Source organism: Phoca vitulina, unplaced genomic scaffold (genome assembly GCF_004348235.1).
Source record: "Phoca vitulina isolate PV1807 unplaced genomic scaffold, GSC_HSeal_1.0 scaffold37, whole genome shotgun sequence".
In the NCBI taxonomy this organism is placed as follows: Eukaryota; Metazoa; Chordata; class Mammalia; order Carnivora; family Phocidae; genus Phoca; species Phoca vitulina.
Window position 1 is genome coordinate 10,228,694 of NW_022589740.1, and position 144,179 is coordinate 10,372,872.

A 144,179-nucleotide genomic window follows, 5' to 3' on the forward strand; every position below is an offset into this window, starting at 1 on the left:
TTTAATAAATATATTAAAGGAGGAAAAAGGAAAATGAAAGTTATTTGCCACCAGGATGTAGGGAGTAGACCACAGAAATATTTTTTAGATTTTCTATGAGTGTATTTCACTTTGTCCATCATTTGGTGTGCTTTGGACTTTGCGTGTCAATTTTGGCGACTTTTTAGAAAACCGAGACCCTGACGAAGTTTTCTCTTAATAGCCATTAACCTTGCTACAAATATTTTTTGTAAGAAAAGCTAGCTTTCTAGTTCCTTTGGATTTTGAAATGCCATGTATCAGATTTCCCTTCACGCCTCTGTGATAGAGAAATCTGGGTGCCTTAGGTTCAGTTATTTTTACTTAATCCTTGAGATCTGTATCTTTTAAAAACTTCTTTGAGTTCATAGTCTGTATAATATGAAATAATGTGGAGCATTTGAAGTAGGGTTGATGGTTGTGAAAGTAAAAACCATACATTGGTTGCAAAGTTCATAAAGCATTGAATGAGAAATATAAATGAACTATATCCAGTGGATAATACTCCCTGTGGGTATTGATGTAGGAAAGAACGTCAGGGTTTGAAGCCAATGGCCAATATAGAATTCTTGAGAGGTGTTTGGTGCAAAAAGGTGATTTTATTAAAGCACAGAGACAGGACTCATGTGCAGAAAGAGCTGCAATGGGGTCAGGAGAAGTGGCCTGTTACATGCTTTCAAGTTGGGAGGGGGTTAGGATAGGGTAAGTCTCTAAGGATTTTGGAAGCAAGGTTTCCAGGATGTTGAGGGAGCTAACTATTGTTGGGAAAAGGTCATTTATTACGTCTAATAAAACTTTAGTCATGAAACCCTTCAGATGTATATCAGTAGGCCATATGCTTGGGGGTTGATTGCCAGCACATATCTTGGGGGTTCAGAGATAAAGGAAATTTCTTTTTTTTTTTAATTTTATTTTTAAAAGATTTTATTTATTTATTTGACAGAGACATAGCAAGAGAGGAAACACAAGCAGGGGGAGTGGGAGAGGGAGAAGCACGCTTCCTGCTGAGCAGGGAGCCCGATGCCAGGCTCCATCCCAGGATCCTGGGATCATGACCTGAGCCGAAGGCATACACTTAACAACTGAGCCACCCAGATGCCCCAGATAAAGGAAATTTCTAGAGAAATTTTTATATGTTAAAGTAGACTTACAGTATCCTGGGGGGGGGGGTGTCAATCAGTCTAGGATTACCTTTTGCCCTTAGCAAAATATTAATATCGAGGCAGTTGAGTCCCTAGAGGAATGTCACTCTGCCTGTTTTAAGGACTTGTCAATGGGCTGTAGGTAGTAAGGAAATTTAATAATTTTTCTTCTGCCTTTTTTTCCAACGTCAGGTATGTTGATAAAAGTTAGACCTGCTGTCTGGACCCTGGCCTTCTGGTTTTAAAAGAAATGAGCTAGAAGTTTCATGAAATTGTATAAATGCAAGATGGGACAAGTTTGAATTAGTAAAATCAAAGAAACCTCAACCTTTTGACAAGTTCTCAAATGAGGCAGTGAAGTGAGTGAATGTGTGTTTAGATTCCAAGGCCAAGAATTACTTCAAATACCCTAGTTACTCTTAAGAATGTGATACCAATTCTCAAATGGTTTGTGTTACATCTGATAAGTCTTCCTCTTCACTTAAAGCGTTGCATCCTTTCCTAATACAAGTGGCAAATAAATCCTGACTTTGGGGGCACCGTACTCAAAAATACAATTTTTTTTTCAAAGACTTTAATTTTATGTTAAAAATTAGTGAGATTTTAAAACCTTAAAATATATTTAACAGGGAAAAAACCCAAACTTTATCCTTAAATCCTGAAGTAAAACTGATGATCCAGAAAGATAATTCCTCTGTATGGTTCTGTTTATGCTCTCCCCACATACACACACCTAGATGTACATACTACACCTTCTTTGTACTCATTTGAAAGGCATGAGTTATATGTCTCATGTTTCTTTTAAGAGTTCACAAATGGTTTCACCCAATTATTAAGGAGCTACTATGTTTACAACTCAAATTTTTTAGAATTGGAGCATATTAGAACTGTGATCTAACCCCCTAATTTTGCAGATAAGGAAGTAGGTTCAAAGAAGTTCAGTATTGAAATTCATGAGACTTAATTATGGTATGAATATAAGAATAGAATATGATAAATTTAGCATGATTTGTTGAAGGACTCGAAGATTTACATTCATGGATCTGCAAAATATATTTACATTCAGGGATCTGCAAAGTAATGAAATATTGTAAATAGCTTTAGTGCCCAACTTTGGGAGTTTAGTAAATTACAGTAAATCTGTAAGATGAAATACTATTTAGTCATTTAAAAGCACATTAAAACTAGAAGAATATATACCAAATTCTTAGTGGGAGATGTATTTATAGGAGAATTTTATTTTCTAACACAAAGAACAAAGTACAATTTTTGTAATTTAAGAATTTGTAAAAGTATATGTTAATAAAAACATAGATCTATTTGTTAGTTAACTGTTTCTTACTCATATTTTTTAGAGATGTATTGATTTTTAAATGACTTTTAGTGACCTCTAATGTATCGGTGAAAATATTTTGACAATCTACCCCTCACCCCCCAGTCATGCTTTTCGTATTTTAGAAGACTATTTGATGATGGGGAGAAAGTAGATATGTAATGACAAAAAGAAATACCAAAACAACATACAAGACAACCCTAATTATAGATATATATATATAAAATAAATTATATGTAATATCAGTATAATCACATATACATCCATATAATAGACCAGGAGGATGTAAACTGAAATGTTAATAGTTATCTCTGTATGATAGAATTACTAGAGATAATTAATATCTATATACATTCCTTATGTTCTTCTGGGTGTTCCAAACTTTCTACAATAAAAAACCTAATATATATGTTGATGGCCTTGGTAGGAAAGAAGACAAGGTGATTTTAATGACAAGCCTAGTAATTACTTTTGTGAAAAACTGTGGAGAAACTTACAATGTTTCCATCTTCACACTATTATTCTACTTATATCACTATGATGTGTTGTTTATTTACTCCATTTATTTGAAGTCCATTTCCCATGGTAATGTTACATAAAATAGAGTGTAAATAGTACTAAACATGTTCTTACCATGTACTGTTATTACACAAACAACAAACTTCTTTCCATCACTAAGAAAAAGTAAATGTTCAGTTTTAAATGCTTCATGATAATATTACCATTGGTAACTATATACAGTATGCCAAACTTCAGCCTTATCACTATCATAAAATTTAAAATTCAAGAACTTATTAACAAATAGAAGGGAAATAATGCTAGTCAAAAAGCTACAATATCAATGTCTTTTTATGAATTCTTAAGAAAAGCCAATAGAAGTAGTAATCATTTTTGAAGTTTTTATGAAAGACCATTTCAAGAAAAGGAATAGAAATTAATAAATGAATTTTAAATAACATGTGCATTAAACTTAGGAGAGTTTTGGTATACCCTTTGCCTTGGTGTGTGGGTTTATTTTCCCCAAACAAAACTTCATAGACAATCAAGTACTATTTTTTTAAAAAGTCACAAAACCATGAATACGAATGCCATCTATTCTTACACTTATTTGATATTGCTAGCCCTTCATTATTCTATTTTTTTTTTTTTAAAGATTTTATTTATTTATTTGACAGAGAGAGAGAGAGCACAAGTAGGCAGAGAGGCAGGCAAGGGAGAGGGAGAAGTAGGCTCTCCACTGAGTGGGGAGCCCGACATGGGGCCCGATCCCAGGACTCTGGGATCATGACCTGAGCCGAAGGCAGCCGCTTAACTGACTGAGCCACCCAGGCGCCCCAGCCCTTCATTATTCTAATTGTTGACATAAAGATGAGAAGATGCATATGATATCATCTTTAAACTGTGAAGCACTATATAAAATTATTTCTATGGATAAAGAAAGCCTCATTCAAGTAAATCAGTATTAAAATACAATAGTAAACTGAGACTAAGCTGAATACTATCAATATGAAACTCTGTTGTTTAACTGTTTTAAAGAAAATTATTATACTGCGATTGTAATTAATCCCCTAGTTAAAACATGAAGCTTTTTTTTTAACCTGACAAAGTTGGTAAATATTAACAAGATGCTAATCGTGAAGATGACTTTAAATGACCAGTTAATGCTGATGTTGGAATCCCTGAGGATACAGAAGTGCAGATACTAGTTGCATAATAAGGTTATTGTTGCTGAGTAAGTGGTATTTTCTTTTTCTTGACATTTGATAGTTTGAAAATGTCATCCTTTCGCTTTGCCCTCGTCTTCTTTCCTACTGCAGAGGCCCAGGAGACCCATGATGTAATCTTCAGAAAAGAACAGAAGAAAATGTCGGAGAGAAACACAGAGAACAAGAGCCAGTCCAGGACCTGGATGTGGAAACAGCTAGGGAGATAGGTATGTTTCCATGCTGCAATGAATGTTTCTCATGTACTGAAGATGTCAAACTGTTGTAGGAATTTTCTTAGTAATATGCCTTCTGTTGGATGGTGAAATGAAAGAAGTTCCCAATTATGAGTACATTCTTCGGGCTCTTTTCTGCTTTCTGCTTATTTATTAGTATAAATATGACAATAATAAAAACCACAGTGTTAGGTTAAAAAATCATACCTAAACATTTAGAAAGTCAGCAAAAGTTTCCTTTTGGCTACAGAAGAGGTTGGGTCTGAGACTTCTTCAGTAATTGCCTAGAAGTAAGACAAGGCCGTACCTCTCCTTCTTTCATCTCACTTCAGTTAATTTTTCAGCTCAGAAATTTTGTCACAAAAATATACCTATTTCTCCTTTTCTTCCTGTTTCCATGTTTTAAGCCAGTCCTAAAAGCAGTCAAAATTAACATTAGGTCAAAATCACCCATAGGAAATACTGAGCTTTCTTTGTTAAATATTGAATTATACTCTAACTGGCAGTATAGCATTTATAGAGAAGTAGAGTCCCATAGTCTAAGGTTTAAGAAAATGCCAAAGAGTAACTCCCCAATTTCTTCTGACTTTATGCACTTTAATTTCGATGGTAGGTCTCCCAAATCACCATCGGTGTGCAAGAAGGATGGTGCAAAAGATGGAATACTGGGTTTATAGAAGGAGAAGGCCAAATACCATTCCTGAGAGGATGAGAGTCCAAGCAGTTGTACTTATTTATTCCACAAATTTTAGTGTTGTGGTGTATAAGACATTGTGCCAACCGTTGGGTATACAATGGTGAGAAAAGCAGATATTATTCTTGACTTCTTGTGGGACTTACAGTCTGATGGAAGAGATACACAGTATTCATATAAACAGACAAATATATAACAGCAAATTGTAACACATGGCACAAAAGGGAAAAGGAAAGTACGTGATAGATGATAACAGTGTGGGGGTAAGGGCAGAGCTTTAGGGAGTGTGGTCAGGGAAGTCTGTTCTGGGTGGTGACATTGAAGCTGAGACATGAAAGATGAGAAGAAACCAGCCCTCTGAAAAGCTGGGAAAGAGCCTCACCAGCAGTGAAAACAATGTGTGTGAAGGCTCTAAGAAGAGAAGAGCCTACATAGCATGTCTTGGGAATTGAAAGAAGGCCAAACTAATAACTTTTACTCACCTGACAGTGTTTATAAAGGGATTTTAGATTCAGTCTTGCTGTTACCTGAATGTCAACTATGAGCATGATTGCCTAGCTCCAGTTTTTATTCCTTTCTGTATTCTTTGTGTTTTTTATTGCACTACACTGGGCAGCTCACCATGGACAGCTCATGTTGCATGGTTATCTGGTATCCCATGGGTCAGGTATTTAGTCTTGGGAGCCCAGTAGCAAGCCTAGAACTTTCTCAAAAGGATAATCTTCATCAGCAGAAGAGGAATAGGCTTTTTCCCCCAAACCCTAAGGGTATTGCCATGATTATTTCCCCCTACCATTGGGTCTTCTGGGTCATATGGCCCAAGATCAGCTTGCCTGGAAGCTCTGGGATCCATTCAAAACTATGAGTTACTAAGTAAATTACTCAAACTAGAACATTCAAATAGAGGATATGTTGCCTTCTGAATCCAAAGTGACCCATGTGCCTCTTTCTCAGTGGTGGAGTGTACAAGATGAAGCAACTTGCCCTTCACTTTGATAGAAATATTGTGATGTGCCCCATATGGCTGAACTCTTAGCAACTTCACTGTGATGGCAGTCCCCTGAATGTTTTAAGGCTTTATCTTTCATCCTCTGTCACATATGTTTTTACCAAGGAATGTAGAATATTTGCTACTCACTAAATATGAAGTCAAATACCTCAGAGTATTTGTATATTCATTCATTGTATATTCATTGTATATTCTTGGACTCTTGTTTTTTTTTTTTCCTGTGGCATATGTCAAATGTAATTAACAGTAGTCTTATTAGTTCAATATCTTTATCCTTCTACAGAATATCAACTTCACAAGGGCTAGAACCCTGTTTATCCTGTGTGGTGCAGTATCCCTGTACCTTGCCTTGTGTGTAGTGGGGCTCTCAATTAGTACTTAAATGAATGGATAGAAGGATGGGGAAAATAGGAGAGGACAGAATAGCCAACACAGAATACAGAGGCAATAAAGTAGTGGAGGAAGTCCCATAGGAATTTAATCAGAGGCTTATTCATGAGGAAACTTGAGGCCATATATTTGCAGTTGAAATTTCTCTGAAAGGCCACAGGGAGCCATTGAAGGGGTTTATGCTTCTTTGTTGACATCCACTTATTCTTCAAGAGTGCTCCCCTTACTTTATATTTGGTTTAGTTATCCATACATATGTAAATAAGCACACATATTTGTACATACACATCAATGAGAGAATCCATTTCATTTTTAATTTTGTTTTCCTAGCACCTGGCATATTACCTGAATATAATAAGCCCTTCAGCATTTGTTAAATAAATCAATAAAGGCCCAGTTAAAGTGCTGCCTCTACTATGAAGCCTTCTTTGATCACCCAGCTGGACATGCTCTCCTATATTCATAAACTTAACTCCATTGTGCCCTTTGTAGTCTTTGCTTTTCATATGTTGCCTTGTTTTATGGGATTGTCAACTTCATTTTTGTATCCCAACAACACAGTACAGTTTCTTATATGAGGCAGACATTAAGTATATATTTATTGAATGGAGAAAAGAAAATATGTTTGCTCTTTTAATGTTAGTGTTATGGATAGCAAATAATTATGCAAAGAAAATCATAACTCTTAAAATTTACCATTCAGTTATTATAATTTCAATAGATTTATTTTATTCCATAATGTTATTTTCACAAATTGGGTGGGTGTAGATAGGCTAGGAAAACTTTTGTTTTGGAAAAAGTTATAAATCATGTAAGGCTTTTTAAAAACCATTTTAAACAGATTATCAAATACCATAAACCTTTAAATACCATAATACCATAAACCACACCCTTTTAAAGTATAAAATTTAGTTGTTTTTAATATAGTTGCAAGGTCATACAACCATCACCACTATGTAATCCAAAACATTTTCCTCACCCCCTAACAAATCTGGTTCTGGTGTTAGCTCTGTCACTTCAAATTCTAGGTTTTTTGTTGTTGTTGTTGTTGTTTATTTTCTTTCCTTTTAGCATGCCATTGTAATCTTTTGTTGAAAACTGGACATGATCTATGGGATAATTGAAACAGGGAAATAGGCCTTAAGTAAGAGGTTTTATGTTAACGTGGTTAGGAGCTAGGCTGTATGTCATGTTACAGCTGTAGGTGACATAGGATTCAGTTTCCTCAGGTGTACTTTTGTTTTTTTCTCCCCTGTTGTCTTAGGTTTCCCTAAGCAATCCCTTTTAAAAAGAATCTGTGTCTTCCCACTCTCTCAGTTATAATCCACTATTATTATACTGGAGCCCTGTTGATGTGGTGCTAAGTTGTTGTGGGAGAGGAATTGTTCCGTAATTTTATGAATGACTTTCAGCCTTTTAGTGGACCTGAGTCCTTGGGCTGTGACTTTCAGAAATGCTCCTTAGTTTTTTGCTTTTTTTCCTCTTAGGTTGAATAAGGGAGGGGCTGGACTTGGCTGAATGCCCTTCCCTCAGTCATATAAGGGTATAGTAACATCATTTTACTTGGAGCATTGGCCTTTACTACAGAGAATGCTTTGGGTGTATTTCAAAATGGTTACTTAACCCCTCCCTGTGACTAAAATGGGCAGGTATTTTGGGGGGTCATTACCCTGAGAATCTGGTGGGGATCCTTGAGGTAAAATTCATAAGAATGTTCGGGTTCCCCTAAGATTGGGTCCCCCAAGGAGTTTCTCAATCACACTCAGCCTCCAGCCATTTGTCAAGTTTATCACTGAGGTATTCATAGCAGTTGAAGACTCCAGCATCTTTTGCTCCAGGTAAGCTGATCTCAGTATGCTTCTCTGTGTTTGGCTGTCTCTCAGATTTCTGGGTGAGAGTTTGTCCTGTGATCTTAATTCTCTGATGGGTCTAAGAAAAGGCATTTGTTTTCAGTTTGTTCACCTTTCGTCTTGTTTTAAAGATGGGAGTGATGACTTCCAAGCTCTTTACATGTTGGAGCTGAAACCAGAAGTCTTCCAAACTCTTTATTAAAGTCCTAAATAGAACATATTTTAGACTTTGTGGGGTTGTATGGTCTCTGTTCCAGTTACTCAGCTCTACTGTTGTAGCCTGAAAGTAGCCATAGGCAATAGACAAATGAATGGGAATCTGTGTATTGTTTTTCTATTATTTCACCTATTTCTGCTCTAATCTTTACTTCCTTCTGCTTATTTTGATTTAATTTTCTCCACTTTTTGTACTTTCTTAATGTGGAAGTTTAGGTTATTGATGAGATTTTTTTATATATATTGGTATTTATGCTAAATGTTTTCCTCTAAGCACTGAGTTTAACTGAATCCCGTAAGTTTTCAGCATGTTGTGTTTTCATTTGCATTCATCTCAAGGTGTTTTCTAATTTCCCTTTTCTTTGATCTGTTGATTATTTAAGAGTGTGTTGTTTAACTTCCACATATTTGTGGATTTTTCTAGTTTTTGTTACTTATGTTTTATCTCATTACATTCAGTAACATTCTGTTACTTATGTCTTATCTCATTGCAGAGAACATACTTTGTCTGATTTTCATATTACTAAGTTTGTTGAGGCTTCTTTTATTCATCTATTCTGGAGAATGTTCCTGGTACTCCTGAGAAAAATATGTATTGTGCTGCTGTTAGGTAGAGTGTTCTGTAGATATCTTTTGGGTCTAGTTGGTCTGTAGTGTTAATTAAAGTGTTCTGTTTCCTTTGTTGGTCTTCTTTCTAGTTATTCTTTTTACTTTTTTAAGATTTTATTTTTTTAAATACTCTCTACACCCAACCTGGGGCTCAAACTTACAACACCAAGATCATGAGTCACATGCTCCACCGACTGAGTCAGCCAGGCACCCCTCTAGTTGTTCTTTTAATTATTTAAAGTGGGATGTTGGGGGTGCCTGGGTGGCACAGTTGGTTAAGCATCCAGCTCTTGGTTTCTGCTCAGTTAGTGATCTCAGGGTCGAGAGATCGAGGCCTGTGCCAGGCTCTGTGCTTAGCTCAAAGTCTGCTTAAGATTCTATCACCCTCGGAGATGAACCATGAGAGACTATGGACTCTGAGAACCAAACTGAGAGTTCTAGAGGGGAGGGGGGTGGGGGGATGGGTTAGCCTGGTGATGGGTATTAAAGAGGGCATGTACTGCATGGAGCACTGGGTGTTATACGCAAACAATGAATCATAGAACACTACATCAAAAACTAACGATGTAATGTATGGTGATTAACATAACATAATTTAAAAAAAAAAAAAGATTCTATTGCCCTCAATATTGGGAGGCCGCCATTTTCTTTCTCGTCCTCCAAAGCTGTACAGGAAGCTTTCAGGGAACAAATGCTACCGAGAGCAAACCCGAGCAGATTACTTAGCCCTACCCGGCAAGGGCGGGGCAATTCCACCTCAGGCAAAGACATCTGAGAATCACTACAACAGGCCCCTCCCCCAGAAGATCAGCCAAGACCAAGTTTACCAATCAATAAGAATGGCAGAACTCCAGCACTAGGGGAATACAGCAGGTAGAATTCATGGCTTTTTTTCCCCATGATTCTTTAGTCTTTCAAAGTAAATTTTTAAAATTTTCTTTAATTTTTTCCTTTTCTATTTTTTTTTAATTTTTCTTTTTCCCTTGTTCAGCATCTTATCAATCCCTTTTTTAAAAATCTTTTTTGTTTTTCATTTTTAGAGTCATATTCTATCCCTTCATTTTAGTTAACCTATTTTTTGTATATATATAAGTTGTTCTCTCTTTAAAATTTTGGGATACAGTTTCTTCTAACAGACCAAACTATACCCTAAATCTCTAGTGTTTGGCTTTGTTCTAGTCTCCTGTCTGATGACATTCTCTCCCCCTGCTTTTTTTTTTGTTCTTTTTAAATTTCTTTTCTTCCTTTTTTCAACCAACTTATCAATTCCTTTTATAAAATCTTTTATAATTTTCATCTTTACAGTCATATTCCATCGCTTCATCATATTTATCCTTATTTTTGTACATATACAAGTTTTTCTTTCTTTAAAATTTTGGGAGGCAGTGTCTTCTAACAGACCAAAATACGCCGAAAATCTAGTGTGTGGCACTGATCTATGCACCAACCTGATCATATTTGATCATATTCTTTTTTTCTTTTTTTCCCTTTCTTTCCCCTCCAGTTTTGAGTCTCTTCTGATTTGTTTAGTGTATATTTTTCTGGGGTCGTTGTTACCCTGTTAGCATTTTGTTCTCTCATTCATCTGTTCTCCTCTGGACAAAATGACAAGATGGAAAAACTCACCTCAAAAAAAAGAACAAGAGGCAGTACCGACTGCCAGGGACCTAATCAATACGGACATTAGTAAGATGTTGGAACTAGAGTTCAGAATGACGATTATAAAGATACTAGCTGGGCTTGAAAAAAGCATGGAAGATACTAGAGAATCCCTTTCTGGAGAAATAAAAGAACTAAAATCTAACCAAGTCAAAATCAAAAAGGCTATTAATGAGGTGCAATAAAAAATGGAGGCTCTAACTGCTAAGATAAATGAGGCAGAAGAGAGAATTAGTGATACAGAAGACCAAATGGTGGAGAATAAAGAAGCTGAGAAAAAGAAAGATAAACAACTACTGGATCACGAGGGCAGAATTCAAGAGATAACTGATACCATAAGATGAAACAATAAGAACAATTGGGATCCCAAAAGAAGAAGAAAGAGAGAAAGGGGCAGAAGGTATATTGGAGCAAATTATAGCAGAGAACTTCCCTAATTTGGGGAAGGAAACAGGCATCAAAATCCAGGAGGCACAGAGAACCCCTCTCAAAATCCATAAAAATAGGTCAACACCCCGACATCTAATAGTAACACAATTCTCAGGGACAAAGAGAAAATCCTGAAAGCAGCTCGGGACAAGAGGTCGGTAACCTACAAAGGCAGAAACATTAGAATGGCAGCAGACCTATCCACAGAGACCTGGCAGGCCAGAAGGGACTGGCATGATATATTCAGAGCACTAAACGAGAAAAATATGCAGCCAAGAATACTATATCCAGCTAGGCTGTCATTGAAAATAGAAGGAGAGATAAAAAGCTTCCAGGACAAACAAAAACTACTAGAATTTGCAAACACCATACCAGCCTTACAAAAAATATTGAAAGGGGTCCTCTGAGAAAAGAGAGACCCCAAAAGTAACATAGACCAGAAAGGAACAGAGACAATATACAGTAACGGTCACTTTACAGGCAGTACAGTGGCACTAAATTCCTATCTTTCAATAGTTACCCTGAATGTAAATGGGCTAAATGCCCCAATCAAAAGACACAGGGTATCAGATTGGATAAAAAAACAAGACCCATCGATATGCTGTCTGCCAGAGACTCATTTTAGACCCAAAGACACCCCCAGATTGAAAATGAGGGGGTGGAAAACCATTTACCATGCTAATGGACACCAAAAGAAAGCTGGGATGGCAATCCTTATATCAGACAAATTAGATTTTAAACCAAAGACTATAATAAGAGATGAGGAAGAACACTATATCCTACTTAAAGGGTCTATCCAACAAGAAGATCTAACAATTTTAAATATCTATGCCCCTAACCTGGGAGCAGCCAAGTATATAATCCAATTAATAACAAAAGCAAAGAAACACATTGACAACAATACAATAATAGTAGGGGACTTTAACACCCCCCTCACTGAAGTGGACAGATCGTCTAAGCAAAAGATCAACAAGGAAATAAAGGCTTTAAATGACACACTGAACCAGATGGACTTCACAGATGTATTCAGAACATTCCATCCCAAAGCAACAGAATACACATTCTTCTCTAGTGCCCATGGAACATTCTCCAGAATAGATCACACCCTAGGTCACAAATCAGGCTCAACCAGTACCAAAAGATTGGGATCATTCCCTGCATATTTTCAGACCACAATGCTTTGAAACTAGAAGTCAATCAGAAGAGGAAAGTCTAAAAGAACTCAAATACATGGAGGCTAAAGAGCATCCTACTAAAGAATGAATGGGTCAACCAGGAAATTAAAGAATTTAAAAAATTCATGGAAACCAATGAAAATGAAAACACAACTATTCAAAATCTTTGGGATGCAGCAAAGGCAGTCCTAAGAGGAACGTATATAGCAATACAAACCTTTCTCAAGAAACAAGAAGGGTCTCAAATGCACAACCTAACCCTACACCTAAAGGAGCTGGAGAAAGAACAGCAAATAAAACCTAAACCCAGCAGGAGAAGAGAAATAATAAAGATCAGAGCAGAAATCAATGAAATAGATACCAAAAGAACAGTAGAACAGATCAACAAAACTAGGAGCTGGTTCTTTGAAAGAATTAATAAAATTGATAAAAAAAGAGAAAGGACCCAAATAAATAAAATCATGAATGAAAGAGGAAAGATCACAGCCAACACCAAAGAAATATAAACAATTATAAGAACATATTATGAGCAACTATATGCCAGCAAATTAGATAATCTGGAAGAAATGGATGCATTCCTAGAGATGTATAAACTACCAAAACTGAACCAGGAAGAAATAGAAAACCTGAACAGACCTATAACCACTAAGGAAATTGAAGCAGTAATCAAAAATCTCCCAACAAACAAGAGCCCAGGGCCAGATGGCTTCCCAGGGGAATTCTACCAAACATTTAAAGAAAAATTAATACCTATTCTTCTGAAACTGTTCCAAAAAATAGAAATGGAAGGAAAACTTACAAACTAATTTTATGAGGCCAGCATTACCTTGATCCCAAAACCAAAGACCCCATCAAAAAGGAGAATTACTGACCAATATCCCTGATGAACATGGATGCAAAAATTCTCACCAAAATACTAGCCAATAGGATCCAACAGTACATTAAAAGAATTATTCACCATGACCCAGTGAGATTTATTCCTGGGCTGCAAGGTTGGCTCAACATCCACAAATCAATCAATGTGATACAATACATTAATAAAAGAAAGAACAAGAACCATACAATCCTCTCAATAGATGCAGAAAAAGCATTTTACAAAGTACAGCATCCTTTCTTGATTAAAACTTTTCAGAGTGTAGGGTTAGAGGGTACATGCCTCAATATCATAAAAGCCATCTATGAAAAACCCACAGCGAATATCATTCTCAATGGGGAAAAACTAAGAGCTTTTCCCCTAAGGTCAGGAACACGGCAGGGATGTCTACTATTACCACTGCTATTCAGCATAGTACTAGAAGTCCTAGCCACAGCAATCAGACAACAAAAAGAAATAAAAGGCATCCAAATCAGCAAAGAAGAAGTCAAAATCTCACTCTTTGCAGATGATATGATACTTTATTTAAAAAACCCAAAAGACTCCACCCCAAAACTGCTAGAACTCATACAGGAATTCAGTAAAGTGGCAGGATATAAAATCAATGCACAGAAATCAGTTGCATTTCTATACACCAACAAGACAGAAGAAAGAGAAATTAAGGAGTCTATCCCATTTACAATTGCACCCAAAACCATAAGATACCTAGGAATAAACCTAAGCAAAGAGGCAAAGAATCTGTACTCAGAAAACTATAGAATACTCATGAAAGAAATTGAGGAAGACACAAAAAAATGGAATTCCATGCTCATGGATTGGAAGAACAAATATTGTGAAGATGTCAATGCTACCTAGAGCAATCTACACATTTAATGCAATCCCTATCAAAATACCATCAACTTTTTTCAAAGAAATGGAATAAATAATCCTAAAATTTGTATGGATCCAGAAAAGACCCCAAATAGCCAGAGGACTGTTGGAAAAGAAAAGCAAAGCTGGTGGCATCACAATTCCGGACTTCAAGCTCTATTACAAAGCTGTAATCATCAAGACAGTATGGTACTGGCACAAAACAGACACATAGGTCAATGGAACAGAATAGAGAGCCCAGAAATGGACCCTCAACTCTATGGTCAACTCATCTTCAACAAAGCAGGGAAGAATGTCCAATGGAAAAAGGACAGTCTCTTCAACAAATGGTGCTGGGGACAGCCACATGCAGAAGAATGAAATTGGACCATTTCCTTATACCACACACAAAAATAGACTCCAAATGGTTGAAAGACCTAAAAGTGAGACGGAATCCATCAAAATCCTAGAAGAGAACACAGGCAGCAACCTCTTCGACCTCAGCCACAGCAACTCCTTCCTAGACACATTGCCAAAGGCAAGGAAGCAAGGGCAAAAATGAACTATTGGGATTTCATCAAGATAAAAAGCTTTTGCACAGCAAAGGAAACAGTCAACAAAACCAAAAGACAACCGACAGAATGGGAGAAGATATTTGCAAATGACATATCAGATAAAGGGCTAGTATCCAAAATCTATAAAGAACTTATGAAACTCAACACCCAAAGAACAAATGATCCAATCAAGAAATGGGCAGAAGACGTGAACAGACATTTTTCCAAAGAAGACATCCATATGGCCAACAGCACATGAAAAAGTGCTCAACATCGCTCGGCACCAGGGAAATCCAAATCTAAACCTCAATGAGATACCACCTCACACCAGTCAGAATGGCTAAAATTAACAAGTCAGGAAACAACAGATTTTGGCGAGGATGTGGAGAAAGGGGAACCCTCCTACACTGCTGGTGGGAATGCAAGCTGGTGCAGCCACTCTGGAAAACAGTATGGAGGTTCCTCAAAAAGTTGAAAATAGAGCTACCGTATTACCCAGCAATTGCACTACTGGGTATTTACCCCAAAGACACAAACGTAGTGATCCAAAGGGCTATGGGCACTCCAGTGTTTATAGCAGCAATGTCCACAATAGCCAAACTATGGAAAGAGCCAAGATGTCCATCGACAGATGAATGGATAAAGAAGATGTGGTATAAATATATATATATATATATATATATATATATATATATATATATATAATGGAATATTATGCAGCCATCAAAAGAACCCAAAATCTTGCCATTTGCAACGACATGGATGGAACTAGAGGGCATTATGCTAAGTGAAATAAGTCAATCAGAGAAAGACAAGTATATGATCTCACTGATACAAGGAATTCTTAATCTCAGGAAACAAATTGAGGGTTGCTGGAGTGGTGGGGGGTGGGAAGGATGGGGTGCCTGGGTGATGGACACTGGGGAGGTGCTATGGTGAGTGCTGTGAATTGTGTAAGACTGATGAATCACAGACCTGTACCTCTGAAACAAATAATACGTTATATGTTAAAAAAAAATGAAGAAGACAGTAGGAAGGGAAAAATGAAGGGGGGGAATCAGAGGGGGAGATGAACCATGAGAGACTGTGGACTCTGAGAAACAAACTGAGGGTTTTAGAGGGGAGGGGGTGGGGGGATGGGTTAGCCCAGTGATGGGTACTAAGGAGGGCACGTATTGAATGGAGCATTGGGTGTTATATGCAAAGAATGAATCATGGAACACTACATCAGAAACTAATGATGTAATGAATGATGACTAATATAATATAATAAATAAAATTTTAAAAATAATAAATAGGATGTATGTGGTTAAGTGCTATCATGAAAGGCAACATAATGAAAGTGGGCTCCACTACCTAGGTGTGGTCACATGCCATCCATGCAACCTCTCTACATTTCAATATCTTTACTTCAAAATAAAAATAGAAGGGTTATGTTGAAGACCAAACGAGAGTACTATGTGCGTGACCTGTAATAAATGTTCAGCAAAATTGAAAAAAAAAAGTTTCTATCGCCCCCTCCCTCTGCCCCTCCCCCACTCACACGCACTCTCTCTCAAATAAATCTTTAAAAAAAAATGAAGTGGGATGTTGAATTCTTCAACTATTGTTGTCATTTTCTTTTAATTCTGTCAGTTTTTGCCTCATGTATTTTGGGACTTTGTTGATAGGGGCATATATGTTTATAATTGTTATATCTTTTTGATGGATCAGTCCTTTTATCATTGTAAAATATCCTTCTTTTTCTCTAGTAACAAATTTTGTCTTAAAGTCTATTTTTTCCTGACATTAGTATCGCCATTCCAGTTTTCTTTCACACACCATTCGTGTGGTGTATCCTTTCCCATCCTTTTCCTTTCAAGTTATTTATGTCTTTGAATCTAATGTGTGTGTCTTATATATAGACAGTATAGGATTGGGTTATGCTTTTTAAAAATAAAATCCATTCTTCCAATCTCTGCCTTTTAGTTGGAGATATTAGTCAGTTTACATTAATGTAATTACTGATAAGGAATAATTTATATTTGCATTTTCCTGTTTTTTTCTATATGTCTCATGTCCTTTTGTTCCCCTGTTTCTCCATTATTGCCTTCTTTTGTATTAAATAGATATGATTTACCATTTTAATTAGCTATCATTTTTTATTATATTTGTTTTTTGAGTTTTATTTTTGTTGGGTTTCCTAGGAATTACAATTAAAATCTTGCCTTAAAACAATATAGCTCAAAGTAAAAACAATTATAGTAGGGTACAAAAATTTGCTCTTCTATATTTTCACCCCCACTTCCTTCTTTGTGCTGGTATTGTCATACATATTATATCTCTATATATTATCTGCCTATCAGCACTGATTATAATCATTCCTTTATGCAGTTGTTTTTAAAATCAGGTAGGGGGGCGCCTGGGTGGCTCAGTTGGTTAAGCGACTGCCTTCGGCTCAGGTCATGATCCTGGAGTCCCTGGATCGAGTCCCGCATCGGGCTCCCTGCTCGGCAGGGAGTCTGCTTCTCCCTCTGACCCTCCCCCCTCTCATTTGCTGTCTCTCTCATTCTCTCTCTCTCAAATAAATAAATAAAATCTTTAAAAAAAATAAAATAAAATAAAATCAGGTAGGAGATATAAAAAAAGAGTTCCAAATTTAAAATACATTTATACTGATTTTACATTTACCTATAATGTTTTTACATTTAGTTGTCTTTACTAGTGCTCTTTGTTTCTTCATGTGGATTTGAGTTACTGTCTAGTGTCTTTTCATTTCAGCCTAAAAAGGACTCCCTTTAATATTTCTTGTATGGCAGGTCTGCTTGTGACAAATTCTATTTTTATACTGCTTCAAATACCTCATTACGGTGTATTCCCAATTCCTTCCTCCTATCCCATATAGCATTGCTGTTATTCATTTCACTTACCTGTAAGTGATAATCATCTAATACACCGTTGCTATTATTTTATTGAACAAACTGTTATCTGTTAGATCAAATAAGAATAAGAAAGATAAAAGATTTTACTCTCATTTATTACTTTTCTAAGGCTCGTACTTTATGTAGATCTGAGTTTCTGACCTGTGTCATTTTTCTTCTCTCTGTAGAACTTCTTTTAACTTGACAAATTCACTCAATATCTTTTTATCTAAGAAAGTCTTTATTTCTCCTTCACTTTTGAAGGATAATTTCTCTGAATACAGAATTCTAGATTGGTGGGGTTTTTTTTTCAACACTAAATATTTCACTCTACTCCATCTTTCTTGCATGGTTTCTGAAGAGTAGTCCAATGTAATTCTTATCCTTGCTTCTCTACAGGTAGGATGGGTCTTGTCCTCTGGCTTCCTTCAGGACTTTTTCATTGTCTTTGATTTTCTATAGTTTGAATATATTATACCAAGATACAGATTTTTTTTTTTTTTTTTTTTTTGTATTTATCTTGCTTAGTGTTTTCTGAGCCTCCTGGATCTCTGGTTTGGTGTCTGTCATTAATTTTGAAAAATCTCAGCCATCATTACTTCAAACCTATCTATCTTCTGTTTTCCCTTTCACTGTTTCTTCCCTTTCTGATATTCCCATTGTGTGAATGTTATACCTTTTGTAATTGTCCCATAGATACACTATAACAGTCCAACATTTTGAAATGTCCAAAAAACACATTTTTCTCAAAAATGAAGGAAATCAAAAGCTAGATTCAGGAACATCAGTTCTACTTCATGTGTTTATCCATTCATTCATTCAACATGTGTTTTTATTAAATATCTACTTTGTGTTAGTTCTCTGAGTGTCTTTATTTAACAACATGGCCTTGTATGCATATGTTCCCTTAAGTATTTCCCAGCAGTGACAACTTCATCACGTTGGTGATGAATGATGAATTAATAATTCCATCTTTTGTTGTTCATTTCCAGGACTTAACAGAAACCATTTGGAAGAAAAAACATGTAAAAGCATGCAATGGCATTTTCAGCTTTCTTGTGGAAAGAGATAGGTGTAGAATTTATGATATTACTATTTAGTAGTATTGCATTTTGCTTTTGAAGGAGGAATGACTGTGTGGTCATCAAAATCCATCAACAAGTAAAAAATAAGAAGGACTATGCATCCAGTGCAGGTTACACACAGTTTTGGTTCTGATGAAGAAATCCAGTGAAGGTGAAATATGTTTATATATATTAATGATTTACCATTAAAAGGACCAGTTTAAAAGGAGAAGATGAACACTACCACAGATGGCTTAATTTTACCCCTTGAACATAGTTCTTTATGCCATATGGAGAATCATGCACGAACAAGCAGCTCATTCTTCAGTCTGCAAAAGGGAAGTCTTAATAGGAACAATATGTATTAATAAAGAACACAAACACAGAATTGCTAAGTATTTTGACTTACATTCTTGGCTCCAAATTGTTACATTGGATAAGCTTTTATTATCTGTGAATATGCCTCCATTCTGAGGGGTTAAGAAATAGTATGCCTAAGGATGGCTCTCCCTGTAGATTGTTGTTCATTTCCAGGACTTAACAGAAACCATTTGGAAGGTAGGCCAGGAAAAGGTAGATTACCTTTCTAGTGTTGCATTTTGCAAAAAAAAATAGCTGTACAAATTCTAGGGTATCTTGCTTTATGTAATAGAATATTTCTGAAAAGGTTGCATATAATTTAGCTTTTACATAATGAGAAAAGCATCTTAAATATACTGGGGGCAAACTAAAAACAACCTGTAATGAGTCCTTTTGTCGTCTGTGGAATTACTAATAATTTCTCTCCTGTGGGCTTTGTTTTTTTTAACTTCTAGAAGGAAAAAGCTCATTGAAATTGGTCTTGGCAATGCTTTTTCTAGATATAACACCCAAAGCATAAGTAACAAAAGCAAAAATAAACTAGTGGGACTAAAAAGGAAACAATCAACAAAATGAAAAGACAACTTACAGAATGGGAGAAAATATTTGCAAACCACATATTGGTTAAGTGATTAATATCCAAAATATATAAGGAACTCATACGATTTAATAGCAAAAAAAATCAATTTTAAAAAATGGACAAAGGACCTGAATAGACCTTTTTCCAAAAGAAGATATTCAGTGGGTGCATGAAGAGGTACTGAGCATCACTAATTAATAGGGAAATGCAAATCAAAACCACAATGAGATATCACCTCTCATCTATTAGAATGGCTGTTATTAAAAAGACAAGACATAAGTATGAAGAGGATGTGGAGAAAAGGGAACTCTTGTACACTGTTGGTGGGAATGTAAATTCGTACAGCCACTATGGAAAACAGTATAGAGGTTCCTCAAAAAATTAAAAATAGAACTACAGTATGATCCAGCAATTCCATTTCTGGGTATATATCCAAAGGAAGTGAACTCACTTTCTCGAAGAGACATCTGCACCCTTAATGTTTATTGCAACATTATTTACAATAGTCAAGACATGTAAACAACCTAAGTGTCCATTGATGGATGAATGAATAAAATATGGTGTGTGTGTATATATATATATATATATATATATATATATGGAACATCCTAGAAACAGAATAGATTGGTGGTTGGTAGGGGTGGGGGAAAAGGGTGAAGGTGGTCAAAGGGTACAAACTTTCGGTTCTAAGATTTGTAAGTTCTGGAGAGGTAACATGTAGCATGCATGGTGACTATAGTTAAATTTGAGAGTAGATTTTAAAAGTTGTCATTACACACACACACACAAATTGTAACTATATGAGGTAATGGACATGTTAACTAACTCTATTGTGGTAATCATTTTGTGATATATATAAATATATATAAATCATTACATTATATACCTCAAACTTACCCAATGTTATATGTGAATTGTGTCTCAATAAAGCCAGAAAAAAGATATATAAAAGCACACAAAGCAAACAAAAATAAAGGCTACCACATACTCCACTTCCATTGCCAGGCCCACTCCCCATAAGTATCAACTTTAGACCGTGTCTGTTGATGCCACACCCCCACCCTTAAGAATGCTTCCTCATATATATTACCTTCATCTCTAGCTTGTCCTCTTCCTGATACATTATAGTGTTTTTACTTCTTATTATGTCAGGTTTCTCCTCCTCTCCGTCCTTCTCCCTCTCCATACATAAAACACACACATTAAAAGTCTGAAAAGATTCATGTATTCCAAAATGTTAATAGCATTTATTTCTGGGTAGTGTAGGGTAGATAATTAATTTTTTTCCTTTTCTCTGTGTTCTCTAATATTTCAATAATGTTTAGGCATTATGTAATGGAACATAATTAAATTGAAATGTTAAGGATATTGATGAAAATATTTGAAAGGTTATTTTTAATACTTGCCTTATCTATTAGGCAGAATTCTTAGCATATTTCCCCTTTTCTTGATGACAGTGTTTACACAGGTCATGCCTCCAGGCCAAGCCTCCTGCTAACTTCTACAACAGCTTCCAAAGTGATTTTTCTAGTACACAAAAATGACTGTCACTCCTATGCTTAACAGTTTTCAGTTACTCTTTATCACTCACTAAAGAAAAATCCAGATTCTTGCTTATGACAGAAGGCTTCCCATAGCCTGACCCAACCTACCATTTCTGGACTTAATTTCCAATGTTAGACTGTGCCAGGATTGCAAAGAGGAAGAGAAGTGGATCTTATAACCTTGAGGAGTTCATGGATTGTGAACTGGTGCTTAGCTCAGTATCTGTTAATGGTCTGGTTAGTGCATAAAGCAGGAACCACCATGACATTTCATAATCCTGAGTAATTATGTCCAATGAACAAACATGATTTGGTCAAAATAGGGAAGCCTACAATTGCCCTGGGGAGAGGAGATAGGTGTTAGGAAAATGAGCCTTGAAAAATAGGAAGGATGGGATAGGAACTCTGCTGATAGTAAATACCACTTCTATATCTGCAGGTGGAGTGATGAATAATTATAACTCATATTGTATGGGGTTTTTGAGTCTACACAGGCTTTTTATGAGACAATACCATCTCTTACGGATCTATTTTATTTAGCCCTCAGAACAAGTTGCTGAAATCTTATTCAACTCACATGTAAGGAATGAAACTCAAAGAGATTAAGTTGCTGCTTCAAGATTACACAGCAGATTTGAGTCAGACCTCCCTCTGCCTCCAAATTCTGTGATCACCATGGATAGAATCTCAAGGTTTACTCTCTGATCCAAGATCAAGGAAGTGGATAAAAGTAAGATTCCAGGTTCTGGAACTGGGTCTTTCCTGGACCACCATGAAGCAGCCTCTTGGAACTATCTTTGCTCCTTATTATGACAAAACCGCAGCAAGGGATTGTTACTGTGTTTACCTTATGCCTGGCACTGTGCTAAATGCTTTGCATATATTACTACATTTAATCCTTGGCAACCCCATGAAGTGGCTGCTTTATTTTTCTCCATTATCTAAATGAGAAAAGTATGGCTTAGATACTTATCTAAAAAAACAAAACAAAACAACAAAAAAACCCACACAATGAGTTAGTGGCAGAGCCCAGACTTGAACCCAGGTCAGCTTCTTGACAGGGCCCATGTTCTTCTGTTGAGCTTCATAACCCACTGCAAGCCTTCCTCTAAGAAAATGGTTAGAAGTCTGTTTTTTAAATCTGGGATAGCTATTTCTAGAATTTTGGGTGTCACACATCAGTTTTTTCAGGGGCCTTCCTCTTCCCTCTGGCTCAAAGCCATACTGATTAAATGAAACAGTATGATGACTACTTGTTCCTTCTGTGATTCTCCTCATTTCCTCAACCTTATCTTCTTCGTGCTCAAATATTAGCAATCCATTGAAATTGTTTTAAATCTGTTATCATTTAGCTTTAGTATAAAATCCTAGAAAACAAGAATTTTATAGTAAAAGGAGCAGCAGAGTAGAAACAATGTCAAAATTAAAATCTGAAAATCTGATTTCCAGTTCTAATTCTGCCCCTTTCTAGGTATATGTGCTTGGTCAAGCCTTTTCAACTGGTTTGAGGTATCTATTTTCTTAACCTTCAGTAGTCAGTGAGTTTCCCTTCCTTGTGCCTCCCCTTACAGAACACATGGAAGATTAAACCAGTTTAGTCAATAATTCAGTAAAAAGAAACAAAACAGCCCTAAACACCAGTGTCCTGAATTCTCTCACTTTTAAATCAATTTCTAAGAAAACCCTCAGAGTAATGTGTAAGAATATTTTAAGAACTTCATTGATTTGTCTCTGGACAATTAAGCCCAATTGATCAATTTTTGATTTTCAGGTTTTGATTTCGAATAGAGGATAGTTTTTCTTTAAATAGCAGCAGTGTACCAATCTCTTTAAATAAAAAGTGGATATTTAAGACATACTTAGGGAAATGATGCTTGAACACCTTTCCCTCCCTTTCAGTCTATGAACTATGATTGTGACAGTTAAGTAGGTGTATACTCTGTAGCTGTTACGAGAGCCTTGGTTCCTGATTTCACTACCAACACACGTTTTGAGAAAGAGCCATGAATATTTTCCTTCCTCAGTCTCCCCCACAGTTCTTTACTTCTGGTTCTAAATGGTATCCATGTTTCTTGCCATGACAGATTATACCTAGAATCACTTTGACCTTGGCCAGAGCAAACAGAAAATTAATGAAATGGAGCTGACCCCTTACTTCTGAATGATAGAACTAACACAACGTTCACCTTTCCCCGTAAGTACTTTTGCCCCAGGCCTCAATTCTTTCTTCTTGATTCTGATTTTCTCCTACTTCTCATGGGCTAGGAGATTTTCTTTACATGTTGGCCTGAAATCTGGATTTGGTGGTTATTGCTGTGGATGTAATACCTGTGAGTGAGGATGATGTCATCCACAGAGAGCAAATAAATGTGAAAGAGAAGAACGCCATCAATAGGACAGTGTCCTGCATGAACATGTCATTTATCATGTCAACTTTAATGCATTGCCCCAAATAATTGTCTTGTTGGTATTTGAAAGATTTTCATTAGCTAAATATATAATTATATACATAAATAAAGTCTGACAGTTATTATAAAATCAAAAGTCTCAGATCCTTGAAAAAAAATGAGTGGATATACCTGATCTCAGATTGGGAAGTTTTTCTAATCATGTCACCCAAAGCAGAAAACATAAAGAAATAAGACTGATTATATATCTATAGGTATTACATTAGTCAAGTTTGAAAAACAAAGAAAAAGACTTGGTAATCTATATGACACATAATCAATATTTTTAATATATAAATAGCTCATACATCAATAAGCAGATGTTGAACAACCCAATAACTGTCCAATGAACATGTTAGGTGTTATTGTTCAAAGGGAAATATTTTTTACACGAAGGAAAAGTATTATTTTGTTAGTATAATTAAAATGTATTTAATTAGGGCGCCTGGGTGGCTCAGTTGGTTGAGCGGCTGCCTTCGGCTCAGGTCATGATCCTGGAGTCCCTGGATCGAGTCCCGCATCGGGCTCCCTGCTCGGCAGGGAGTCTGCTTCTCCCTCTGATCCTCCCCCCTCTCATGTGCTCTCTCTCATTCTCTCTAATAAATAAATAAAATCTTTAAAAAAAAAAAAAAATGTATTTAATTAGTAACTAAAATTGAAATGTTGGAGGAAAATGAGTAAAGATGAGGAGAAATTGCCGAGCGTTTATTGTTGGAGTTCAAATTAATGAAGCTGATGGTCCAACGAGAATAAACTGTGTTAAGTTCCACGCTCAGTGGCATCAGATATTCCCTAAATTTTTGGTACAGAAAACCCATAAGAAAACAAGTCAAAGAGTACCTGGAGCTGAAGCTAGGTGTAATCCTACTTGTTCTACCTTAAAGGAAGGTCTGGGGACAAGTTTGGGAGAGCTCTGGAACACAGATGATAATATGAAATTACAACGGGGTAGTCTTGGGTTGTCAGTAAAACTTAAGAATCTTCTTGGGATGGGTGCCTGGGTGGCTCAGTTGTTAAGCATCTGCCTTTGGCTCAGGTCATGATCCCAGGGTCCTGGGATCGAGTCCCGCATTGGGCTCCCTGCTCGGCAGGAAGCCTGCTTCTCCCTCTCCTACTCCCCCTGCTTGTGTTCCTGCTCTCGCTGTGTCTCTCTTTGTCAAATAAATAAATAAAATCTTTAAAAAAAAAAAAAAAGAATCTTCTTGGGAGCTGCAGCCCTATTGATTCTCCTGCTAATGTTGATGTGGTTAGTACAAATAATGTATGTTTTGTGGATTCATATTGTCTCCCCTGTTCTACTGAGTAGTTGATGTGCTTGGATGAAACTTATGGACTTGGTATTATAGAGGGAATTCTCTGAAGAGGTGGGTTTTTGTAAACTAATTTGAGATGTAATGATGTGAGCCTGTAGCCTGTCAGCGTTTCCTTTCTTTTTCTTCTTTCTTCATCTTCTTTTTTTTTTTCTGCCACCGAGAAGGGTTGAGACCTCCTAAAGGAGTTAAAAAGAGAGCAGAACATAAGACAAAATGTTAATGCAGTTTAGTAGTCTAATAAATGCAATGTTAATAGCTTTTCATCAAATTATCAAAAATTTTTTTAATTTTAATATTCAGTATTATCAGATACTGTTGATTGCCTATCAAGATCTACCCCACTTCAACTTATTCCTTACTGGCAGAACCCTCAAGTTTACTGTAGGGTAAAATACAGACTGGTTTAGGACTTAGCTATTACTATTACTCTTCCTGGTAGTTCCATTCTCCTTATCAGTGACTTATTTAGGAGAGGGCATGTCAACCATTTCCAGAAAATGAGAACTGAGGGCAGTCTACTATTGGGCTTCTGGGAAAGATTTCCTCATTCTAGGAAGGAGACTCCAGGGGATATGATCCATTTTTACCTCTGGTTATGGTCTTGCTGGGATGTTTAGCGTAGAACTGCTTCAGATGTTTTGTAATCCTGAGGGGGAGTCAGCCTGAGGGCAAAGTAGAAAGAAGAATGACATTGTAAGACATTTAATCAAGCAATCCTGAAAACTGCTCTACCATTGGTCCTTTGTTAAATGAGATATTTTCCCATATTAAGTAGTTTCCATTAGGCTTTCTTTTCGTTTTGGCTGAATGAAATCTGATATACTATATGAACATAAGAACTTCGGTTCACTGCTGATGGAGAATCAATTGGTTTAGTATTTTCACAAGAAAATTTCATGAAACATATAAAAAGATTTTGATCTAGAAAAGCCACTTTAATAAGAAACTAAATAATTATATATTAGTTTCAAGTTTATATATGGTAATATTGCTTATAATAATGAAAAATGGTAAAAACTAAATTTCCAATGACACAATGATTAAATAGATTTTAGACTATTCAAACAATGCCATACTCCTCTTCATCAAATTAAAAGGTATTTAAAAATTAAGTAACTCCTTGGTTATACCGTAAATGTGCATATGAGAAAATCTGTTACAACAAAGAAAATATGATTTTAGTTGATTATGAATATATCTTCCATTTATTGTTTCATGAAACAGTTTTTAGAGTGTCACCAATGTGCTAGGCATTCTGCCAGGTGCTATAGGTACAGTGGGTCCGTGCAAAATAAGTTATTGGACTCCTAGAGATGACATTCTAGAGAAGAAGACAATGACCAAGGAGACAAAGTTGTTTTGGTTTTCTAACAAAGGGAAAAAGTAGGGTTGTGTGATGGGAAGTAAATGGGTTGAGGGTCGAAGCCAACATTAGTAAGGTAGTCAGGGAGGCTCTTTCTGAAGTGGGACATGATGGGTGAAAAATACTGCCCATGCGTGATCAAGGGGTGGATGAGCAAAACCATAAGTTCTAATGTGAAAAAGAACTCAGCATGCTGTAGAAGTAGAAACAATGCCAGTGTGGTTGGTGCAGTGTGCTGGGGATTGGAGAAAATAGTATCCAGTGGTGTTGGAGAGGTAGACAGGATCTCACTCATGAGTGAAGGCTTGTAAGCCCCATAAGGAGTTGTGATTTTATTCTAAGAGTCATAGAAAGCTATTAAATTACTTTAATTTGGAAGATGACACCACGTGACTCTCATTCCCTGGCTGCTGTGTACAGAATGGACTGTAGGAACTGGGAGAAAAATTAAGAATCTATAGTCATGGAATGTCTGGGTGGCTCATTTGGTTAAGCATCTGCCTTTGGCTCAGGTCACGATCTCAGGGTCCTGGGATCAAGTCCCGTGATGGACTTTCTGCTCAGTGGGGAGTCTGCTTTTCCCTCTCCCTCTGCTGCTCCCCCTGCTTGTGCATGCTTGCTTGCTCTCTGTCAAATAAAATCTTAAAAAAAAAAAATCTATAGTCAAATGAGAAATGGCAGTAATGGCAGTAATATGGAGAAAAATGGACTAAATCAAGATATATTTTGGGGGATGAATAGGTTTTTCTAATGGAGTGTATGTTGGTGGTAGTGGTTAGAAGAGAAATAGCAAAATAAGTGTAAATCTCAAAATAGGTCATTAAATATGTAAGTCTGGAGTTCAGGGATAAAGTCTAGGCTAGACATTGTATCCAGAAGATGGTACAAAACACTGATTTACTTTTCTTATTTAATCACCTACCACTGTACTTAGAGTCTTTCCCAGATGAACACACAAGGATCAATTTTCATTTTTCTCATTGTTACCCCCACCCCAACCCCAGCCCTCAGACTTTTTTCTGGTTTTTTTTAAACTCAGCTTTTTCCCCCAGGGTGTCTGATCTATCCTGGAAAGGCTGACAGTCACGTTCTTCAGATTCTGTGTATCACCGGTCCTTGGGATGCATTGTGGTGAAATGTGGACAAGACAAATAAACCTATCTTTTAGCAAAACTCTGGAGCATTATTGTGTTAACAGTTGGCAAGAGGAAGAAAGTCAAGAAGGGACCAAGGGGGGGAAAATGACCTCTTTAAGTATAATATTCATACAAAGAGGATATGGAAAAATGAACACATTCATGCACTGCCAGAGGGAGTATAAATTCTTACAACCTTTCTAGAGGGCTCTTTGATACAGAGATCAAAAGTCATAAAGATGTGTTTAGCTTTTTGATCCATAAATTCAATTTCTACATATTTTTTCATGTGGAAATCATTGTGCATGCAGGGAAAGATTTAGTTAAGGATGTTAATGGTAGCATTCCTTATAATAATGTAAAATAGGAAACAATGAATTATTAACAGTAGGAGACATTGTGTGGACTACCCAAACATTAAAATGTTCTCCTGTCATTAACTATTACATTGTGGAGTGTTTAATGATGTAGAGAAATGTCAACATATTATTGAGTGAAGAAAGTTATGAAATGGTATGTATGTTGTGATTGCATAACAACATCAACAAGATTGGAAATCTTTATACTAAAATATTAATTGTTCTGTTGGTATTAATTGTGACCTCCCTTCTTTCCTCCTCCTTTCTTTCCTTCCTTCCTTCCTTTTTGTCTCTCATTTTCTACAGTGCATATGGATAGAAGGTAGAAAAATCTTAAGGTTAAAAAAAGAATTGCTGCTACCTAAAGGATGTATCACAAATTGACAGATTGGGAGCACTATGGTAGATGGGGACATGAATATTAGCAACCGTGATTAATACCAAAGAGGGAATTGGCAATGCATAGAGAGAATTAGACATTCATATTTAGCAAATGATAGTTTTACCTAATGTTCCCTCTAAAAATATTTGTTGACATATTTAGGTCTCAAATGATTGAAAATGGACATCTGGACTGTGTCAAGGTTCCACTTAGAGTCAAATGTGATTGTGGTCCTTGTGCAGTGGGAATGGAGGAGAACAACATTCAAATGGGATATCTTGGGAGTTCAGAGGAGTCTGCATAGATTTGCTTGTCCCCTTAGTTCAAGAGAACTCAGAAATAAATGGTCTTAAAAAGGCTTCCCTCAGGGCAAAGGTGTTTGCTTCAGTTTTTCCTTCCCCTAATCCCTCTGCTTGTAGAAGCTGCAACTGTGCATTTGAAGTTAGATGTAAACCATATGGTATATTTTGGAGGCCCAGGAGATGCACAGCATTGCACTCTAATGTTCCTGCCTCCTTGCCTTTCTTATGCTGCTGTCTCTGCATGTAATGCCCTTTCTCCCCTAAATGGTACCTGGCCCTAGGTTAAGAAATACTACCATAAGCAGTCATTTATTTATAAATTCTAGCCTGGGACAGAAAACAAAAATCTTTATATTCACTTCCAAAATATGTAACTCTTACCTACCCAGTCTGAGATATGGGGTGTGCATGACCATTGTTTTGACCAAGTCAGTTGTAAACTCAGACTGATACAAAGACCAGACACATGCTCCTTGGATAGATCAAGCAGGTTTTAGTTATCTCAAGGATATAAAAAGAAGTCAGCACAGTCATGATACATATCACAGAGGTCAGCAACATCATTCAGGCCAGATGGAGATTCCAGCTTCTGAAATCCTGACCAGTGGGTACGTAGTTACAGATGGTAAGACCCAAGTGAGAATTATATTAGTCTTTCTGGAGAGTTAATAGTCTTTCTCTTTACATCTAGAATTACATACGTAAGACTGATCAGTTCTCTCAGTAGAGTAGCCTGGGGATGTGCTGGGAACCACTTCCTTGACAGCGGAAGCACCTCCTTAAACTCAGTTTTATAGTGGAAATAAACAAAGGCCAACCCAATGAGAACAAGCAAAGGCTATTTATTCAGAGTTTCTACAGCAAGGGAGCCAGCACCTGTCACGTGCATTTTGGCAGCTACTCAAAGGCAAGCAGAAGGGTGGAAAAAAGATAAGGCTTCAGTTACGCCCTGATTAGAAACTGTGGACATGAGGAAACTGTGGGCAGGTTGGGGACAAATATTAGGAAAACTGTCATTAATCAAATCCTGGTCATTTGGGGCCAATTGTTGGGGGTTATTGTCTGGCTTCCTGGACCATCACTAGAGATAGCAGTCTGACTTCCTGCAGGTCTAACTTACAGCAGGCTGGCTTCCTGGGCTGGTTGATCCTGGGCAGGTTGTTGCGGGTCGTAGGTCAGGTTCTGTTTTTATGTATGTTCTGGTCGTTGTTATTTGTATATTCAACCTCTCAGTACAACACTGAATATAATATAGGAGGCACTACAACACAATACAGTAAACCTAAGCATGAACAGTCCCCATTCATCATTCTTGGTGAAGGCAGCCTGCTGCATCCTGATCCAAGTATATTCTTAAACTCAGTACTGCAGAGCCAGGAGAGGGGTCACTTTCCCAGAAGCCTCTGGGAGTCATGCTAACAAATCCTTAGATTAGCTATAAAGGTTATCCTGCAATTGGAAAAATAATATGGGCAGGAAATGGAAGGCAAATCAAAGTGATGACTGGCTTTTCTCACAAAATACCTTCATGGCCATCGTGTTTTATCCACACACCTTAACGCAACCACTGTGTGAGCCTTTGAAACAGCCCTCCATTATTCTCTCTTGGATTTAAGTGATTTAAGACTGTGCCATCCTGATAAAGCCATTCATGGTGCCATAATGGTAAGTCGGGCAACTTGCAGAAGGACTTGATGATGATATATCCTGACAGTTAAATTGCCGTTGGACAGGATACCACATGCAGGCATTCAGAGACTCCTGGGAATTGTGGAGGTACTGCTACATCCCTGACATGGGAGTTTAGGTAAGAAGGAAGCAAAAGACACTGAAAATAAATGAACCAATCGTTCTCCCTTGGGTTTCAGTTTTTCCTTCCCCTAATCCCTCTGCTTGTAGAAGCTGCAGATTGTTTGTTAATGACTGAACTGATTTTTATACATACATTTCAAAATGTAGCACTTCAGTGGCTCTCAACAATGAGTAGTAAGTAATAATAAGGAAATTTTCACAATGCATTGTTACCATTCATTTAGAAACATTTTTACTTGCATTACCAGAGGCCATATTGTTTAAACTTCCCCTCACCCCCAGCTGCCTGAGCTGTTGTGGAATCTCATGTTTCAAGTAATTTCAAATGAGATTGAAGAACAAACTAATTTCAATTCAGTCTAATTAAATAAGCAGTTGTACCTCAAGATGTGGCTCAGCATCTTGAGGATTTTTTTAATTTTTATTTTTTAAAGATTTTATTTATTTATTTGACATAGAGAGAGAGACAGAGAGCACAAGCAGGGGGAGCGGCAGGCAGGCAGAGGCAGAGGGAGAAGCAGAATCCCTGCTGAGCAGGGAGCCCGATGTGGGGCTCGATCCCAGGACCCTGAGATCATGACCTGAGCCGAAGGCAGCCGCTTAACTGACTGAATCACCCAGGTGCCCCGATGTTTTTTTAAAAAAATACTTTCTGATAGAAGGAGAGATAAAGAGTTTCACAGACAAAAACTAAAGGAGTTCATGACCACTAAATCAGCCCTGAGAGAAATATTGATGGGGACTCTTTGAGTGGAAAGGAAAGACTGAAAGTGACACAGGCAAGAAAGGAAGAGAAAAATCTCCAGAAACAACAACAAAACAAGTAATAAAATGGCACTAAATACATATCTGTCAATAATTACTCTGCACTAAATGCTCCAATCAAAAGACATAGGGTGTCAGAATGGATACAAAAACAAGACCTATCTATATGCTGCCTACAATAGACTCATTTTAGACCTAAAGACACCTGCAGATTGAAAGTGAGGGGATGGAGAAACATTTATCATGCAAATGGACATCAAAAGAAAGCCAGAGTAGCAATACTTACATCAGACAAACTAGATTTTAAACCAAAGACTGTAACAAGAGATGAAGAAGGGCACTATATCATAATAAAGGGGACTATCCAACAAGAAGATCTAACAATTATAAATATTTATGCACCCAACATGGGAGCATGCAAATATATAAAACAAAAACATAAAGGAACTCATTGATAATAATAATAGTAGGGGACTTTAACACCCCACTTACATCAATGGACAGATCATCTAAGCAGAAAATCAACAAGGAAAGGATGGCTTTGAATGACACACTGGACCAGAAAGATTCAGAACATTCCATCCTAAAGCAGCAGAATACACATTCTTTTCAAGTCACATGGGACTTTTTCCAGAATAGATCACATACTAGGTCACAAATCAGGCCTCAACAAGTACAAAAAGATTGAGATCATACCATGCATATTTTCTGACCACAACTCTATGAAACTTGAAGTCAACCACAAGAAAAAATTTGGAAAGACCACAAATACCTGGAGGTTAAACAAAACACTACTAAACAAGGAATGGGTCAACCAGGAAATCAAAGAAGAAATTAAAAAATACATGGAAGCAAATGAAAATGAATACACAATGGTCCAAAACCTTTGGGATGCAGAAAAAGCTGTCCTAAGAGGAAAGGATACAGCAATACAGGCCTACCTCAAGAAGCAAGAAAAATCTCAAATAAACAACCTAACCTTACACCTACAGGAGCTGGAAGAAGAAAAACGAATGAAGCCTAAAGCCAGCAGAAGAAGGGAAATAATAAAGATTAGAACAGATATAGATATAGAAACTGATATGTATCTATACCTATATAATGATATAGAAACTAAAAGAAAACATTAGATCAATGAAACCAGGAGCTGTTCTTTGAAAAAATTAATAAAATTGATAAATCCCTAGCCAGACTTATCAAAAAGAAAAGAAAAAGGACCCAAATAAATAAAATCACAAATGAGAGAGGAGAACACCACCACAGAAATACAAACAATTATAAGAAAATATTATGAAAAACTATATGCCAACAAATAGGACAACCTGGAAGACATGAATAAATTCCTAGAAACATATAAACTACCAAAACTTAAATGGGAAGAAATAGAACACTTGAACAGCCTGATAACCAGCAAAGAAATTGAATCAGTAATCGAAAAATCTCCCAAAAAACAAAAGTCTAGGGTCCGATGGCTTCACAGGTGAATTCTACCAAACATTTAAAGAAGAGGTAATACCTATTCTTCTCAAACTATTCTAAAAAATAGAAATGAAAGGAAAACTTCCAAATTCATTCTATGAGTCCAGCATTACCCTGATACCAAAACTAGGTAGAGACTCCATTAAAAAAGAAAATGCGGGCCAATATCCCTAATGAACATTTTGAACATTGTTCTCAGTAAAATACTAGCAAACCGAATCCAACACTACATTAAGAGAATCATTCACCACGATCAAGTGGGACTTATTCCTGGGGTGCAAGTGTAACTCAATGTTCACAAATCAATCAACATGATAACACCACATTAATAAAAGAAAGGATAAGAACCATATGATTTTTTCAATAAATGCAGAAAAAGCATTTGACAAAGTACAACATCCATTCATGGTAAAAACTCTCAACAAAGTAGGGTTAGAGGGAACATACCTCAACATAATAAAGGCCATATATGAAAAACCCACAGCTAATATCATACTCAGTGAGGAAAATCTAAGAGCTTTTCCCCTAAGGTCAAGAACAAGACAGGGATGTCCACTCTCACTGTTATTTAACACAGTACTGGAAGTCCTAGCCACAGCAATCAGACAACACAAAGAAATAAAAGGCATCCAAATTGGTAAGGAAGAAATCAAACTTTCACTATTTGCAGATGACACAATACTCTATACAGAAAACCCAAAAAACTCCACCAAAAGAATTGCTAGAACTGATACATGAATTCAGTAAAGTCACAGAATACAAAATCAACATACAGAAATCTTGCATTTCTATACACTAAAAATGAAGCAGCAGAAAGAGAAATCAAGGAATCAATCCCATTTAGAGTTGCACCAAAAACCCTAAGATACCTGGGAATAAACCTAACCAAAGACATAAAAGATCTGTACTCTGAAAACTATAAAACACTGATGAAAGAAATTGAAGATGACGCAAAGAAATGGAAAAACATTCCATAATCATGGATTGGAAGAACAAATATTGTTAAAATGCCTATGTTACCCAAAGCAATCTACACATTTAGTGCAATCCCTATCAAAATACCAACAGCATTTCTCACAGAACTAGAACACGCAATCCTAAAATTTGTATGGAACCACAAAAGACCCCTAATAGCCAAAGCAATCTTGAAAAAGAAAAGCAAAACTGGAAACATCACAATTCTGGACTTCAAATTATATTACAAAACCGTAGTGGTCAAGACAGTATGGTACTGGCACAAAACAGACACATAGATCAATGGAACAGAATAGAAAACCGAGAATTATATGGTCAATTAATCTTCAACAAAGGAGGAAAGAATATGCAGTGGGGAAAAAACAATCTCTTCAACAAATGGTATAGGGAAAATTGGAGAGCCACATGCAAAGGAATGAAATTAGACCACTTTCTTACACCATACACAAAAAATAAAATCAATATGGATTAAAGACCTAAATGTGAGACCTAAAACCATAAAAATCCTAGAAGAGAGCACAGGCAGTAATTTCTCTGACGTCGGCCATAGCAGCATTTTTGTAGATGTTTCCCGAGGCAAGGGAAATAAAAGCAAAGATAAACTATTGGGATTTCATCAAGATAAAAAAACTTCTGCACAGTGAAAGAAACAATCAACAAAACTAAAAGGCAACCTACGGAATTGGAGAAGATATTTACAAATGACATATCTGATAAAGGGTTAGTTTCCAAAATATGTAAAGAACTTATAAAACAACACCCAAAGGTGTAATAATCCAGTTTAAAAACAGACAGAAGACATGAATAGACATTTTTCCTAAGAAGACATACAGATGATGAACAGACACATGAAAAGATGCCCAACATCACTCAGCATCAGGGACATAGAAATCAAAATTACAATGAGATACCACCTCATACCAGTCAGAATGGCTAAAATTAACAACACAGGAAACAACAGGTGTTAGTGAGGATGCAGAGAAAGGGGAACCCTCCTACACTGTTGGTGGGAATGCAAGCTGGTGCAGCTACTCTGGAACACAGTATGGGGAGGTTCCTCAGAAAGTTAAAAATAGAACTACCCTATGATCCAGCAATTGCATCACTAGGTATTTACCCAAAGGATATAAAAAATACTAATTGGAAGGGATACATGCACCTTGATGTTTATAGCAGCAATGTCCACAATAGCCAAACTATGGAAAGAGCCCGAATGTCCATCGACTGATGCATGGATAAAGAAGAAGTGGTATATATATATACAATGGAATATTACTCAGCCATCAAAAAGACTGAAATCTTGCCATTTGCAATTATGAGGACAGAGCTAGAGAGTATTATGCCAAGTGAAATAAGTCATTCAGAGAAAGACAAATACCATATGATTTCATTCATATGTAGAATTTAAGAAACAAAATTAAAACATAGGGGGAAAAAGAGAAAGGAAAACCAAGAAACAGACTTAACTATAGAGAACAAACTGATGGCTACCAGAGGGGAGGTGGGTGGGGGGATGGGTTAAATAGGTGATGGGGATTAAGGAGGGCACTTGTGGTGAGCACCAGGTGTTGTATGTTGAATCACTAAATTCTACACCTGAAAATAATATTACACTCTGTTAACGAATTTAATAAAAACTTGAAAAATTAAAAATAAATAAAAGAAAAATAATACTTTCTGAAATACCACTTATTTTAGTTTTCTATTGCTGCATAACAAATTACCAAAAATTTAATGGCTTAAAACAGCATTTGTTAGCTCACAGTTCTATAGGTCAGAAGTGGGGCAGGCTTCAAGGCTAAGATCAGGGTATCAGCTGGACTGGGCTCTTATCTGAAATCGAAGAAATCACTTCCAAGATCATTCTAGTTGTGGCAGAATTCATTTCCCTGCAATTGTAGGACTGAGGTCTCCATTTTCCTGCTAGCTGTCAGCTGCCCACAACTCTTGTAGCTCTTAGAGGCCACTCTCCCTTTCTTCGTGTGGGCCCCTCCGTCTTCAAAACTAGCAACAGTACCTGGAATCCTTCTGGGTTTATTTTTTCTGCTTTTTAAGTTTTTATTTTAATTCCAGTTAGTTAACATACAATGTTATATTAGTTTCAGGTGTACAATATAATGGAATCCTTCTGTTTAGGTCTTTCTCTTCTGCCACCAGACAGAAAACTCTCTGCTTTCAGAGGGCTCATGTGATTAGATTAGGTCCACCCAGATAATCTCCTTCTTGATGAACTCAAAGTCAACTGACTAGTACTCTTAATTGCATCTGCAAAATCTCATTTGTCATGTAATGTAACATAATCACAGGTGTACTATTGCATTCATTATATTCATACTCCCTCATATTTGGGCAGGAAATCTTGGTGGAGGGCATGGATTTTAGGATTCTGGCTACCACACTGCTTGTAGGCTTCTCTTCACTTACTGCCACGTGAATCCTAAAGGCTCAGCAGCCTTTACAACTATTTTGGAGTCTCTTAATTTTACCAAAATTTGAATTTTTGTTTTCCATATTTTTGTAGCTTTCAGATTTCCCTGATGAAAAGAGGAAATTGCTAATGCATCCATGTTCATGTTAAAAGTTTCTCTGACCATTTTTTATAGTGATTTATCCCTTCATTAGGTTGTTTTTATGACCCCAGGATTTGTTTCTTTGGAATTTTGATTCAGATTATCTAACATCCTGCATCTAATAATTCAAGCAGTTGTGTTGGGGTGGGGGCGATTGGTAGTAGGGGACTTAAATCTATTCTTTGTTGTTTTTGCTTATCCTAGCTTATTTCCTTCTGTGTTTACCAGTAGCATCTTGTGAGCTTACGCTTGTTGAATTTAATCTGGGGGAATCCTGAGAGTGTAAATTGGAGATACTTGCTTTGGAGAGGATTTGTATTTTTTTTATTTTTAAATATTTCATTTATTTATTTGAGAGAGAGAGATAGCGCACGAGAGAGAGAGAGAGAGAGAGAGAGAGAACGAGCAGAGGGAGGGGCAGAGGGAGAAGGAGAAGCGGGTGCCCCAAGGACAAGGGCTCCATCCCTGGATCCCTGGGATCATGACCTGAGCCAAAGGCAGATACCCACCCAATCACCCAACCGACTGAGCCATCCATGCACCGCAGAGGATTTGTATTTTCATAGGCTCCTTCAATTGTTGCTTCAAAGACCCCAAGCTTAAAGCAGGCGGCTTGATAATGAGTTTTCAACCTTGCCAGAGGTCCAAAGCTTAGTTATTAGATGGTAGTTCTGATCCTAGTATTAGCCTCAGGGCATACATATATTTTGAATTTTTTATTTCTCCATGATCTTGTTTCAGTTCATATGTTTTCTCTTTCTTCCTCCCTTCTTCCCTTTCTTCCTTCCTGTCTCTTATCCTTTCTTACTTCTTTTCTTCCATGCTTAGGTTGTGCTAATAAATAAAAAAATCAAATGTATGGGACACAGTGGTAGTCCTACTGTACTTGGTATTGGTCAGAGTAAAACATTATGCTCTAAGAATCACTTTTTAAGGGGATCATGATCAAAGTGATGCACATCCAGCGGTTCAGCCAAAATAAATATGAAAAAATGTAGGTTTACTTTGTTCACCTGGGAAAAGAGAAGGCATGTTAACTCTCTTCATATATCTTTTGAAAGGATCTTTCACAAGAGAGAAATAAAGCTTATCTTTTATCTTCCAGAAGCAGAACCAACAAGTGCATCTAGCAAGATGGTTCATGTTAGCTCAACATAAGATGGAACTTATGATTATCTTGTACAAAATTGGAATGGCCTGCCTTTGTGAATTGTGAGCTCTCTCCTCTGGACTCATGTGGAGGTAGATAGGAAAAGTCTCCTTAGCAGTATTTTAGAGGCCAGGAGTACACTTCTCCTTTGGCTAAGATGCTGTAAAAAATAACCTTCACTCTCCCAGTAAGCTCAGATTCTAGGCTTGTTTATTCTGTGACTCTGATAAATTTAGATAGAAAGTAAGAAATTATAGCCATCTGGAAAATAAAAAAACATTTATGCCACATTCTGAGTATAATGGAAGGAAATTTTGTATCACAGTATTGAAGAAACTTTTCCAATTGGTGAATCAGAGTAATCATTAATATTTTTTACTTCCAAAATAGTCCTCCTTATAATGTGCCAAGAAAAAAAGGCAATTAATTTTTACACAAAATATTCTCCTCATGCATATCCACACTGGGAGAAAATATGATGCATTTTTTAATAATAATAAGGTTCAGTCAGAAATAGAAGTTTAGTTCATCTTAAACTAAATAGAATAGACACTGGTAAATGAGAAGAGATGACACAGCATGAGCTATGTAATTACATTTAAAATACATTTCAGGGTAGTTTCCTTTAATATTAAAACTGTAATTCTTGATAGAAATGGATACAGGATTTTTGAATATTTTGGAAAGGATATTGAGATCTTGGTATTTTTGTTCTTAGGATTTTATATGAACATAAAATCACATTTGTTTTAAAATCATCTCTTTAGGGAAAACAACACATTTAACCTTTCACTGTGGAATAAAAGCCTATGTCGAAATGTTTTAGAAATTCAGATACCCTTTACATTCTCTGGATTCTAGAGTGACAAGAGAAATCTGAAGAAGAAAGACTCAAGTCCTCTAGTCCTATTAGGGACGGTGAACACACCACAGGGGGATGGGGTTACTCTGAGAAAGGAAAATCAGTCCAGACACAGAGAGGATGAAAGCGAAAGAAAGGCAAAATGTGAGCCAGATGTTCTTCAGGACAGAAATGAAATCTGATCTCAAGTGATAGGCAAAGGGATGAGAGACCCAAACTATGTGACTGGATTTTATGAAAGCTTTAGGAGTATGGAATTGTATAATTTCAGAGGAAATTAACAAGGGGGGAATTTTGGAAACATACAGCTAACCCAACGTTACAAACAACTTAATGCCTTAGGTTGAAAAGTCGTGACATATCCAGAGGAGACAAAAATTACAGAAGTAAAGGCTAGCTGAGGACGTAATCCTGTAGTCCTACTAGAGTCCAGGCTCCTGCAAACAGAAGAATATATATACATATGTAGTATCTGTGGTAGAATAAGAATGAGAACCTCCCTTGGAGTCTAAAGATAAGAATATAAGACTGGCTTTGCCTCTAGATGTGTGATTCAGTTTACTCATCTTAGAAATAGAAATGCCAATATGCACCCCAAATTATTTTTGTAAGGGCCAAGTAAGAGAGTGTATGAAAAAATATTTTATAAAGTGATATATGGATAGGATGTCTTATTATTACTGTCTACAGTGGGTATCTGTGGTTTTTGCCTTTCAGGCATGCTTTCCCATTATTTTGGGAATCAATCTGTTTTTCCCTTTTGTCCAATCCCATACTTTCAGTCTAGATTAGTCAGAAAGGGCAAACCTCCCCGTGGAGGGGAAACCATGACACAGATCAAGATGGGGAGTGTACCACATCAACCCTGGGCCTTGCTGTAGTGATTTTTTCAGAACAATCATGAGTAGGGTCAGGCCAATTGGTGTCCAGGACTTTTGTTGGAGCTAGAGGAAAGAGGAACACTTTATGTTATAAGAGGGTAGGGGAGCAATGTAAATTGGTAGCCATTTGGGGAGAGCTTGCCTGAGAATAAGCTAACTTAAGAAGGAAAGCAAAACCAAGAAATAGTGAAGTAGCATCCCAAGACACCATCAACCCCTGGTATTCAGATATGCTTGAAGCCAGAATTGCCCCTGGAGTTTCCAGTTACATGAGTCCATAAACTCCTCTTTCTGTCCTAACTTGGATTTGGCTTTCTGTCATTGGTCATCAAAACTGTACTATCTGAGTCACTATAATTAGGGAAATTTAACTAGAAATTATTAGTGTTACTTGGAAAATCTCCACACCTAATGGATACCAAAGCTATTACAGTTGCCCCTTCAACAATGGAGGGGTTGGGGTTAGACTTCCTTGATTGGTTCTGTCATGGGTCCTGTGAAGTCATGCACAACGTCTGGACAGTTCTCTCCAGCAGGAATTTACTGTTTCAGGGTTCATGGCTTTCATGGCTTTTTCTTATAACAACGATGGCATCTTCAATGGTGTAATCTTCCCAGACTTTCTTGATGTTCTCTGTATTGGGGTTCTCCTTCATAGCATTGACAGTCATTCCCATAGAGTACTATGTGTACTGAGCCTTAAAGGTCCTTAGGACACCCTGATCTACGGTGCTTAGAGATGTTGCGTTTGGGGGCAAGCAGACTACTTGGGTGCCATCAGTGTTGAACTCATGGGAATCTGGGTGCCAGGAGCATCATCCAGTAACAAAAGAATGTATTTCCTGACTTCAGGGACAAAGCATCACAATAGAACCAGGCCAGAAAAAAAGGGTTCTTGTTGTCCAGGCCTTCTTGTTGTACATCCAAAAGACTGGAAGCTGCTGTTTATCTTTTTCTCTTCAAGGCTCAGGGGTTAACAGCCTTACAGATAAGGGCAGTCCTGATCATAAACCAGACTGCATTTGTACAAAGGAGTAGAGTTAGCCTGTCCTTTCTGCCTTAAATCTTGGTGCTAGCTTTTCTTCCTTACTAATAGATTTTTTTTAAAAAAGATTTTATTTATTTGAGAGAGAGAGCACAAGAAGAGGGGAGGGGAGGGGCAGAGGAAGAGACAGAAGCAGGCTCCCCGCTGAGCAGGGAGCCCACCACGGGCGGGGGGTGGGGTGGGGTTTGGACACGGGACTCGATCCCAGGACCCCTGGATCATGACCTGAGCTGAAGGCAGATGCAGATGCTTAACCAACTGAGCCACCCAGGCACCCCCCCCCCCCCTTACTAATACATTCTTATGGCAATTTTCCCCTCAGAATAGGGCACTTTCTTCTGTATTAACAATGTGTTCAGACAGATATCCTTTCTCCTCAATGATTTTCTTAATGGCATCTGGGAATTTGTCTGCTGCCTCTTGGTTGGCAGAAGCTGCCTCTCCTTGTATCTTGACATTTTTTTTAAAGCCAAACCTTTTTTTTTTTTTTTAAGATTTTATTTTTTAAGTAATCTCTACACCCAATGTGGGGCTTGAACTTACAACCCTGAAACCAAGAGTTGCATCTTCCACCAACTGAGCCAGCCAGGCGCCCCTAAAGCCAAACCTTTTAAAAATTATCAAACCATCCTTTGCTGGCATTAAATTCTCCAGCTTTAGATCCTTCACCTTCCTTTTGCCCTAGTTGTCATATCATGACTTTGCTTTTTCATGAATTATATTAGAGTCCATAGGGATGGCTTTCTTAAAGCAATCCCGTACCCACATACAAGCTGCATTTTCAGTATGATATAAAAAGGTATTTCACAGAAAGTGTGGGGTTTTCGTGCCTGCTGGCAAAGCTGCAGGAGCAGCTTCTTTTTTTTTTAAACAATTGTCCTTATGCTGGACTCCTTTATCTTGAAATGGCAGACAACCACAGCTGCAGACCTCAATCTATGGTACATATCAAGCAAATCATCTTTTTCTTTTTTTTTTTTTTAAAGATTTTATTTATTTATTTGAGAGAGAGAATGAGACAGAGAGAGCATGAGAGGGTCAGAGGGAGAAGCAGACTCCCTGCCGAGCAGGGAGCCCGATGTGGGACTCGATCCCGGGACTCCAGGATCATGACCTGAGCCGAAGGCAGTCGCTTAACCAACTGAGCCACCCAGGCGCCCGCAAATCATCTTTTTCTTGTAACGTCATGACTTCTTGGGATTCTTGGGAGCAGTTCCAGCATCACTAGTGGCACTTCCTCTGGGTCCCATGGTGTTAGTCAAGGTTTATAATATGGCACTAAACATGATGAAAACTATGTGAGAACCACAAGAGATCGCTTTTTACTGTGATGCGCAATTTGCTGGAGAGCCAAAGTGCTCAAGTGGAGGTGATTAGCGTCAAAGGCGTTTCAAGAGGATGCTCGCAACACTTGAGCTCACTGCAGTAGCAACAGGAGGTGGCTACCAAATTATTACCATAGTACAGTATGTACTACAGTTAATTTTCTACAGTTACGACTTAATACAGCATCTTTACATTTGTTTACATTTCTCTTGACTGCAAATGGCTCCATGTATGGTCTGTAAGTGTGTGCAGAAGCTTTGATAAATTTTAACTTTTCTTTAACAGATTCATGTATATTTTATAGTAGTAAACGATAAAATAAACTAGTATTGCATATATATTTTAAGCATTCATGACATACCTACTGTTTTCTTAATTTTTTGATATTTCTAGTTTACACAGTTTGCAAGTTTTTTCAAATTGTCACAAATTTCTGAAAGCTTTTCCAATATATTAATTGAAAAAATTTCTCACATAAGTGGACATGTGCAGTTCAAACCTGAGTTGTTTAAGGGTTAAATGTACTAATTGGTCACAGAATGGGTGCTAAAAATGTAAATGATTGTTTGGTCTTGAAAATCTTTAAGTCTACTTCCTTTATTATTATTTTTTAATGTTATCATACTTGCTTTTAGTCCCGCCCTGGCCCTTTAGAAAATGATCCTTCTCCTGAAATAGCCTGAAAGCCTCTGTAGTTTAAAGCAACCTAACATGATGCTGTAAACAGAGACTTAATGAACAGGGGAAACAGCACCACAAGTCTGACATATGCCTGCTGAACACAAGAAACTCAAAATCGTGCAATACTCAAAAAGTCCTTCAAGGTTCTAGAAATTCTCCAGCTTCTTCCCTGAGTTCCTGACCTCTACCCCAGACTGGCGACTTGGCATCCTCAGCTGTGTGTTTGGTGTACTCAACAACCAGAAGCCTCCTGCACATACCTGATCCTCTGGGGGAAGCCTTTCAGTGGGTTTCTTACCAGCTTGCTCACCATGCAGCTGAGGGTGGGTCTTGTGGGGACATGAGAAAATGTCCACCACCGCCAGGAGCAAAAGGAGCCCAAATCTTGTTTCTTTTCTCTGAGCTTCTTCCCTGGGAGAGGATGTCCCTTTATGCAGATTAAAGAGCACAAGAAACAAAGAAAGCCACAATACTGAACTTAATTTCAAGTACCACTCCTTTCCTAAAAATGGTTAACTGGTAGCTACATGGTCTCATTCTTGTTGCTAATAAACAGTAAAGGCACCAAGAAACCGAAGCAGCACAGGGGAGAAAAGGAAGAAACCAAGGGTTTAAATCATTTGTGAAAATGGATATTCAGTCTTTGAATAATTAAAGATATCCAATCTGTAGAATGTTAAAGAAATCCCTAATCTACATTTATGTTAGAACATATCATTACTAATCCAGGACATTAAAATTTTATCATAATAGTTATGGACAGTTCTGCCAAAGAATCTCACTCATTGGCTATCAAAATAAGGGAAATGCTGAATTATAGAATACCATACTTTGAATATTTAATAAATTAATGCTCTGTGCTGATAGTAGGAGTTCTAGAAATCATGCCTGTTGCATGACAGCACTTAGTCAATATACTAATTAAAGCAGTTGTTTGAGAGCAAGTCAATGCCTAATAGGTTAACAACACAAATTAGAAGTACAGAGAAATCATACTCAAGGTTAAATTCATTCTAAAAAAGACCACTGGTAGTTATGAATACTTAAAGGAAAGGAAAGAAGATTGGAGCTTTTGTCAGAGTTGACTCTTTTGAGAGTTCCTGGGTCATTAAACAGGAGCTTATTCATATAAATTTTGGCCCTGGTATCTGGATCTTTCATATTTTTCACATAACTGAATTGTACCAGATTCTCTTGGGTGCTCAACAACAGATTCTGACTCTGAAATCCATACCATTTCTCAAAGGGGGAAGAAGAGGAGGAGGCAATAGGGAGAGAGGGAAGGAGGAGAGAAAGAAGGGGAGGGAAGAAGAGAAGGAGTCGGGCATGGAAAAGAAAGGGATAAAAGGAGGAAATGTGGGAAAAGGAAAAGAAGAAGGGGGAGGGAGGACGAAAAGATGGAAGTGGGGCCACGGAGGGATTGAGGAAGACCAGAAATCTCATTCATTTTGACGTAGGAGGTGGACTCCAACTTTTTTGTATAAAATATTTTCAAGTGAACCCCTAGATATATATATAGTGGGTGACGGGAGCTCCCTATTTCTAGAGAATTTAAAAAATACTATGTAATCAATCCTTGATTAGGACATAAATACTTAATTTTAAACTTCTAAGTATTATATAATTTAAATACAAGTTTTTTGTAGATTTAAACGATTTAACATGGAGATAGTACAAGTTAATTTTCTTACAGAATTAGATTTTTGTTTTCTCAGCATAATTGCATGACATTTGGTAGAAGAAAGTTTAATGCTGCGGGGAGAACATGCTGATAGTGACTTTGGAAGCTTCTGGGCAGGTGCTTTCCTGGAATCGAGCATATGATTGTTAAGACAGGAAGAGAAAGGAGATGCTGAAGAGGTTTGCCCCTGTGACCATTTACATCTGGCTGGTTTACATGTTTTAGGTTTGCTGTCTGGTCAGGTCTTCTTGGCAACTTATTAAATAATCTGATAAAACTGATAAATATATTAGATTAGGCTAATGATGGGGATTCCCACTTCCTGAGTTGGTCTGCCTGCACTTTCCTACAGAAAAGTCCTGTTTCAGCCACCTGAACTACAATTTTCTTGTCCCAAGGATATTATGGTGAAAAGAGATTAATCTACGTAGAAGGCATTGCTTTAATCCCTACACTTCATTGGTTTGATGAAGTTTGAGGAAAACAGGAATAACTCAAGTGTGTTGAGGATGAGTGATTTCACATTTAAAAAGCATAAAGCTTATTAATGGTCTTGAAGAGAAAAGATTCCATATGAATACAAAACCATCATTATCACTGGTAACATATCCAAATATCTTGCCAACATTTTTCTGATTCAGACTGTTAAATTTCATATTAAAATATAATAAAAAGATATTCATTTAAAAAACCCTTGTAAACAGACAAAGCTTGAAAAACAGAAAGTATACTTAGGAAACTCCACACAAACAAGCACATTTTAGGGTACTTTTCCCAAGTGATAAGGACAGAGTTAGGATGTAACAATAGCAGGAGTAGTTGAAATTTAATTGAGGGCTAAGCATCCATTAGGCACTGTTCCACCTGCTTTCAATATATTATCTTATGTAATTCTCACAAAACCCTTCTGTTCTCTTCCTATTTCATCGATAAGGAATCAGCAAAGCAAAAATTCCACAGAATGTACTGGTGTATACAAAGAGAACGGAAAGAATCTGAGAGTCTATCTCATATATCCCAAAACAAGGATGTTGAAAAGTGTTTAGTAGACGCAGAAGACAATACAGCTGGTAAAGTTGGTATAAAGGGAAAGAGTATAACAAAAAAAGCATATTCATTAGACTAAACTAGGTTGTCAACTTGATTTAAGGAACTCCAAAATAATAAGCTACATTTGTTTTGTTTTCTTAACTTATTGCTACTTGGTGTGCTGAAATGCTTTTAAATCTCTGTAGTACCTGTCCGTGTACCTCAGAAAGGGCTTGGCTCTGGGTAGCCTCTGTCTCTTGAGTCAAACTGGCTGCAGAAATCTGACATCTTGGTCACAAATATATTATGTTGCCATCACTTTAAGCATAAGCAAAGTAAATACACTTTAAGCATAAGTAAAATAAAATTTTAAAAAACAGATAGTAATAATGATAATATTTTTGGAGTAACAGCAATATGTTTTGCTTTGATTGGGCAGAATTGACCTTAACATGGATCTTATTTAGCCTTTTAAAGTTAATTTCTATTTTTCTTTTTCATTTCTTCAAGAAGAAAAGGGCTAAAATAGGCTCAGTACTCTGCTAGCACTTCACTGGTGACAGTGGACTATTTAACTGGTTTTAAATAACATGCCTTAACTGTGGCTGTCAGTAAAATAGGGGCCTTATCACACCACAGGCGCCCACACTGGGTACCACAGGCCACAGAGAAGCACTTAGTAGTTGTGTGTAATCAAATTTGTGAAAACTGATCCGGAAGAGCACTTCATTATTTACAGGAGTGCTGTAATAAATCTTTTGCAAACTATAGAATCTATTTGTAATGTGAAATGTCTCTTAATTTGTGTTCTTAAGTTTGAAATTTTGTGTACATGTGGTTTTCATAAAGTAGGACACCTCTGGAATATATGGAAGCCCAGGTAAATCTAAAGTACTCAAATGTAATATTCATTCATTTGTTCATTCATATTCTGAAATGATGCATTGTACTAAGCATCATGCCAGGCCAGAGGGATGGCCATGATGAAGTCCACTAATGCCTTTATGGTGCTCAACTCAGTTGGGGAGGAGAATTCTGATGCCTTAAATATTCCTCTCTTGGAAAGTCAAAGATGAAATAAGCACCTTCCTCCTACAAAACAGCTATCCAATCATTTCTTGAAAGCAATGCCATAGGTAATCTTTTTGAAATCTCCTTGTCACATATTAAACAACACAATAATGTGATGAATTTGTGTTGTCATAAAATATCAAGTGTGAAAATGAGAACTGGCAGGTCTCAGGGAGCTGAATGCCCTGGAGCCCTACGCTGTAGCTAGAGGTTGGGTCTTTCAGCGTTTCAGCCTGAAGGGACCTCAGATTCTTGTGTTCACCCTGCCCCCTCCTCGGTCCCATCCCTTACTTTGTTTTTTCAGAGGAAGAAACTCGTGCTCACAAAGGTTGAGAAAGTAGCTGAAACCAGAATCAGTCAGGGCTTTTTCATCCCCAGACTTTTTAGCTGATTTGCTGAATGATTCTGCTCCTCCTCAGAAAATCTATATAAATGACATATTTTAGGGCTTGAGGGGTGTTCTCTTGCTTCCTTTTGGTTAAACTTACATGCTTGTAAGTAGAAGGTGTGGTGGCAACAGATGATGGATGGTAAAAAGAACTTCTGCAAGGACAGCCAGAGCAGACCTGCTCTGGGCTCATGTCTCCTTAACCCTTACCTGACCCGCCGGTCCCACTTAACTCCGCCGGCCACTCTCAGGATTAGGCTCGTGGTAGGGTGAAACTACAGATCCCAGGAGGCCAAGGACGTCCCTCCCAACCTCTCCGTAAGCGGGTCGCTCCCCTCGTTGCATTCTGGGAAATGTAGTTTCTTTCTAATCAGTAACTACTGTGCTTGGAAAGCGGAGTTACTAGGTTTGAGGGATCCGCCCCTCCACTGGCCCCGCCCCCTCAATTGACCCCGCCCTCTCCATTGACCCCGCCCCAGGTTGCTCAGGAGATCAGAGACGCCGAATCCTGGTCGGTGTTGGCGTGGGGAGCAGAATAGGTGCAGAAAGAAATCCTCCGAGGTCTGAATGTGGCCCGCCTCAATGGACAGTTCTGGCAGCTCCTGTCAGGACTGGTGCAGCAGTAGGCAATACTGGTTTGAGCTCGGACCCACGGACTTGCTGGAGCGCAAGGGCTCCCTCACCCTCCGCTCCCATCACAAGAAGTACTCGAAACCCGTGTTGGTGTATTCTTGGTGAGCGAGCTCGCTGCAGTTCCCGGCTGCTGGGGGAAGGGATGGGGGAGGAGAGAAAGTAATAGAGAGAGGGCAAGGGTGGAGAGGATGGAATAAACAGCGAAGAGAAAGAAAAAAGAGGAAGGGAAGAGCAGAGAAAGGGAAAAGGAAGAGGTGAGAAAGAAAAAGATGAGACAAGTGAGAGGACTGGGAGAGGAGACAAGGGAGAAAAAAGAAAGGGAAGAAAGATCTTCAAAGGAGAGGTAAAGAGGGTGGGAGTGAGAGTTGGGGCAGCGCAGGAAGAGATAGGAAAGCCTCCAAGAGCCCTGCCCTGTCACTGAGACCTGCCCTGCAGGTCCCTGTCCACCAGAGGTTATAGATCACCCTCACCGACGATGGAGGAGAGGGTGTTTGCAGAGGCCTAGAAATCACATTTCTGAGATAACAGTACTTACTCATGAAAGGAAGGGTCCATTAGGGGACAGCAGGAGGGAGATGCGTTATTTGTCTAAGCCCTCCTTGATCCCATTTATTCATGTAATGTATGTGAACCCTGCAGTTTCTGCCTTGCAAACTTTCTACAGCCTCTCCACTTTCCTACAAGCCCACTCCCCTACTTTTAGTTCTCATCCCTAAAACTGACTCTCTGCCTATTTTGAACTGAGTGTGAGAGGCTAGATAGATTTGGAATCCAAAGCTCTACTGGGAAGTAGAAAATCCTCTTTTAGCCTCATATAGGGGTTACCTCATAGACCTCAAGCAAAACACTTAGCTCTTCCATGATTTTGTTACTCTATAAAGATGTAGGTCATAATATAAATCACTATTAGAAATTAGTGTTAAAGACAAAGAACTTTTTCAAGTGGACAGTGTTTCTGCTCTCTTCTGCCCTACCATGACTTGTGACATCAATAGCAAAACCACCGAAGAACATACATGAAAAGGAGATGAGGAATTTGGTGGGGGAGAAATGTGGTCTAACATGGAAAGTCATTCTGGTCACTGCTGAGAATGTAGAGAGTTCTTATGCTGTTAGTTTTAGAAAGAACGTTTGGGAACAGGAGGAAATTCAACAAGCATTCATGTGTCATGCACTTTGCTATGTGTTGGAGACACAGAGACAGATAAAGTGGATTCAATGAGTTAATTTGTCTAAAGCATTTAACACCATGCCTGTACATAGTAAGCAGTCAAAAACATATGGTACCTAATACTAATTTTTTAGGATAATGATTACACACTTGGACTCTAGGTTTGAATATCAACTCTGCAGCATGTGATATGGCAAGTCACATGAATGCTCTAGGCCTCTGTTTCTACAACTGTAAATTGGGGATGATAGGATTTTTGTAAGATTAAAGATGGTATTGTTTGTGAAGCACATTTTAACATGTAGCCTGGCACATAGTAAGCACAGTAAAGGTTATATACGTGTATTAGGACATGGTCATGGACCTCAAGGAATTTCGTAGACCTGTAAGGGAGAATGCCATTAAATTCAGTATAATCTGGTTTGTGCAAAATAGAGATGAGTATAAGAGGTAAAGGTAACAGGAAGAGGTTTGTGTGTGTATAGTTTCCTGAGCAGGGTTTAGAAGGAAGAATAGGAGCTCCATAGATACACAAAAGAGAACATTGCACTCACAGGCAAGTGCAATGGAATAGTAAGAAGCAACCTCGTAGGGAAATAAAAATAGTTCTCTATAGTCCGCAAGTACAGTTGATCCTCATTATTTGCGGATTCTGTATTTGTGAATTTGCCTACTTGCTAAAATGTATTTATAACCCCAAATCAATACTCAAGGCAGTTTCGTGGTCATTTATGGACATGTGCAGAGAGGCAAAATTTTTTAGTCACTCTCTCATTTTTAGATCAAAGTGACACTCTGCCTTCTTGTTTCAGCTTAATACTGTAAACAAGTATTTTTTTTTCATGATCTATTTAGCATTTTTGTGCTTTTTGTTGCTGATTTCATTGTTGATATAGCCACCTACTGCTGGACTGCTATCTAGTGATATGTGCAAGAAGGCTGTGATGTGCCTTGTGGAGAAAATAGATGTTGCACAGGCTTCATTCAGTCATGAGTTACAGTGCTGTGAGTTCAATGTGAATGAATCAGCAGAAGATATCAAATAAGGTATATTTAAACAGAAACATACATAAAACCAGGTTATATATTGATTGGTTGTTGAAGATGTGAGCAGAGGCTCACAGGAACCTACTCCTTTATTTCCCCTAGGAGCAATGGTTCAGTATTTGCTAATTATTTGTGACAACTTTATAGAATATAACAACCTAAATAATGAGAACTTATCATAAAATGTGAGAAATACTTGATTTCTTTGAGCTGACTGTGCTGTTGTCATCCTTGCTTCCCTTCCATATCTAAGAAGTCACCAAAATCTGTCTTAAAAAAAAAAAAACTATATAAAGTTCAAATTATATAAACTTCCAAATGAATAATCTGATCAACTATTTTGTTTTTATGCATTCTGGTCATAATTGTTTGTTTTCTATTGACTTACTATATATTGAAACTCTTATTAAATTTTAATCTTTTATGAGTGATTTTTATTTAATTGATGAGTACTTACTATCTATGATATAGCATTCAAGTGGCCTCTCGGCTGAGTATTTGATCAGTTAAATGACTGTACCTCTAGGTTTGCAAAGTAGAATCTGTAACTGGGAAAGATTCTTATTTACCTCTGCTTATATAGTTTAAACATTTGCATGATTTCTGTGTTTCTCTTTATGTTGCATGTAATACAAGTCTGTCTGACTTCACTTCACATATTAAAAACAGTTGTATATAATAGACCTGATAAAGTGATATGCACAGAATGGTTGTTAAAAGAATCTCTGGTGCATTACTGGAATAAGACATTGCCTGGGCACTGTCTCTTCCTTAGAGCTATGATGGACAGGGCCATTTCACCTGCATCACACTGACGCTTCTGAATGAGAGAGGCCTTTTCTAGAAATTATTTTTCTCTATTCATTCCTGTAGCATTTGTGGAGTTGTATCATTAGATGATTCCATGAGAAATTCTGAGTTGGGGGAAATTTTCTCTTGGGGTATCTTCACATTCATTGGAATAATGGAATTCTAAGAACCAGAACAACTAGATTTGCCCTTAATAAATTCTCTGATGTGAGGCTACTTCTTATATTTTTATATGTGTATTTTAACTCATCTCTTCATTGCCCAAATCGACATCAGGTAATAAGTGATGATAATTTAAAGCCCAAAAATTCATTCGAGTCTCCATGGAGACAGTTCATGCTCTGGTCTCCATGGTGACACCTAGAGTTTTAAGAGCTCAGGTTAATTTTATGTATATTTCAATTACTTTTCTCCCCTGTCTAAGCCCTAATTAAAGAGCCTGCGCATTTTACTCTTCCCTTCCTCACACCCTCCCCACCTCCCTATAATAAGAAGAAAGCAGAAAGAGAAAGGAAAAAAAAGGAAGAAAAATAAAATGCAGTGTTAATTGTGGGGTAGGGAAGTTCATAGTTTTACAGATTTCTACAGAAAAATCATTTGGGTTGGGGAAAGAAATTAAAGAGCTTTCTGTGATGCTCTTCAGACTTACACTCTATTGTGCTGTCTGAACAGGGAGTTCATGTCTATTTAAGGTACTGCACAGAGAACCTGCTTTCAAGGCCACAAGGTACCATTAGCGTACTTGCAAAGAAAATAGAGATGCATTTTCTAATTTGCTGTATCATTCTTCCTGTATTTATTCAGTGACTTTCTCAGGGACTAACCTGGCAGTATTTGGAGTCCTTCACATGATTCAGGGCCACGGTAGGGTGACCCAGCCCTTCTCTAGCCAGCATCCTTCTCCTCACATCTCCAGTACACACTCACAAAATGGGATGAAAAGGCAAATCCGAAAGCCTTTAGTAACCACATGGTGCAGCCTGCCTCTTTTTTGAAATCCGTAAATGCTTCCCCTTCCACCAAACCTCCATCCTCCTACCTTTAACAGCTCAGGTCCTCAACCGAATGATTATTAACTCCTATTTTATGTATATTTTAAAGAAGTTTGCTTATGTGGTTTCCATGCACACAGCATAGACTTTGGAGAGAAGAGAGAAGAGCCTTTAAAGAGGCTTTTTTGGTCAATAATGAGAAGTGAAAAGAGCAAGCCTCAGGGCAAAGGGTAAGAACACAGTGGGTGCTCAATTAACATTCATCAAAGAAATGAACAAATGAGCAGATAGAATGAACACACACAGAAACCCAAAAGGCACTGGGTTGGGACCCTCTATTTTATACTTTAGAAAGGCCCAGAGGTAAAAGTCTATAGGACAGCATAAATTCATAATAAAACGAGAATCGATTTCTCATAGCCTGATCCTGATATAACAGGACGACCCTGAAGCCTGTTTGCTCACCTCTGTATAAGTGAACTTAGAGTATAATGTGCTCTTCTTCTGATTTGAATGGTGAAGAATTTAAAATTGGGAGCTAAACTTGTGCTCTTCCTACTTGCGGTGCATAACTTATCAGGGACTGACAGATACTAAGAAGATTTTGAGTTTATATAGGGACAAATGAGTTTATACTTTAAAGAGATATTTTGATTTCTTAACTCGTGCTTATTTTTTTTTTTTTTTAAAGATTTTATTTATTTGACAGAGAGAGACAAAGTGAGAGAGGGAACACAAGCAAGGGGAGTGGGAGAGGGAGAAGCAGGCTTCCCGCGGAGCAGGGAGCCCGATGCGGGGCTCGATTCCAGGACCCTGGGATCATGACCTGAGCTGAAGGCAGACGCCCAATGACTGAGCCACCCAGGCGCCCCTTCTTAACTCGTGCTTAAAAAAAAATTCTAAATTATAATATCATGTGACCATTTGAGATGATGTAATAGTAGACCAATGACATGCAAATATATTCACTATCAAGTGGGTAGCAGAATTAGAAATTTGCACACAACTCAGATGCATATATAAAATTTATTTTCTAAAATTGATCCTCATGGCTTTCATTGTTAGTTAGTAGGAAAAAATTCAAACTTGCCAACTATAGGGTATCTGTCTCTTCAAGTTTAAACAGCTTGTTTTAATTTAAAATAGTCTCTCAAAATGGTGCCCATTATTTCTGAGTCCTCCATCCTCCACACTCTCCTTTCCCCAGTGACATCTGTGTGTGTGTGTGTGTGTGTGTGTGTGTGTGTGTGTGTGTGTGTGACTGACATTGTATGTTATTTTGGCGGTGGGGAGTGATGCCCCCAGATTATGTGTGGGTCCTTGTTCTTGCTCACATCATCCTTTGTCCAACTTCTGGGCCTTCACCCTGAATTGGTGACCAATCCACTTTGTTGAGGACCCGGTGTCTCTGCTTACAGACTTAGTTCCATTTTGGCTCTTACTGTCACTACAGATCCCCATGTCATGCTTATCCTCCCCACGCCCCTGACTTAGGCTGGTCACCCCATAGCCCCTGTGGTAGGGGCACCTCATCCCTCAACACAGCAGCCCTGCAGCGGCACTCTGACAGCTTCTGTCAAATACCCTGTGGAGAGGGTGTGTGCATGCGGGGGTGTGCCCAGGAGAGTTTACTGCCATTGGCCTGAGAATTACTCAAAGCCTTTTCTTTCACTTTCTAAAGGGATCTGCTTTAAAAGATAAATTGTAAGGTCACCTTATCTGAGCTATGTTTGGGAGCTTCTGGGTCTTGTTAATAGCAGCTTAAGAAATTTTGTCCTTTTATTTCTCCACAATGACTTTGAAGAAAAATATCTCACTTAGGACTCAAAAATTCCATTTTGTTAGTCAGAAGTTAATCAGCCATGCTTTATTTTCCTTCATATTCCTGTCAAAACAATCCTAAATCTTCCCGAGACAAATGTGGATGCCTCTGATTTATTAAAGCAAAGGTTATTTTACAGAGTTAAGCAAAGAAAAGTGAAAAGATGACTATTTGAAAATACAGTCTCATTATAGGTAAAAACAAAACAAAACAAAACAAAAACCAGGATGTAATGAATTCCTTTGTTAAAGGTATATGTTGATATGCATTGAAAAGAGATTGAAAGGACATTCAGCATAACACAAAATACTTATTACTGGATGGTAGGTAGAATGTGGATTATTTGTCTTTTTCTTTTTTCCTCTTTGTCACTTCTACATTTTCCATAATGAACATGTATTATCTTCATAATAGGAATAAAGTAAAATTACCTTAAAAATTTTATATCATTTGCTACAGCTTTTCCCCTGAAGCAAACATTCTCTAAATGATCAGAATGTAGACACAGTGCTTCATCTCTTTTAGAGTCTGAGTCACTCTTCATGGTTTATTATGAGTCTTTTTAAAATATCTTTTTAATTGCTAGTTTTATGTTGAGTAAAAAGGATGATGTTATTCACATTCATTCGGATTAACCACCCTTTCATTCTTGTCTCTGTTCTATAATGGTAGATCCTACGCCACAGTTATTTTTAATCTAGTCCTACATTCTCATTCCTCAACATACGCACATACCCACAAATGACTTTGAATGTAGTAGTTTTGGGGGGAAGCACCTTATTTTCTATTTTTAAGATGAAATCCAGGGCACACTGCATCCTTTTGCCCTGACTGAATTTTTCTTTCAATGCTATTCTCTTTTATGAAATTTCAATCAAATTCTCTTCCTGAAAACTGGGGGTTATAGAATTCTTGTGCCTTGACCTTTATGTGAGGTTTTGCTTAACTTAACTGGCGGCCAAAATAAAACATCTTGCAAGTTTTGCTTGCAAGATGAACCCTTGTAAGGTAGAATGTTACGGGACAGGCATTTCCACATGTGCATGCACTTGGATTAGGAAAGACCATTGCTGTGTACAAGTGCCTCTGCCTGAGCCTACCCTATACTGACTCTTGGGACTATCCCTCACCTTACTCTTGGGACTATCCCCCACCTTACTCTTGGGACTATCTCCCACCCATAGGGGCCACCAAAGACCACTCCGCAGGATAGGTAAGGGTGTGGGGCATGAGGGAGGGAGGAGGTAAGAACAACGTGGGGCCTAGTGACATTTTGATAAGGTGAGGTTCAATCTATGGATGCTGTGATACCCAGGCTTAGGGCTCAAGGTTTTGTTGTTGTTGTTTTTAGGTAAGCTCCACACCCAGCGTGGAAGTCAACACAGGGCTTGAACTCACGACCCTGAGATCGAGACCTGAGCTAAGATGAAGAGTCGGACACTTAACCGACTGAGCCACCCAGGCGCCGTGGGCTCAAGTTTTTAAATAGCACTAGAGCTAGTATTATTAAACTATTCCGAGTTGGCCAGGAAAACCACCTATTGGTACTCTTTTCTGTGTGAGGTGGTCAGACTTCTTTTGATTACAAGTGACAGATACTCAGTTTGAGCCTAAGGAAACAAGAGGAGAATGAATCAGCGCATTAGATTCATGGAATGGTTGATTACCAGATAAGAAGGAAGACAAGAGTGCAGCTCCACCTTAGGAACAACTGGAATAAAAGATGCAAATGCAAACAGATCTCTAATTTCTCCTCTCTCCTCCTCTTTGTGTGTTTGCTTCATCTTATCATTGAAAACTACAGAAAACATGGCTGCTGCAGTTCTGGAATTTTTATCTATATTTTTATCCTACAAAAAAAGAAAAGGTTGGTTTTAAGGTATTTTCAGTTCTGCATACAAAAATTTCAGGTTAGATGTGCATTCTTGGGCCAAGTATCTATTTGGGGTCATCCAAATAGGCAGGGTTAGGTGGAAATATGTCAGCTCTCCAATAACCATGGGATAAGATGGATATACCCAGGAGAAAGGAGTGCTGAGCTCAAAATCCTATAGATATCTACTATATCCCATTCTATCCTAGAGATTTCTACACTATCTGCTATATCCTATAGATAGCTACTGTAGTAGAGAATGAATTCCATGTTCCAAACACCCAATTTTATAGCAAAAGTTTAGAATATACACATTAATATATTAGGGATTTCCTACATTGGCTCTTACTTTGACTTTAAACTTTCACCACCCCACCCAACCAGCACCTACACAATGCACTTTTAAAAAAATTGATTTTAGGTATAATGGACAGAAAACAGAAATCTTGTGTAGACATTAGAGAAATATATTTTTACAATGCTTTGAAAAAGTTCTGAGTAGATTTGAATATTGTATTACTGTTTTTGCTAGACACTAATCTTTTACTACTGTTTCCCTTATTTCATTTTGAAATACAATTACATTTTAATTGTTAGGAGTTTTTTTTAAATTTTTTTATTGTTATGTTAATCCCCATACATTACATCATTAGTTTTAGATGTAGTGTTCCATGATTCATTGTTTGTGCATAACACCTAGTGCTCCATGCAGAACGTGCCCTCCTCAATACCCATCACCAGGCTAACCCATCCTCCCACCCCCCTCCCCTCTAGAACCCTCAGTTTGTTTTTCAGAGTCCATTGTCTCTCATGGTTCGTCTCCCCCTCCGATTTCCCCCCCTTCATTCTTCCCCTCCTGCTATCTTCTTCTTCTTTTTTTCTTTTCCTTAATATATATTGCATTATTTGTTTCAGAGGTACAGATCTGAGATTCAACAGTCTTGCACAATTCACAGCGCTTACTAGAGCACCTACCCTCCCCAGTGTCTATCACCCAGTCACCCCATCCCTCCCACCCCACCCCCCACTCCAGCAACCCTCAGTTTGTTTCCTGTGTTATTTCTTTATTTTAACTTCACTAAGTTTTGATGCATTAACCATTAATTGGCAGAGATTTATATATGTTTCTTTGGTAAGATGTTAGATCCCCAATCAGATTGTTCTAGGTTCAATCAAATGGAAGAGTTAACATAATATTATTTATTTATTGCAAAGAATTTAGCTTTCTTTCATAGAAAGTGGTAGGAAGAAGGGGCGCCTAGGTGGCTCAGTCGGTTGGGTGTCACCTTTGGCTTTGGTCGTGATCCCAGGGTCCTGAGATGGAGCCGCATGTTGTCAGGCTCCCTGCTCAGCGAGGAGCCTGCTTCTCCCTCTCCTTCTGCTGCTCCCCCTGCTTGTGCTCTCGCTCTCTATCTCTGTTAAATGAATAAATAAAATCTTTAAAAAAAATAAAAATAAAAATAAAATAAAGTGGTAGAAAGAATATTTTGGAATTAAAATGTATGAATGGCTTGTCAGAATTTTTTAAACACTTGGAAAAATACTGAAATGCTCAAGCAGGAGCCAGAAGCATTAAATCAGCTTTTGAAAAAAAAAAATCACTTAAAAATATTTTTATTTCTAAATAGCTCTTTTTTTGAATAGCATTTGTTTGAAAAAATATATTTATTATTAAACCACTGCTATGTTGCAGGCACTCTGCTGAGTCTGGGATTTGACAGTGAGGTCCAGATTACTGTGAGACAGGAGTAGGGAAGACTGACCAGGCAAATACTATGCACTGTGCATACTAGGATCAGGGTAAGCAGGATGCTCTGGGAACATCCAAGAGGAGCACTTAGGCCTACTGGACCAGGACAGGTTCTCTAGAGGAGACTGTTCTAGCTCCTAGGGTTCACGTGGAGAACTAAAGATGGCACATTAGTTAATTGTCAACCGAAAGCATTACTACCCCTTCCATTGGAGTGTTTGGTAATAGGTGTGGGCATTTTTGATTGATTTTGATTGACTGTGGGCAGTCTCTAGTGATGTCAAGTGTATGATTACAAGATTTGTGACTTCTAGTTCTAGGGAGGGTCACAGCATCTTAATAGCATTTAATCATCTGTATATATGATGCCTAAGTTACATATCCATAACTCTATGGCCAGATGGGTGGGGACAACAGAGCTAATATATATCTAAGGCCAACACACTCAGGTTAGCTAATTTACATATGGTCATTGACAGCAAGGGTGTGAATAGCAAAACTAATAAATCGTCACAGAAAAGGATTTCTCTACTTATTACTGCATAATAATCCTGAGCTTTCAGAGCTTAGTGGCACCTGCTCTCATTGTAGGGGTGCATGCCGACAAAGCAACCAAAATTTCATTGAAGGCAATTTTCTACAGGTTAACATATTGTGGCCTTCTTTCTAGACTTTGAAAGAAGTATATGTATTGTGTGATTTAGTAAAGAAATCTAGTCTGGATAGATTGCATTTTTTTTTTTAGTTACGTTATTTTGTATGTTAAACAATCTTTTTTTTTTAAGATTTATTTATATGAGAGAGAGAGTGAGGGGAGGGGCAGAGGGAGAGGGAGAGAGAGAATCTCAAGCTAACTCCCCGCTGAGCACGGAGCCTGACATGAGGCTCTATCTCACGACCCTGAGATCATGAGCCAAAATCAAGAGTCGTCGCTTAACTGACTGAGCCACTTAGGCTCCCCTGTATGTTAAATAATCTTACAATAAATATAAATAATTTGGAAAAGCTGCCTGTGATTGTTTTACACTTATGTCGAAATGAGTGTAGTGAATGTAGTGTGATCCACTACAGGTCTTATCGACCCTATCAATGCCTTTTACCTCTGACATCTGAGGAGATCAGGGCATGTCAAACATCCTGCTAGACATTAAGGTACAAATAAGAAATTTCCTTCCATAATAAAATCATCTGGGCATGGTACTGTTTGATGGGTAACTCTCTTTTTTCTTTGACATCTTTCTCTGTTTCTTCTTTGGGAATTGTCTATTAGACTTTCTGTCTCTACCGAGGACAATTTTGGTAAGTTACTTTTTGTAGAAGGTTATGTGTGCCATCTAGCTTTCCAAATATATTTGCATAGAGTTATGGAAAGTAGTCTTTACTGCTTTTAAAATTTTTCTTCTAGGGCGCCTGGGTGGCTCAGTTGGTTAAGCGACTGCCTTTGGCTCGGGTCATGATCCTGGAGTCCCTGGATCGAGTCCCACATCGGGCTCCCTCCTCGGCAGGGAGTCTGCTTCTCCCTCTGACCCTCCCCCCTCTCATGTGTTCTCTCTCATTCTCTCTCAAATAAATAAATAAAATCTTTTAAAAAAAAAATAAATAAATAAAATAAAATAAAATTTTTCTTCTATTTTGACGGTTATTCCTATTCTTAACAACCTTATTAAGATACAACTCACATACTATACATTATCATCCTTTTAAGGTGTATAATTCAATGGCTTTCAGTATATTGACCAAGTTGTACATCTGTCATGGGGCACCATGTGGCTCAGTCGGTTAAGCATCTGCCTTCAGCTCAGGTCATGATCCCAGGGTCCTGGAATCAGGCCCCATGTTGGGCTCCCTGCTCAGCAGGGAGCCTGCTTCTCCTTCTCTCCCCTGCTCGTGCTCTGTCTCTGGCTATCTCTCTCTCTCAAATAAATAAATAAAATCTTAAAATAAAAAATTGTACGTCTGTCAACACAATTGATTTTAGAACATTTTAATTAACATAAGAAGAAATCCTGTTCCTTTTAGCTGTTACTCCTGAATCCCCTAAACCCTCAAGCCCTAGGAACCATTAACCTACTTTCTGTCTCTATAGATTTGCCTATTCTGGACATTTCATATGAATGGAATAAAATAATATATGGTCCTATGTGACTGGCTTCTTTTACTTGGCATAATGTTTTCAAGTTTCACCCATGTTGTAGCAAGTTATCAATACTTCATTTCTTTTTATTGCCTAATAATATTCCACAGTGTGGATATTATAACCCTCTACTCTGTTTATATCTCCTGCCCTTTTTCTTGATTTTTTAGATGTGTTTATTTTGCTTACTTATTCATTTATTCTGTTTTCTAACTTATTTAATTCTGCATTTAACTACTCTTTTATCTTGAATTATTGTATCATTCTGGATTCTTTTGGCTTGCTTGTTCTTTTTTCTCTGTTTTTGAATTAGATGTTTTACTTATTTTCATTGTTTCATTTTTATTTATATAAGTACTTAAAGCTTAGAATTTTTTTCTGGGTACTGCTATAGCTATATCTTATGGATTCCTGTAAGTGGTATTTCAATTTATTGGTATTTTTTAGAAATTCAACAATTTAAATTTGTATTGATCTTTGATCTTTGAAGTGTTTAAGTATGTTCAGATTGAAGAAGGATCTCTTTAAAAATGTGTTATAAATTTTTAGTTTTATTGAATTGTCATTTATATCTTTCAAACATATTAAAATATTTTTTCTTAATTTTTATAAAAGTTCCATGTGCACTTTAAGTTGTATTTAGGCAGGTCACCAAATATTGGCTTCACACTCCATGTGCAGACTATGTTCACCTATTTATCCAAGGATAATGACCCAAATTCTATCTAGTCACAGGTCAAAATTTCAAGATCTCCACATGTTATGCTATTGTCTCTCTACTAAGTCTAGCTGTAGACTAGCTGTAGCTCTATGTGATTCAGAAAACCATAAAGGAAAAGGACAAATTTTCTGTTCCCAATGTACAATGGTGGGACAGGGACAAGATAACTGTAATAAGCACCCTTGCTCAGAAATAAGGATGGAAGGGACAGACTGTCATTTGTCTACATTCTTAAATCCTGTCTAGTACATAGAGCCCTAAGCTGGTGTCAGGAATGTTCTTTTTTTTTTTTTTTAAAGATTTTATTTATTTGAGAAAGAGAGAGCACAAGCAGGGGGAGCAGCAGAGGGAGAGGGAGAAACAGATTCCTCACCCAGCAGGGAGCCGGACATGGGGCTCAATCCTAGGGCCCTGGGATCATTACCTGAGCCAAAGGCAGATGCCTAACCGACTGAGCCACCCAGGCGCCCCAGGAATGTTCTTTGTTAGACCCGCATTCTGAAGCAGCTTCCCTTTCCCATTGTTCTCTTTGTCCTTGGCTCTGCCCTGTGTGTGGTCTTTTCTATTATTCTTGACCACATCTGCAATGGATGTTATAGACTATGCCCTCCTGTGAACTGTTCGGCTTTCTCAGTTCATTTCCTAGTTCCAAAAGTTTGGGGGCCAAAGAATATTTTTTTAAAAGATTTATTTATTTTAAAGAGAGCACACGCTTGGGGGAGAGGGAGGAGCAGAAGGAGAGGAGAGAATCTAAAGCAGGCTCCCTGCTGCATGCGGAGCTCGAAGTTGGGGGGGGTTGCTCTATCCCACAACCCATGAGATCATGACCTGAACCAAACCAAGATTCGGATGCTTAACCGACTAAGCCACTCAGGGGCCTCCCAAAGAATATTTTAAATATTGAACAGTTAAAGGATTTTAAATTCAGACTCCTGGCTAACTTGGAAGAACAGTTTTTAAGAACTTCATAAGCTTGTTTGATTTCAGTCAATTCCAACTGGTAATAACCTCACTCTTAATTCTTTCTAGACAAAGTTCTGCTTTATTTCTTTACTTTTTCTCCTATAATAAATACCTTGAATATCACTTTGAGACTGCTGTAGTTACAGAAATCAGAAACCCTGGGAATTTCTGTTTGACTATCTCCTTAGGCAGATGTTTGCTTGAATGCAGCTTAATTCATTGGGAGCTTCTAACAATGGGATGAACTTTGCTACAAGGCTCAGCTTTGATAGAACTTTGTCTCAAAAAGATCTGAGTTTTCTCTCGTACTGTTTGAGATCTAAAAGTTGCTCGATCTTCTAACATTTCAGGTCCCAAATTTTAGGACTCTCATTTCTCTTTACCTTCTTGTAAACCAGCCAATTTCCTGAATTTACCTCTCTCTGTTTTATAAATACATTGGCAAAAAACAATCGCAGTTCACACACGGAACTCATGAGCTTTCTCAATCTCTTTCTCGGTCTCACCAGGTACATGAGTTGACTCTTTGCCTACTGTGGTCATGAAATGTTTTACCTTTCCAGCCTGCAATATCAGCTTCCTATTGTCTTTGCCTGGCCATATACTTTAGATTTTTGTTACAGTAGCATCCACCCCACTTCTGGTACTGATTTCTGCGTTAGAATAGGCTAAACTTAATGTGTGATAACAGTCCCCCAAATCTCAGGGGCTTAATACATAAAGGTTTATTTCCTGCTCACACAAAGTCATCTGTAAGTTTTTGGTGGAGAGGGGGCACTCTTCCACATAGATACTCTGGGATTCAGGCTGATTCAGGCTCTATCCTCTAGAAAGTCATTGACTGCTCTGGCAGGGGAAGAAAGAATTGAGAATTGGACAAAAGCTTTCACTGTCACAGAAAGGACACATCTTATTTCTGCTCATTTTTATTTTGTTATCCAGAACTAGTCAAATGGGGCGCCTGGGTGGCTCAGTCGTTAAGCGTCTGCCTTTGGCTCAGGTCGTGATCCCAGGGTTCTGGGATCCAGTCCCGCATTGGGCTCCCTGCTCTGCGGGAAGCCTGCTTCTCCCTCTCCCACTCCCCCTGCTTGTGTTCCCTCTTTCCCTCTCTCGCTGTGTTTCTCTCTGTCAAATAAATAAATAAAATCTTAAAAAAAAAAAAGAACTAGTCAAATGGCCCCACTAACTGCAAGAGAGCTGGGAATTTTAATCTCTTGTATTCCCAGGAAAGAAGGAGAAATTATATTGGTGAGCACAATGTCTATCACATATGGAAGACTTTCTTATAAAACTCACTCCTACGTGGATTCTAGGGCTAGATTTTTGTTCTTCTAGCCCTGAAGTCATTGTCCATGTGCAGTGTTGGCAAACACCTTGAAGGCATCAGCAGATTGGGTGTTTTGAAATTCTACTTAACCCTTTGGTTACAGGCTTTCATCCAAAAATTGACCTGGAAATTCCCCCACTGGATTTTCAGCTCTTAAATACTTTTAATGTGTTAGGATTTAAAAATGTATTTTATCTAGCATTTCCCATTGTTTTCAGTGAATTTATTTGCATAACCATGGAAATATAATTTGGCTGTCACTCCAAGAGTTCCCACCTCTGACCAATCTCATTAGTGAGATTTCTCCCTACAGCCTATTATCTTCACTTCTTCCACCTGTCTTTGACAAATTCTTTGGTTCCATTTGTCTTTGAATGGATCTTGGCTGCTTATGGGAGCCCTTGCACACGGTGTGGTCTGGGAATTACAACTTCTGACTTTGCCAAAAATTTAGTTTTCTTTTAATTTTTCCATTTCCTTTGTTACTTTTGAATGATTTCTAGGAAGACATGGGGAAAATGCTCATTTGTATAACTATGTTCATAATGGAAGAATATTTAAACTTTAGATTCTATTTATGAAGAACAGTTTGTTCATTTGTTTCTAATGTGAATGAAATGAATTGCTTTGAAACCAAAGAACCTTATAATACCTAGTCAATATGCCTTGCTCATGGGTTCACAGAAGTGTACATTAAAATGGGCCTTAAACTCATATAATACAATCTTTTGATGTTATTCTAGAATAGTTAATTCAAATTATTTAAACCAGTAATATTAAGACTATAGGGAAGGAGCTCATACAAGTAATCAGGTGTTTGCTTTTTGTTTTGCAGGGGGACAAAGTGGTCTTCGTGCCATTCATGAAAGATATACTATCAAGGTTTTCTGTGGACTACTGTAATTACTAATGTATAATACACTTAAAAAAACTCTGTCTGTCTTTAGTCTTACTCTTCTACCTCCCAGAGTGCCTTTGGCCAGTCAGTATAAGTTGATTCTGGAGGGGAGGATCAAAGAAACTCCGAGAAACATCCTAGGATTTTAAGATCATTGAGAACCAGTTGTTTAAACATGGACTAACAGAATTTCCTGATCCTGCTTTGACCAGGGCAGTCCTGGTTTTCACCACTCCCAGTGTACTTAGTACCTCATTTCCCTCTAAAAGTGTTCCAGGTGGATTAATCAATTACAGTGTCACCCTGTCTAATACATGTCCCTTCAGCTGTTTTCAAAGTCATGTGTTTGGCAGTTACTCAGACTGACAACATTTATTTAACATTTAAACAGTTTAGACACAGGCTCCCACTACTATATTCTTTTTTGTTTCCTCCCAATATTCTCCGTAGGGCCTCCTGTTTCTGAAGATTTTCTATTAAGAAAATCCATAATAATGATGGGTCTTATTTACATGCCACTCAATATATGTCCAGTGAAGAAAATGACTTCACTTATCTGCCTTCATCAAATGGTTTTCTTTTGAGTGCAGTTTAGGCTTCAGATTCTGTGGTTTCAGGTTATAGATGCTCAAATCACAAAAAGCTTGAGACATTGAAAACCAAAGTCCCTCTTCATAAGTTTGAAATGTCACCAGTTCTCCCAAGGACATAAGATTTTCTTTATGACTCTGCAAATACATCTAGAAGTCTTCATTTGTCAGTTTGATGAATGTGCCACTAAAATAACATTACCTTGGCATGTAAATCATTTTCCCATGAAATCTTTAAAGAGCATTGTCAAATGTTTCTTTGTAGCCTTTGATTCTCTTGGTTTTATGCTTCTGAGGTGTCAGGAAATAAAGCTGACTCTCTGGGGTAATTTTCTTTTAAAGTTCTAGATAGCAGATGTTTATAAAACCTAATAGAAAAGGTATCTTTCTCTTCTTATATGGGTTAGATTTATATCAGAAAATACAATAACTGACAGAGTAGTTGTGAACTACATTAATAATTCTAAAATTTAAAATCAATATATTCTTCCATCTGGAGTCTTAACTAAACATTTTTAACATCTTTGAAATCCGCAAAGAAAATGTGTCTCTTGTCAAGTAACTAGAAGCTAGAAGGGCTGGGATTTTCATTGTTCTCATGTCAGATATTGCTCAGATTCACACCCCCACTGCAATCAGTGTTATGCATATGTATGTTGAGAGCTTTCCCATTCAGCAAGTAGATTTATAATTCCTCTGGAGACAAGTCTTTGTTGCAAAGGACTAGCATCTCTGTATGCATAATCACTCCTTCTTTATGTGTGCTTTTGCAGAGTGAGCTGGGATGCTCTTTATTTTTATGGACACATTTGAAAGCCTCTGCTTTCAACATTTATATTAAGGTGACAGTACCACAATGTAAGAACATTCAATCAATCAATCATTGAAGATTTAATGAGCATTTATAATGTGCTAGACTATGCTAGGCACTGAGATCACAAAGATGAATAAAGAATAATTCCTGTATCTAAGCTACTCCTAGTCTAATGAGAAGGCAGATTCATTAATGCATAATTATAAAGAAAAAAATGTGAAAGGTGGAGCAGAGATAAAGGTTTTGTTCAAAACCCCCACTTTTTTTCCCCCACGTAGACGTGGGACCACGGAAAGTGAGTGTAAACTTTAGTGTAACTTGAGTGTCGTGTCACTTGGTCCACAAGAGTGCAACTTGGTCTCCTTTCCTGCAAGGAGAATCCGTTGGCCTAACCCCACCCTGTCCTCCACTGGGAGCTGGACCACTCTGGTTTGGGGCAGCCTGAGGGGAGCTGCAGGTCCTTTCCTGAGAATGCTCTGAACTCGAATTTGTTTAGTTGTGCAACTCACTTTAGGATCGTATGTGTTTACTCAAGGGGGGCTTGCAGATCCAATTTGGAGTCATCCAACTCTTATGATAGGAAATCCAAGCTCCCAAAGGACCCCAGAAACAGACTGTGGTCTCTTGACAGGGCATTACTTGGGACTACATTAGGTCTGAAAAGATAGGAAGAACAGGATCTCAAGGGTTCAGGTGATTATATAGAGTTGGTGATGGGAAGTTACATACTGACTGCATATGTTGGGCATTTGTCCAGAATGGGACCTGCTCATGCTATCTTTAACCTACTAGATTGTATTGACCTTAATCCCCTCTGAAGCAGTCTAAGTGACATTTTTGAAAACAGGGTCATAGTTCCAAGCTCCTTTTCATACAGTTGGCAGCTCTGATCCTGTCCTGTCAGTCCTTTCCCCATTCCCAATTCTATTCATATTCATACCATCTCTTCCACAATAGGGTATAGAATGCAAGCTTCATCTCTTATAGTTGAGGTTGTCTTACATAAAGATTTCTTATATAGAGAAAGAGTCACAGCACTCAGCTCTGGCCTTGATGGAGCAAGGTCCTAAGCAGAAGCAAGGCTGCTTGTCGGGGAAGATTCTGGCACTGAAGGCAGGGAGCCCTGTGGACCCTTCTCCCAGCAAGAAGGTCAGCCAGTACCTGCATGCTTGACATGGAAGACATAGTTCTTCCTTCAGTCAGCAGCACGAAATACCTGTATTCAAGCATCTTTGACCTTGAACTGACTGCTGACCAGCTGCTGTCAAATTCATGTCTGGACAAATTAATATCTGCAGAAGCCAGCCAGTAGACTAGACCAGTACTGGTCAACAATGAGCTTATTACTAATCCAAGGTGATAAGACTAACTGTGAAGACAATCTGGCAAGTTTTTTGTATAGCTAAATTTATTTGGTTTAAAGGACTCTGAGATTGTTTTTCCTTATCTTTGGTGTTAGAGGTCTTCCTATTAAAGGCAGTAGATGATTTTTCATTTTTAATGTTTCTGTCAAAACGAAAGTTGGCAATTTTATGTTGGTTCTACAAATTGGGGGGGAATGTTTTGCTGCTCCATGAAACAGGTTTGGGAACCACTGATCTAAGAGTTTGGTATAACTGTTCCCTGGAGCTTTCTTAACCTTGACACTTTTGACATTTTGAGGCAGATATTTCTTTGTTATGGGTGGTGGGTTGTTCTGTGCATGGTAGGATGTTTAGTAACATCACTGGCCTCTACCCACTGGATAAAAAATGTCTTCAGACATTGGCCAGTGTCTCAAGATGGGTTGGGGTGGATTTGGTGGGGGCTGTGCTCAAAATGTTTGAAAGTTACTGCTCCAGAGACATTGTAAATTTTATTTTATTATAATTTTTATTTTATTATTTTCTCATAATGAATTTCTCTTGCAATAAATGACAGGTTATGGCTGGTTGTATAGTGACCATTAATAAATGCAGGTAGCAAGGAGAACAAGGCTATATAAAGTATATATGTATTTATATTTTACTTTATTATATATTATAATACCTTGATATATGTCTCATGAAGATGCTATAAGGTTTAATTGTCATTAACAAAGTATTGAAAAACACCCAACTAAAGCATATGGTAGATAGACATAGTATTAGTACACATAATAATATTTTGCATTTACATGTCACTTTTCACTTGAGACTCTCAATCCATTGATTCATTTGTTTCCTCAGTGTATGATTCTTGGTTCATCTCAGGGAAACTGAGGCACAAGCCAGTGTTCACCTGACATAATAAAATCAAGGAATTAATTAAGTCTGACATTTTCTTTATAATACCCTAATCACTTTTACTATATTTTTATACATACTAAACATGTATTTACTATATAGTAAATATTTATTTTTTATATTTTATATTATATTTTATATACTTTATAATTTTTAAACATGTTTATTTCTCTTTGCTAGGCTGGCAGTCTCTTAGAAGTAGGGGCGAGTCTTCTTTAGCTGTGTATTTCTCAGAGCCTGCAGACTGTGGGCACAACATTTGTGGGCAACTGGCAGGCACTAGGGGATGCCAACTGTATTAGCTCAGTTCTCCACAGAAAGTCTTTCATTATAGATTCATGTTTTCAGTGCTGGACTTTTAGTACCGAGACTGCTCTAAGTAAAGGAACATATCTGCATCTTTTGTAATAATCTAGTTATAATACAATTTAATTTATGGTACATTCTGACTTTCATGGACACTAATTATCTTTGCCTTCATGGGCTCCTTCCTCCATTAAAAAAAGTTAAAAATGATAGTTTATAACTACACTGCTATAAAGATGGATACAATCAAAGATGGATTATATTCTTTTTTTGTTGATTAAAAAATAGTTAAAAGACACTCTCATGTTTTAAAACACTCTGTACCCTGGGCATTGTGCATGGTAGCTAGTGAAGAAATGAGCACTAGGATCACACATTCAAAGGTTGACTGTGCTTTTCCTCTTCATTCTTATGCTCCCAGGGAGATATTCTGGTTTTATTACCTCAGGGTGAAAGACCCAGCAGGCAACAAAAACACCAAATTCTTGGGTTTGGGGTTCAAAACCTTGGATCTTAGGATGACACCATAGATTTGGAAGAATAGATGAAGAGCTGGGCTGTTCTGTCCCATGGTAGATGAAGAGTTCATGGACTGCAGATGGAGGGCACCAGAGAAGTTGAAAATGTGTGGGTTTGTCTGGGACCCCAAATTGGAAAGGTTAAGGCTTTAGAAATTCTCAAGCAGGTGGGACCTATCACTGCCTAGCCCTCCTTTCCTAGGGAAATGATTTTGGAGCTGTTGAACTGTGGGGCTTGTGTGTATCCCCCAAGCCCAGTGTGAGGGGGACATGAAATCTTCTTGAGGGGCCAGGCAAACAGCTCAGGGATGGCATCTGTTTTCCAGGAACTCTGGGTTCTTGGTGGCTCATGAAGGTTCTTGGTGGCTTAGATAATGGCACGCTTGTGGCAGAGTGCTAGTCTAAGCAAGAGTCTATGTGTCAGGACCAGAAGGGCATAGCAGAGATTTGCATGGATCCATAATGGAAGACCACAGGAGAATGAGGAGATTTCCACCGATGTCAGCAGGGAGAGATGATGACAACAAAGATGGATTCTTGGCATTGTGGCACCACAGAGGCCCTTGATCAAGAGTAGGAAGAGATCCAGAATTGACCAAGATTAAGGTTTTTCCATCTTAGTGATATGAGCACTTAGAAAAGAAATTAAGTACAATTATGGAAAAAATAAAGTTGCAATTCATGTACACCAGAATTTTTTAAAGCTGGATTAGTATTCATTATACATAGGTGTTTATGATACTTTACAGTATTTGAAGGACCTTCTGCTTTTATTTTTTTCACTTTGCAAAAATCTTATTGGTCTTATTTTTGTCTTCATTTTATACATGTGGAAATGGAAACACAGAAAGGTTAAGTGAGTTGCCCGAAGTCACACAGCTAGGACTTGAGCAATGACTCAAACCCATGGCCCCATTCACTCTACCATTACTGGTTCTTGATGTTGTTCAGTATTCCACCTAAGGACTAAAGTGAGACCTTCCTGTGAGGCTCTCGGAAAATGCTGATATGGTACCAAAATGCTTTTAGTGTTCTGCAATTTAATGCTCAGATGTGAGGAGGGCAGAGGGTTCACATGCCTGAGCTCTGCTGCTCCATCCGAGGCTCCCTTCCTATTGTGTTCTATGCAGTGTTCTGCTCTCATCTCAGAGGTGGAAAGGCAAGGGTGTACTTTGAATGCAGTGCAGGGTCCCAGCCCCAAAACAGTGGGATGAGGTGGAGGGTCAGGCCCTAAAGGGCCTCCTGACTTAGATTAGCATGCCCCATCCAGATGAGTGGATGCTGTTCTGCTTCCATGACCCTGTGCCCACATTGTAGAATTTTGTTTGTGTCTTTCACCAGAGTGTGAGCAATGAAGGCAAGGACTGCATCAGGCTTGGTCCCCCTTGCATCCCTGCCTGGCATGTAGTAGGTACTTAGAATATTGACTGAATGAATGGACAATTGGATGGATGGATGGATGGATGGATGAATTTTGGGCTACCTCAGTATCCCTTACACAATCCTAGCCCTGTACCCCTCAATAGCAAGGCCCCTTCTGAGGGATGTTTGGGTTCAGCTTCCTTTATCTTACCCAAGAAAGCTATGTAAAAATAGCTACTTCCGCTGCAGGCTGCTCCACCTCCTTCTTCCTCCCCTCCTCCCAAATCTCTCCTTTATTATCGTTTCTATCTACCCTTTTAGTCAAGGTATTTGGAATATTTTTCCCTCTTCCATCTACATGTTTTTTTCCAGCTTATGCTTAATTGTCAGCTTCCTTTAAACCCTCTTTAGAAACAGGAAGCACATGTTATAAATCCATATGAGCAGATACTTTGCTCTTTCTCATTTTGAAAAAAACCTTTTAATTAAAATTCATGGTAGAAAAAATTGCTAAAGTGGCAAGTTGCCTTTCTAATTTATTACCATGTCTTATTTTAGAATTTACTTTTGGTAACTAATCTACATTATTAAATAAGGTTCACTTCTTTGGAGTCACTGAGTAATTGCTGTGTTGGATAAGTATTGTTCTTATGATATTATTAGTTTTATCACATGTGCTAAGTTGTTTTTAGGAAGTAGCCTCAGCGTTACTTGAAAAGAGATGGAAAATACTTTATATATCCCACATCCAGTGAATTTATAATTAAAACAATGTCACAAATGCCATCAATTTTCATTGGATAATTTTATTAAAAATTTTAAATGCAATACGTGATTTAAAAAAAAAAGCTAAACCCCTTAACAGATTCTAATTTATTTTTCAAGGCACCATGACAGAGAAGCCTATCCAAAAGATTATGATATAGAGGGTCCTGAAAACATAAAAAAACTGTGTAATTCAACATATTGGCGACTTGGAACTGATGAACCCCCAGTAAGTAGTTGCTGCTGATTTCTTTAGATCTTGAATCTTCTTCCTAGTGAAACATGGAAAAATAAAGGGAGGAGCTCTTTGTTGGTGCCACCCCTCCATGCTGTGTTGGGTACTTAGGCAGGTGACTCAGTCACTGGATGCTTCAATGATGTTAGTAAAATGTGCACATGTCAGAAGGTTGTTGGAGAAATTAAATGAGATAAAGCAAATAAAGTGGTTGACTCAGTGCCTGGCACATAGCACGTGCTCAAGATACCATCCATGCTGTTATGATGCTGTTGCTGCAGCCACAGCATTTTGTTCCATGACTCCTTTAATCTTCACAATAACCCTGTAACGTAGGTGGTATTATCTCTATTTTATAGAGGGGGAGAAACTCCTAGAGGTTAAGTGACTTAAAGTCCCCAGTTAGGGAGTTGAAGAGTGAGACTTTGAATTCATTTCTTTGATTTCAAGTCCTTGTATTTGTCGTAAGGCAGTAGAGTTGTGAGTTATTAAAATACGCTGGTATTATTCTCCTAACTTTTGTATGACCCAGTTCCAAAAGGAATATTCATTGCACGAGTACTTCCTGTTTGAAGTGTCATGAGTGGGTTACTCCTTGGCTATTTAGGTGCCTGCCCAATTGGTGTAAGGCAGGAGCTCACCTCTCCAGAGACCCCCAATTTTATGTCCTACGGTGTCAAGAAATTTGGGCTAGTTGAAGACTCAGTTCGGCCTTATAGGATGACCTTGGGGCTGAAGAGCTGGTAATTTGACTAGGGCAGGTGCAAATGTGTTGAGAAGACTGGGTTTGTATCACACTCTGCCCCCAAAGGCAGGGCCATTTTGAAATAGGGCAAGCCAAGGAAGATCTATAATTCTATGTTGGACATGGGTCTAGAAGATTCTCAGTTCTCCAGGGTGATGGGAATGAATTAGCTTAGCAGGGCTCATGCTTGTTTCTTCCTGCCTTTTATAATTAACAATGGATAGAGAATAATAAGGATAGCCGGAAAAAATGGACATTTATTATAAAGATGCAGCTGCCTGGAAATGGAATCAAGGACACTTACAGGAACCAAGACATCTCTAAAGCAAGACATCCTCCCCCCTCCTCTCTCTCTCTCTCTTTCTCACACACACACACCAGTGTCTCATTGACATCCTGATTTTGTGCTGCTCAATGTCTTTTTGCCCTACAGCTCAAATCTCAAGGGCATTCTGATGGTTTCCTCAGTTTCCACATTGGCCTCTTGCCTCTACACCAGGCTGCCTTTTTGGTCACTAGCCAGCACATGGAGGGGTTCCCAAGTCTGATGCTCAGTTCTGTTGGTAGCCACTCGGCCCTGCCCCACCAAACCCAGCTTAGCCTTGCTTTCTTGAGCCATGGGGCTGTGTGGTCAGGACAAGAGCAAGTTAGGCAAAGCACACATTTCCTGGCATGCACTTAGCATCTTTGACTCTTAAAAAAACATTTATTTTTGATTTCCAAATGAAAATGTTCTTGGTCTCTGGGTTATAGGAGGAAGTTAGTTGAAGTGAACTATGAGATGTAGGAACCTCAAACTTTCATTCTGTGCATTATACATATTACAGCAGTCAAGCCTCAGGTCTAATAGAGGGTATAGAAATAAGATAATATTTGCCTTCTCCATGACTTTTGTTCATCGTCATTGAAATCTTGTCCTTATTGTTCCAGGTTTACAGATATATTAGATAGGAATGAAAATAGATCAAGGGGTCAACTATTTCTGACAAAATTGCTATTCTCATATCCTAATAGTAAGTTACATTTTTCTAGACTTTCTGTGTATAAAGCACTTGTTCACCCATCTTGTTTCTTGCCCTTCTCAACAAAGTTATAAAGTTGACAAGAAAGATTATTATTCCAGTTCTAAACCCAGACCCACTGATCTTAAATGATTCACCCAAGGTCCCAGGTATAAAAAAAATGGGGATACACACAGACTTCATATTTTCATATGTCAGGTATGATGTTAGATGTAGCAGAAGGATGGTTGAGTTCTTCTTCTTGCCACAGAGTTTTGATAGAGACCTAAATACTAGAATACTCTCAATAGTTGGTGAAAAACACACATCTTAAAGCAAGATGCAAGACCATCTAGGCAGGACCTGCTAAGATATTCTAAACTAGGTTAGGCCAGTATGAGTGATTATGTCCTTGAAGACTAGAGTTCAAGGATTTATTTCGTTGTGGGATGCATGTCCCTTCTTCCTCAGTTGAGAGGTGTTTCAAGGAAATAAGAGAGATTAATATGTGTATCCTGGAACTTAGAGGGCGTAGGGTCCAGGTGTCCGACACTTGTGAAACAGCAAGGCCCACCTGCTGCAGGATTCCATGCCTAAAGTAGCACCCAGCTGCGAAGGTGAGAAGTTTAAATCTAATACAGTTAGCAATTTTGATGATTTCACTGGACTGGAAAATTTCATAACTAAAATGAGATCCTTCTCAAGATTGAGGGGCCTAGAAAAGTTATGGGACTTGCGTAAAATTTCCATTAAGTGAAAGGAAAGAACTAGCCATCCATGTGGGAAGAGGCAGCTTGATTAAAATGAAGTTGCTTCATGATTGCATCCTACTGATGGGATAGGATCAATTCAATAAAATGGTTACATGAACAGTGCCTCATTTCATCCTCTGGACAACTCTTCAGGCTAGCACTCTAAGTGGCCACATTGTGTAAATGAAGAAACTGAGGCCAGGTGAAGCTCGATCACTTGTTCAAAGTCAAACAGCAAGAAAGTGTATTAAAAATTAAAATCTATTTTTACCCTCTGGTTCCAGAGTCTAAGATCTTAAATACTTCTCAAACTGTCTCTTGGAGTGCCACGTGGTTCCACTCCCAGCCTAGTGGCCTTTTTACCCCCCAAACACTGCATCCTCCTTGCAGAAAATGAACCTGATTTTTTTTTTTGCTCTGGCTTGGGCATGTGTTGGGGCATTGGTTTCTTATGTCTTATCTATAACCTCTGTCTTGTTCCCTGAATTATGTCCACACACATGCTAGCTAGCCCCATTCCCATCTGTTTCCTCTCCTACATGTCTTCTTAGCATTTTTGGATTTTTGTGGTAATGCTGCTGAGTGGTTGATTTTTTTGACCATCAGTATTTCTATTCCACTGTATGAAGTTCTCCTTGCCCTTAAATGCTGCTACTGGGGCTAATGTGAGCATTGTTTATTTGTAACAGGATTTTAAATAGGCCTTTCTTTGTCTTTATTTTGGCTGAGACTCCAAAAGGCCACAAACAAATCCATAGTCCCATGTGCCAAAGTGAAATATTAGGCCACTTAGGTGAGACCCTCGAAGATGGTGCCCGTAGGTCAGTACTCACATGAAGGATATAAGAGGATTGTAATCCAAGAAACCAAAAGAAGAGTTTGAGAGTAGAAACAGGGTTTTGGAAAAGGTGTACTGTGAATCTCATCTGCTTGGTGAAGGGTGCCTGGTGAAGTTATAGATATGAGGCGCTGGTGATCTTTCCAAAGCAGCAGAGCAGAAAGAGGGGAACTAGCTACATGTACATCATTGGTGAGACAAGGATAATTGAGTACTTAGGCCCAGAGGTGGCTTTTGGGGATCAGATGTAGAAGAGAAATATGACAAAGAGCCATTTTAGAACCTGCCCAAGAGCCTCTCATGTAGGGATGGGAGGGACGGTGACTGGATTCCCAGGGGCTGAGGCAGGACAGTTAAGTCCAGAAAATGCCATCCTGTGTCATGGAACATAACCACTGAATGTTTCCAGAAGTGATCTCAACATCTACAGAACATTCTAAAAAAGTCAGCTTTGAACATCCATCAGTGCCAGAGAGGGTCAGACATCAGGCATGCCCAGAGGAAACCAAAACCAGAGTATACTTCTACCTTTCTTGCATTTGCCTCTCTCCTTCCTCGTATCCCACATCTTAAACCCTCAAGAAGCCAGAGGGAATTGAGGAGTAGGGAAGAAGTTTAAGGGGGACAATTGAGAAGAAGCCAACTGTGCCTGCTTTTCCCACTGAGGTATGCCAGGCCAAAGCTGACCTAAACTACAGGAATGAGTCTTTCATTTCAAATGAAGTTTTTGCTAGTACATGGTACTGGGGATTTTACTTACCTCAGTGAGACTTCTCTTGGGACAGAAGCAGCCAGAAGATGTTTGTATTATCTGAGAGTGGCCACACAGGTCCTGGCAATTGTCCTATATTTTATCAAGGAGCATAAAAAAGAATTCGCCTCTCCAAATGTCTATGGATGGGCAGTGATGGAGGAAGAACAGATTTGTTTTCTGATTGTACCTACTTACAAGTCCCACTTGTTCAGTGAGCTCGTTGCCCATTTGTATAAAAAAGAGCAGCCCATTCACATCATCCCTCCCTATCCCTTTTCCTTACTTTAGTTTCTTCATGGCATTTAAATCACTGGATATACTTAAGACTTCTTTAGTTGTTAATTGCATATGTCTCTTGACTGGAATACTAGCTCCGTGAGAGAAGGGACTTTGGTTTGTTTTGTTCTCTGCTGTATCTCCAGTTCCAAGAATGGTGCCTGGTCCAGAGTGGGTCCTCAATAAATACTTGTGGAAGGACGGAATGAAGGAAAGAAATAAGGAAAGAGACAAAGAAAGAAGAAAAGGCAAGAAGGAAGGAAGGGAAGAAAAAATGGAGGGAGGAAAGAAGGAAAAAGGACTATATTCCACAAATATATATTGAGGCCCTCTTATTTTGCTAAGTGCTGGGGTAAGAAACAATTCAAAACAAGGTCACTGTACATCAGGAACTCACAGGCTTGTGGGGAAAGTGCAGGTGTACAACCACAGTGACAAAGTGTATGATGGATGCTATGATAGGAAGAAGATCAAGATGTGGAGAGGGACACCTGAACTGAAATGGGTTGAGGAGAGGATCAGGGATGGTTTCCTAGTGGAGGTGGCCACAGTGAAGCTCCTGAGCTGAATCTAAAGGAACCATTAGTTGGTGAAATCTGGAAACATACCAGGCAGGTTTCAGTGGTGCCATAATTGAATTCCTACCCCAGTGGTCCTGCCGGCTTCAGGAGAGCGCATAGGATGCAGTTTCCCAGACAAGCACTCATTCAAGCCACTGACTTTCTCTGATTGTTTTATGAGTCTAAGCAATTTATGGGAAATAGTATTTTAAACTATAGCATTTTGTCTTGGTATTTTATTTAAACTTTATTCAGATGCTGCTTAACTATACCAGAGTGAGTCCCATGCAAACTAAAATGCTCAGGAGCTCTTCTCTCGTGGTTCCTTCATTTGTAAAGTCCCTCACCCAAGGATCCTCAGAAAAACCTCCGTCACGATCAGTATGTAAGACTGCTTTTGAGGAAGGAAACTTCCTCAAAACTGCTAATAATTAAGTACAGAGTACATTTGATGCTGTGTCATAGAAGGTGAGAACGTGTCAGACATAAAGGAACAAGGAAAACCATGGGTGATTTTACTAAACAGATTTTTCTTATACAGCTAATGGATCAGTGCCAAGGCATTTCTGGAACTAACAGGACAATGTGGATGAGCAAATTAGGCTAATATTAGTATTAATAGCATTACAGTCATTTTGGACTTTAAAATGGTAAATAAATGAATAGTACAAAAGTGTGCTAACATTCTTTTTATGGATCGGTAAAGGATAGCCAAGCAAGTCTCAAATATGAGCTATTTTAGTGGATGAAAATATGACATTTAAAAATTAATGACCCTAAAATGGATATAAAGGGATATAATTATACCAGATCTCAGAAATTCAATTATCTTTTACTTAATTGGTTCAGGTATTTTTTTTTCTTTGATTGACATAGTAGAATAGTGTTTTGATCATAAGACTATACTTACAGATGCTTCTTGCATTCAGATCTAAGTACCTGAAAGAGGCATATGGATCAAATTTTTGTAGATGGAATAATTTTAAATGCCATTGGAGGAGAACCACTTAAGCCAGGAAAAAGGAAGATGTTTGGGGCGAGTGGGTGATGGAGTCAGGGTCTCCTCTTGCTTCAGGTTTCTCTCATCTCTGAGCTTGGAGTTGATGCCACTAGTTCCAGCATCCTCTCGTGGATCTACTTTGGATCGTCTTTTCCAACATCAGCACAAGTGCACCTGCCTCTTCTGTTCCAGGAATTCTGTATAAATTTAGGCCAACTGAGTGTACTTTCCATGTCTACTGATGCAGCTTTGGGTTTATTGATTCAAGTGCGTATCTGCTCTGTCATTTTTAGGGATCTGGGACAGGAATGAATGTAGGCGTCTGCCATTTTGATCCTGTCACTCTCCTTCATAATTCTTTTTCTATAGCAATAATCATGCCTCATTTAACTCTTAGAGAAACCAGATTTTAATTTTTCAGTATATCAGTTTGCCAAAGCATGTGCACTGTTATGTTGAACAAATGGCACTCAAAAGATGCAATCGCACACACACCTGTATTCTTTGTCTCCACTGTCTATTCACCCTACTTTGTGGAGTGAGTTCTTTTCTGTAACCCTGGATAAAATGTTATGCAGATTTTATAATTTTTATGGTCACTCTCTGATCATAACAAGTCTCTTGGTCCCATTTCAGTAATTAAAGTATCTCATCAAAATGATGAATTTCATTTAAGGTGAAAGATTTTCTCTTCCTCCAGCTAGACTGCTCCAGGCCAGGGAAGTCTGTCTGTGTGGGGAGGGTTGGCTGATTTTCTAGTTCTTCACTTGCTCTGTTCTTTCCTTCCCTCAGATCACAAGACAACTAAAAGGCCCTCTTGTGATTATTCTACCAACATTCATTACTTAAGTGAGACTGTTTTTGTTTCGTTATCTGAGGTGATTTGTTTTGTTATCTGAGGTGATTATAAGAAAAGATAGAACAGGTAGTAAAAAAAAAGAATGAAATCATTTTTCTGATCATACCCCATGTGTCCCAGTTGTTCAAAATAATGATGGGGAGGGAGCCTCACTGATTCTCTGAGATCCTTTAAATAATCTCTGTATGGAACTACTACTGAGTTCTCCTAGACATGAAAATAGAGCCAGAATTTCCAAGAGCAAAACTGCTGAGAAATAAGAATCATCCCTTTTTAAAGATAAAGACTTTTTATGAAGTCTTGATATTGCTTGTTGATGATGATGACCTTTTGGCAATGGTACAAAAAAGCTACAATTGGTAGGGGAAGTGCTACTTAACAGGTAAAATAAAACTGAAGAACCATGAGAGACGATGGACTCTGAAAAACAAACTGAGGGTTCTAGAGGGGAGGGGGGTGGGAGGATGGGTTAGCCTGGTGATGGGTATTGAGGAGGGCACATTCTGCATGGAGCACTGGGTGTTATGCACAAACAATGAATCATGGAACACTATATCTAAAACTAATGATGTAATATATGGGGATTAACATAACAATAAAAAAATGAAAAAAAAAACAGGTAAAATAAAACTCTTCAGATATGACTGAAGATCTAAGATGATAGATGCCAAGTTCTTTATTCCAAAGTGAGGTGCCAAATCTGTCACATAGAACATGTAAAGCATTTGGGCGGTAACTGATTCCAAGCCTCTTGGTCTCTCATCCACCTTGAAGATAAAAAAAAGAAAGAAAAGGTTGAAATTGAAGAGACCTGGCTGAGAGTATTTGGAATTTGGAGGAGTCCTTCAGAGAGAATGTATATGTTGAGTTCCAACCCTCCTTTCCCCATGGGATAAGCTACTTCCTGCTGTAGTATGGGGCCTTAGGGAATTTGAATAACTGTTACCCTGAAGTTGGGGACCTTGGTTGACTGAGGTCGGACTTATTCCTGAAGCAGCCTGTGGCATCACAGAGGGAACTTGACTTGGAAAGTATCTGCACTTCCTAAAGTATGGGTCAGAGGAGTCTGCTTTCTGGGGACCCTATAAGCAACATAAGAAAGAAATGTCAATTAGCGATCAACTAAAATGAACCTTTCCAAGAGAGATTCTTCTGGGGGTAAGTCATCCTCAGCAGAAGGAGTCTGGTTACCCTCAAATGTGGAACTTGAGGGGAAGTTATAAATGACTTTCTCTTTCCCTGTACCAGTTACCCAGTTAACAGTCACTATTCTACTACTGGGATTTCTTAAATGCCACACATATAGGAAGAGTTCATCTTGGAAGATTAGAAGTTGAGACTTTAAGAAAAATTGATACTCAGGAAAATGGGGAATAAGAATGATGTTATGAAGTGAACTTCCTAAACACACATTAGATATTTTTTATATTACCATTTGACTCAAGCTAGAACTTATTATGCAAATTTAATGGAAATTTTAGTGATTATCCGGCAAGTTTGTGCTGTGTTAATTTAGCAATCTCACATACCAAATTGCCAATCTCCAGTTTGTGATATATATATATATATCACAAATATGACGAATGACTATATATATATATATATATATATATATATATATATATTGCCCAAAAGACTTTTAAACATATGCTAGTGCTTTTATAAATTATCCACCCTTATGTCAGGTTATGAACATTGCTAGACCAAAGTGATTTTTCACATTAAAATGGTGTAGGATTAGGTTTGCCCACATGCAACAGAAACCACAAATCAACAGTGGCTGTTCACATAAGGTTTTATTCTTTCATGTAAAAAGTCTGGATGATAGCAGGTCAGGACTGGTATGGAAGTTTGTCAGAAACCTACTCCTTCCAGCTTTATACCCTGCCATCCCTGTGCAGAGCCCAAGATGGCTGCCAGAAACCTGTCATCATGTCCACATTTCATGTAGGAGGAAAAGAAAAACAGAAGCGGGACCTTTCCTGGAGGTTGTATAAATTACTTCCATTTATGCCTCGTTGTTCAGAACCAGTCACTCATCATATTTAAGTATAAAGGAAACTAGAATTGAACTTGCTGGGATGAGCACCGGGTGTTGTATGGAGTATTGAATCTCTATATTGTATACCTGAAACTAACATTACACTGTATGTTAACTAACTGGAATTTAAATAAAAACTTTAAACATTTAAAAAAAAATAAAGGAGACTAGAAAATGTAGTCTGAAACACCAGGTCCCTAGCTAAAATTTTGGGGTTCTAATACTGATAAAGATGGGAGGTCTCAAATTGAGGGACATTTGCCCCTGATACAGGAAATAGAGGTTAAGAGTGGATCCTGGAGACAGATGGCTTCTCTTTCATTCTTGGCTCCACCACTTAGTAGGTTGTAACTTTGATCAAGAGTCTGAAACTTTCCATGTCTTTATTTCCTCAGGTGTGAAGTGAGAATAGTAGAGTTTTCATGAGCATTTAATGTGAAGACATTTAGAATAGTGTCTAGCCATGTGCTGTTGTCATTACCATTATCCCCATGATTTACTGCAACTCACTAAACTCTAGTCAGTGGAGCCTCTGGAGTTTGTTTCCTACACTAGCCTGGCACTTCATAGATTTGGATTGATGAATGAATGGGTCAGGCTGCAACGTTTTGAATTGTGGAACTTCTACTTTCTCGCTGGTTTACCTGGGCCTTGCTTATTCTGTTTCAGCCTCAATTTTTCCTTCCTTAAAATGAAGATAAACTATGCCAAGTGTTTTTCCTTTCTCCCTCCAGATCTGCTTTCCCCCCGTCTCAACCCTGCTCTGTGCCACGGAGGCTGACCTTTATGGACAGCTTCAGTGATCTTCCTTGCCTTCTGGCTTTCTGTTGGGATTAGCCTGTGGAAGGCACTGACAGGTGCCTTTGGATCAATCTTACACATGAAAATGGTGCCTAGTAATTTTTTCCCAAAAGAAATGTCTTATTTTTTGTTAAAGTGTATAATATGAAGCTCAATACAATGTCTCTTACCATTGACTTGTGAACCTGGGAATCTATGAGGAAGAGTAGTTGAGCAAAGGGTATAGCAGTCAAAGCTGGCAAATTGGGCTGGGTGGCTGGTGATTCAGGAGGTTGAAGTCTCAGAGAGCAGTGATCAGAGAAGCCAAAGATCTACAGAGCCATGGAGTAGACCAGGGAACCAGGGCCAGAGATTATAGTTAAAATTGCTTTGAGTAGGATCGTTTCCTAGTTATAGCAGAGCTTTATTATACCAACCTGAAGTAGACCAAAGGTGTTTGACTATAGCTATGATATTTTTCAGTTAAAGTCTCCAAATATCTAAACAGAGGTTTCTTTTTCTTTCCTTTTTTTTTTTTTTTTTTTAAACAAAATCTGGTGGGATTAATGTGACTAGGGCTTCATTGGATGTCTTCAGGTTTGGAGAAAGTAATGGATTTTCTTGGTAGTGGTGAGTTCTGCTTCTCTTCTGTGAACCTCCACATTCATGATCTTCTAGAGTTTGGAATGGAAAAAAATATTGAATCCTTAGCATCCATTGTTTGTAAGATTCCCTAAATGTTACTCATGATGCTTCTTCAGTTGGTTTGAGTACATCTTACAATTTGCAGGTCTTTCTCATAGTAATAAGTGCTTGATAATTTATTGAGTAATCCTCTGATGGAGAATGGATGATGGTGGCAGTGGTGCTGGTATCTGAGTCCAATGTGATTTACAAAGTGATTGCTACAAACATTTTCTTACTTAGGGAAATTAAAATATACTAACCTTGAGAAGAAAGTAGAAAGCACATAGAATTAGTATTTGGTTGAATGCATTTCATAGAAACAACTGATTTGATTTTTTATTTTCCAATAACACATAGTAAGGAATTGCCATTTTCACAGATTTACGATGAAATAGTTGAACTGCTATGAGATGGTACTTATTTTTTAATGTCAACAGCATCAATAATTAAAATCAGAATGTACTTCAAAAAATATTTTAGTAACTGACCGTTTTTGGCAACGTATGTGTTTTTCTTATATGTGGCTTCCATTTTTTTCCAGATTTGGATATCAGAAACACGTGAACAAATGGCACAAGTTTATTTAAACAGAGAATTGGCTAAAACAAAGAGAAAGGCTTTATTGAATGACGAGACAATGAGCTCTGGGATTATTGAAAGGTATTCTTACTACTTTGCTTTGCTTACAGAACATACACATGCAGGAATGGACTTGTATGAGTAGCGAGGAGGTGTAGCGACCCCAGCTACACATTACAGGACCACATCAATCACAATGAACATATCTCAAGCTTCCATGCTTTCTGTTCATGCCATTCCCTCTGTCTGGAATTCCCTTTCCCTCAGTTGTTTGCCAATCAGCATTACCCATTCTGGGTCCAGCTAAAATGTTACCTCCTCTATATGCATTTCTTTCTGGTCAGTGTTCTGACTATTTAGGTTTGAACACCAACTCCGCAATTTACTTGTGAAATAGTGTCTATAATCTTCAGCTTGTCAACCTATATAATGGGAATTATAAAAGTATCTACTTCATAGGTTGCTCTGAAGTTTAGGTGAAAAGAAGTATGAAATGTACATAGAAATATTGCCTGACAAGCAGTAAGAATTAGGGTAAGCCGTCATTGTCAGGATTAATTGCTCTTATATTCTTGCCCTCTGAACATTTTGTTTAGCATGTTCTGTAAAATAGTTGGACTTACATTCTAGTTATTTATATGTATGTGTGTTTCCCCTGAGATAGTTCCTAGAGAGTAGGAACTGTTTCTTGTTCATATCTGTAGTCCTGCAGCTTGGCACAGTGTCTTTCCGTGGAAAAGTCTTTCCATTCATCTTGTTTTGTGTTGTAATTGTTGGAAAATGCAGTCAAAACAATGACAAAATGCTGAATTTTTCATTTACTTGTCATTTTATTTTGCAAAGTGAATGAAAGTTGCAAACATGAATAACCTTTAAGAAACTATCATAAAAATTCAGCCCCAGCTGTAACCACACATGCATTTGTAATAATGTTCTTCATGGTTATACAAGTTATAATTGGAGGGAGGATTCAGAAATTGACCAATCCCGTTAATAACTGGTGCTCCTGATATAGCATTTTCTTTTCTTTCTTTCTTTTTTTTAAAGATTATTTATTTATTTATTTGGCAGAGAGAGAGATAGCAAGAGCAGGAACACAAGCAGGGGGAGTGGGAGAGGGAGAAGCAGGCTTCCCGCCGAGCAGGGAGGCCGATGCGGGGCTCGATCCCAGGACCCTGGGATCATGACCTGAGCTGAAGGCAGACGCTTAAGGACTGAGCCACCCAGGCGCCCCCCCACCCCGCCCCGATATAGCATTTTCTCAAGTAAATCAGTTTCTGACTACTCGCACCGTCATGGTTATTCTTGCTTACATAATCAACAGTTGAAGCAGGTGCTTGACTTGTTATTGCTTGAGCAAGTTGAACTGTACCCACCTCCAGCTGGTAACCTCGTTCTCACAGGAGCTTCTGTTGACCTACTTTCCCCCCATATTTAACAGGTATATCTTCAATTATAGGTACTATCAATTTTATTCTATAATTATTAATATAAAACAACAAGCCATTTCTCAATGCCAAGCACCATTATTTGTTTGATCAGTCCTACCTAAAGCCATATTTTTACTATTATCACTCCCTGTCTTAGCAGCCTGAATAACTAGATTATTAGTCAACTGCAATCTAAATAGTACTTTCTTTGTACGGAACTGCTGAGTCACTATATTGTACACCTGAAACTGATATAACACTATGTTAACTACACTGGTGTTAAAATAAAAAATGAAAAATAAAAAAAAGGATAAAAAAATTCAGCCCCAAATTAGTTTTATATGGCTTTGAAAGTTTATAAATGTCAGTCTGACATGTTTTCTAAAAATTATTGTCTTGTTTCCAGGGACACTGGATTACCTGCTACAGGCTTCGGAGCTCTCTTTACTAGACACCCACCAGATCGGCATAAAATGTTAGTAGGCCCTAAACTGCTGCAGATTGCACAAAACATTTCTTAGTTAATCAAGAGGTTTGTTTGTGGAGGTGAGAGGGTGAGGGGCATACCAAGGTCAACAAAATACCCTTTAAAAGGCATTTTATAGACTCCTTTCTTTTAACAAAAAGTTTTTTCCCCATCCTTATACAAGCACTAATAATATCATCAATCTTCATTATTCAAGATTCCATATTTGCAAATTCTCCTACTTGCTGAAATTTATTTGTAACCCCCAAATCAGTATTTAGGGTGAGTCATTCATGGATACACATAGAGTGGTGAAAAATTTGAGCCACCCGATGTGCACATTTCCAGCTGAGGTGGAACAAAGCACGGCTCTGCCTTCTCATTTCAGCTCTCATACTGTACATGAGTGTCCTTTTCATGGTCTATTTAGTGCCATGATTTTTGTATTCTTTTGGGTGCTTTTTGTTGATGATTTTGCTGTTTGAAATGGCTTGCGAGTATAATGTTAAAGCACTGTCTAATGTCCCAAGCACAAGAAGACTGTGATGTGACTTACAGAGAAAATACGTTAGATAAGCTTACTTCAGGCATGAGTTATATGCTGTTGGCTATGTTCATTGTTAATGAATAACAATATATATTAAAATGTCTTTAAACAGAAGCATGCATAAAACCATATGATGTACTGATTGTTTGATGAAAATGTTGTGAGCAGAGGCTTTCAGGAACCTAATCCCGTGTTTCCCCTAAGAGCAATGGTTCAGTATTTGCTAATTCAGTGTTTGCAGCAACTTTATAGAACATTACTATGAATAATGAGAGTTGACTGTAGAGCAGGAAACTGCTATTTTTTACTGATAAAAGAAATATATTTATTTTGGAGCAGCATGACTTGTTACCATACAAAAGAAATTTGTCTTCCACTCATCTTTCTAAAGAAGACAAACTTTCATAATTTCTGTAATGATATATAGATAAGTGATATGGAAATATAGGTACTTACAAGCATGATAAAATTCTAAGTAATGGGTTGTGCACTATGTAGATATAGATGCATGTCATCATTACCAGAAATGTGGATGTTTTGCTTCCTTTGAGAAATGTCTGGCATTAGAACTAAGCTACTTTGCAGTCTCCTTGGGGTCGGGGTGGGAAGTGTCTTAAATGAAAATGCCCCACCCCATCTCACAGTCACTAGTAATTCTGGCCAGATGTTCTAACAGTGCAGGTCCTAACACTGATTCCTCCTGTGAGACTGGCCTGGTCTATGTCTCCCACAGCCTGCTGTAGCATACCTAATTGGGCTGGAAGGTCCACAGGGAGTACCCCAGAATGATCCCTGAGGAGGGTGGACTTCTGGCTTCCATGAAAGTGATGAGCTAAAAACATTCCACTGGCACTGAAATCTGGAAATTCCAGCAAAGGCATGGAAAGGCAGAATGAATCCAGAGGCAGACTTGAAAACTGTATCAAAATTTTGAGAAACTCTAAAGAAAATGATGGGCTAGTGGAGGAGAGGGTTGGGAGATGGGAAGGGGGAGAAGAGAGAAGACAAAGGTGGAAGTCTCTAGATGGAGTCTTGGGCCAGTCCAGGGTGGGAGCTGTGATCTCGGTCGGGCAGGCTTAGACAGGAGCTGAATGAGTCTTGTCTATTGTGTTTGCAAACATGGAGTATATGCTCAAAGTTGGATTTTCTACAATGACTTTGCCTGCTGTTTTCAGTCCAGGACAGAAAATGAAACACCAGGGCCCTACCTAATAGATGATTTTATACCAACAGTCTACCTCCCTGAAACTCTGATCTCAGTGTTGAAATCTGTAATGCCAGCTCCAATGGCCAGTGGGGACTGGAGTTGTCTCCCCCAACTCCAGTTCAAGAAAGCAGTTTCGGATACAGAGGAACTAGGTGGTGCATCTAAAGGAGAAAGAAATGCCAACGAAAACAAGCGCAGTTAAGCCCAGAGACCTGAGGTAGAGGCGCTTAACTCGATCTCCCTCCCTCACAGTGAAGACACCAGCTGACCCTCTCTTTTCGATGGGCCACCTTTGTAGTCATCAAAGCAGAGGCAACCAATGGTCTCAGGAATGCTACTGTTGAAGTCCCACTTGAAAAATATCATGACACATCTAAAGAATAAAAGTATCATGAAGAATGACAGGACATAGGCAACCTACCTATACCAGAGGGAGCAGACCTGATGGAACAAATGGAGCAGGAATTTAAAGCTGTATTATTTGGAGAAATAAAGGAAACAGTTGCAAAAATAGGGAAAATAATAAAAATCAAGTTGATGTTCACTTTCCAACAGCAACACTGGATTGCAAGAATATAACATTGAAGTGTTGATAGAAAAGAATTTTGAACCTAGAACTATTGAAATGGAAGGGTCAAATAAAGATATCTTCAGGCACACAAGGACTGGTTTCAGACTTACTGTCCTGCCATGCATAATTATAGAACTAGGCAAAATGTAGTAGGCAACTGTTGTCAAGCGTTGGGTAGCAACTGGGTGGCTCTGTGCTCCTTGAGATGAGAGGGGAGCATTTCATTCTCCCCTGACTTACTCTCTGAGGATACTTCTCTCGGCTTTGGTGCAGGGCGGTGAGCCCAAGGATAGAGCAGTATTCTTGTTGAGCTGGGAAGCAGGAATAGGAATTTAGAGCTTCCAATGTGACTCAAATTTGTAGGACAGGGTATCGGAGGGAAGAAAGTTGTGTGTGGAGGTGAGAAAGGGAGTCTGCATGGGGTTCCCCTTGGGCTCTTGGTTGAGGATAAAGCCCTTTGTGCACTATGGGAAGAATAGCTACCCCTAGTTTTAAAAGATCATATAGAACTGTCTGCAGTGTATTCTGAAATTTTACAATGGTGCTCCCGCCTGCATGGTAGTATCGTGTCAGGGGTCCCGGGGCTATGTTACCTGCCTTCAGATCCTGGCGCTGCCTCTTACCAGCTGTGTGATCTTGGGCAAGTTGCCTAGCCATTTTGTACCTCAGTTTCTTCATTTGTAAAATGATAATTATAAAGGCATCTGTGTTCCGGGGTTGCCATGACGAATAAGCAAGTTTATATACATAAGATAGTTAAAACAGTAACCGATGTGTACATGATAAGTGCTGTGCGAGTCAGCTGGGCCAGACACTCAGCAGTCTAGAAACTCCTATCTATCAATTCAGGGAAGTGTTCTTAATTTACTTCATTGATGATTTTTACCTTCCATTTTCTGTGTTCTTTCTTTTTGGAAATCCTTTATTTGGATGTTGAATTGCTTGGTCTGGTCCTCCAATTTTCTTGTCTTTCTGTTTTATTTTTGCCTTTACTATCTACTCTCTCTTTCTTCAACCCTACTGTTGAGTTCTTTTGTTTTTTGTTTTTTTGAATTCTTCTGTTTTTATAGGATCCTTTTTAAATTTCGAACCTGTAATATCTTATCTATCTAGGGATGTTAATGATTGTTTTTCTTAATTTTTTTCTCTGTGTATAGTCTCTATTTCCTCCAAAATGCTTTTTTGTTTCTGTTTGTTTTTTTAGTGTACGGTATCTATCTCCATGCTAGAGGCTTTCTTGATATATCTGATAATCAACCTTGCTTTTCTGTTCATAATTAAGAGCCTGAGAGTGAAGCTAACTGACTTGGAGCTTTACTGGAGAGATCTAGGTGGGTCTGTTGTCCCCCCCCCCCCCCCCCCCCCCCAGAAGCCCTGGTGTCAGTAGTCTTTCCTCTTGGGCTGGTCACATTCCCCTTGAGGAAGCACCCTTACTTGACCATCTGACAGGTGAAGGGCTGGCGCCTGTGTTCTTGGAGTGAGCAGGAGATTTTGCTGCGACATCAGTATTAATCTTCCCATTATGTATGGTCACTGAACCACGTTCTTGATCGATGACTTTCTCTTTTACCCTTTCTAGTGAGTACATTTCTAGCTTCCTGCTGGAAGAGAGGAGGAGCAGTTACCCTTTTCCTGTTCTCCTTATTCTTACAGGTTTATTTTTTAAAGCCTCTTTAATATGGTTTTAGTGGAGTTTTTTGAAGAAGCAAAATGCAATGTGTACCTTTAATCTTACCTGTGAAGTTGTCAAGTCTTATCTGAAATGTAACCTCCTCCAGAGGACCTTCCTTTCCTACTGTCACTCCCAGTCCCCATGACTTGGTAGGTCCCTTGGGGGTGTCCATGACATTGTGTGCTTCTTTCATCCTAACGCTATTCATCTTGGTTGCAATTACTTGCATTCCTGTTTGTCTTTCTTGCTAAACTCAATGCTCTAAAGGGCAAAACTGTCACAGCTCTATCTCCAGTGCCTGAAGCCATTGCACAGTAAGTGTTTCTTGAACGAATGGATTATTTCTGATGTGGAACAGAAAATTTTTTTTTTTAGTATTTTTATTTATTTTTGCAAGAGAGAGAAAGAGAATGAGTGGAGGGGGAAAGGCAGAGTTGAGCAGGGAGCCCAATGTGGGACTGGATCCCAGGATTCTGGGATCATGACCTGAGCCAAAGGCAGATGCTTAACCGAGTGAGCCACCCAGGCACGCTGGAATACAAAATTCTAATGAAAGAGAGGTATTGCTGTTTCCTAGCTTATTTGATTTAGGGCTTCAAGACCTGTAGAACCAAAAGTTGTTCTCAGTTCTATTCTGGTGAATGCATTAGAAGACATAATCTTTTAGAAAATCAGTCCTTTATTAGTTTGAATTGCTGAATTATTTGTTTGTCTTATTTGATTGCGTTATTAGCAAGGAAATAAATACATGAGCACCTTTTCCTTCACTAATTCCATATGTAATTTCTTTTTTCAGTTAATGTACACTAATTACAGTGTGTTCCATACCATAGAATGCCGTGATGTTTTAGAATATTCTCTCTTTAATATTAAATATTCTTTTGCTTCTTGCCAACTGTACAGCTGTGGAAGTTAAATGTCAACTTTAAAAGGCAACGAATAAGAATGAGTTTGCTCAATAGACCAAAGTAATGTGCTTCAACTTATAAAAGAAAGGCTGTAATCATAATGTAAATTTAAACTTCTAGTTACCTCTTAACAAAAAGAATCAGAATATAGGAATAGCTTTGTTATTAAAGAGACATTAGTCAGATGCATTTATCTTAATTTTTAGATAACATCCATTATATTGTGATGGCATTTGAAAGTCTGTTTCTTTTCTCACAACTCAACTGATAGCCAACCCACTTTATTTTGGGCCAATGTGAAGAACACACATACTTTTCCTCCTTAAACTGGCAGCATACATCTCTGGAACATACTGAAAATCAGAGCTAGAGTGTTTGGACACCACTTGTCACTCCTGACCTTAACTAGAGAAAAGGACTTTGTGGATAATTCCTTCCATATAAGTCACAGATTGAGGTAATTTTTTTTTTTTTCTTTTAGAGAGCGAAAGAGAAAGAGTGCAAGTGGGGTGGGGGGGGCAGAGGGAGAGAAAGAATCCAAAACAGGCTCCATGCCCAGCACGACCCTGAGATCATGACCTGAGCCAAAATCCAGAGTCAGACACTTAACAGACTGAGCCACCCAGGTACCCCGACTGAGATAAATTTTTAAAAATTGTAATATAGGGAACAGTAAGGTTGAAACTAAAAGTGGTATCAATGACTTAACTTTAAAAATGAGATTTATATACATTGAGACTAGATTAGCTTCTCTAGAACTAGAGTTATTGTTTCTCTTGAGAGTTGGTTATATTTCTTTCCAAGGAATTAACAGTGACCAGGGGTGGAAGGGGTGAGAGGGAGGCTCAAAGACCTCCGCCATCAGCAGTGTTCTTCTGGTCTCAGATGGGGACAGTTGCATGTGTAGGGCATCTCTGACATATATTCCTTTTACTACATGGATAGAGTCATTAGAGGCACAGAAACGTAATGAGAGACACATAGGAAATGTGGATAAGAACATGAATCTAATTAGTAAGTTAAGAGGCTTTCTTTGCCGTCCTATCTTGTTCTCGAGAATTCTGAAGCAACTTTCACTTAATTTGGAAGCTCTTTATGGAAAGTGAATTCACTGATTATCAGAAGGCCCTTAGATACATGATTATCTCTTACAAAATCATTTTATGATTGCCCATAGGAATAGACAGTTGTAGCTGATTCATTCTAAGAAGTAAGGTTTTCCATGTATAATATTTGGACTGCATCTGTGACCATTAACCAACCAACCAACCAGAAACCAAAACAACAGAACAAACAAACGAAACAAACAACAACAAAAGCTATATCAAGCAGATCCAATTTTGTAAATGAGATTTATACAAACACAATTTTAAGACCTTATTTCTCAGAAGCCCTTATTTAAATATGCATATGTAACCATGCATGGTCCTGGGATAATGGCTCATAAGAAAAGCTAGTTTTTCTTTACAGGGAAAAGCCACCTCTGGCATAGAATATGAGCTGGGTCAGAAGCATGCCCATGGGGGCCTGTGTCAGTTTGAGGGCAGCCAAGAAGTACTGACTACAGCCGGATGATGGAGAAGTATGAAAAGTAGACCTCTTACAAGGACAGCCGTAACTACTGTCTTGTCATTTTGACCAAATTTCATTGTCTCCCAGTGGTAGTGATGAGTGTATATTGTCAAAATTTTATAATAAATGTTTCTTGTTTCCAGAAGTCATCCAAACGCTTATGTGATTCACTTGACTGGAGAAGAAAGAAATTAATAGTGTTTTGGACCATGGGGTAGCTATTTGGACTTAGTGTGGTTTTTCATAAAAGGTATGGTATGAGAAAATAGGAGACATGGGTTCTACTTCTGGACCTGCACTGAACCTGCTATGTGACCTTGTGCTGGCTAATAAGCCTCTCTGGGTTCCAGTTGTTTCCATCTGCAAAATGAGGGTATTGAACCAAATGATCTGTAAAGTCCTTTCCTGCTCTAAAATGTTATAGTTCTAAGGAGAAAGGCATCTGTAGTCACATAAATGGACAAGTTAAATGAGGCCAAAAAATAGTTCAGGCAGTTAAGTTTTCATTGTTGGCGTAGAGCACTTACCCATGTGTGTGTGGAGTGATTACTTTACAGTAGCCATAGGGAGCTCAGGCCACAGCTTAAACTCTTTCAATTTATTTCTCTCACTGGGGCATTTAACGTCTGTAAAATCTTTGGCACTCTTCAGAGGAAAGGGACTGAATATGAATAGTAAGAGGGTTTTTTTATTTTTGTTTTTTTTTCCTTTTCTCAAAGTGCAGTGCAAGGTATTTGCTTTCTTTTCTACTCAGGCACTTATGTGGTGGCTTGTCTCTTGTTAAGATACCACCCAGATGTTGAACATTTTTCCAGAGGGGAAAAAAGTAAAAAAAAAAAAAAAAGAAATAAAGCCCTATGATGGTGGTGATGAGGATAACAACAAAGAAAATGTGAAGTGGAGAGTGATATGGTGAAAAGACCATGGAACAGGAGTGAGACAGACCGGAATCCCCTTCTTGATTCCCCATCTTATTCATTGTAGAACCTTTTGCTTCCCATTCAGTGTAGGGTGTAGGCCATATGCTAATGTGCTGATTCTCCTCCTTACTCCCACCTCCCACAAGTCCACATGTGGGCCATAGGACCCAGGCCAAGCCACTCAGAAAGCATTCTAGGATAGTAATTGAAGTTTGGGACAAGATGTCCTCACATTTTCCAGGTGGCAAGTTACAGAGGGCATCTTTCTGCTGGGGGAGCATTTATCTATAAATGAAGCTAAGCAGAGGTGTGGAAAAAGTTCTGTTGGTATTCCTTTTATATGTGCTGGTATTTTCCTTCTTTTTTTTTCTTAATTGAGTTTGAGTTGGGTTTCTGTAACTTATAACTTTAATACTAATAATAGCAAATATTTATATGGCCTATATTATGTGCCAGGCACCATTCCAAGGGTGCTAACTCATTTACTTCTGACAAAACTCTGACTTTGTTCCATCTACATTATCTACATTCTGTGGTGGGAAAAACAAAAGCACAGAGAAGTCAAGTAACATGTTCAAACTCTCAGAGCAGGTAAGTGATGAGCCAGGATTTGGACTGAGATTGTCTAAAGCCAAGCCTCCTGGTCTTAGCCACTCTTCTATGCTGCCTCTCTGAATACTAGGCTAACTAAGAGAACTCTGAACATGGAGATGTTAATGGCTGCATTTAGGCAGGTCAGGCCTTGAGCACCAAGCCATTAAGGGAGGTACTGGTTCTTCTCTTGAAATTTCTGAACTCAAATTTTCCATTTTTCAGATAATGTGACTACTGGTTCCTAAGACATGCTTTGGTCTTGGCTTGGTACTTTTCCCCTGTGAGGCAGGAACCCTGCGTGAGCTTGTATCACCCACCTGAGCTCCCTGGAATGGGTGGCTTGGCTGGTGTTGAGTGATGATGATGTTTCCAGTTGGCCAAATTTGCTGAAATGATTTTAGAGTCAACCTAAATCCTATTGTTCTTTGAGTAATTCCTGTATTTAGGGTATCCTCCCTTAGCTGATGCACATTGAAACCAAACAGCTAAGTAGGTGGGACACTTTTCCATTTGTTAATAATATTTGAGGGCATGGCTCAGGTCCTGACTTGGCTTGTGTGCCTTGACACAGGAGTGTTTTAATGGTGGGTGACAATAAACTATTTTATTGCTATCCTTGCAGAATAATTAAAATAATTTGATAAGAAAATTTATGTGAATTGTGTAAGACTGTTGAATCATAGGCCTGTACCTCTGAAACAAATAATACATTCTATGTTAAAAAAAAAAGAAGAAGAAGAAGATAGCAGGAAGGGAAAAATGAAGGGGGGAAATCGGAGAGGGAGACGAACCATGAGAGACTATGGACTCTGAGAAACAAACTGAGGATTCTAGAGGGGAGGTGGGTGGGGGGATGGGTTAGCCTGGTGATGGGTATTAAAGAGGGCACATACTGCATGGAGCACTGGGTGTTATACGCAAACAATGAATCATGGGACACTACATCAAAAACTAATGATGTAATGTATGATAATTAACATAACATAAAAAAAATTTAAAAAAAAGAAAATTTGTGTGAAAGCACTTGGTATAGTGCTTGTTAGATCTAAAGTTTTGGCATCACAGTGGATTGATGGCTGACTCAGACCATCCCTCTAAGTCTATAGAATCTAACTTCATTAGAGTAGCCATTCAAGTTACAATCTGACAATCAGGTTTATTTGCATATTCAGGTATGCTCAGTGAGGCCTTCAAGGTAAAATTCTGAAGATAGCCTTTTGAATTTACTTATTTGGTCTCTAGCCTCCAGAAGTAGTCAACAATTCCTTCCTTCTCTGCACATGCGTGCCACAGCTCCCATCAAGAGGCAGAGGTTATTTACCTGTCTTATAAATCTGAGCTGGCCTTGTGACTCGCTTTGATCAATAGAAGGTGGCAGAAGTGATGCTCTGGGACGTCTGAGTGCAGACCTTATGAGACTGGTAGTTTCTACCTTCTGATTCTTGGACTCTAGCCAACATGCTGTGAGAAGCTCAAGACACATGGAGGAGAGCCAAGGCATTGTGTTTGACAGTTCCAACTGAGCTCCCAGATGAGAGACAAAACCACCTGCCAGCCATGAGAATGAGCTATCTTGGATATTCCAGTCTAGAGTCAAGTACCTGGATGACTATAGCTCTAATTGACATCACACGAAGCAAAAAAACACCCAGTTGAACCCAGTTATCCCACAGAATAATCAAAGATAATAAAGTGATTGTTATTTTAAGCCAGTAACTTCTACACCGCAGCAATAGGTAACTGAAACAACCTTCATGTCTCTAACTACCGTATTATATGGCTGCTTCTACCATTATTCAGCTTATGGATGAATTTTTGTCATTGCTAATCCACTGGGGATAGAAGCGGTGCAAACTTTCAGGACTGATGAGCTAATAAACGAGTGAGTGGCAAAGATTTTCAAAATGTCAATATTATGGAATTTCTATTTGATCCTGACATTTCCTTTTATTCCATGTACATTAATGATTAGGCTGTATTACTAGTATTACTCTTTATGATGTTGGAAGGTTATGTGGTTGTCATAATGCTATAATTAAAGTCTTCAGTGGGTCTCAGTGGATTGTACTGTACCATGCATCTTTTAGCTATAGAAGGGTTTCACAGGAACAAGAGCTTTACAGCATTACAGACATCTTCGCTTCTATCTGTATTTAATTTGATTCTATATTTGGCACTTACACAGTTGTTATTATTATTATTATTATTATTATTATTATTATTACCTTAACATATAAGCCTCATATTGCTCATCCAAATGGCTTGCAAAAATTATTAGGCCTGAGGAAATTATATTTGTCCCCCATATCTGAATTCATTCTTTCAACATAATGAGTGCCCACTATGAATTAGGAACAATTAAGTATTCGGGATGTGGAGATAAAAGACACCCCATTCCTGAAATAGCTCATCGTCTAATACATGAGACAGAAAAATAACCAGTCAATACTCACCTATCAGTAAGGAATACACTAAGCTAAAAGTAACAGAAAACCTAACTAATAGCAACTTCCTATACTATACTATATATTATATACTTCCTATACTATACTATATAATAGTATCTTCCTAATTGTATAGGCAAGGAAATCAAAGCACAGAGATAATCAAAGAAGCCTATTTCTCATTAATTAATCTATCCATCTAGTCCATAAGTATTTATGGAAGAGATACTAAAGGGATAATTAAGATGTAAAGTGTTTAAATGACTTGCTCAAGGCCCCATGACCACTTGGTGGTAAAAGCAGAGATTAGAGTATCTGGGTTTCCAGGTGTGCTCTTGATGGAAGGGGAGAACTGCTTCTAAACTTCTAGGGAAATTAGCAAGGGCTTGGCTTGGATCAGCAGTAAAAGCAGACTCAAATTGTCCTCCATTTCATCTATTATTTCCACTTCTTGCCCACTAGCTTCCTCGAGGTTGATTTCTAGGGTGGACCTAGAGGGTATAATGCTAAGTGAAGTAAGTCAGTCCAAGAAGGACAAATACAGTATGATTTCATTCATATGTGGAATTTACAAAGCAAAACCAATGAACAACAAGGAAAACAAGAGGCAAACAAAAGACCAGACTCTTAAATACAGAAACAAACTAGTGGTGGCCAGAGGGGAGGTAGGTGGGAGAATGAGTGAACTTGATAAAGGGGGTGAAGAGTACACTTACCATGATGAGCACTGAATCATGTATAGAATTGTTGAATCATTATATTGTACACATGAAACTAATCTAACACTGTATGTTAATTATTTTTTTAAATGAGGGAGTAAACAAAGATAGAGAAAGATAAGAGATCCCCCAAATAGAAAATCCTTCACAGGAGAGCTGTGGCAGTTATCCCCAGGACTAAGGCTCCCCAACGTTCCAGCTATGCAGCAGCTTGGGAGACTAGAGCAGAAGAGAAGTCTCCAAGATAAAATGTTCTCAAGAAGCAAAATTAACTGAACATATTGAGATGAGAATTACTCAACTAGGGAAGTTTGAGGGTAAATTAGTGGTACATTAAAAAAAGGCCTGGCATTCAGCAGATATGGAAGAACGATCAGATTTGCTCTGTGTGGCTTTGTTCCATAGGTAGAAGGAAGAGGAATCTCTGCTCAATACGAGATTTAAAAAGAATGATGATTTCTGTTAAGAATGAGACAGAATTTCCCAGGGAGGTTGTAAGCTCCCCTTCTCTCTTACCACACAGAGTCAAGTGGGATCCATAGCCATAGAGGCTATACCCATCCTAAATGGTGGGTGCTACCTCTCCTGCTGTCAGCAAGGGGATTTATTCCAAATTAATCCTCTGCTTTTTTGAGTCTTTGGGTCACTTACTCAGATTCAGACTCTTAGGTGGGACCATGTGATTTGCTGAGTAGATGTCACATGCCCTTGTTGTTGCTGCCGGGAAACTGGGTAAGAAAATATCTGCCCCTCCTTCCGACAAAACAGAAAAGAAGCAGTTGACCCTTAAAGTTCTTCCAAGTTTAAGAAACCATGATTCCATGGGTTTTGGTATATCATCTTGTCCCAGATTCACACATGTTACCACAGGACTTAGTGCAGTTATAGGCATTTTAACTAATACCATGGCTTTAATAATAACTTCAATATCAGACTTCTTTTCCTTTTTCATCTTGCAGAACACATTTAGTTGTTCTCTAACTTACAACCGCTAAAGGTTGGAGAGGGCATGTGTGGCAAACTGTGGGTGGTGCTGGGCAAAAGCCAGCTGTCCACCTTCCAAGTGTTCTTACAGCATGGCGTTATACTGGTAAATTTACCAGCATCTGGTCTTCAGTTTTACATTTCCAGAAAGACCATTTTATCTGTGCTTCAGAATTTATCTGACTCATGGAGATTGACTTATGCTCATTAAACTCACAAGAAAAGCCAGTATTTTAATTAGTTAATTTATAATGAGAAATAAAATGCTCAAGCACACCAGTCATGTCAGCCTAACAAAAAAAAGAAAAAGAAAGAAAGAAAGAAAAAGGAAGGCAAACTATAATCAGAATGTTGTACAGAGTGTTTGGAATCAGAACAAGGTGAATTAGTTATAAGATTATAATGATTGATGGCCTCAGACTCTGATTACCTGATTATAATAGGACTCTTTCACTTGTAAGTAAACAATGCACAATTAAAATTACCTTGAGCCAAAAGGAGAGTTTATTAAAAGAATTTGAATTACCACATGAAACTCTGGGAAAGTCCTTGGAAGAGCTGAGCTTCGGAGACTACTGGAATCAGGACCAGCATTCTCTCCCTGTTGGCTTCCTTTTCTCCCTCTGAGGGGAGGGACTTTACATCCCATGGTTCTTATCACAGGAGAGTGACTGACCCATTCTCATTCATCTATAGTAAGAAATCCCAAGGTAGAGCCCTGATGGAATCTGAGCTGGAGGCTGATATTTGGACCCATCAGCTATGGGTAGTGACAGAGTGGTGGAGCAGGGACATGTGGTACAGGCTTACTTGAGCTGATTCCAGACAATGAGCTGAAGTTATTGTTGGCTGTCATAAGTCAGATTGGAGCACTGACTTCGGTGTACTGCAGCTCTGCTCCCAGAACCTCCCAGGGAGGTCTGTTTATGAGCCAGGACACCTCTTCCTCATGCCCAGAGCCCATGCCTCCCTTAGTTTTCTCATCTCTTGCTTTCTTGAGTTTCTCTGAAGGCCATTTCCCTTCTAATGGACTTATTTTTTCATTATATTCTTTATTTGGCTATAGCCTTCAGCTGATATCTAAGAGAAAGAACTATGTTGATTTTCCATGGTTTTATTTTGAAAGACCATCTTGTTTCAAATTGGATAAAATATATCACTTAAAGATTTTTGCCCTCTTCTTCAGATTAAAAAGTGGGTGTTGGGGGGGTGATATCAAATGGTTTATAACTGACTGACTGACAGTGATCATTCAGTATTGTAAAAGTTTCCATATTGTTGAGTCACATGGCGCTTTCAAAAAGGTCATTGGATATTTTAACCTTCCACCTTTCTTTACTTTGATTCCTTGTAGTAAATCTATATCTTTTTATATTCTAATTTTATTTTTATTGCTTTATGCATTTGATTAATTTGTCAGTGCCTATCTTGTATCAGACTCTGTGCTGGGAGCTGATAATAAAGAGAGGGAGAAGGGGCTGCGCTTGGGTGGAATGGGTTTCCACCTGAATGCATTGAGAGATGCTCAATGCTACCTTGCAAATTGGCCTGCCCAAAGCAATACTCTATTTGACTGATAATTACACCATCTGAGTCATAACTTTGGATGAGAATAGGGTAGGGAAACAAGTTCATTGTCATCTATTAACACTTAAACATTTTAAGATTATGGAATATTTCCATATAAAATACTCTTCAGACACCCATCTACTTATTACCCAGTTATAATGTAAGTTAATATTTTTGCCATATTTGCTTCTTATTTTTTTAGAGAGGCAATTTATCATGACTTACTGAGTCATCTAACATATCCACCATATTGATGGACATTGGCTTCCAATTTTCACAGTGACAAATAAAGCTGCATTGAATATCCTTATATGTATCTCCCTGAGTATATAGTTTGCAAGGGTTTCTTAATACTCAGAAATATAATTGCTGGCTATTAAGATATATGCACCTTCAATTTTGTAAGATATTGCCACTAGCAGTGTATGAATATGCTCATACTTTCATATCCTTATAAACATTGTAGAGATTTTTAATTTTTACCAAGTGGATATAAAATGGTACATTGTTGTTGTTTTACTTTGCATTTCACTAGTGAATTTAAGACAATTTTAAGGCTGAATTTGTTTTCAAGTATTTATTAGCCATTTTGTTTTCTTCTACTGTGAACTATTTATAGGCTTAGGCCATTTTTCAATAAGATATTGTCTTTTATTGATTTCTAAGAATTTTTTATTTATTCTGGATACTAATATTATTTGACTTAATTTTATAAAAAATACCTTCTTGTCTATGACTTCTCTTGTAACACTATTTATGATGTCTTTTGATCAATAGAAATTTTAAATTATAATTTAATCAAGAGTTATATATAAAATGTCATATTGTAAACCTTTTAGAAATTATAAATACACACACGTATGTATATGTAACATGTATTGAGTTTATAAATAAAAGAGTTATTTTATGTCCTTCAGCAAATTTTGTAATTTTTGTCATAAATGTCTTTTAAATCTTCTGTTAGATATATTCCTATAGGAACGTTAGAGATTTTATTGGAGTTGTAAATGGGAAATTTTCACTTTAATTTGCTTTCTAATTTCTTGTTGCTGGTGTATGGGTATGCTATTTTTGTATATTGATCTTGTATCCAACAACCTTCATGAAAATTGCCTGTTGTTATGATTTGTAGATTCTCTTGGTTTTTTTTAATGTAGACAATCTTATCTGTGAAAGGTGAAACTTTTGTTTCTTCCACTCCAGTTATTACACTTATACTTCTTTTTCTTGTTTTACTGCATTTTCTTGAATCTCTAGTAAATAGATTAGAATCCAGTTCATTGAATAGAAACACTGATGAAGGACTTCTGTGACTATTTGGGAATGTTTCTGGAGAGGGTTTCATCAGCTTAGTTTTGATTCTCATTTGCTGTTTTCTTCTTATAGTAATGTTGCACTTCTCTGTTCATTTTAAGTATGTTGAATTTTCCTAGACCAGCAGCAATCAGGCAATTCTAAGGATGAGCAATGAGACATTTGGGCAGTTTTCTCAATCTCTTAGTTCAAGAGTGCCCTCTACTGTTGGAACAGTGAAGTGATCTTTATTTCATTAAAGGCATCTTTTTTGAAAGAGTGGTGGTTCTAGGACCCTTAATTTCTGAACTTGAGTTCTTATTTTTCTTTACTTTGCTAATTGCTTCCCACTTTCCCAGAGGCAGCGCCTTCCCAAAACTGCCACTGCGGTCTTGAATACTTTCCAGGCCTCTTTCTTGGAAAGCCAATGTTCAGATCCTCTAGTCTTAGACTTGGTTCTCAGTATTTCCCCATCAGGGAAGGATGCTTTCTTTCTGGGGGGTGATGACTTCTGTGTTGCATCCCCATAATGCACTTGCCCCCCTCTCCTCTCTTCCATGTAATCCCCACCTGATTTTGTTCCAGAATGGGCTCTGGATCTGGTGCTACTGGTTCTGGATTGTTCTCCCACCTACACGTAAGCCGAAATTTGTAGTCTTCTCTAGCCTCTGTTACACTCTCAGCTTGGGTGACTGTGTGATTTCATTTGCTTTTGCTGTTGATCTATATGGTTTTGGAGGATATATGTAAATATTTGGGTTTAAGGAACCAAAGGATCTAGGAATATCAACTGCTTCTTTTCTGTTTTGTCGGAAGGAGGAGCAGATATTTTCTTACCCAGTTTCCCGGCAGCAACAACAAGGGCATGTGACATCTACTCAGCAAATCACATGGTCCCACCTAAGAGTCTGAATCTGAGTAAGTGACTCAAAGACTCAAAAAAGCAGAGGATTAATTTGGAATAAATCCCCTTGCTGACAGCAGGAGAGGTAGCACCCACCATTTAGGATGGGTATAGCCCCTATGGCTATGGATCCCACTTGACTCTGTGTGGTAAGAGAGAAGGGGAGCTTACAACCTCCCTGGGAAATTCTGTCTCATTCTTAACAGAAATCATCATTCTTTTTAAATCTCATATTGAGCAGAAATTCCTCTTCCTTCTACCTATGGAACAAAGCCACACAGAGCAAATCTGACTGTAGATTTGTCATTTTATCTTTGTGATTCTGTAATTTTTTTGACTTACATATTCTATGTGTTGTTAGGTTTATGACTTAGGATCTTCCTGGTGTTTGTTCCTTTAATCAGTAGGTAATGATCTTTATAACTAATAACTTTTGACAAAAAGTCAATTACATATGATACTAATATAAGAACACTAACTTACTTTGTGTTAATATTTTCTGGATGTGTCTTTTTATATGCTTTTACTTTCAAACTTTCTTTGAAAATAATTTTATTCTAGGTATAGAAGCATAGAGTTGTACTATGTAATACACGTTGACATTCAGTTTAAGTCTGAGAAATACTTTCACTGATGAGTTTAACCCTTTACTTTCATTGTGATTGCAAAGATATTTATTTTTATTTTTATGATTTTAATTTGTCTGATGAGAAGTGATTTTCCTTTCTTTTATTCTCCTTTCCTGCTTTTTTATTAGATTGGTCTTTTAAAAAAATTTATTTGCAAGTTTGAAAATTGCATTCTAATTTTTGTTCTTTTAGTTGTCAGTACTCAAACTTGAGTGTGCATCAGCATCACCTAGAGGGCTTGTTAAAACACAGACTGCTGGGCCCTACCCCCAGGTTTCTAATTCAGCAGATTGGGGCTGGGTCCCAGTTGTTTGTATTCCTAACAAGTTTCCAGGTAATGCTAATATTATTACTTTGGAAACCACACCTCAAAAGCCTAACAGGAACTGATGGTTACCACCAGGTAAAATATTAGCACCTGTACCCAATAACTACCCAATAACCATTCTGAGTTCGACTTCCTTGTTATTTTGGAATTCTTTTACTTGTTGAATTCTCTTTCCCACCAGCATAGCCATGCATTAAAATGTTTAAATTTCCTTGTGCCCAATATTTTTAGGTGTGCGATTCTCAGAGGAGTTTCTTTGATTGTCTAGTCCCATAATATTGCCAGAAACAGAAGTAGCGCTTTTAAAAATTTATTTAATTATTTCTCATAGGAGAACAGTTTTTCTCCCACCCTGAGTTCCAAACAGAGAAGCTTTCTTGCAAGTTTCTCTGGACTGGTGGCTGGAGTTTCTTTGGTTTCTTTTATATGAGGGTATAGACTTTACAGGCTCCTGGCTGTGAGTAGTTGTTTAGCTCTTTGCCTTCTCTGAACCCAAGGCCATGTCTCCAGCCCTTCATATGCAGTTCAAACTCCAGCTTCTAGCCTTGGCACATCATCTTATGACTTCCCATTCTAGTGAGTATCCTCTTCATTTCCAGCACCTTAGGGTTTCCCTTTGGAGCTTAGCGGTGTTTATAGACTTGGGGGAAGGAGGATGTATTTATTAAGAATTGCTATGTGTTTAATGGGGTGGAAGTTGGGGAAGCTATTAAACTCAGTCCACCTGGTTGTCTTCTATTATCTTTTTCAGTTGTCATCTAGCAGAGAACATGGGGCATAGGGTCAAAACGGTTTGAGGGGCAGAAAGTGGATGGTAAAGAGAATCCCAAAAGTTTGGAATGCACCTAAGCTCAGGGACTTGGGATTTGTAGCATATCATTAGTACAGGAGCGTAATAAGTGGTGTTGAATTGGAAGTGATTGAAGGAAAGTCATCCTGTCGTGGTAGGTAATGCTATAAACAAGGTCTGGGACAGTTGTATGTTTTAAAAATTTTATTAGGGCCAGTCTTCCTTGAAATGTTTTTATTTCATGTAAAGGATATAACGCTAAACATTTTAAATATCGTTCTTTTCAGAGTTGTTCTTTTCTCAAATATTGACTTATCTCTCTTAGGTATGCATTGACAACATATGCTGAAGAATATGCTCCACCATATGATTATCAGCCACTTGTGAGTATAAAATGGCTGAAAAGCCTTATTCTAATACTTATTTATTTATGTACTTAAAATGATTCTTTATATCGAGTGTAAATAGTCAAGCTTGGGAAGAAAGGACAAATTGCTGAGATTTATGAGATTGTATATTTATTTAGAGATGTTAGCTATTTGTGGGAGTCAATGGAATGTTTTATGGTTATGATTTATTTTTGGAAGTTTATAGAATTCAGGGAGAAAATATTGCAGTGTCCAAAATGTATTAGTTATTTTCTTCCTCATCTTGTTTTATTGTCCTTTTCCCTGAATTCAATTTATCTGGAATAAAAACCCACCTTTCAATTCATTTGTATTGCATTGACACATAAAAGTAAGTGGTGTAATTTAGCTCTGGGAGATGTGTATGTTGATAAAATATGTCCAGTTTATAACTTCATTTTACTTGTACTTAAAAAGTTAAACAACAGAAACAAAATAAGGCTGTTTCCTCTTAGTCTTGTTATGGAAATCTTGACTGGTACAATAGGTAAGAGATTTAACTATTGAAAAAGAGGAGGAAATAAAGTCATCTTTATTTTCAGAGAGTATTATTATGTTCTTAGGAGAACTAAGATATTAAACTGAAAAGTAATTAGTAGAAATAAGACCATTTAGTAAGGTGATTGAATACAAAATAAGTATATCAAAAATAATATCTTTGCTTCATATCAGCTTAGTTAACTTAAAAAGAAAAAAACACAAATTACTATAGCAACACAAATTTTTTTTTTTAAGATTTTATTTATTTATCAGAGAGAGAGAGAGACAGAGGCAGGCAGAGGGAGAAGCAGGCTCCTTGCTGAGCAAGGAGCCCAATGTGGGACTCAATCCCAGGACCCTGGGATCATGACCTGAGCTGAAGGCAGAGGCTTAACCGACTGAGCCACCCAGGTGTCCCACAACACAAATTTTAAATAGTAAACTTAGTAAACTTATAAAAGAAAAAAACACAAATTACTATAGCAACACAAATTTTAAATACTTTTGTGAAGAAAATTCTAACCCAAATAAAGATCAATAAAGAAGATGTGGTAGTTTGTCTCCAAAGATGGTGGACTTTCCACAAGCCACTTCCCCAGGACAAGGTGAATGACGCCCCACCTTTTGAATCTGAGCTGTCAGGGAACTGATTTGATCAGTAGAACATGACAACAGTGACACTATGCCAGATCTAGGCTAGATTGAAGAAGACTGCTTCCAAGTCTTGGAGCCCTGAGCTCCCATGTAAGAAATCGAGGCTACTCTCCTGGAAGGAGAGGCCATGAGGAGGAGCACTGATGTGCTTGATTCATGGGTGAGGAAACCATCTTGGATGTCCAGCCTAGTTGAGCCTGAACTGCAGCTCCATCTGCTCTCGGACTGCAACCCATGCAAGATTCCAAGAAAATAATAATGAATTCTTGTTTGAAGCCATTAACTTTATTTTAACAAATGTACACCCAAAGATAACTGAGACAGAAATCTTGACTACAAGGGAACAACAACCATTTTAGGAAACTGGAAAACTAAATTAATTATGAGTTAAATTCATAAATTTTATTATATTAAAAATGGATTTTGTTTTCTATTAGAACTCTAAGATTATGAGTTATTTGAAAGAATAAACAGATGAGAATAATCAATAGTTTTAGAAACCATGGTAAAACCAATTTAGGGAAGATTCATGACACTACATTATATGTTGTATTCTTATTTATTTTTTCTCATCAAAAAAGAGCATTCAAACCATAAAGAAAGCAAATATGATAGCTTATGGATTAATGCCTAATAGGTAAAGAACTTGTATATATATTGGCAGGAAAATTGTTAAGATGCTAGGGAAAGAGCAAAGGACAATATATAGACAATTTGCAAAGCAGGAAACGTAAAACTAGCTACTAAATATAGGGAAAATCCCAATTTACTAATAATAAGAGATGTGAATTAAAACAATAAAAAATTTTCCTGCTAATAAAATTGGCAATTTTTTTTAAATTTAATTTTATTATGTTATGTTAGTCACCATACAGTACATCATTAGTTTTTGATGTAGCGTTCCATGATTCATTGTTTGCGTATAACAATGGCATTATTTTTAAAAATAATAATATTTAATGGGTGAAGATGTGATGAAATGGGTACTTTCATCTGTTGCCAGGAAGACTGTAAATTGTTTTAATCTTTCTGGAAAGGAATTTGGCAATATGTATCAGATACTATTTGATCTAATGGAGCCTTGGGTGTTATATGCAAACAATGAATCATGGAACACTACATCAAAAACTAATGATGTAATGTATGGCGATTAACATAACAATAAAATAAAACTTAAAGAAAAGATACTATTTGATCTAATAATTTTCCTTCTAAGAAACTTCCTCAGAGAAAAATAACTCAACTAGGGATAAAATTTATATCCAAGGCTACTCATCGCGAAATTGTTTGTAATGGCAAAACTTGGAAAGTACCTAATGTTTTAGTATTAGGAGTAGTACTATTAAATATGTTACAATCACATGATGAGTTATTTTATAACCTTTAAATGTCCATAGATGGTTCTTAGTGTCCTGATAAATCTTGATTTAAGGTTAAGAAAAACATTAAGATACAAAATTTATGCATATAAAATTTATTATATTAATGTAATATGTAAATATTATATATGTATAAACTATGCAAAAATATAGAGGAAAAACCAAAGAAACTGTCAAAATGCTAGTAAAGTTGGCCATTGGATGGTGAGATCCTAGGTGAGTTCTTCATCTTTACACATTTTAGAATTTTCCAATGCAACAAGCATGATGACTTATAATCAGGAAAACCCCAAGGAAACAAATATATTATTTAAAAATGAAATTTAGGCCCATTTCCTTACATATATGGGATCTGGCTGCATCTCTAAACAAAAGACAAGACACATAATTAAAAACCCACAAAATTACAAAGGACTAATTTCTCCACAGGCATAAAGATAAAGAATGTGAGATGTATTCTCAGGGTGCATAAATCTTTGGCCATTGTGTTGTATATTCATGCTTTTAATTTTTTTAGCATTAGTTCTCATATTTCTCATGTTGCTTGTTTCTACAATAACATCACAGCATGCCATGGCAGTTATTTGGCTTATTTAGAGTTTTGTTCATTCACTTCCAAGTTCCTTGCCAAAGTAATTGATGTTGAGGCATGTTTTTTAGCACTACTCCTAGTGCCCCCATTCAATGAATGCTTACCTTGTTACATTGTTATAGGCTACAAAATAATTAAATTATAATGACAGCAAATGGTTAAATAACAGTAGAATAGTGGCTGAACTCCGACATAGAAGTTACTGTGCACATAAACAAGTGTATGATTCATAAAATACTGACAAAAGAAAGAATATTTTTTTCTTACTAGAGACTTCACCATGTGGACTTAGCATAAACACAGTACACCATTCTTAGGCTACAGCCTTTGCAATTATGCAATTCCTGAAGAAATCCTAAAATATTTGGACTCATATTTCAAATGTTTTGCATGAATTGAAACTATTAATTTTTATATTATCATTTCTTATATTTGTTTAATTGATACTTGCATAAAGTGGGATAGCATTATAGGAATTCTAAAGTGAGTGCAAGTTATCATCCCATAGCTCTAGACATGAGTAAATAAATACAGAGTATTAGGAAGCTATGAAATCATTTTTAAGGACAGAAATGGAAGAGAATTGCAAGCTACTTCCTCAGAACTCCACCTCTTAAGTTGAATACTTATTATGGCTCACCCCAATTTCAACAAAAGATACCTTCTCTTAAAAGCTTCCCCATCCTTCTCCCAAAGAACCAAAATAGAGGAAAACATTAGATGATTGGTCCAAGGCTGGCTCTTTAAAGTGTACATAAGCTTTTAGGATAAAGGACAAGTGAGCTGAGTTTAATGATGGAGAGTTGACTGAGCACACTCAGGATGAGTAAGGAAAAGAGTTAGGTCAGGCAGAGAGAAGCAAACTCAGGAAGTTGAAGGGTCAAAGGAATGAGAATGTTGAGAAAAAAACCAAGCATGGCAATAGTGAAGGGGTGAGAGAGCTGGAAGAATTGGAGGTAATGAGCAAAGGGGATGTACTGGAATTTATTGGAATTTCAGATGTAGAACAATTCTGGGGAATGATAGAGCCCAGGATGTGGACATGGACTGAATTTTGATAATGGAATCAAAGCCATTGACTTGAGAGGGTGAAAAAATGGTAAGCCAGAGTGTTGGCTAGATTCTAAATATGTCTGTTGGAAATCAACCTACAGGACAGCAGAAAAGAAAGGTAATGCCATGGACTGAGTCAAATGACCAAGCTCTCAGTGGGGGCATTTTGGAGGTTAATAGCTCCTCCTAGTCAAGCAGCTGCCATTTGGGTACATCTGGTTGGTCATTATCAATGTGAAGTACCATTTTGTTTTCCTAAATAGAGCTGCCTATTGAATTATCTTTCCAAACATATGAGTAGCTTGAACCCCCAAAATGGTCCATATCTTAGTTCACTCAGAGACAGAAAGCTGAGGAAGTTTCTTTTCTTTTTTCCTTTTTTTAAAAATTTTATTTTATTATGTTATGTTAGTCACCATGCATTACATCATTAGTTTTTGATGTAGTGTTCCATGATTCATTGTGTGCATATAATACCCAGTGCTCCATGCAATACGTGCCCTCCTTAATACCCATCACCAGGCTAACCCATCCCCCCACCCCCTATCCCCCTCCCCTCTAAAACCCTCAGTTTGTTTCTCAGAGTCCATAGTCTCTCATGGTTTGTCTCCCCTTCCGATTTCCCCCCCTTCATTTTTCCCTTCCTACTATCTTTTTTTTTTTTTTAACATATAATGTATTATTTGTTTCAGAGGTACAGGTCTGTGATTCATCAGTCTTACACAATTCACAGTGCTCACCATAGCACATACCCTCCCCAATGTCCATCACCCAGCCACCCCATCCCTCCCACCCCCCTTCCCTCCAGCAACCCTCAGTTTGTTTCCTGAGACTAAGAGTCTCTTATGGTTTGTCTCCCTCTCTGGTTTCATCTTGTTTCATTTTTTCAAGCTGAGGAAGTTTCTAATAGAGAATTATGTTTTAAAGTTGGTATGCGGGGCACCTGGGTGGCTCAGTGGATTAAGTGTCTGCCTTTGGCTCAGGTCATGATTCCAGGGTCCTGGGATCAAGCCCCATGTCAGGATGGGAGCTGAGCAGGAGGTCTGCTTCTCCCTCTCCCTCTGCCCCTCCTCTGGCTCTCTCTCTCTGTCAAATAAATAAATAAAATCTTTAAAAAAAAAAAAGTTGGAATGCATTCCAAACTAACTTTGAGGAATCCCCGCCATGTGGTACTGTAGGTATGAAAAGAGGCTGCATCTGTTTAACATTATTCTCTGCAACAGCAGAATTGACCTGTCCTACCACTGGGGCTCAATGCACTGGTACAGATACAGAATTGTTAAAATACTGATATTTCTGTGCTGATTGGAAATTTGCTGTCACCTTGAGTTCCCCAGAACCCTGCCCCCTGAGTAGCCCCAGCCCCTTCCCTAGACTCCCAGGACGCAGGACTGCATTATGACTTTCCCAGATCCTGAGGGCTCCTTCTTCCATTAAAAAATAAAACAATATATATTGTACAACTGCAATGGTATAAAGACAAATACAATCCAAGTTGGATCATATTCACTTTTGGTGGCAGGGGGTGGATGGATTTAAAAGCTTATTAAAGAAATATATTTCTTAGGCTGTTTGTCTTTTTGCCTATTTATGACTATATTATTATATTTTATGTCCATGTTATATGACCATGTTATTGTTAACCCTCTTGAAATTATTACCAATGTACCAATGGGTGTTATTACACAAAACGAATGGGTGTTATTACACAAAACGAATGGGTGTTATTACACAAAACGAAAACATACTCATTTTTTGGGGGAAGTACCTTTGGACTCTTGTACCCTATTTTAAGCAAAAGTTTCCATATAATAGCTATTGTTTATGAGATGTTTATGAATATTAAATGACCAGCAACATTTCCTGCTTAGCTATGAGTTTCTACCATTTAATAGAGTTAGTTTTTCAAAATGGCATCTGCATTTTTTATTATGGTAAAATATATGTAATATAAAATTTACTATTCAACCCTTGTTTAGTGTAGAATTAATGGCACTAATACCTTCACTTTGTTACTAGATTCATCTTGAAAATTCGGATTTTAAAAGAAATGAAACATTTTTGTGAGCCCTCAAAAGTACTGTGGGCTCTAGGCACTAGGCCTCCTGTGCCTCATGGTTGAGTGGGCCCAGCCTGAACCTTCTGGAAATTTAATACTTACCTAACCAGGGGCCTCTAGGACTTGCCCAGTCTGAGTGACTGTACTGATTGATAAATACTTTGAGTATCATCCCAGACCAAAATGCATCTTGGCTAGGAGTCAGAGGTGGACAGCAATCTTTAAGAGCCCTTTATTGTTCAGTTAGGCTCATTCACATGCAAGAAAACCCCCAAAGGGATTGGGGAATTGCCTTTAGTTTTCTGCTTCCTGGGAAGAGAGGTCTACCGGTTGTCTTAAAAAGAAGAGAAGGAAAAGAATGACTTGCTGAAAACATCCAAAAGCTAAGACAGTGAGTGAATCTAGAACAGGTTGGGGGCTCTGAAGGAAACATCATTTCTCTGAACTAAATTAGCTTTGGTTTTCTCTTCTTTTTAGAATCTTCTCTTTGTGTCTTTGTTCCATTCTGTGCCCCCATGATCTTCCATAATTTCATTCCAGTATACAGTCCTTTTCTTTTTCTGGTTCTCTTTTAAAAATATAATAGCATGCAAAGTTGTGTCATCTAAATTGGTCACATGGAATAATCATGTATAAGCTTTTAGTCCAGAATGAAGTATACTTTTTAAACTAGGTAATGTCCCAGGTTTATGATGTGTTTTCATGACTTTTATTTTACTATTTTCCCTGAATCTTAATATATCTACTGTTTAATTTTCTCTTTTTTGTCCTGTTAATGTTCTAACTCAGTATCTGCTGACAAAAGAATGATGGCCATTTGCTGAATATCCTTGTTTATCTCATTACATTGACTTTTGGCTAAAATGAGAAAGAGTTTTAGATTATTCTACAAATGAGGTAGGGGTGGGAGGTGAATTTGGAGAAGAAGGACGGGGTCATGTGGTTCTACCTAATATTTTTTGATTGATGTCAGGATGTTCCAAAATACTGCTGTTAGCTAACCACAGGAACAGCCCTCTATTACTTGGGTTCAGAAGGAAATGGTGGCCTTCCTCAATCTCAAATAATGCCTGAAAGATCTCATTGTGTGTTATAAATGTGTGCTGACCTTATACATAGACACATAGATTTGATGTTGTACCTTATAGGCCAAACAGTTCCAGTTCTGAGTCTTACAGCTGCCAGCATTCAGGGATCACATTTCCTAGGCCCCAATTTCAATTTTAGGACCTGCTGGCATTTCTTCATATAGTTCCACAGGGCTTTACAGCTTTCCCAGGTTTGGATACAAGAGGATTTACCTTATTTGGGGGACTGTATAGTTGCTAATAGTGAGAGGAAGGAAGGAAGGAAGGAAGGAAGGAAGGAAGGAAGGAAGGAAGGAAGGATCTCTCTCTCTGTCAGTATATATATGCAGTATATATATACACAGTTGACCCTTGAATAATGTGGGAGTTAGGGCCACTGACCCCCCCACAGTAAAAAATCCACATATAATTTCTGACTCACCAAAAACTTAACTACTAATAGCCTACAGTTGACCAGAAGCCTTAATGATGACATAAGCAGTTAACATACATTTGTATGTGTATTATATACTGTATTATTACAATAAACTAAGCTAGAAAAAAATGTTATTAAAAATCATAGGAAGAGGGCGCCTGGGTGGCTCAGTTAGTTAAGCGACTGCCTTCGGCTCAGGTCATGATCCTGGAGTCCCAGGATCGAGTCCCGCATCGGGCTCCCTGCTCGGCAGGGAGTCTGCTTCTCCCTCTGACCCTCCCCCCTCTCATGCTCTCTCTCTCTCATTCTCTCTCTCAAATAAATAAATAAAATCTTTAAAAAAAAAAATCATAGGAAGAGAAAATACAGTTACAATACTATACTGTATTTATTTTTTAAAAATCTATGTATAAATGGACCTGCACAGTTCCAACCCATATTGTTCAAGGGTCAACTATTGTCCCAGACATATAGAAATAGAACAAATAGGAGATAGAGATGATAGATAGATAAATAGACATCCTTCATATCTATCTATCTACCTATCTATCCATCCATCTGTCCATCTATCCATTTATCTATCTATCTCCTATTGGTTCTGTTTCTCTGGAGAACTCTTAATAATATAGACAAAATGCTCTTTATGAGCTCGCTGGCTCTCAGATTCTTTCACTATTTACGTATTTGAGGTGATTTGTTTTTCTCTCATTGATCCTGTCCCATCCTAATAGTATTTATTTATGACCAAGAAATCTTTTTGATGAAGGACCTTGGCAAACATTTAATTTGAATGTACTTGAAAATTAGGAAATGAGTATTTTAACTCCTGCTCATCTCATGTACCACTAACAGTTGGGAAATTGTGGTCTTAATTCTCAGGAAACTCAGATTTTCAAGTGTTTTGTTGTTGTTGTATTGTTTTAGTAGAAAGAACCCTGTTTTCTCTAAAACTATGCCTTCATTTTATATATCCTTCTGAAGCTAAGTAACTATGATCTTTTGTTTCTGCGTCAAATCATAAAACTTAGTTATAATTTCTTTCTTTTAATTATGTTTAACTTCTACAATGAACATATTTGACTTTTGTAAAGAAGAAAAAAACTTTAAAAAATGAGAACCCTGGGCCTCAAATTTATAACTAGCCATACCATTATAAGTATAAAATAGTGGCAGGTGTCCTCACATAATATAGACTGAGGAATTAAAAAAAATGATATTTTTTCTATGATTAAAATGATAGGACCAATCAAAATTTGTGCATAAAGAATAAAAAATGTGTCAATAGCTAAGGTTTAATACTGTATTGCTTATTTTTTGATGCTGGCCATTACTAAAGTTTGTGTGATGTTGTTTAAAGTCAGCTTATTTTGTGAAGTGATTGTTCATATAGATCTCCATATTTTTCTTTGTGATGACCAGACTCAGTAATGATATAGATATTTATATTTATATCCATGGCCTAAACTTCCTTGCACTTCCCATTGACAATTTTCCTTTAGTTGAATACCTCTACTGGTTACAAATGTTTTTCCTTTGTAAAATTTTATCAAATAAAAAGGTATAATGTTTCTTAGATACATAACAAAAATATATCCAACTAGTGATATGTTTGTCATAGCTACATTTGCCATTTACTCTTAGGTCTATAATGGAATCCCTGGGAGAAGAAAATATCCAATAGAAATGAAATCATTTTTAAAGAAGTGAGGAAGTGAATGTCTGAGATACCTCTCCTCCATGATCCCTAGGGTTGGTAAAGTAGATTTGGCTGTATGGAAATTGTCCTTTTTCTCCCACATCACTCTGCATGTGTGTATAGAAGACAACCTCATTAGGGGACGACAGGTCTTCAGTCAAGTGCATATAACAGCTAAATAATTTTATACATTATGTATACTGAAAATAATGAAATGAAATCTCACAGTAATCTACCTGTATATTTATTTACTTTTACTCCATCCAATGTGACATTCACATAAATAAGCTTGCTGCCTCAAATACCTTTTTAAGACTAAATGAAGTACCCCAAATGAGCATACTTACAGGTATGCTAGGGAAGAATGGTCTTTGCTGTATGAATGCCAGGTGGCTAATAGCTATCTGTAATGGTGGACACAAGGTTAGTTCACAGTGACTGATTTGGCCAGGAAACATAACACATTGTGAATTTTTATGGATGATCTGGATGAAGGAATTGAGACTATGCTTTCAAATTATCGTATAATATTAAATTAGGCAGAGTTACTGATGTTTCAGAAAGCAGGCTGAAAACTGAAAATGAGCTTGAAAAATAAAACTATAAAAAATAAAAGATCCCAAAGAAATAAAATGAAATCAAATAAGACTAAGTATAACCAAAACTGGGTGAGGACTGAATACAGTTGACTAAGAAACAGTCATGTCATTTTATTCCGAAGAAAGTTCAGGAGACAACTGTGCTCCGAGTAAGAATATAGCACTCAGGGGGCCGTGGGGTTGGCGGTGGGGAGGGGATGGGGATTTAAGAACAGGATACCTGCCTCTTAAAGATGCTCTGGTACATTTTATTGATATACGTGGTAAAACCATAGGCTGTTTTGTCCTTCATAATGTCAGAAGGTCAAGTAGGGGCCCGCTCACTAAGAGGACACTCCTGTAACATGCTGACCATGTCTGTCCATGATTTGTTTAAAAGAAGAGGGAAGAGAAAGAGAAGAAAAGGAAGAAAGCTTTCTTAACCTTAAGGCAGATTTTCCCCATATTCTCTTGCTGCATCTTTAGTGCTTCCTGTTTCTATAGAGCCTGTTTGCCCTGAGCATATCTTTCTCTGACATGCTTTTCCCATCTTTTATCAGGATGTTTCATTCGACTTCCTCTAGTTCCCTAAAACAGCACTGTTGTTTGGTTTGTGTTTTGTCAGGTTTTTCCCTCTATGAAGTTTCTTTGGAAGTGGGCACTTTTTGGTTACCACTGCATTCCTCCACCTCCCTCGACCTTCAGAATCTATGACATTGCCTACTTCATACCTCTCCTTCTGTGCCCTTCATGGCTTCTTTATGGACCCAGCCATGAGCATCCATAGGACTTGGGATCCAGAACTCTGTGCTTCTCATTTTATGCAATCTCAGAGAATTCATTCACTCCCATGGTTCCTCAACCATCACCTTTTGGGGGTAATGTGTTTTATATAATTTCAAACTTACAGGAAAGTTGCAAGAATGGCACAAGGAGCTCTGATATAATCTTTACCCAGAGTCACCAATTGCTTACCATTTGAGAGTAGGCTGGAGACATTGAACTCCTTTGCCTATAAATAGTTCAGTGTGTATTTCCTAAGAACAAGGACACATAGCTATGGTAATATTTTCAACCTCAGGAATAATTGATGCAGTATAATTATGTAATTCACAGTTTGTATTCAAGTATCATCCGTGGTCCCAATACTGTTCCTTAGAGCTATTTTTCCCCAGCCAATGACTACTACTGTGCATAGGCCACTGACCTCTCCAGGCCATCTATCCCACAGCACCACCTTGCAAAGATTTTGTACTGATGTCATCTCACATTTAAAATGTCTAAAATGTGACTCATCATTTCTCTCCTATAACAAATTCTCCCCCATCTCCATGTCTTTCTTATTCCATTTAGTGGTTTTAGAACTCTCCCAGCCATCCAGATTTGAAGTTATGGATCATCTTTGCTTCTTTATCTTCAGTTGGCCTGCTAGGTCTTCTAAGTTCTTCCTGTGAAATGTCTCTTCCAGTCTGGCTCTGTGTAAGCCGTTGTGCACTGATACCCACCCATTCCACACCTCAGACAAAATTTTTCTGTGATCCTCATCTACCTGAAAGGCTCAGAAAAAGCTCATAGTGATTATCCTATCTTAAATAAACGTCGTCAGCACTCAGTGTCTGTGTACCACCAGAACAGTGAACCAGCCAACAACAACGTGTGGTGATTCACATAACTGCTTCTATGGACCATTTCTAAACATTTCTTCCCACTCCCACTAAATAAGTGTTGAACAGACATGTAAATATTATGTTAGGGTGTGGGAATACAACAACTGTCTGCAACTCACATACGCAGAGGAAAAGTGTCTAACTGATAACTGGCCTTCTTCTTGAGCCCACCACCAGTAGGAAAACACTAACCCTTCAGTCCATTTACAGCTTAGTCTGATTCCATAATTTAAATAGTTCCTATAGGAGGTGTTCAATCTCCTTTAAAAAACTCTCATTTTCTCAGAGATCTTCCATCCATTGTTGGCAGAAAAGAACTAACATAGTAGAACTGAGCCTGTTATCTATTAAAAAGCCTGCTTGCTAGGTTGGCCCTTGGCTAGCATCTAGAAACTAGACTTGTGGGATTAGAATTCCCTAATGAGAGAGGCTCATTGCACCTAAACCGTTTGTGCAAACAATATGGTTCATGTTGAACTTGTGGGAGTCTGGAATTCTGGTATTGCAAGGCAACGAGTGCCTCTGTGACCAGCCCCCAAGAAAAAGCTTGGCACTGAGGCTCTAATGAGCTTCCCCAGTAAACAGCATTTCACAATTCTTTGCTGGGGAAATTAAGTGCATCCTGTGTGACTCACCGGGAGAGGACTCTTGGAAGTTTGCACCTGGCCTCCTCTGGACTTCAGCCCATGTGCCTTTCCCCTTGGGGGACTTTGCTTTGTATCCATTTGCTGCAGTAAATCATAGCCACAAATACAACTATATGTTGAATCCTGTGAGTCTTCATAGCAAAATCATTGAATCTGGCGGTAATCTTGAGAAACCCCAACACAGCCTACTTTTCTCCATGTGGCAGATTGTTATTTTTCCCAAATGGGTGCAGCACGTGTGGTCATCCCACGTACTCTTGCAATGTGATTTTGACACTCTTCCCATTGAGAGGCAGAGTCCTTATTGCCTCCAGTAGAGCTGGGTGACCTGTGACTGCAGTTGAAGTGATGCTATGTGAATTTGGAGGCCAGGTGATAAAAAGCAGTGTAGTTTCCTCCTGGTTCTCTCTGTGCCATTGTCATTCTCAGAACCCAGTCACCATGATGTGAGAAAGCCCCAGCAGGCCCCTGAAGAGGACCTGGGTAGTTGTTCCAGCCAAGAGCCCAGCTGAGGTCCCAGCAGACAGCCAGTATCAACCACCAACTGGAGGGAGGGATGTTTCTAACCCCAGCCTTCAAGTCACTCCCGGCTTTCAAGTCTTCTCCACTGAAGCCTCAGACAATGTGGAACAGAGGGATGCTGTCTTTGTTATACCCCTCCCAGATTCCTGACCCAGAGAGTCTAGAAATGGGTATTGTTTTATACTGCTCTCTGTGGGTTGACCTGTTACACAGCAATAGTAACTATGACTCTAAGACGGCATCCAAGTATATGGAGAGAGGGAAGCGACTTACCATCCCGATGCCAGAGGGCAAGAGTAGGATTTTTGTGTGTGCTATTGTCTGCCTCTTCTGGTCTCTGAGGTAATGTCCCTAGTTCACCCAGCTGCTCTTTTCCTTGCTGGCATTGGTGACTATGGTCTGTGGATGTTGAACTGTCAGTCTTTTTCTATTTCCCTCTCTTTCTCTCTGGGCTAGGTTGGAGCCCAGATGGCTTGCCTGGGATAACTCATCCTCATTTCCACTCCCATAGGTATTGTAGACCCAACAGAAGATTCCTATGCCTCTCATCAGCCCCAGCTCCAGTGTTTAGTAGTGCTTTTAGTAGATTGTACTAACAGGCTTTGCAGCTCCTGTTAGTAACCCCCTTGCAGACTTGCCACAGGATGCCAGAGGTGACTCAGAGTCTTCCTCTGCCTGAGCATGCTGCTCCACCAGCCTAGGTATTGTTGTACTCCAGACAAATGAAAGGGCAGCCTGAGGTGCTCAGTTTTGAGTTTTCATGAGGGATGGGGGCCTCTTATGCCTTTCCGCCATTACTCTCTTTTATCTCATACATTTCTCTCTGTCCAGGTCAGAGGGATTCTGCCTGATTAAAGTCTTGGAAAGGGAAAATTGGGAAATACATTGGCTCTTTCTGCCGTCCTTCTTTTCCCTTTTCCCTTATTTTCTCATTCCTGTAATTCCCCAGACTCTTCCCTGTCTTCCTACTATCCATTCCAACTTTTGGTTAAGACTTAATGCAAAAGATATTTTTCCTACATATTGGGAGAACTCTATGATCTGAGGTCTTCCAGGTTTGGACATTGATATTCTAAAGTCCTCAAGACTGAGTTGGATTGCAAGGCTATTATCTTGCTAAAAAATCCTATTTTGCACGTTAGAAGCTGATATTACTTTGCTTTTTGGTTGCCATTTTTTTTCTGAAACAAACTGTGATCTCACCTTGGGCAAATGGATGGTTACACACAGAAAGGGCAAAACTGTTTATCATTTGGAGATGATTACCCCCTGTATACTTGGTTTGAGTGGCACACCAAATTACTTGCTTGTTCAGGACTCCTACCATCTCAGTTTGGCCTTGGGTCTGAGCTGCAGTCAATATTAAGGTCCTTGAGGGGCGCCTGGGTGGCTCAGTTGGTTAAGCGGTTGCCTTCAGCTCAGGTCATGATCCTAGAGTCCCGCATCGGGCTCCCTGCTCAGCGGGGAGTCTGCTTCTCCCTCTGACCCTCCCCCCTCTTGTGCTCTCTCTCTCTCTCTCACTTTCTCTCACTCAAATAAATGAATAAAAACTTAAAAAAAATATTAAGGTCCTTCAGGGTGAATCTTGGTGCAGCTGCTTTATTCTATCTTGTGCCTTTTGTATTAAACTTTGAAAAACATGAAAAACAGCCTGCTTCCTTAAAATAACTACACCTTCTAGGTTCCTAATAGTTTGTTATTGTCCTGTTTTGTTTGTTCATCTATTCCATATTTGTGTCCTTCTAATTCCTGATTATATGTTTAGTCACAAATTTATTGTTTGCCTTTACTCCTACTTTATATATTTGTCTTACTTCCTAGTTTTTACCCATTTCTTTTTGCTCTGATTCTCAGTAACTCAGTGTTCCAACATTGCAGATTATTCAGGTACACATTAGTTAGGATGCTTTTAGTAGATTGTACAAACCCCAGCTCAAGTCAAGCCAGACAATAAAAGCAATTTATTGGTTCACATTTTTTTGAAAAGTCAGGTTTCAGGAAAGGAGTGATACAGCAATGTCATCATGCTTCTTACTGACTCTCAAATCTGCCTTTTATGGTGTTGATTTCATGCTAAACTGATTGGAGGAGGGCTACTAATAGAAATCTGGGCTAGATGCTTCCTCATTTATGTCCAACAATGGAAAAAGGGTTTCTTTCCTCCAAATCACTGAACAGAAGTCTTAGGCTTTACTTTGTTTGGGCAAACTCAAAACACATGTCTGACGTTGGATCAATCACTATCATTGAAAAAGGAGTGAGGGATTATTGTGATTGTCATAGGTTAGATTCTGCCCCTACGGTTTGGAGTGGGATCCATCTACCCACATTGCATGGCTGTCACACAATGCGAAATGGGAGAAGTAGATTCAGGGTGAGTTGGAGTCACGTCTTAAAGTTTGCGTGAGCTGATTATGCTCATGTCTTCCCAGCTCAGTGTTCACTGACCTCACTTTGGTAGCTCGAAGTCAGCCATAGCAGGAGTATTTACACCACAGAAATTGGCAAATATCACAAATAAGTTGTGTGGGATTTTTTGGTGGGGAGCTGGCTTACCAATGCACCTCTGATAATGGGAGGGACTTAATTTCATGTGTGTTAATAGGAAACAGTCTCTTAACTAGTTTTCCTAACTTTAAGATTGCTTACCCCTACTATCCACTTTTAAAAAATGACAGCTTTACTAAGATAACTCACATGCCACAAAATTCATCCTTTTAAAGTGTACAATTCAGTGATTTTTGTATATCCATAGAGTCATACAGTCATCAGCACGATCAATTAGACAACATTTTCATCACCCCTAAAAAGAAACTGCATATGTATTAATCAAGGTTCTCTACAGAGAGAAACCACATATATATATGCAGAGAGAGAGAGACTTATTGTAAGGAATTGGCTAATGCAATATGGAGGCTGAGAAGTCCCACAGTCTGCTGTCTGCAAGCTGCAAGCTGCAAACCCAGGAGAGCTGGTGGTGTAATTCAGTCCCAGTCTAAAGGCCTGAGAACCACGAGTACCAAGAGCAGGATAGGATTAATGTCCAAGCTCAGGCAATCAGGCAGGAAGGGACTGAATTCTTACTTCCTCTGCCTTTTTCTTCCATTTCTTTTATTCCCTCAGCAGATTGGAAGGTGCCCACCTACCTCCATTGGGAAGAGCAAACTGCTTTACCGAGTCCACAGATTCAAATACTAATTTCATCTAGAAACACCCTTACAGGCACAACTCAGAAATAATGTTTAGCCAAATGTTTGGATGCCCCGTGATCTAGTCAAGCTGACACATAAAATTGGCCACCGCACCCATTAACAGTCTCTTCTCATTCTGCCCCTCCCCCTAGTCCCTTGCAAATTTCCTTTCTGTCTCCGTGGACTTGCCTATTTTGGACATTCTGTAGAAGGAATCATACAATGTGTAGTCTTGTGGTTTAGTTTTTTTCACTTAGCCTGTTTTCGTGGTTCATCTATGCTACAGCATCTTTCAGTATTTTATTGCTTGTATTGCCAAATAATATTACACTGCGTGGATAGACCACATTTTGTTTATCCATATCAGTTGATGACATGTGAGTTCTTACTCTTATTCTAATTATAGTTCTGGAATCTGGTCCTTTCTACCTTCAGTCTTTAGTACCTTCTTGCTGCCAGAATCCTTTCTTTAAAAACATCACATTTAAGCTTGTCATTCACCTGATCAAAATAAATCATCCTTCCTGCCTAGGAGATGCTAGAGGAACACATCAACCCTGCATTTGACGCTTCCTTCAATTTGACGGAAGCTTGCCTAGGAATGAGCAGATCCAGCCACCCTGTGAGCAGGCACGTTTGGCCAGTAATACTCAAATCTCGTTGAAAGGGCCTCTACTGAACCAAAAACCAACATACAAGCCCCAAAGAAATTAGACCCTGACTATGAAAAACAAAAGCCCAAACTATAGGAAGTAACATGGATATAATGTAGTTTTAGGATTTTGTCATTTATTTCATCTCTTAATTATTGAGAATTTCATGGGGGTACTGGAGGGATAATAGATCTTACAATTAGATAGTTAGTTTGAAGTCCTGGCTAAGTTGTTTAATATTGACATTCTTTAAATCCTCTTTTTCTGAGATTTTAAGCAAATTGTCTTTTCTCATATGTAAAGTGGGAGTAATAATTCCTATGTCAGAGTTCTGCTATGGATTAAAAGATATAAACACTCAACTACCGTGCCCAACCCATAATAGACACTCAGTAAATCCGTTGACCCTATTATTATTGTTATGGTTGAATATATGGTTAAATTTTTCAATTATTTTCAATAAGGCCAATCTAAGATTAGAACTCTTTTGGTGTTCTTTCATTGTTTTATAGTTCTGGTGATTTAATTTCAATATTGTGTCAGTGCTTTAAAATTAGTACCAATTTTAAGCAGAAATTAGATAATCAGTTCAAGGGCTTTATGTTCCTTGTCTACCATTACCCTTGATGTAATCTGAGAGAATCAATATTTCCTTTAGGAAGTGGTCAATGAGAGTGTCTTGTTTTATCACAACAGAATCTTCTACGAAGTGCTTTAAGGATAAATACTTTAAATATGATGCTGGGTTATCCTGAGGTCAATTTCTCGGAGGAATAAATCTTTGAGTTTGACATTTACGACTTGATAGCAACTATGAAAGATACAGCCTAAGATATTATTCTTTGGAATGATTATAATTTTTATTAACTTTAAAAAAGTGTTGAATGATAGTTAAATTATAATTGTTTTGGTCTTATGTAGGCGATCATAAAATTTAAGTTGTTCTTTGGGCCATGCATTTATGGTTTACAAAAGTTTTACATATGTAACAATTTATCTTTTTAGTTTTATAAATAAAACAACCACGAACTAGAGGCTTCTTTCAGAATTAAATTATTTATAAATACTGTAGCCATTTTTTTCATTGAGGCATTTGTAATTTGATATATTAAGTTAATTGTGTGTAAATTAAACTTGGATCATAATAAGACTAACATATTGAAGATCAACTTCTAGAAATCACTTGTTTTTACATATCTTGGTCATTCAATATTATTTCTCTTTCTCCCCCAACCCAATAGGATTATCCTTGTCAAGATGATTATTCAGTAGTCCACAGAAAATGCCGTTCTCAGTTCACTGATCTTGATGGTTCCAAAAGATCTGGCATCAACACTTGGCATGACAAGAGTGGGATTTATGCTAATTCATGTGTAAAACGAAAACTCTACCCATTAACTGGTGGTCCTATTATCCCCTTTTAAAAGTAATCTATGGAATCAGATTCTCTAACCAATGAAAGAATAATGGAAATAACAGTTGATTTTTCTATCCTAATAAATGCAATGGAAATGTTACTATAGTAGGTTCCTTCAAAAACAAAATCTTATATATTCTAGGCCAGCATATATATATGCTTTTCATTAGCTGCTCTGGTATTTTCCAAAGTTTAGTATGTATACCACCGAGAGGGTACAACACAATTCTTGATGGTACTTGGTGGAATTTTCTTTTATTTATAGACTATGTATTTATTTCAAATTTTATTAGAAAAAAATGCATAAAGCTAGCATAAAGCTTATGATTGCTCAGGATATGGCTAATTAAAAAAATAAGCTACCTTAAATTCCATTTTTAAGTGAATAAAAATATAGGTGGCACTCAGATTTGACGTGAAACTCATATGACTGAAGTTTGGGCAACACTGGCCCTATGGTAGTGGGGAATGTGACTATTTATAGACTTTGATTTATCTGTAGTAGCTGACTGCAGTGTGGATTGTTTATTCAGCATAGCGTTTTTCCTTACTTAAGATAATACTTTTTGAGTCCATGGATAGGAGAGATGTAGATAGACTCTTAGTGAAACATTACGGTTTGATGGGAAAATCCAGTCATCTAATGTTAGATTTAGAAGAGATCTTGGCAATTGTTCTGACTCACCATCCACTTTAAGGATGAGCAAATAGAAACCTGCAGAGGTTTAAGTAGGTTTTCCTCTTACATAAATAGCAGGCTCTAGATGATCTTTGAAGTGCATTTGACCTTTTCTTTCTTCTTTTTTTAAGATTTATTTATTTATTTGAGGGGGGATACGAGCAGAGGGAGAGAAAATCCCAAGCAGATTCTGTGTTCATGCAGGGCTCGATCCCATGACCCCGAGATCACAACCTCAGTCAAAACCACGAGTCAGACGGTCAACTGACTGCGCCACCCAGGCGCCCCAGACCTTTCATTTCTTTTGAGGATATGGGTTTAATTATTTGGTCAGCCTAGGCTTAAATTTACTCTCATTATTTTTCTTTAAAAAATAAATTCATGAAATAGCATTTCATGATAAATGCTAATTTAGCATCGCCTCCCAACTCCAGCAAAATATGGTAAAGACCATAAGCCTTGTGAGTGGAGAAATGATAATTAATAAAGAAAATGTGGATATACCAGGTAAGCATTCACCAGCAGAGTTTGACCATAATTTCTTGCTGCTTTAAAGTATTTGCCTGCACACACACACACACACACACTATATATATATATATACACACACACACATACATATATATATGTATATATGTATGCATAAATATGTATATTATATATAATGTTAATTCTTTTTCTTATTTTTAATTGAGGTATAGTTGACATACAATATTATATTAATTTCAGATGTGCAACATAGTGATCTGACAATTATATACATTATGATATGCTCACCATGATAAGTGTAGTTACCATCAGTCATAATAAAGAGTTACTACAGTATTTTTGGCCCTCTTCCCTATGTTGTACTTGTCATTCCCATAACTTATTTATTTTATAACTAGAAGTTTGTACCTCTTAATCTCCTTCACCTACTTCACCTATTCTCCATGATTTCCCTCCCCTCTGGCAACCACCGGTTTGTTCTCTGTATTCATGAGTGTTTTTCTGTTTGTTTGTTCATTTGTTTTGTTTGTTAGTTTCCACATATAAGTAAAATCATATAGTATTTGCCTTTCTCTGTCTGACTTATTTCACTTAGCATAATGCCCACTAGGTCCATCCATGTTGTTACGAATGGCAAGATTTCATTCTTTTTTTATGGCTGAGTAATATTCACTGTGTGTGTGTGTGTGTGTGTGTGTGTGTGTGTGTGTGTGTACCACATCTTCTTTATCCATTCATCTATCAGTGGACGCTTAGGTTGCTTCCATATCTTGGCTATTACAATAATACTGCAATAAACATAGGGGTGCATAAATCTTGTTGAATTGGTGTTTTCATTTTCTTTAGGTAGATACCCAGAATTAGGATTACTGAATTATATAGTATTTCTAGTATTTTAATTTTTAATTTCTTGAGGATATTCCATATTTTTTTCCATAGTAACTATACCAATTTCCATTCCACCCAACAGTACACAACGGTTCCCGTTTCTCTACATCCTCACCAACACTTGTTATTTCTTCTCTTTTCATTACTAGCCATTCTGCCCAGTGTAAGGTAATATCTCATTGTGGTTTTGCTTTGCATTTCCTTGAGATTAATGATGTTGAGCATCTTTCCATGTTTCTGTTGCCCATCTGTATGTCTTCTTTTTTAAAAAAGTTTTTATTGTTATGTTAATCACCATACATTACATCATTAGTTTTTGATGTAGTGTTCCATGATTCATTGTTTATGTATAACACCCAGTGCTCCATGCAGAACGTGCCCTCTTTAATACCCATCACCAGGCTAACCCATCCTCCCACCCCCCTCCCCTCTAGAACCCTCAGTTTGTTTTTCAGAGTCCATTGTCTCTCATGGTTTGTCTCCCCCTCCGATTTCCCCCCCTTCATTCTTCCCCTCCTGCTATCTTCTTTTTTTTTTTTTTTTAACATATATTGTAGTATTTGTTTCAGAGGTACAGATCTGTGATTCAACAGTCTTGCACTGTTCACAATGCTCACCATAGCACATACCCTCCCCAGTGTCTATCACCCAGCTACCCCATCCCTCCCACCCCCCACCACTCCAGCAACCCTCAGTTTGTTTCCTGAGATTAAGAATTCCTCATATCAGTGAGGTCATAGGATACATGTCTTTCTCTGATTGACTTATTTCGCTCAGCATAACACCTCCAGTTCCATCCACGTCGTTGCAAATGGCAAGATCTCATTCCTTTTGATGGCTGCATAATATTCCATTGTATATATATACCACTTCTTCTTTATCCATTCATCTGTCGATGGACATCTTGGCTCTTTCCACACTTTGGCTATTGTGGACATTGCTGCTATAAACATCGGGGTGCACATTACCCCTTTGGATCCCTACATTTGTATCTTTGGGGTAAATACCCAGTAGTGCAATTGCTGGATCGTATGGTAGTTCTATTTTCAACTTCTTGAGGAACCTCCATACTGTTTTCCAGAGTGGCTGCACCAGCTTGCATTCCCACCAACAGTGTAGGAGGGTTCCCCTTTCTCCGCATCCCTGCCAACATCTGTTGTTTCCTGACTTGTTATTTTTAGCCATTCTGACTGGTGTGAGGTGATATCTCACTGAGGTTTTGATTTGGATTTCCCTGATGCCGAGCTATGTTGAGCACTTTTTCCTGTGTCTGTTGGCCATTTGGATGTCTTCTTTGGAAAAATGTCTGTTCATGTCTTCTGCCCATTTCTTGATTGGATCATTTGTTCTTTGGGTGTTGAGTTTAAGAAGTTCTTTATAGATTTTGGATACTAGCCCTTTATCTGATATGTCGTTTGAAAATATCTTCTCCCATTCTGTCAGTTGTCTTTTAGTTTTGTTGACTGTTTCTTTTGCTGTGCAAAAGCTTTTTATCTGATGAAGTCCCAATAGTTCATTTTTGCCCTTGCTTCCCTTGCCTTTGGCGACGTTTCTAGGAAGAAGTTGCTGTGGCTGAGGTCGAAGAGGTTGTTGCCTGTGTTCTTCTTTAGGATTTTGATGGACTCCTATCTCACATTGAGGTCTTTCAACCATTTGGAGTCTATTTTTGTGTGTGGTGTAAGGAAATGGTCCAGTTTCATTCTTCTGCATGTGGCTGTCCAATTTTCCCAACACCATTTGTTAAAGAGACTGTCTTTTTTCCATTGGACATTCTTTCCTGCTTTGTCAAAGATTAGTTGACCATAGAGTTGAGGGTCCATTTCTGGGCTCTCTATTCTGTTCCACTGATCTATGTGTCTGTTTTTGTGCCAGTACCATACTGTCTTGATGATGACAGCTTTGTAATAGAGCTGGAAGTCAGGAATTGTGATGCTGCCCGCTTTGCTTTTCTTTTTCAACATTCCTCTGGCTGTTTGGGGTGTTTTCTGGTTCCATACAAATTTTAGGATTATTTGTTCCATTTCTTTGAAAAAAGTTGATGGTATTTTGACGGGGATTGCATTGAATGTGTAGATTGCTCCATCTGTATGTCTTCTCTGGAAAAATGTCTATTCAGCTCCTCTGCCTATTTTTCAATCAGATTTGTTTTGCTTTTATGTTGAGTTGTATAAGGTCTTTATATATTTTAGATACTAACCCTTTATTGGATATATCCTTTGCAAATATCTTCTCCTATTCACTAGTTTGCCTTTTTGTTTTGTTGATGATTTCACTGTGCAAAAGCTTTTTTAGTATGATGTAGTCCCAAATGTTTATTTTTTATTTTTTAAATTTAATTTAATTTTATGATGTTGTTAGTCACCATACAATACATCATTAGTTTTTGATGTAGTGATCCATGATTCATTGTTTTCGTATAACACCCAGTGCTCCATGCAGTACGTGCCCTCCTTAATACCCATCACTGGGCCAACCCATCCCCCCACCCCCGTCCCCTCTAAAACCCTCAGTTTGTTTCTCGGAGTCCATAGTCTCTCATGGTTCATCTCCCCTTCTGATTCCCCCCCTTCATTTTTCCCTTCCTTCTCCTAATGTCCTCCATGCTATTCCTTATGTTCCACAAATAAGTGAAACCATATGATAATTGACTTTCTCTGCTTGACTTATTTCACCTAGCATAATCTCCTCCAGTCCCATCCATGTTGATGCAAAAGTTGGGTATTCATCCTTTCTGATGGCTAAGTAGTATTCCATTGTATATATGGACCACATCTTTTTTATCCATTCATCTGTTGAAGGGCATCTCATCTCTTTCCACAGTTTGGCTATTGCAGACATTGCTGCTATGAACATTGGGGTGCATATGGCCCTTCTTTTGACTACATCTGTGTCTTTGGGGTAAATACCCAGTAGTGCAATTGCTGGGTCATAGGGTAGCTCTATTTTTAATTTTTTGAGGCACCTCCACACTGTTTTCTTTTTTTTTTTTTTTTTTTTTAAAGATTTTATTTATTTATTTGAGAGAGAGAGAGAGAATGAGAGACAGAGAGCATGAGAGGGAGGAGGGTCGGAGGGAGAAGCAGACTCCCTGTCAAGCAGGGAGCCCGATGCGGGACTCGATCCCGGGACTCCAGGATCATGACCTGAGCCGAAGGCAGTCGCTTAACCAACTGAGCCACCCAGGCGCCCCTCCACACTGTTTTCCAAAGTGGCTGTACCAACTTGCATTCTCACCAACAGTGTAACAGGGTTCCCCTTTCTCCACAACCTTTCCCAACATTTGTTGTTCTTTTTGCTTTTGTTTCCCTGGCCTAGGAGACAGATCCAGAAAAATATTACTAAGGCTGATATCCAAGAGTTTGCATATGCCTATATTTTCTTTTAGCAGTTTTATGATTTCAGGTCTTACATGTAGGTCCTTAATCCATTTTGAGTTTATTTTTGTGTATGGTGTAAGAAAGTGGCCCAGTTTCATTCTTTTGTATTATAATGTTAATTCATTATATATTGCCTATTCTAGTGGATACCTACCTAGGATTACCTTTCCTTCCACAAACTGTAAATTCAAGTTTAATCACCCCTAACACTCATTAACATATCTAGGGTATACAGCTGTTTGAAGTATGCAAATCTAAATGCCAAGTTACTTTGGATTTTTTCCTTTTTGTAAGGAAAAAGTCTTAATGGCCATATCATTACCTTTGAAGAATGCCTGGTACCTAGAAAATAAAATTAAATTAATCTGCTTTAGCAGAAATTGTGTATTATCACAATGATTAACATTACATTTTGCATAATTGAGCTGGGTGTGCCATGAGGGATCAACTTAGAAATCCACTTTGGTCTGGTTTAGAAGGAGAATGAAATAAGAAATTGTATTTAAACTAGTCAAGTAAAATGGTGCATTGAAATAAAGATGACAGCAGAGATTTGGCCCACTCCAAGTATTCAGTTGCCATCTATTAGTGAATGAATGAATGTTGGATTGAATGAACTCTATAATATTACTCTGAAACCCAGACTTTTAGGTGTATTTTGTATTGCTTTGGATTTCTTTAGATAACTGTTTCAGTGGTTCATCTTGTCATTATCAAAGACCATCTCAAACAAGAAAAGTTGGAACTTTGATTTGATCATTGGAGAATGTCTTCTTTAGGCAGTGATCATGCAGCCTTCTTTTGGGGCCACATGTGTACTTTATAGGATTTCACCTGAGACACCAAAATAACACTATCTCTTGTGTGTTTATAAAGTTAACATTCTGTATATTTATATCTTTCTATATCTATCTACAAATTTGTTCCATGTTTTTCTTTTGGCCTTTGTGAACTGTTCTGTCAGAACTGTTGGTGTGCATCTACTATGGCAGAATGCAGACTGCTGCTGGGAGAATGCGATATTGGTTGGGCAGATCTTAAACAGATCTATCACAATGGTGGTTCTTGAGTTAAATTTGGCCTACAGATAAATTTTATTTGGTCTTCACAATGTTTTTTTCATTAATTAACCATAGAGAACAAACTGAGGGTTGCTGGAGGGGAAGTGGGTTGGGGGGGATGGGCTAAATGGGTGATGGGCATTGAGGAGGGCACTTGTTGGAATGAGCACTGAGGCTTATATGTAAGTGATGAATCATTAAATTCTACCCCTGAAACCAATACTATACTATATGTTAACTAACTTGAATTTAAATAAAAATTAATTAATTAAAATAAAAATAAAGAATAAAATAAATTGAGCCAAATTTTATAAATTAGGACATTTTACTTAAATATTTGGATTTCCGTATCCTTGACAAATTGGCAGCTCTGGCAGCAGTAGGCCTCATTTTGATAGAGCAACAATCAGCGGGGGTAAAGCCCTCTTTAGATGGGGGCTAAGATCATCATTTTGCTGCAGTTCTTATCTGGTATACATCACTCATTTTTGGAGGCCTTGTGACCATTTCCCTAAGGAGAGGTGGGACAGACGTGAAATAATCAGTTCTGTGGTGGAGGAGAACGGGTGGTAGAAAAGTGGCAAAACGGGCAGCTTCTTGGTGACTAAGATTAGGAGAGTAAAGGTGGAGACTGAACCCTAGTAGTAGGGACATAGCGAATCTGGTTGAGTTCAAGTAGGAGTCAAGATCCCAAGGTATGTGATGAAGAATATAGAGATGGGGAGTGGGTAGGGGCTTCACCTAAGATGTCCAGAGAAACTGCAGACCCACTGGATTATACTAGAAATTCATCTGGCGATGGGAGAGGATTAGTAAGCCTACCTGACCCAACTCCAGGATATGGAGCTGGCAGATGAAGATAAGCAGGGCCTAGCCAGCTTACTGGTTTATTTACAAAGGAAAGCACTGGATACCAGTGTTCCAGAAGTATAGAGAAACTTCACATTCACTAAGACCCTAGGCAGGAATGGTAAAATCCTTCTTATGGGAGAAAGAGCGTAGGTGGTGGGCTGGGAGAGGCCACACAAACGCCTAGCACTGCCACCATCAAGAAGAGAGCAGTAGAAAAATTCTCTTAAAGCTGTGCTCTCTGGCAGCTAACCTTATTTCAGTGACAGTAGCAGGGCAATTTGCCAATAGCTGGAAGCCCACTCCCAAATAGCGGAGATGGGGCAAACATGGGGCAAGCGTTGTATATCGAAATGGAAAACTCAAAATCTCACCCAGTTAATTGGTGTTCCTAATTAAGATCATAACTTAATAAAAATTTTAACAGCTTTATTGAGATATAATTCTGACACCATTGACTCTTAAAGTGTATGATTCAGTGCTTTTTAGTGTTTTCAAAGAGTTGTGCTACCATTACCACAATCAATTTTAGAACATTTTCGTCACATCTAAAAGAAATTCCATATCCATTAGCTGTCATTCCCCAATCCTTCCTAATCTCTCAGTCCTAAGTAACCATTTCTTTCTTTATAGATTAGCCTATTCTGGGTATTTTATATAAGTGGAATCAGGCACTGTGGGTCTCTTGGGACTGGTTTCTTCTACTTAGCATGATGTTTTCAAGCTTCATCCATGTTGAATGAAGTGATAGTACTTCATTCTTTTTTTTTGGCTAAATAATATCCCATTATAGTATAGATACACCACAGTTTATCCATTCATCAGTTGATAGACATTGGGTTATTCCTACCTTTTAGCTGTTATGAATAATGGTGCTATGAATATTCATGTATGAGTTTTGGGGTGAATGTATGTTTTCATTTCTCATGGGTATATACCTAGGAGTGGAACTGCTGGGTCATATGGTAACTCTGTGTTTAACCTTTTGAGGAACTGCCAAATTATTTTCTAAAGTAGCTTCACCATTTTACATTTTCATTAGCAATGCGTGAGAGTTCCAGTTTCTCCATATCCTTGGCAACATCTGTTATCTTCCACTGTTTTGATTATAGCCATCCTAGTAGGTGTGAAGTAGTGTCTCATTGTGGTTTTCATTTGTATTTCCCTAATGATCAATGCTGTTGAACATCGTTCCATGTGCTTATTGGCTATTTGTATATCTTCTTTAGAGAAATCTTTATGCAGATCCATTTTCCATTTTAATTGGGCTATTTATCTTTCAAGATCATAACCTTTTGTAACATAATTTCTAAAAAAAATGGGACACATAATCTAAAAAAAAAATAAAGATTTTTGTTCTGGACTTGAGAAACAGCCTGGAAGATTTCATTTAGAATCAAATATTGGGATTTCTGTTACAAAGTAACAATATTTGAAAATGAAGAAAATCCTGGAAAATTTTGAAGGCAGGCACCGTCATGTGAAAATTTAGAATGCACACGTGTGTGTTTCATCGATGTTTTCGATAATGTTGAGATAGTAAGTCAAAGTAATAATGAGTTTATTCATGAAATGCTGGGGAAATGGAGTCTTTAATTTTCCTCGCATAGTTCTACTTTTCATCTATCAGGATAGTAACTTAGGCTTGCTCTCTAGAAATCAAGGTCATCTCATTTTCCAACACTCTTCCCTCATACTAGAACCTCCCCTTTAAGCAGCAGATCTTGGGGTGTCTGGGTGGCTCTGTTGGTTAAGCGTCTGCCTTCAGCTCAGGTCATGATCCCAGAGTCCTGGGATCGAGTCCCGCATCAGGCTCCCTGCTTGGTGGGGAGCCTTCTTCTCCCTCTGACCCTCTCCCCTCTCATGCTCTTTCTTTCTCTCTCAAATAAATAAATAAATAAAATCTTTTAAAAAAATAAGCAGAAGATCTTAACCTATTGTGTTCATGAGCACCTTTGACAGTCTAATGAAATCTAGACCTTTTACTCTGGAGAAGTTACAAATATTTCTGTGAAGAGAAGAACACTGGAAAACACTCTGACATCACTGAGTAATGAAGTTTTCCTTCCCTTGGAAGACAATGAAATAAACTGTGAATATTTAGCAAGTTAACATTAAGGTCTGTGTGCTCATTTCTAGACGACAAAGTATACATGTACACACACACAATGTATTTATATAGGGCAACCAAAAAAGAGAATATGTAATTTTATCAGTTAGCTTTTTTTTTTTAAGATTTTATTTATTTGTTTGTCAGAGAGAGAGAGAGCACACAAGCAGGGGGAATGGCAGGCAGAAGGAGAGGCAGGCTCCCTGCTGAGCAAGGAGCCCGACACGGGACTTGATCCCAGGACCCTTGGATCATGACCTGAGCTGAAGGCAGACACTTAATTGACTGAGCCACCCAGGCGTCCCTATCAGTTAGCTTTTGCTAACTACCTGAAAACATACTGACTTAAAACAACAAATGTTATTTCTCATTGTTCTGTGGTCTACTGGGTGGTTTCTCTAGTCTGGGCTACATCTACTGGGGCTGAATGGTCTGGGTTGGTCTCACTTACCTGGTTGGCACTTGGCACAAAGTCAGCTGGAGGTCAGGGATGCCCTTGCTGCAAATTGTTCATCATGTGGCAGAACAGGCTGGGTTTGTTCACAAGGGTGGGGCAAGGTTCCTAAGAGCAGCAAGCGGAGGAGCCTCTGCGCACAGATGTTTGCAAACATTTACTAAAGGCCAGCTGGAGCAAGTCCTGGGGCCAGCTGAGTTGTAGGTGGGCTCAACCAAAGAGTGTGGATAGAAGGAGGGGATAGTTTGTGTCCATGTTTACAGTCTACCACAGGACAGTTGCACACTTGTGAGAAGTCTTTTTTTTGTACAGAGATTATGCCTCTTCCTGTGTATTATTTCTATTAGAAAATACAGAGAGACCTTTTCCATTTGTCTTATATTGGTAACATAATTCAGTGCTTTATTTTTTATTTTATTTTATTTTTTTGTCACTTTAGGCCCTTGCTCCTGTCATTGGCCATCCTCATGGAGCCTAGTTATGGATTGGGATAATTCCTCTGGACCCAATCCTAAGATACAGTGAACCGTCCCCTCAGGGATCCTGGATAGCTGAGAATTTTGAAGTCCCTTCTTTGTTAGAGAGCTGGACATAGTATGAGTAAAGAATAAAGGAATGAGAAAAATAACCTGTTGATTTCTATCACTGGCTGTCCTAGAACTAACTCATTGCAATTAAAGGATCAAAGCATTGCTGCTATAAACATCGGGGTGCACATACCCCTTCGGATCACTACATTTGTATCTTTGGGGTAAATACCCAGTAGTGCAATTGCTGGATCGTATGGTAGCTCTGTTTTCAACTTTTTGAGGAAACTCCATACTGTTTTCCAGAGTGGCCACAGGGAAAAATGAAGGGGGGGGATTCGGAGGGAGAGATGAACCATGAGAGACTATGGACTCTGAGAAACAAACTGAGGGTTCTAGAGGGGAGGGGGGTGGGGGGAGGGGTTAGCCTGGTGATGGGGATTAAAGAGGGCACGTACTGCATGGAGCACTGGGTGTTATGCACAAACAATGAATCATGGAACACTACATCAAAAACTAATGATGTAATGTATGGTGAATAACATAACATAATAAAAAAAAATAAAGGATCAAAGCAGCTGGTACATTGTAGGATAATAATCCACCGAAAAGGCTGCACACCCTTTCAGTTTTACAGATATCCTGAAGCCAAGTCATCCAGGGTTGGAAATTGGAGAAGGCAACAGTTGTGGGTGAGGAGCTTGACCTGAGTTTTCTAGAGATTAAGGTCAGGAGCAGGTGTATAGAATGTCCAGGTCTAGACTCAGCTAACAGAGCTGAGAACCAACATGTGCCAGTGCTTTTAAGTATATTGTGAAATTCCATCGTCACAACAACTTAGTGGATATTGTGTATGTGTTTGTACTGGTGCATACATTCGTGTGTGTGTGTGTATGTGTGTGTGTATTGTGTGTGATTATTATTACTTCTCTTTGGCATTTAAGCCTCCAGTTGGTGAAGTGACTATTAGATTTATAATCAAGACCTCTAAAAATAAGCCCAGAACTTTCTATATATCCTCACTGTTTGTTTTTAAAGATTTTATTTGTTTATTTGAGAGAGGATGCAAGCAGGGGGCAGTGGCAGAGGCAGAGGGAGAAACAGACACCCCGCTGAGCAGGGAGCCCCATGTGGGACTCGATCCCAGGACCCTGGGATCGACCTGAGCCAAAGGCAGATGCTTGACCAGTTGAGCCACCCAGGCATCCCTATATACCCTGACTGTTAAGTATGATTCAACTCTTAGTGATTAAGGAGATACTGTTCATTTAGCCTGTGACTTTTCAGTGTCCCACATTGTAAGCAATTTGCCAAGTGGTCACACAGTCCATGTCCCACCGACTCTCCCAACAGAAAGTCAGCTCTGTACTTCTCCCGTAGCCTGACCACTTTCTGCCTGATGTTATATGTATGTGAAAGCCTTGTTTTCCCATGTTATTTATTGGCTATTGTTTTTATGAACCAGAGTTAAAGTATGAAAGATGTAAGCATGCTATGGATTCAAAAAGGCTCAAAACATAAAATGTGACCATTTTTTATTGTTTTGAGAAATACCCTCCATCCCCAGTAAAATAGTCCTAATTCTCTCCCCAACTCTGGGATTAATTGCTTCCAGTATGTGTCTCTTATGACACTCACCTGATTGTCTTATGGCCATTTCACAGGAGTTCTTGGAGAGCAGGGATCATTTCTTCCCATCTGGGGACCACCTAAAACACAGTGTCTAAAACACAGTGGGTATTCAAGAAATGCTGAAGGAATTAGCGTAAAGATCTCTGTCATAGTCATATGCTGTTATGAGTGAGAGCATGGGTAATTGATAATTGCAATCCATAGATTCAGAATGGCTTTGGCTACAAAGATGCAGATAGTTAGCATGTTCCTATTACCAAGAGCTTCAGTCTTGGGAAATGGGAAGAGTTGGCAAAATTGGCCTATGAACATTTTATGTACTATATGGCAAGACAGTTTGCCAGAGCTCCCATGATCTGATTGAAATCATCCTTACAGTAAAATAATGTTTGCTTGCAAGCCAGAGCACCAATCAGAGCAAATACTGCTCCTGTCCCAGGTCAAAGTTGAACACTACAGCATAACAGGTGTGGTTATGGGCAGCCGGTGAGCCTGAGGGCTGAAAAGATGGAGCAGAAGAAGGGCTGAGAGGAAAATTCTTTTGAGGAAATGCTGCACCAACGATAAAGCAGGGCACACTGCCTTTCTCGGGTCCACAGCCATTGTACACATTTGGTTACCTAAAGCCTAACTGCCCACGGAAGCTATAAACTTGGAGAATGATGGTGCTGAATTGGATGTTTGAGGCTAAATATTTAAATTTCCCTCTCTGTGTTTGTCTCAAGCTCTCCCCACTTAAATTTCTTATTATGGAAAATGAACTTGTTCTAGAAGTTCTCTGAAGGTCACTCATTATATCCCTGCTCGTGGTGTCTTCTATTTATTTTATGGGCTTGAAAAATATTTATTAATAAGTCACAGAATTTTGTCATTTTTGTAGTCCTCTGAATACAAACTCCACATGATTCTTACAAGTCACTTTCGTATCACAGACTGGGAACAGACAGCAGCTATCTCAGTGAAGTAAAACAAGCTCCCCCGCACCACAAAAAGCTGCAATAACATCAAAATGAGGTATGGGAATGACATTCACATTTGACTTCTTCATGGTGTGCCTATTTACAGCATATGGATGACCAAGAATTAACCATGGAAGTAGGTACTCTGTAGAGCTGCAATTAAGGATAGGTACCAATTCCCATCTTCCAGGCAAAACTGTTATTTCAAAATTCATATTCTCTTTATGAAACCTTCATTTATATTAACAATACCCAGATCTTAGAAAATATAGAAGCTGGCCAAGTAGTGAAATTTGTTTTTTTTTTAATTTATTTTATTATGTTATGTTAGTCACCATACAATACATCATTAGTTTTTGATGTAGGATCCACGCTTCATTGTTTATAGTGAAATTTGTAACAGCAAAAGTATGAGGTCTGTAGTCTCAGTATATAGCAATATAAGGAAAAGATGTTTTATAGAAAAAATGATAATAATTCAACTCTGAAGATTCTAGGAAAAGGTGGGTCATTCTGTTCTCCTGAGTTTGTTAATGTTAATGAGCAATCTGGTTAAAACTAACATAGGAAATCTCAAAAGTATTGCCTGTCTACAAATTTCATTTCCTAGATCTTTATTCCTCCTGAGTGCTTTCTGGAGAACATCCAGGGCACTGTCTAGAGAAAAATAGATTACTTATATTGGAAGAGAAGCATTAAAGCCACCCACAAGTTAGGAGGAAGAGGGTCTGGTCTCTCCAAATGTGCTCTTGAGTGTTCCCATCTGGACTTGGTCATGTCAATTACCCACCTCACCCCTTAATCCCGCTATTCTTTCAAACCACCATTGTCTTCTAAAACAGTGGACTCTGTTCATTTGTCTGTACCTTCTGCCCATCCACTCCTTCCTGTCTGGCTTCTACATTCATCTGTGCATGACATAATGCCTTGGATATGCCCAGAGTATGATGAAGTCCCAAGAAATTTGTTAGGAATTTAAAACAGTAGTTGTGATGGTTAATGTTATGTGTCAGCTCGGCTGGGCCATGGTCCCCAGATATTTTGTCAAACATTATTCTGTATGTGTTCTGTGGGGATGTTTTTTAATGAGATTTACATTTAAATCAGTGGACTTTGAGTAAAGCAGATTGCCTTTCGTAATGTGGGTGAGCCTCTTCTGGTCAGTTGTAAGGCCTAAATAGAACAAAGATAAATACTGATCTCCCCCCAGCAAGATGGATATTTCAGTAGATTTCCTTCACACTTCATCTGCAGCATCAGCTCTTCCCTGGGTCTCCACCCTGCAGATTTTGGACTAAAATCCATCATTTATCTATCTATCTACATACACACACACATGCACATATACATTCTATTGGTTCTGTTTTTCTGAAGAGCCCTGATACAATAGTACATAGAATGCCTTTGGAGAGGATCGGTGGGTGGGCATAGCAGTTACAAAAGCATTTTTAAAAAGTATATGACCTAGATTAGATTGGCTGCAGATTATGAAATATTTAGGTCAGGCTGGGTTTAACTGCACTCTTTTCTCTCCTACCTGGGAAAGCTTTTTCAGAATGCAATTAGACTGATGTTATTATAGGCATATATTAGTTCATACTTTTGCTTGCCAGAAACAAAATTCTTAAACTGCTGTAAACACTAAGCACATTTATGATCTCACATAAGAGGAGTAGGACAGGCCCCTGGGGGGCCAGCATCCAGGATCTGCAGATACCTTGTCTCTGCCTTCCTCAGCCTGGCTGCATTATGGTTGAAGCTATTCTAGCTGTCGTGTCCAGACATGAAAATGTCCAGAGGAAAAAGAATGTCTCTTCTTGACGTTTCTCAGGAGTTGGGAAAACTTCCCCAAAAGTCTCCATCATGTAGTCTGAGTGGCTAGAAGTGGGTCACATGCACATTCCTCAAACCCAGCAAGGGGAATGCCACGTTTGGATTAGACAAACCAGAATCTCCTCCTGAGCTGCATGCAAATGGGGTTAGCTTCTTATGGATCCTGTTGCTTGGTTACATGAGGCAAACAGGGTCCTGTCAGGAAAACAGAAGGAGGGAAGCAGATGTTGGGCAGGTAGCCAACAAAGTCCATTAAAGGGGTCACCTGGACCTTGGCTGTCCCTTTTCTTTTCATACAAATAGATGCTATCTTGGTACTCTGCCAAAGAAAAAATTAGTTTCTTTAAAAAGAAATCAAACCACATTGAGCAAATTGTTTTTAACTTTTTTTCAGTTCCTGGGACCCGAGGATGAATTATATTATACAGCATGTGACAGTATACTTGAAAATCTTCATTCAGTGTCCCTGCTCTCTCATCTCTTCCTCTTTCTCCTTTTCTGTCTCCTTCCTTTCACCCAAACCCTCACAAGACTTCTCTCCCCTTTTCTATTTCAGGAATTAAACTCACACTCACATGTGGGGATGGTCTGCCTACTACTATTGATTGAGGAGCTGGAAGCCCAGCCTCCACCCTCAGATTTATCAAAGTATTCATTGACTCACCAGTTGCTGAGAAAATAAACTGTCTTCATATCATTACACACAGAAAAGTATTTTTTTTCCAGAAAAGTCTTTAAACTATTTTCTTTGGAAGTGTAAATCTTTTGCAAACTTGGTATTTTAACTAATATTAGTAAAAGGCTACTTGTGATCCATCTCACGAGGGATTGTAATAGATTGCAGTTTTAATCAATAATAATCAATAACCCCAGCCCTGACCTCCCTCCCGACTCTCATATATACTGCTCATCTCAGCCAGGAAGGAGTAAAGGACCCTCATTCTGTTCAGAATGAAATAGTCTTCCATTGCACACTTGTCTCTCCTGTTTCCTGGTGCTATGAACAGCCCCATCATCCTGCCAACACTCATTTTAAATTTCTTTCTCCCTTGTTCTTCAGATTAATCTAGCTCTTCCTAAAACTGGTCTGGGAGTATTGGTGTTCCTTGAAGCAAGGGTTACAAACAACAACAGCACACACTGAGAAACAGACTCATAAGTACAGAGAACAAACTGGTGATTGCCAGAGGGGAGAGGGTGGGGGGATGGGTGAAATGGGGAAGGGGACTAAGAAGTGCAAAATCCCATTATAAAATAAGTAAGTCACAAGGGGCGTGTGGGTGGCTCAGTCGGTTAAGCATCCAACTTGATTTCAGCTCAGGTCATGATCTCAGGGTCATGAGAATGAGCCCCGCATGGGGGTTATGCACTCAGAGCAAAGTCTGCTTAAGGTTCTCTCTCTCCCTCTGCCCCTCCCCCCACTTGCGTTTTCTCTCTCTTCCTAAATAAATGAATAAATAAATAAATAAAATCTTTAATAAATAAATAAGTCAAGAAGATGAAAAGTACAGCATAGGATATATAATCAATAAAATTGTAATACCGTATGGTGATGGATGGTAACTACACTTACCCTGATGAGCCTTGAGTAATGTATAGAATTGTCAAATCAATATGTTGTACACCTGAAACTAATATAACATTGTATGTCAATTATAAGAAAAAATAAATTAAAAAAGAAAGTATTCTGTACTCAAATGTCTTTGGGAAATACCGTATCCCTATCTTAGATCATTATGAGCTCATTCAAATATCAAAGACCCTGCAAAATTCTGTAGAACAGAAGGCAGTTAAGCCCTGTTTAATCTGGCATTTCCCAGACTTATTTTATCACAGAATCATTTTTGCAGGGAGTATTAGTATTTCACAGAAAACAGAAAGGAAAACATTGATCTAAGCAATTTTTAAATAAAGATGAGGAAGAAAATTAATATTTATTTAGTATTTAGTAAGTACCATATACTTTATACAGGTGAAGTAGATTTTCTATTAAATCCCAATGCTAATAATAAGGGAAAAAAGCCCAAGTACTTCTTTTAGTGAACAGACTTAGACAGAAATCCAACTTCATGATGAAATAAAGTATAGATGTACCTTAAGTGTTATGGTAATTGGCATGTACATGTTCTACACTTTCTCCCTCATTTTTTTAAAAAAAGATATTTATTTATTTGAGAGAGCATGAACATGGGGAGGGGGAGAAGCAGACTCCCACTGAGCAGGGACCCTGACCTGGGGCTCCATCTCAGAACCCTGGGATCAGGACCTGAGCAGAAGACAGATGCTTAACCAACAGAGCCACCCAGGCACCCCTCCCTCATTTTTCTAAGCAAAAGGTAGTGGCTGATAATTCCTTTCTTGGTTCATAACCCTCCCAGGAGCTTCCCTGGTGTAATCTGAAACCAGCCCAAAAAGGCAGAGGGCAGAGAGGGCAGGGTGAGACCAAAGAAAGAGGCAGGCCACTCCAGTTTGGTAGGTGACAGTTTTATTAACAGCAAAGGGAACTTACATACAGGCTTGTCTTGAGTGTCAGCAAGACTAATGGATCCCTACACCCACTCTCCAGATCTTAAAAATGTATAAAGAGACCCTACCTGGGCTCAGTCACATATATGAACACCATGCAGGTGTTCTCAACACCACATCACTATCTTAAGGCTCTGTCCTTGGAGCGGCCTCTGGGAACAGGAAAGGCAAGCCTAACCCACATTCCAAGTGCCTGAGTCCAGTTAGCAGGTCAATCGGCAGTCACAACTTTTTGATGACATTCCCCAACGTCCTGCATTATAGTCTCAAAACTACTTACGCCACATTTCAACCATTTTCATTAAATACCAATAGAATGTGTGGTTTGTGGTTTCAAAGATCATTTTAATAAAGGTGGAATTGAGGTTCTAATTCTTTTATTCTATATTATACCACCAGACTAAGGACTTAATGAGTCATTTTACCTTAACACTTAATGCATTGAATTCATATAGGTGCCTAATAAGTGTTCATTTATGAGAATGTAAGATTCTATAGATGCTTAGCCTACCCTTAAGAACTATAAGAAAAAAATTTGCATTTAATGAAACTTAAGTCTATATAAATGAGTAGGATCCCCAAGTGGGAAAACAGTTTGAAAGTGATAATCTGAAGCAAATTTTCAATGTTTGGGAGAGGAGAAATTCAAGTTGTAAATGCGGAGAGGTAAAGAATGGATTAATGGTAGAGTATTTTTCAATATTGTATGTTTTAATTTATTTAAAGACCTAAGAGTTGGCCATAGAAAAGCCCTTAGCCATGACTTAAAAAAACAAACTGCACAAGGTATATAGCAACTTTTTAAAAATTGAAGTACATCAAGCAAAAAAAATATTTCTAAAATGTTCAAGCAAATACAGGAATCAGAAAATGCTTTTCTTCTGTTTAAGCCAGCTGAAGAAAAGAACGTAGGAAAATCATAAAATAAAGAGCATTTCTTTTCAGGATGCCTTTTTCTCATAAGTAGTTTAAAGTCCAGTGGAGTGTGCTAAAAGCTCTTTCATAATACAGGAAAATAGAAAAAGAAGCTCTTGGCATTTCTGATTTTATTGAATAACTGCAAAACAGTAGCTTTGAAAGAGAAGAAAAAAACTCAAGAAAATGGGTAGTTGAGTGGCATGATAAGACGATAAAAAAAAGCAGATGAAATGGGTATGGAGGCAAATGTAATGCCTCTCACTTCAGAGAAATCAGGCAGAGAAAATTATCTCAAGATATTGCCAAACAGATGGCATGCTAAAGAATCTTGGATCTTTCTGAAGATAGGTTTGCCTCCTTAAAGTCCTGGAGTAGGGGAATGAGTTTTTTAAGGAGAGGATAAGTGGATTGTCTTAGCTCTCAAATGCAGCTAATGAGAAGAGGAGGTGGTGATTATCATGGAAAAATACTATCAATGATGAAAATTTTAAACATTTCTGGATTTTTAGGACTAAGCAGTAGAAAATGTACAGTTGCAAAAAAAATAGAAAATGTACATTTGCTACTTAGCTTGAGGTGACGTTTGACTTAAAAGTGTGGTACTAGGACTCCTTGGAGTAATGGTTGTATTCTTAAATGTAGCAGGGATGATACAAGATAAGTCTGGAGCATTTTGAAGGTCCAGAAAGTAAGAAAGTGTTGAACACACACACACAAAACACACAATGATAAAGTTATATCAAAGCAACACAGGAGTCAACTGAAAGAGCTCCAAATGGTCATAGCTGGAACATAATTTAAGCAACAAAATAAATAAAATTGTATTGGATTATAACCCAAAGTATTAAATAAGTAAATATGAATAGAGAAATCTCCCTCCTCACAGAAGAATACCAAACAACTTTATGTAGATATTCCACCCTTTGAAGTCATGAGCATAACTTCCAATTTGTTAAGTGTGGGCTGCACATAGTGACTTTCTTCCAAATTATATCATATGGAAATGGGGAAATAGGAGTAATTGTAGTGGAGAATCATGATAAACACTACTCAGCCAGACCAGTGTCAACATCAGTAGTGATAAGTGATGTTGATAGAATGTAGGCTCAATTGATGTGAAGAAAATGACACTTGGCCTTTGTGATCTTCCTCTAAAACCCCGTAACTCCAGTCTAACTATGAGAAAAGCATCAGATAAATCCCAAATGAAGGACATTCTACAAAATATCTGACCAGTATTCATCAAAACTTTCAAGGTCATCACAAATAAGGAAAGCCTGAGAAACTGAGAACTAAGGACAGATGATTACTAAATGTCGTGTGACATCCTGCATGGAATCCTGGAACAGAAGAAAAGGACATTAGGTTAAAAACTAAAGAGGTTTGAATAAAGTATGGACTTTAGTTAACAAGAATGTTTCCACATTGCTTAATTGTGACAAATGTACCATACTAATGCTAATAATAGGGGAAACTGAGTGAGGTGTATATGAGAACTCTTTGTACTATCTTCACAACTTTTCTGTAAATCTAAAACTATCCTAAAATGAAATTTTTATTTAAACATTTAAAGTATTTGTGATGAATGCTGGCACCTGAAGATGTTGGCTGAGAAATTATTATAGGGATGTGATATTTGATATTTGATAGTCAAGGCTTGTGGTGTTAAACTTGTTTTTTCCCTAAGTTGATATGCTTGGATGAAATACCTTATTTTTTAAATGGTTAAAACTCTTCTATACCAATTCAGCAAAACTATTTCCAGGGGTGTCTGGGTGGCTCAGTCGGTTGATGTCCAACTCTTGATTTTAGCTCAGGTCCTGATCTCATGGGTCGTGGGATTGAGCCCTGCGTTGGGCTTCATGCTCAGCAGGGTATGTGCTTGAGATTCTCTCTCTCCCTGTGCTGCTCCCCCATTAGTACTCTCTCCCTCTCTCTCTCTAAAATAAATAAATAAACCTTTAAAAACTAGTTCCAAAAATCTGGTAGAAAAAAAAAAAGAAAGAAAGAAAGAAAGAAAGGTAGTTGGGTCCACTGACACAAAAAAAGTACTACATAATTTTATTTTAAAAAGTTCAAAATACATGGGGTACCTGGGTGGTTCAGTCAGTTAAGCATCCAACTCTTGGTTTTGGCTCAGGTCATGATCTCATGTTGGTGAGATCGAGCCCCCGTTGGGCTCCACACTCAGTCTGGAGTCTGCTTAAGATTCTTCTCCTCTCCCTCTGCTCCCCCCCACTCACTCTCTCTCTCTCGCAAATAAATAAGTAAAACCTTTAAAACAAAGAAAAGTTCAAGGAGTAGATGTTCCTTTTCTTGAAGTAGGTAGTAGTTATGATACAATATTTATATTGTAAAAATTCATTGGGTTATAACTTTTGTATATTTATTTTCAATATGTATATTTCAGTAAAAACGTTTATTAAAGAAAACAGTTGAACTTGAGAAGTTTGTCAACTTGTTTTTGGCATCTATTTAAATAGAATTGTAAATGGTTCCTGAATAGTAAACATTTTTCAAAGTGGAAGACCTAATGGTGCTGTTTTGTTGTTGTTAGAAATGTATGTTGTCCATGTACTTATTCACTCATCCCACATATATTTATTAAATACCTAGAACTGTCTTATCTCTAAAACCATAGATTATATAGGAATTAGACCTATAACAGACAGTAATATGATAATTGCTATAGTGGATATGTGTACAAATGTAATGGGATTCTAGAGATGTTCTTTCATCTATTAGAGGAAGGCAGAGATGGCCTCACAATAGGGAGGGACATGTGAGTTAGTACATGATGAAAGAGTACACATTTGCCTAAAAGGAAGTGGGTGTCGTTTCATGGAACAAGGTGAGATAAGGAGAGAATTCTAGATGGATGTAATGCTAGGGAAAAGTCACAGAGGCAGGATGAATTTTGGAAAATTTCTGTAGTTTAGAAGAATGGCAGGAAGTGGCAGCAGCTGAGTGTTACTGACTGAATGTTTGTATTCTCCTAAAATTCATAAGTTGAAGTCCTAACCCCTAATGTAGTAGTATTAGGAGGTGTAGCCTTTGGGAGGTGATTAGGCTTAAATGAGGTCATGACAATGGGGTCCTTTTAATGCAATTAGTACCCTATGAAGAAGAGACCAAAGAGCTTGCTTTCTCTCTCCACCCTCACCCTGTGAAGACCATAATAAAATGGCTGCCTGTAAGCCAGGAAGAGTGCTCTCACCAGACACTGAATCTACCTGCACCTTGACCCTGGATTTCTAGCCTCCAGAACTGTGAGAAATAAATGTTTGTTGTTTAAGCCACCCAGTCTGTGGTATTTTGTTATAGTAGCCAGAACTAAGACACTGAAGCAATAGAAGAAGATGGGAGTCAGATCATAAAAGGCCATGTATGTCATGCAGAAGAAAAGATTTTATCCAGGAGGTGATGAACTTTAAGTGGTGAGTAATATGATAAGAAATAAAATTAGAATGATGACTCAAAGGCAGTGTTAAGGAATACTTGGAGGGCAATAGCTAGGAGCAAAAAGACCAGTAAAAAAGTTACCACAAGATAGATGACGTCAGCGTGGACAGAGAGCAGTGGACAGAGAAGTTGAAAATTTAGAGTTGGCAGGTCTTAGTGATGAATTAGATGGGGAGAGAGACAGGTGGGAGTCCAAGATGACATCAGTGGTGCCCCTAAAGAGGATAGAGAATATTAAAGGGAAAGTGAGAATGTAGAGAAAGATGAGTTCTGTCTGGGATATGTTGAACTTGGGATATCCAGGTACAGACATCTAGCGGGTGGTTGGATATAATGGGAATGGGGCCCAGAAGAATAGTTTGGAATTATATGTATGTAACTACATATAGTTAGTAATTGAAACTAAGGGAGGTCCAACTTCACTTACAAAGAGTAAGTAAGTAAGCAGATCATCCCAGATGAGGGTGTGTAGATAGGAGTTGAGCTGTTGGAGTGTCTCTGAAGTGCTCCACCAAGCATGGGTCCAGACTCCTTAAGAGGGAAAGTATGGTCAGATGTAGGTGTATGGAGTGGCCAGGAGACTGGAGATCTTATGAAGTGAAATTGTGGGATTTGGAGTAGTGAGGGGATGAGAACATGGGGAGGATGTGAGCTTGTGGTAAGAGGGCACATTACTGGAGTTTAAAATTTTCAGCCTGGGTGGTTCTTTTTTTTTTTTTTTTTAAAGATTTTATTTATTTATTTGACAGAGACATAGAGAGAGAGGGAACACAAGCAGGGGGAGTGGGAGAGGGAGAAGCAGACTTCCCACTGAGCAGGGAGCCCGATGTGGGGCTCGATCCCAGGACCCTGGGACCATGACCTGAGCCAAAGGCAGTCGCTTAATGACTGAGCCACCCAGGTGCCCCTGGCTGGGTGGTTCTGAGGTTTGAGTAGAATGTAAGTTCCATGAGGGCAGGAGGATTTCACTTTTGTATCCCCAGTAGGTGGGGCAGAATATGGCTTGTGATAGGTGCTAAATAAATGTTTATTGAACAAATGAACAGGACGTTACTGAAGTAGAATTGGATGAGATCAAGGAAGGCTATTGAAATTCTTAGAAACTTGAATAGATGTCTTTGTGTTTAAGAGTTCATGTCTCATACCTTCCCCTGTGGCAAGCAAATTAATAGATATAGTTGGGAGGTTTCTATTTCCTGGGATATGGTCATACTCAGAAAAGATCTTTATTATATCCTGCTTTAGAGAAAATGAATTGCTATAATATATAAATGTCTGTATCATATTCAAGTCAATGCATTCTATTTTGAGGATTTCATCAGACCACCATTTAAAAATATTTGAAATGGAATAAGTAATATCACCTATGTGGTCTAGTTAAGTGTTTAACTTGAATACATTAAGCTTTTAGTTTATAGGAAGTACAAAGGCTAGAAGAGCAAGCTAAATGTCATAATGAAGAAATAACCAGACAAATCTAGATAGGACACTGTATGACTATAGACCCAGTTTATCCAACAAGTCAGTGAGATTTAAAATTAAAAAAAAAAGGGGAGGAGTCTGTCAGATTGAAGAGGGAGCCTGGAATGGATTATTGTTTAGACTGAGCAGTTGTAAAAGCATTTTATGATAATTGAGGGTATTAGACTATGGACCGGACATGAGAAAAATGAAGGTTTGTCAATGTGGAAATGTGTGACTCATTAAGTGAATAAAGGGTAATATAAAGAAAGCATCTTGTGCAATATGATGTAATTAGGTAAAAATTTCATCAATGTTTATAAATGTAAAAAAAGATCTGGAAGGATATATGATAAGCTCTTAGCATTTGTGGAAATATGGTATTATTTTCTTGTTCTGTTTATATTTCTGTGCTGAATTGATATATTTCTTTGCAATATTAAAAAGTTATTTTTTGTTTTAAAAATTAAAATGAAAAGAAAGCAAAGATGAAGTTTAGAAAGAATACTTTTATCCTAAACACTATGAGAGAATGGCATAACTTCCTGTATTCGTTTACTAAGGCTGCTGTAGCAAAGTACCACGAACTGAGTGGTTAAACAACAAAGACTTATTGTTTCACAGTTCTAGAAGTCTGAGATCAAGGTGCCAGCAGGATTGGTTCCTTCTGAGGGCTGTGAGGAAGAATCTGTTCTCTTCCTCTCTCCTAGCTTCTGGTGGTTTGTAGGTATCACCCCAATCTCTTCCTTCATGCTCACATGGCATTCTGCCTGTGTGCATGTGTGTGTCCAAACTTCCCTTGTTATAAGGATACTAGTCATATTGGATTAGGGGCCCAGCCTACTTTAGTATGACCTCATTTAACTAATTATATCTGCAGTGACCCTATTTCCAAATAAAGCCATAGTCTGAGATATCAGAGGTTAGAACTTCAACATATGAATTTTGGAGGGACACAATTCCACCCACAACACTTCTCAGGAGAGGAGTCCTCATTATTTCAAAGTGTGTAAACTTTCCTACACAAGGGAATGAAGGCTGCAGTGTACAAGATGTTTTCTCTCTCATGATCAAACCAAAATACTATTCTTAATGAAGACTTTTCAGCTAAGAATATGTAATACAGAAAGGACAGTCTCTTCGATAAATGGTGTTGAGAAAACCGGACAGCCACTTGCAAAAGAATGAAACTGGACCACTATTTTATGCTATATACAAAAATCAACTCAAAATGGATTAAAGACCTGAACATAAAACCTGAAAGGTTTTCTTAGAAGAAAACATAGGGAGTAAGCTCTTTGACATTAGTCTTGGCCATGATTGTTTGGATTTGACACCAAGAGCAGAAGAAACATGCAAAAATAAACAAGTGGGATTACATCAAACTAAAAGCTCTGTACAGCAAAAGAAAACATCAACAAAATGAAAAAGCAGCTTACTAAGAGGGAGAAAATATTTGCAAATTATGTATCTGATAAGGAGTTAATATCTAAAATATATGAAGAACTTATATAACTCAATAGCAAAATAAATAAATAAAAATAATCTGATTTTAAAATGGGCAGAGAAACTAAATAGACATTTTCCCAAAGAAGACATACAGATGGCCTATAGAAACATGAAAAGATGCTCAATATTACTCATCTTCAGGGAAATGCAAATCAAAATCACAATTAGATGTCACCTCACACGAGTTAGAATGGCTATTATCAAAAAGGCGAGAAATAGGGATGCCTGGGTGGTGCAGTTGGTTGAGCATCCAGCTCTTGATTTGGGTCATGATGTTGGGGTTGTGGGATTGAGCCTTGTGTCAGGCTCCACACTCAGCTCGGAGTCTGCTTGGGACTCTCTCTCCCTCTCCCTCTGCCCCTCCACCCCCCACCGCTTGCATGCTCTCTCCCTCAAATAAATAAATCTTTTTTTTTTTTTTAAAGGCAAGAAATAACAAGTGTTGATGAGGATGTGGAGAAAAGAACCCGCATGTACTATAGGTGGGAATGCAAACTGGTGCAGCCACTATGGAAAACACTGTGGAGGTTCCTCAAAAAATAAAAAAAGAGCTATCACATTATCCAGCAATCCCACTTCTGGGTATTTATCCAAAGGAAATGAAATCACTATCTCAGAGATATCTGCACTCCCATGTTAATTCCAAAATTATTCATAATAGCCAAGATGTGGCAACACCCTAAGTGTCTGTCGATGGATAAATGCATCCAGAGAATACAGTGTGTGTGTGTGTGTGTGTGTGTGTGTGTGTGTGTGTGTATGCAAGGGAATATTATTCAGCCATGGAAATCCTACCATTTGTTACAACATGGAGAGACCTTGAGGACATTATGCTAAGTGAAATAAGTCAGACAGAAAAAGACAAATACTATATGATCTCACTTATATGTGAGATCATAAAAAAAGCTGAGCCCATAGAAACAGAGTAGAATGAAGATTGCCAGGAGCTGAGGGGTGCGGAATATAGGGAGATGTTGTTAAAGGATACAAATTTCTAGTTATAAGATGAATCATTTCCAGGGATCTAGTGTACAGCACGGTGACTATAGGTGACAGTACTGTTGTATATTTGGAAGTTACGAAGAAAGTAAATCTTAAAATTTCTCATCACAAGAAAAAAAAAATTTAACTGTGAGATGTTGGATGTTAACTAAACTTATTGAGGTAACCATGCAGTATATACGTATATCAAATCCTTATGTTGTATACTTAAAATTAATACAGTTTTACGTGTCAATTACATCTTGATAAAGAAGAAAAAGACCTTTCTCTTTACCTGTAAACAATAAAGTCTCCGCATAAAGGAAATGACCAAGCTGTAGTGACTC

The 144,179-nt window shown here is 38.1% G+C and overlaps 1 protein-coding gene across 1 annotated transcript; it reads left to right on the forward strand.

Annotated features, from left to right (window-relative positions):
• The first annotated feature begins 46,718 nt into the window (after positions 1-46,718).
• Positions 46,719-118,254, forward strand: CUNH9orf135 (chromosome unknown C9orf135 homolog). The gene is made up of 6 exons (XM_032427676.1): positions 46,719-46,939; positions 69,086-69,194; positions 80,035-80,153; positions 81,909-81,977; positions 99,945-100,002; positions 117,942-118,254. The coding sequence occupies exons 1-6, from the start codon at positions 46,773-46,775 to the stop codon at positions 118,122-118,124; spliced, it is 705 nt and encodes a 234-aa protein (XP_032283567.1). The 5' UTR covers positions 46,719-46,772; the 3' UTR covers positions 118,125-118,254.
• The last annotated feature ends 25,925 nt before the right edge of the window (positions 118,255-144,179 follow it).

What these genes read in the sequence shown, in the direction of transcription:
- CUNH9orf135 (XM_032427676.1), top strand. Translation starts at nt 46,773, where the DNA reads ATGTGGCCCGCCTCAATGGACAGTTCTGGCAGCTCCTGTCAGGACTGG. An exon ending in TTGGAACTGATGAACCCCCA is followed by an intron (nt 69,195 to 80,034) that starts GTAAGTAGTTGC and finishes ATTTTTTTCCAG; the next exon opens with ATTTGGATATCAGAAACACG. An exon ending in CCACCAGATCGGCATAAAAT is followed by an intron (nt 81,978 to 99,944) that starts GTTAGTAGGCCC and finishes TATCTCTCTTAG; the next exon opens with GTATGCATTGACAACATATG.